Source organism: Urocitellus parryii, chromosome 2 (genome assembly GCF_045843805.1).
Source record: "Urocitellus parryii isolate mUroPar1 chromosome 2, mUroPar1.hap1, whole genome shotgun sequence".
Classification (NCBI taxonomy): Eukaryota; Metazoa; Chordata; class Mammalia; order Rodentia; family Sciuridae; genus Urocitellus; species Urocitellus parryii.
In genome coordinates this window covers 8,864,325-9,008,503 of record NC_135532.1, presented here as the reverse complement: position 1 = coordinate 9,008,503, position 144,179 = coordinate 8,864,325, and the positions used below count along the sequence as shown (strand labels likewise).

The window sequence follows — 144,179 nt, the reverse complement described above, 5'->3', positions numbered from 1 at the left end:
TTTTCCTGGACATCTGCACCTTGCTAATTCTACTTAAGGAGTTTTAAAACTACTTCCTAATATTGAAATTTCTGTTGTGCAAAGAAAGATTTACTATACTTGTGTTGTAAACAGCATGTGATTTATAAAAATTTTAATTTGTAACTTGTAAAAATATACAGAGTTTACCATTCAGATTACAAATCTTACTAAATTTATAAATTTAATTTAGTAATTTCTAAGAATATAAACAAAGTTATAGTGGATTCTTTAATGGTCAATTAATGTATAAATACAACATTACTTTCCTTAATCGACACTACTTATATACTTAATAAATTTCCTTGGGTATTTTAGATTATAATTCCACAGGTAAAAATATGATTCTCTCAAACACAGTACTTCAAAAGACAAACTTAAATATTTAAGGAATATTTTCTGAGACTCATAAGAAAAGTGTGTCTTTAATAAATCAAACATGAAAAATAAAATAAATTAACTTTGTTAATTTTTGTTAACTTTGTTGGCTTCAATACTTTTTGGTCTCAGGGTCATTTCAATTTCTGAAAAGCATCAAGAATTATACATAGAGCTTTTGTGTATGTATGTATGCTTTATCTGTTGACATTTACTTCATTAAAATTAAAGCAGATAGGGGCTGGGGATATGGCTCAAGTGGTAGCGCGATCACCTGGCATGCGTGGGGCATTGGGTTCTATCCTCAGTTATCACATAAAAATAAAATAAAGATATTGTGTCCAACTAAAGCTAAAAAATAAATATTTTTTTTTAAAAATTAAAGCAGATAAACTTAAAATGTTATTTATTTATATCATTAACATAACAAATTTTTATGAAAATAACCATATTTTCAAAAGTAAAAATAATGAGATGAATAGCATTTTTTATACTTTTGTACATGTTTCTAACATTTGTCTTAATAAAAGACAGCTAGATTCTTTATCATCTTCTGTGTTCAATCTATCATGTGTTGTTTTGGTTGAAGTAAATAAAGAACATTCAGATGCTCAGAGATAAGTATTTAGAAAGTCAGAAGTATTTTCATAGTATTTTAGGCCATACCAAAAATCAACAAGTGATAGTTTCATAAATATGAGTTGCAATGTGAAATCTAAAGTCATATTAACAACATTTGTGCTCTATAATACAATAATTCACTGATTTATCTAGTTCTTCAAATAGATTTTTTATTCATGTATGATTTTTAAATATCATGCATTGGTGATATTGGTTCTCTGAATTATGTAAGTCTTCCAAATGCAGAGTAATTTTATTTAAAAATATTTTTGAATCACATTTGCTAACATCACCCTCAAGCCCAGTAAGCACTGGGAAACTGTGAAGCTCACACGGACAGACACCAGGTTCTTCAGGTTCTAATTTTCTCTTGAAAACTGAAATTTTATAATTGGCAACAAATTGTCAGTTGTTTTCCTGAAAAGTTGCAGCCTCCTAATAGATAAATAGTATATAGAAAAAAGCATACAGCATCTTATATTATTAGGAAAGTAATCTTGACCTCACAGATCTCCTGAGAGAGTCTCGGGGAATATACTGTGAGACATTTTTTTAATTATTGCAAAGATCTTTTTTTAAACTTTTTTATTTTTTTAGTTATAGTTGGAGGAGAGTGCTCTACCACTGATCCACATCCCCAGCCCTATTTCAAAGATCTTAAAAACAGAAAAAGAAAACAGGCAGAGAACTTACTGGTTAGATAATGATTATCCTACATATGTGGACTTGTACACAAATGTACAAATTCATTTCTCATCTCTATTCTTAGTTGAAAACTTTCTGCAGGTTGCAAAATATTCCCTTTAATAAGAGAAACAGAATTACCCATCTTAAGCCTGCAACACTCTTCTACAACAATATTTTATGGAATTCTACAATTGATTCAGTTATGAACTACCATCAGTTAGTCATTATTTTCGCTATTACATAATGGTTAAACCTACTATCTCAAAGTGATAAATTCATAAATTAACAGCTTTTCTTTAAAATAAGAAGGTTTATTTAAAGAAAAGAATTTATTGTTTAATGGCAAACAAAGCATAACATTAGATTTTTCTACTGTTCTCCAAAATTATGAGAAAAGAAATTGGGGCCTGGGGTTGTGGCTCAGTGATAGAGAACCCCTTACAACACAGAGTTTGATCCCCAGCACCACATAAAAAACTAAATAAACAAAGTAAAGGTATTGTGTCCATCTACAGCTAAAAATATTTCTTTAAAAAATAAATTGGAAGAAAATATCATCCACAATTATAAATATAACAACTAATAACAATTTTTAATATTTTCTTCAAATCCTTGTATACACACTCATTTTTAATAAGAGCAATCACAGTGAATGTGGAATTTGGAGAATAGTTTCTAATTTATCATCAGAAACTTTCCAAAAATTCAAACTATTCTTTTATGATGACATCAAGTGGTTTAGTTGTCTAACCTCCAACAGCCAGATAGCTAGCTTGTTTCCGGCATTTCCATCATACAAATAAATTTATAATTAACATATACAAACAAATAGGAAAGAAGAGAATTTTAAGAACAGTGGCAGATTCCTGGGCTAGTGGAATCTTTGCTCCAAGGGGCATTTTGCTACCTTACCCATACCTAAGCTCACTAAGGTTCTGGGTTCTGGAAATAAACCTACACTGCAGTGGGTAGAGCAGCAGAGAAACCCAGGGGGGTTCAATAGCTGATCTAAACCAGGGCTGCCTGGCACAAGGGTCACAATTCCAGAGTGTGCAGCCATATCCTAATTTGCACAAAGACATCATCCACCAACCAACCCCAATTCCAAAAGAGCTACATCTGCCCCATGAGGTGCCTCCTTTCACTCAAACACTAGAGGAAGGACTTGTCCAACTGGCAGTATCATGACACCAGAAGGTCCAAAGTGGTGAGAAGAACAGGGCCAAGGAAGGGAAAAGGGATGGATTTATACAAATAAGGATGGGTGCTTATGAAGAAGGTGCAAGAAATCCAGACGTGGTAGTGGATATCATAGGATGTTGACTAGGTATAAGGATGAAGCCGAGACAGTCAGAAGCAAGGGCTCAGGACTTTCTGGGAATTAAACTCAAAATGAGTTTAAAGAAAAATTTAACATTTTAAAAACAGTAGCTTAGAATTTACCAAATATGGTTATTTGTTCCTAACTTTCCAGAACATTCTTTTCCCTCTGCACAATATTGACAATGTCCCATGGTATTGACAAGTTAGGTATGTCCTTGTTTTTATTATTTGTACAGAATTTTGGCCTAGTTTCATGGAACATTTAAGAGGTATGGCACAGTGGTTGTAAGTGTAGGTGTCCAACTCAAACAGTTCAATATCAAACTATCAAACAGATGGTCTTTAGTTCAATCTTTCTGAGCCTTTTAATGAGATTCCTAATATATCTTAAATAGTGACTGTGGGGGGTGGGAAGCCATAGAATCACGGAGGATGGAGCAATGTGCCGCCACATTTCCATTGAGGTGGATCACTGTGGCCGCCTGCTGCTCCAGGGGTCAGCCCCTTCAGCAGTCATCAGCACTTGGGTGTGGGTTAAGCGGGTGAGGTCAGCAAGACGGTGCTAGAAACCAGACAAAACAGCTGTAACAGAAGAGTGGCAGCCAATGATAATCTTTGGAAGAGGGATGAAGCCCTCTGTCAGATCCAGAGGAGGAGAAGCTATGGAAATGGATACTTCAACTTCTTTTCCTGCCTCTACCCATGTCTGCCAGGGCCAGCAACCCATGGACAATAGTCAGTCTCTTGAAACATGAAGAAAGCTCAAGAAGGGAGGGAAGTGAAGGGTAAATGGATTCCTTTTAAATTGGCCTTTCTTCATTGTACCCTCTATCAACTAGCCCCTCCAGAATGACTGAGAGGTACCACTCTGGGCTGACCCAATAATGAGCTAACTGTAACAAACAGCATGGGCATGCTTGACTCCCAACAGGGAGGCTTTTCCCACAGACCTGGTGGCTCATTCCCTCAGATTCCCCCACAGTCACCAGGTTCAAAGCAGAAAACTTTTTCATCAGTTGGTACCAAATCCAGACTGCTGGGCCCATACAGCTTCTGCATCACCCTCTGGTATGGCCACTTTCACTCTTGCCCCACAGGAAAGCAGCCCCGCTGAGAGGATGGTCTGTCTGCTGGGCCCCAGTGCCATGTTGTATGTCCAACAGCCTCCAGAACATCTGGGATTAGAAAGGGAAGGGATACCCATGCCTCCCCTCCTAATAACATAGCTCTGCCCTGTTATTCCTTTCTTCTTAAAGTCAACTTCATGTGGGTGTGGCATTGTCTAATTCATTGAGGGTTGCTAATTAACAGTGGCAATCACCCTGGTATACCAACTGGCCCAACACAAAAGTAGCCACTCTGTGTTTTGTACACCATCTCATTATACTTCAAAAAGATCGCAGATTAATGGACTCCTTCACCTCTAAACCTTACTGGTGTGCATAAAGCAAATATAAGGAGCAGTGAAATGACTCATTAAAATAAAATATTGCCACAGAAGTTGAAAGGAAATTCAGAATATTCATCTCTAATTCTCAACTAAGTATCAACTAAGTATCTGAAATTTGTTAAAACTTATTCTCATCATGATTAACATGAAAGTAAATCTTATTTAATTTAGCAAAAATTGTTTTTATCATACTTTATTCACCAAGACTTTTAGTAAAAACTAGAGAAACAAATAATAGGATTGGGAATTTGTGGAAAGTCAGATAGCAATAATTTTTAAAAGACAATAGACTGGATGGAGTGGTCCTACTCCTGCACATAGGGCCTATGATGCTTCTTCCCAGCACATCTTCCTGGGAGTTGGCTCCCCCATCAAATGGCTGGAGTGGCAGCTCCATGTTCTTACTGGTAGCTTAACCTCTGATTTATATAAAGTTGATTGATATACAGATGGGTTCATAAACCAAGCTGGTTCAATGGGATTTCCTCAGGATCTTTGACTGACCAAGAAATCCAAATTAACTCCTCTCCAGCATTAAAATCCAAAAGACTTTTGACTTGATATTGGAGAGAGAAAAGGACAGTTTTTCATGTAGTGATATCATAATGCATAAAAAGGCAGGAACTCAATGGCCAGGTGCTCCATTGTATTCAGGAAGTGAATGAAATAAGCAAAAGTGAAGCTCACATACTGGGGAAAGTAGGGTTCAGAACTCAAATAAAGACCCCTGTGGTATTTGCAACCCTGTTCCAGTCTGTCATCAGATTCCACTTTGTGTCTTCTCTGACACAGTATTGGAAGGTCAATGCATTCTTAGACTACTCTGAAGCCAACAGCTCTCAATTAATCAATAGAAAGCCATGACCTCTTTAATTTAATACATTCCCTAAGCAACACAGAGCCTTGTTACACAGACTTCAATGAGCAGTAGCATGTCTTGTAGTGTCTCACCATAATTATGACAGTTCCTGGATGGCTGGGGAAATCAGGAATGGTCCAAGACACATGAGTTGCAAAAGTTGTTAGTGTTCTAATGCAACTTGATGAGCCAGAGTGAACCTCTCCCAGTTTCTCCCCCTAGACTACAGCCCCTGCTTCCCTGGTCTGGATGCCCTCTTTCCTCTCCACCACCACCAATAACATTCTACTTCCTGCACTGTACCCTTTCTTAACTGCCATACATGATCCCCACATCCCAACTCTAATAAATGACATTAATCATGGTATTGAAGGTATATTCCTGCCTCGTTGGGGGAAATCATAACTTCCCCAATCTGGCAGAAACTTCCCCCCAAATGGCATGAAATCACCTACTGAATTATGAAATGTGAATCCAGTTCTATGTCAACTTAAAAGTCATAAGTTTTCTCATGACAGAAAACAAAACTGGAGGACCACCAGTGCTATCTTAGAAGTGACCTTCTACTATGAAGATTTCTATTTTTCCAAGGCTGGTATTATTTTGGCCTATGATGTCACCATATTCACAAAACTCTTCTTGTCACATGGTGTAGACCCTCATACAGCACTAAACTCCAGCATTGCTGTTACAGATAACAGGAGTAAATCCTCATTAAATTATCAAATTATCACTAAGGCATTAAAAAGTGACCTGTTAATGTGCCCTTATCATAGAAAGGAAGCATCTTATAACCAAATAATTGAATTGTTGCATTAGGATGTAATGAAAAGCTTGAATCGTTACTGCTTAGAAGTGAATTTTCATCTTATTGTTTAAAAAACAATTACAAAACTTCTCCTTTTGTTGTAAATTTTGTCAGCATATTTTTGGTTTATAGTAAAAGGTGTTTTTGTTTTGTTTTGTTGTTTTTGCTAAAATAATATATCCATGTGTCCTCTTGATTTTTTCATTTGTTTTTATTAGTTCATTTTGGTTATACACAATATTGGGGTTCATTCTAACATAATTATACAAGCATGGAATATAATTTGACTCATGATTTTTATCACAGGGATAAATCTTTCCAAATGTTCCCTTAAGAAATTCTTCTTTCTGATCACTTCCTAATTAAGACAGGAACTATTCTTAGCTAGCAGAAGCTGTCCTCACCTTAGCATTCAAGTTAAATGCAAAGTCCCTGGTTCATCTAGAAATAGATAATAAATGTAAAAAACTTCACTTAAAAAAAGTTAAAAACTTCTACTTTGAAGTGTACATTCTTTCAATAAGCTAATTTAATGCCAAAGTAAAGACATTTTTAGCAGACTTTCCCAACTGAGACTACACAGATGCCTTCCCAGTTGAGGGGGTGTCACAGGGAATCGTCTGAGCAGTTGTCACATATGTATGCACAACAGAATTCAGCATAAACAATTGGGAAATTGCAGTCTGGTAGGAAATTTATGATGAGCTTGTTTCTTTAGGTATATTATATTTGGAAATACAGGGCTCGCCTGATCTCTCTGAATTTCCATTTCTTCAGCCAGAATGGTGGGCTACAAAGATGGAATCCTCAAAACCGTGAATCACCAATGTAGAGTACCTAGTCTTCTCAAGGCACTTTGCTCAGAAAACTCACATCTACTCTATCAAAGATATTTCACAACACACAGCAGCTATATTACTACAACTCATAGCTTCACCTGCCTGCAAAGAAAAGAGCCTCCCATCTGCCATGAAGTCCTCCTCCCAGCATGGCTGTGCTCTTTCACTCTCAACTAAGGAGGTTCATCTTGAGGAATTTGGTCCACCGGTCAAATTTAAGGGAGAAGGAGGACCATCCCTCCACAATTAAGAACTGTAGGAAATGGAGCAGACTCTAGAACTATAGATGAAATTCTAATAAGAATCATGTGCAAAAGTTATACAAGCAAATCTTTTCACATGCTCACCTTGTAATTCAAGGGACAGTCAGTCCCAGCTGTTGCTGAGAGCTATGTGCCCCACTCTGCTCAGTGAAATTCCAATGATAGTATCTCCTGCTGCAGCACTAGCTCATTAAATATAAAAAAGAAAACACAGTTGCTCCATCCCCTTCTCCCCCAATTCTCAGCACCTAACTCTCAGTAATTTACCCAATTTATAAGCTTCTGAGTGTCTAATTTTAGTGATTTGCTTTTTCAGCACTGGGTTCAAACCCAGGGCTTCAAGCATGCTAAGTAAGTGCTGGACTGCTGAACTGCATACCCAGCCCCCTGCCTTGTCTGATTTTTTAAAAGGAAAACAAATGCACCTATAAATAACATACTCCTCAGCTGTTTATTCTATCTCAAGAAAGGATCTCCTCCCATCTTCACCTTAGAATGATATTCATGAGCAATGTTATCCATTCCTTTTTTTTTTTTTGACAATTCTGCAGAAGAATCATTGTATTATACAGGTTGTGTAAACCTTATCTAAAACTGGAAGAGTTTTAGATTTTGGAGTTTTTCAAATTTTGATGTTGCATAGATTTTACCAATTAAGCATACCTAATCCAAAAATCAATGTAACACCCCAAAAGTTTTTGATTTGGGAGCATTTTGGATTTTACCTTTTCAGATTAAGAATGCATAACCTGGGGCTGGGATGTGGCTCAAGCGGTAGTGCGTTCACCTGGCATTCGTGCAGCCCGGGTTCGATCCTCAGTACCACATACAAACAAAAATGTTGTGTCTGCCGAAATCTAAAAAATAAATATTAAAAAATTCTCTCTCTCTCTCAAAAAAAAAAAGAATGCATAACCTGTATGAGGTATGTTTCTCAATGTGAGGATGTCAAAATTCTTCCTATTAGAAAACTGATGCTACAGACTTTGCCTGAATTTCTCTGTCGCATTAGATTCTACCATGGAGTCTCTTGGGATGGTAGATTAAAAGCCTTTTTTAACCAGAATTTTTTATTTGTATTTTAAATAAAGAGGATTTAAAATGCATTATTTTGGGAATATGTGTTGATTGACAGAATGAATTCAAATGAAACTAGTAGTGGATTTTGGGAAAAGTTAAGCAGTTTAACAGAGAAAACAAGTTAAGGCAAACCTTGTGCCTTGCTGCAAAATGGAATTAGAGTACACACATAGGTATCAAAATTTATATGCTTCTGCTGTCACCTTTGGCTGATAACAGAGACAGTGCCCTGGAAGCCCAGCAGAGAGGCAGCAGAGGAACATAGGGAAGGAAACCTGTATCACATCGCATAGAATACCAAGATAAAGTGGGAATATTTATTTTTCTTTGCACTGAATTTGAATGTTGAATTGTCCATTGATGGAAATTAGTGCACCAAAGTATCAGTGAGGATAATATCTGAGGATAACAATGCAAGGTAGGGAAATTACATTTGCAATTACAGAAAAGGAATTCAATTTAGTGCTAAGGAGCATTTGTAACAATAAGCCAGAGATACATGGAAGCTGAGGAGTTAGCTTAATACAGTAATTCATTTTCAGGACAAAATGTAATTATATATTGCTCACTAAGTAGAAATATGAGTATGTTGGATACTCCTTTGTTTTATGGTAAATTAGGGCATACTACAAAACCCCTCCTTCTATGTAAATGATGTATTTGAAAAATAAATATTCTTACTTTATCATGATATTCTATGCTGTGGTTTCAAAGACTATAACAGACTTTCAAAGGAAAGTCTCCCTATTATTCATTTTTAATAGCCACATGAATTGAGGTCTTCAAAATGATTAAAGGAGGGCAAATAAGGAACTTTCATTTCTTAAATTAAAAAAAAAAGACTTCACCAACTTAACCATCTGGGAAACTATAAATTGAGAGTAATAAAGATTGATTAACCTTAACTTGAGAAAACTCCCACAGACCTTGAAATACTTTTGTGTAGGAGATAAATAATATAGCTGACTAATGATCTCATAGGTCCAAATATAGAAGATGAACTAGAGACATCTACAGGTTCTTCTTTGCTTTGAGCACAGATTAGTCCTTGTTCTTTGAAGGAAATCTATATTCATGAGCCACCACCAGATCTGGTCTATCAAAACTACTTTTAGTTTTGGGACTAAAGGACATCCAGAATGACATGAATGGTTTGTACAAGTGAATGTACAAACATGTATATACAAGTTAGGAGCTTTGCTTATCATCAGATTTTTAAAGAAATAAAAGATAAAGTCATAAAAATTTTCTTAATATTCACATCCACAAAAAACTAAATTTTTGTTTTTGAGCCTCAGTAAGTCTTCTTTCTTTCCTATTGAGAAGTTTGTGCACTGGAGTGAATGCAAGGGTTTCCTATAACAAAGAAACTCTTCCTTATGCCAATAAGCTTCTTTTCTAAGGGAAAAAGTGAATGGAGCACTTCAGGAACTGGCCATATTCTGTACCTGAATATAGCTGTAATCTTGGCTGTTGAAACTTAATAATTATATTGAATACAATGCATTATTTTAACAGAAATAAAAGGGATGAACTTTTGTGAAAATCCTCGTGGCAGTTTTCCCAAATTTTAACTTCATACTTCATTTAGATGAACTCAAATATCTATGTTCAAACGCTTCTATGAAAGCTACACAAGTGCCCTACTGGCCCAAAAGATCCACCTGGGAAGTTCCTGGCCTCTGTATAAACTATGTTGAGAGAGACAGACAGACAGACAGAGACACACAGAGAGAGACAGACAGAAAGTGAGAGAGAGAATGCAAGTGTTTGCTGTCTCCATCTCCTGATTAGCAATAGAGCCCAATTTCTAAAACCAGAGGAGTGAAAAATTTCCAGGAATGGAATTTCCCAGTTGGTGATCTGGATCTGACCTACAATGTTGTTAACAATAACCCAACCAATAACCCAATCAATAAATGGGAAAATCATTTCTTCTTCTTCACAGAAGAAGAAATACAAATGGTCAACAAATATATGAAAAATTGTTCAACATCTCTAGAACTTAGAGAAATGCAATGTAAAACTACATTGTAATTTCATCTCACTCCATTCAGAATGGCAATAATCAAGGATACAAATAGCAATAACTATTGGTTAGGATGTGGGGAAAAGATACACTCATATTGCTGGTGGGACTACAAATTGGTGCAATCACTCTGGAAAGCAGTATGAAGATTCCTCAGGAAACTTGGGATGGAACCACCATTTGACCCAGTTTTCTCACTCCTCAGCATATATCCAAAAGACTTAAAATCAACATACTTTAGTGATGTGGCCACATGAATGTTTATAGCAGCTCAATTCACAATAGCTAAGCTATGGAACCAACCTAGGTGCCCTTCAACAGATAAATGGATAAAGAAAATGTGGTGTATATACACAATGTGATATTATTCAGCCTTAAAGAAAAATGAAATTATGGCATTTGCCAGTAAATGGATATAACTGGAGACTATCATGCTAAGTGAAATAAGATAATCCCAAAAAACCAAAGGCTGAATATTCTCTCTGATATGCAGATGCTAACACACAATGAGATGAGGTGGAGAATAGAAGTTCAGAGGATTAGACAAGGTGAATAAAGGGCAGGGAGGAAGGTTGGATATAGGAAAAACAGTAGAATTAATTGGACATAACTTTCCTATGCTTATGTATGAGTGCACAACCAGTGCAACTCCACATCATGTACAAGCACGGAAATGGGAGGTTATACTCCATGTATGTATGATATGTCAAAATACCTTCTACTGCCAGATATAACTATATAGAACAAATACATTAATTGCAAAAAATGAGGCTATTATAAAAGTTAGGAATTGTATTTTATTGCCAATTTCAGGTATCTAAAATAACAGTGACCCCACAATGTTTTCCAGAACTCCCCTTGCAGACATTTGTGATCAGTTCATGGCTGACTTGGTATCAGAGAGCCAGGAGCCTTCTTCTTACTCTGCACCTGGGTCTCCCTCCTTAAGGTTTCTACTGCAAAAAAAATGCAGATGGGGCTCTAAACTTTATATTCATGTTCCAAGAAGAAGAAAGAAGATAGAACAAAAAGAGTGTGTCTGTCAGTGTAGTAAATACCTTAAAAACCTCTGCTACCACTTACATCTTACTGACCTTCTTTCTCTACAAGGGAGCCTGGGAAGAGGTGTTTAGTTGACCTCATGACACAACATAAAGGATTTTTTTTTCATCAAGGGAAAATAAATATTGAATAGGCAACTAGCAGCATCTGACACAAATCTTAATCATCTTTTTCTTTCAGTATAGGATCACCCACTAAGAATATATGTTTAAATATCTTAAATAACATCACAAGTAATAAAGAATATAAAGTCTTAGATATTAAAAAGTTTTAAACCTATAAGCAAAAATATCACACTATCTGATCTTAAAAACAACTGAAAAATTGTAATAAACAAAACTGCATGATACTGCAATAAAAAACAAACATAAACCAGTGGAAGAGAGAGGCCAGAAATAAATCCACACATTTATTATCAACTGACCTTTGACAAAGTTGCCAAAAATTCACAATGATAAAAGAATCGTCTCTTCAACAGTGCTGAGAAATTGGATTGGGTTATTGTTAAGTTTTTTTAAGTTCTTTATATGTTCTGGAGATTAACACTGTACCTGAGGTTCAGGTGGCAAATACTTCTCCCTTTCTATAGGCTCTCTCTTCACATTCTTGATTGTTTCCTTTGCTGTGAAGAAGCTTTTTAGTTTGACGCCATCCCATTTATTGATTCTTGATTTTACTTCTTACACTTTAGGAGTCACATTGAGGAATTCAGTTCCTATTCCTACATGATAGAGATTTCAGCCTACTCCTTCTTCTAGTAGGCACAGTGTCTCTGTTCTACAGTGTCTAAGTCCTTGATCCACTTTGAGTGGAGTTTTGTGCATGGTGAGATAGGGATTTAACTTCATTTTACTACATATGAGTTTTCAGTTTCCCCAGCACCATTTGTTGAAGAGGCTATTTTTTTTCTCCAATGTATATTTATGGCAGCTTTGTCTAGTATGAAATAACTGTATTTTTGTGGGTTTGTCTCTGTCTTTTGTGCTTTGTTTGTTTTCAAATTTTTATTTTTGACATTTAAATAAATGCCAAATTAATGATTTCTAACTGTATAATCAATGCATTTCAATGAAAGAAGAATCCAGGACACATCAATGGGTAAAAGTAAAAAATACAACTAGAAACTATCACCACTATAATATTTACTAAGAATAACACTTCTCAAACTGGCATTTAAATTTTCTTTAAAATATTATAAAGCCTCTCAGATTCTGTTTTCTTGTTGGATTATATAGCTTTGACTATCTTGGGGGTTATTTATATTTTTGGAAAGGTTTTTAAATAAACATACACACAAATTATTTATATATATATATATATATATATATATATATATATATATATATATATATATATATATATAAAATTGGGGACCGCAAATGAAGTCAAGATGGCACCTGGCAGTTTGCCAGGAGGAGTAGTTTGTGAGGCAACGCCACCGAGTCATTAAGTTGGTGCAGATTCCTTATTGGCTGACTGCTATATCTAGATGATGCTAATTGAGTCAAGCTGTGTGTAATCAGTTAGGTATATATACCTCTGCTGTTCCACAATAAAGCGGCTCCTGCTACCTTGGGTGCCCACTACCTTGAGTTTCCGCTCAGTTCCCGCTGAGTTTCCCCGCAATAAAGCAGTTCCCGCTTCAACCTTCACAAGTTGCTTGCCACCTCCCGGTTATTTTGCCCAGCCGGACTGTGGCAATATATACTATAGTTTGATATATATATATGTGTGTGTGTACGTACATTGTGGAATGGTTAAACCATGCTATTTAACATGTGTATTATTTCACATATTTTTTTCTGTGATAAGCACACCTAAAGTCTACTCTCTTTGCAATTTCATTATAGAAAACATGTTTATTAACTAGTCACCATGAAGTATGATATGAACTTATTCTTCCTGTCTAACTGAAATCCTGTGTACTTCACCAACTTCTTCTCCCATATCCCTTCCCCTCAGCCTCTGGGAACTATCAGCTCATCATCTAAAAAGTTCAAACTAATACATTATTCTTTAATCAGTAAATTTGCCAACTTTTAACCATTTTAGATAATATCTACATTAGTAATGCTAGTTATTGCTAAAGTGTTAGTGAAGTCACGTGGAAATCTTTAAATATAGCAATAAAGCTCTGACAAACATACGAGATGATATTAAACCTCTTGCCTGCCTGCTTTATATGCCTTTTTAACTACAAATTCATTTTAAATTATCATTGGCCCTTCTTACAGAGATAAGAAACTTATTTTGATGAATAAATGTGAACTTAAATTTGAGAATAAACAATAGCCTATGTGTCTGCAGTCTGCCACAAGAATTACGTAAAGAACCTCACCAAGACAGGTATTAAGTGCAAAGATCATAAGCAATTTGAGGATTTGGTTCTTGCCTTTAAAGTGTCCTCTAGATGGAAATCAAAGAGATCTGTAAAATCGTGGTCCTGCCTGTTTCTCGAGGTTTCTCGGAGGGGGTTTTGCACATTGTAGATGCCTTACACACTTATGCATGTTTTCAAGGCAATTCAGGAAAACAGGCATGACATGAGACAGAGTTTATCACAAGTTGATAGAAATATGGGGAATTAATCTTCTTTTGGTTTGGGTTTATTAAAAACAAACTCATTTTTAGGAGGAATGTATTCGAGGGGAAGAATGCATTAAACGAAGGAAACACAACTTCATTCTTTTGCTTTTGATTTTTTTTTTAATTTTGGTAGCAATTATTCAACCCAGGAGAGCTTAACCACTGAATTACATCCCCAGCCCATTTGCTTTTGCTTTGGGTAATCATCTTTTCATTGGCTGAAGAGTTATTTAACAATTGAAACCCCACAGTTTTCTTATCTAATGACCAAGGTTAAGAAATACAAGGTCAAGATGAATAGACAACATGCTGTCCCTAATGCCCAGCTTTGCAGAGGAATAGTATTGTGTTCAAATGTCTGCTTCACAGCTTGCTCTGATGACCTCCAAGGAGTCACTTAACCTTGCCAAGTTATTCTCTGCATATCTAGAAATGGGACTAACAGAACATCTGTGACTCTCCCACAGATCCTTAAGAACAAGTCAAAAGACCTCAATAGGAAGCATTAGGGGCCAAGGCCTTTAAAAGGTTCAAATGATCTGGTTATCAAAATATCCAATTAAAGCAATGACAAGGTTTTATTTTAGATTAATAGGACAAAAAGAAATTAGAAAGCTGGATAATCCCACTGTGGCTGAGATGAGTATTTAGGGAAGCTTAGGCTGCTGCAGGGCCCTGGCCCGATTCCGGGCAGCCATTCTAGGGAACAGTGGGTTTGCCTCCATCAGAACACTTATGCTGCTGCTCAATTGCCTGGTGAGAAATCCCAGATATGTATCTCACAGGAATTCCCACCCTCAGGTCTTTGAAAGGCTTGCATTAGGTGGGCACTGCTCTGCCACCCCTGGGGAGTGGCATGGTAAACTGAGGCACAGGCACATAATGCAGCATTGGCCAACTGTTAGAAGTAATCCACTCGTGCACACAGAACAACACATAAGGATTTTTAAAACAGTGTTGCGTGAATAAAGAAGTAAAATGAGACAAGCAAATCATGCACATGGCTGGGTGCATTGGTACATGCTTGTAATCCTAGCAGTTCAGGAGGTTGATGCAGGAGGATCACGAGTTCAAAACCAGCCTCAGCAAAACCTGGGTGCTAAGCAACTCAGTGTGACCCTGTCTGTAAATAAAATACAAAATAGAGCTGGGGTGTGGATCAGTGATCCCAAGTTCAATCCCCAGTAACAAAAAAAAAAAATCACCCACACATCAGTTAGAATGAAGGCAGGCATAACAGCAGCACACATTTTGCAGTAGCACATCTGTGCAAATAAATGTATGCACTACACATTAGAATTACATCTCATGGTGCTGGGATATAAGCAAGAGAGAAAGGGAAAGAAAAGAAGGGAAGACTTTGTTCTTGGATGAGACAAGTGACAATAATAATATGCTATTAATAGTAGAACATTTGAGCTCCAAGTCAGGAAAAGCACTGTGATTATGCAATACTATTTTATAAAGTAAATGCAGCCATATATGAAAAACACTTAGTGTAATGTGTAGCACAAAGTAAATGCTAGAAGAATGAACATTAGCTGTTTCCCTTTTTCTGAAAATTAAAAAATAGTCAAATAAAATACACATGAAGTCAGAAACAGGGCTGTCACTTATGCATTCTACAAACATTACCAAGACACTTACTTTTTTGAGCTTCTAGGATCTCGTATTTACAAAGGTGGTTAGACTCATTGTAAGGCATGGTTATTGCAAGAATTATTAGATAATAAATGTAAAATGTCTATGTTCGTGTTATATGTTCCTCTCCCTTCACTCTAATGAGACCCATGGTGTTGGCATGATCTGTAGAGTGTGGCACTACCTCTCCCAACTCCTGGTTTCAAGAAGCTGCCTTTACCCTGTGCTGCCACAGTTGTTCTTCCCAGAACAGTCATGAGACACTGAGTTCCCTCTGTTCAAAACTACAGAAAATCCCTACGCCTTTGGGGATGATCATTTCATCTGACCCTTTCTTCATCTTATTCAGTTGTGTTGTACCTTTCTAAAGGAGATCTGCACAACCAGAAGCAAGCAAACATGCTAATCCCTGCTATTGACTGTATTTTTACCTGTTTTTCTCTGAGTCCTATTTTCTTTATGTTGTCTTTTATTTGTGTGATTTTTTTGTGTGTGTCTTTTAGCACATTCCAACCAGCATCTTCAAGGGTAGCCTGCAGGAACTGGTTTACCATGTCTAATTCAAACATTCATTCCCCAACAAAATCAATTGAACAAGCACCAAAGGACAGTGTGGACAAGGGCTGGCTTGTGAAGGTGATCTCCAGCCAGAAGGTGGCACTATTGCAAAGCCAATGCTGACCAAAGAAACTGGTTTTGATCTACGTTTTCTAGAATTTGATCAGACGCACGTACGTGCACACGCACAAACGAAATAGATGTTGGATCAAAGTTTATATGGATGAAAGAACCAACAAATGCATATTTCTATTGATGGTAATTACAGTGAAATTATAATGTAAAACTGAACATGTATTTTAAAAGTTTGCCATCATGACCGCATGCTTCCCCATAAAATGTTTTAGTAGTAGCTGTATTTCTCACTGAGTAGAACTACTTAACTTTCCTTCATGTAAAAAATCTTCCAATTAATTTCATTGGTGAAATTTGCTGATTGACTTTTGTCCTAAGCATCTTGCCAGTTGATTAAATATTCCAGAAGAGGCATTTAAGTTTCTACCCTGCAGCAGAATCCAATTTGTCACTGGATTACTGTGATGTATGGCTGAACTTCTGCTTTACATTGTTAACCAATTTGCAAATATAAGTGTGGACACATTAATTTTCCTACCACTTCTTTCCACATATCAGTTTTCTTTTAGGGATCAAAAAAAAATATCTTAAAGGGTCATTTTGAACTGCTGCTCAAAATTTTGTTTTTTGAATTAAATTGAAATTCTTATCAGTCTGTATGCCACTTTACTTATTCTTTCCAAAGTCTTTCTTAACTAGCCTAACTGTTCACTATACCTGAATTATAAGCAGACTGCATGGTTTTCCACTCCAGTAACCCCTTCCAATCTCAAGTATATGACATGAGTAGGTGGAACTGACATTTATTGAGCATCTACTACACACCTGGTTTATATTGTGAGGGAGGCACAGTAATCACTTTTTTTAAACAAATTAAGTTAATTTAACCAAAGTAACCAAAGTACCACCCCCAGTCGGCAACAGGCAGAATTTGCATTGGGCGTCCCTGGATTTGGGATATTCCAGTCCATCATATCACCTTTCTGTGCATTCTGCCCATTCTTTCTTTGTATTGGTTTGTAGGCCAAGAATTACTAATAACTAGATGATCCAAATAAAATTAGAGTGTGGAAAAAACGAAAAGGATAGAATTTAATTCAGACTATGATGCCTGTACAGTAGACGCATGCAGGAGTTTTTCAGCCAGAAATTCCGTGGAGCAAACAACCAGTCTGGGATCCAAAGGTTGGAGAAGGAAGGCTTCAGTTTGGTCTTAGTCTCTTTATAAAGGTCATCCTCATGGTTGAGACAAAAGAAAGGAAACTAATCAGCCTGGCTGAGCAGTGTATTTAGTTCCTGCCCCCAAATTCCTCACATGGTATGACACCATCCATGAAACTAGGAGTTTCTTAAGAAAAGGGACATTCTTGCTCCCTGCTGTGTCTATAGGATCATTTGGCATACAGTAGATGGGCTATGAACATTTGTTGAATGATCTGATACTCCAAAAACTCTAAAGGAGATGTTTAGGATGCTGCACAACTGCAGTGATGACAGAGAAAATTGAGGATCTGAGCTTCCTTTCCAATCTTATTAATAACTGATTATTGAGCACTTACTATATACCAAGTACTATCAGTGCTTTATGTGCAGCATTTTATTTAGGGTAGGGCATTTCCTATGGACTACTAGATTCCCTGGTAGAGGAGGGTAATGATGACAATATGGATTCATTCAGTCTTGGTAAGCTCTAAAAGTCAAACAAGTGTGGTACTGGACACTCCTCCAGCTCTGAAACTACTGCCATTGCAAAATTCACCTCTCTTTGACATATGAAACAATTTCTACTTTCTACCAGAGCACAAACCTTCCTATCTTCAAAACTGGATTCAGTCATCCCTTCTCCAAGTGAATATACCTAACTCCAGTAATTACTATTTCTCCACTATTTAATAAGGGAACAAATGAAAATATTACTTACAATTTCTACATTGTATCTATTTATTTTAACTCAAACTTTGTTCTATAGAATGAACTTTGGTGACCTGAGCCCTTATCTCTTCCTCCAGTAGTCAATGATTTGCTTATTTGTGCTGAGCACCTTCACGAAGGAGCTTGCAGCAACAAGTGTGTAAAATGAACAAGCACGAGAAAGAATTTTTAAAAATGCAAGTGTCAAAAGGCAATACAAGAGAGAATAGAATACAAAATGAAGTCAATTTTAAGTAATTTGGAAAGGAAGGACATACTTAAGATATTTGAGCAGAGGATGAAGGAAGTGAGGAAGAAAGTAGTGGGAACCCTGGAGGAGAACATTCCAGGCCCCAAGGAATACACTTAGTCAGTGCAGCACAGTGGCTGTGCTAGGGCTGCAGCAGAGTAAAGTTAGATGCTAGTGGTCAGTGGTAGGGGAAGGGGCAGAGGCACACTCAAAGGCTCCTAAGCACGTCTTCTCTATTTGAACAATGTGAGCAGCTTTCAGAAAGTCTCAGCAGGTAAGCAACAGAATTTGAATTGCTTTGCAACAGGATCATTCTGGCTTCTGTGTGATGATAGAAAAGTGGGCAAAGACTAACTCAGGTAGGTCAGCCAGGAGGTGCAGTAAATCCCACTATTGTTCATGAAAATCTCATGGTTGTCCCAAGGGAAGAGGATACAAGTGACTCTCGTTATTCATGGGTTCCATATTTGCAAGTTTACCCACTCCCTAAAATTTACTTGTAACTTCAAATCATTACTCCAGGTAAAGAAAAATTCAAGTTGCCCAATAGACAAGTTTCTCAATGAGGTCAACCAAGGGAACACTATCATCTTGTCTCAGCTTTCATAAGATTAACAGGTGTCCTTTGGGAATTGTGGTCACTGATGTGGATTTTTTTTGGGGGGGGAGGTTTGCATTTTTGTGTGCTTTTTATAGGTAATTTTGATGTTAAAATGCCCACACTCTTCATTATATGCTAAAGTGCTGTCTGGTGTTCTCAAACACAAGATGATAATGCACCTTGTAGAGAAAATACTCTCATTAGATAAACTTCATTCAGGCACAAGTGTTAGTGCTGTTGGCCATGAAGTCAATGTTAATGAATCAACAATAGGGCAGTCCCAGAAAAAAAGATGAGGGAATTTGTTAATTTGTATGTAAAACCAATCCAGAAAGTAATAAAGTTAACATGTACAGTGTGTGATAAGATATGAAAAAGAGGCCAAAATGGCAGATCAATGAAATAACTGTTGGTTAAAAGATACAGTATACAGTATTGTTTTAAGGCAGAAAGCAAAAAAAAAAAAAAAAAAAAAAAACATATGTTACCCAGTGTGAGGACAACGGTCAACGCTTCTCAGCTAGCCCTGGCTGAGTGGCTTGCTTGTTGCAAAAGGCCATAGGGCAGGACAATTGTTCAGCCTGTGGGTGGGGCAAGTCTGCAGGTCAGGAAACAGAGGAAGACTTTATAAAAGTTAGCTAGCGGTCCTGGAGAGGCCACTCACACAGAGTGACATGCTGGAAGCACCTGGGTTGGCAAGGACTGGCCTATGGAGCTGCCATCCAAAGTGTTGGCCTCCAAAGTGCCCAGTAGGGCTGATCAGGACAACATGACTGGGCAGCCCACCATCGTTCCTCCTGCATGTCATTCTCCATTGCTGCCTGTCCATCAACCATCCCAAGAAGCAGGAAATGTGGACCGCGCTTTCTCTGCCCAGGTTCCAGGACATAGACTGAGGAAAGATGGAGGATGTGAGGAGCCTTCACACTTCACCTCATCCCTTCTACCTATCGCAATATACAAAGCAACCACACCTGGATTCTTCCAAACAACTTTTAATTTCTCAGTGTCTTCCTTAGTCCTATGGAACAAAAAGCTGCCAGTGGATACATCCCAGGATAACGGTTGTTTTCATTTCTATTTCCCCAATATAAAAATAGAGATATCAAGAATATCTACTGAGAATTTTTTTTAAAAAGTGTTGTGTGAAAGAAAGTTTTTTAAAAAACATGAGATTTGGAGAGTGCCAGGGATCGCAACAGCCTGCAGCAGGACCTGGGAGATCCAGGCCAACTGATTCGCGCGGCCTGCCCTGCGGCTACAGAAGGCGTGGCGCCTCAGTGAAGCCATTAATTAGCAAGCAGGGAGGTTAGGGACTGCCATTAGGTGGAATCCCGCCAGCCAAGCCCACACGGACCCTTGGGCCGAGCACGGGATCTCAGAAGGGGAAGGAAGTGGTACAGTCCCATCCCCCACAGCGGACACTCCACCGAGGCAGTCAGCGGCCACCATCCGGGAAAGCTGAAGGATACACCGCCACGCTCCTTCAGAGTGCAACATCCAAACAGGTTGGTGTCATTCAGCTCACCCCCCAGACAGCGGGAATTCGCATAAAATCTCTCCTAGGCTTGCCGGGAGAGGGAGTATCAAGCTGAGCCTCCATAAAGACTAGGGTGAAACTAGAGACACCTGACCTCCAACCCCTCCTCCCAGTAGCAGCCAAAACGAAACCTGGCTAGCCAGCACTGGGGGAGGGGCAAGCAGAAAAAATCAAAGTGATAGAGTGCCAGGGATCACAACAGCCTGCAGCAGGACCCGGGAGATCCAGGCCAACTGATTCGCGCGGCCTGCCCTGCAGCTACAGAAGGCGTGGCGCCTCAGTGAAGCCATTAATTAGCAAGCAGGGAGGTTAGGGACTGCCATTAGGTGGAATCCCGCCAGCCAAGCCCACACGGACCCTTGGGCCGAGCACGGGATCTCAGAAGGGGAAGGAAGCGGTACAGTCCCATCCCCCACAGCGGACACTCCACCGAGGCAGTCAGCGGCCACCATCCGGGAAAGCTGAAGGATACACCGCCACTCTCCAACAGCTTGCAACATCAAAACAGCCAGCAGCAGGACCCCGGAGATCCAGGCCAACTGATTCGCGCGGCCTGCCCCGCAGCTACAGAAGGCGTGGCGCCTCAGAGAAGCCATTAATTAGCAAGCAGGGAGGTTAGGGACTGCCATAGGTGGAATCCCGCCAGCCAAGCCCACCGCCCACGCCCGGAAGAGGCCCAGCGACCTGCCAGCATGGTAGTCACGACACCCCAATTGGAGTAGGGGCACAGCTGCCGCCCGCACCTGCAAGGGAGACTTTTCAACTATACAAGAGCAACATAAATAAATAGGGGGTAAATTTCAAAAACACAACAGTTGCACCAAGCGAAAGAAACGCGAGCAGTATGAAAAGACAAGGAAAGAAAGGACCACAAGCAATGCAGGTCAACTCAACTTTAGAAGAGGTAATAGCTGCAACAGATGGAATATCAGATAAAGAGTTCAGAATATATATGCTTCAGATGATCTGGAGTCTCAAGGAAGACATGAGACAGCAAAATCAGACAATGAAAGATCACATTGACAAACAAATCCAGGAAGTAAAAGATCAATTTCACAGGGAGATAGAGGTAATAAAAAACAAACAAATAGAAATTCTAGAAATGCAGGAAACAATAAACCAACTTAAAAACTCAATTGAGAATACTACCAGCAGAGTAGATCACTTAGAAGAGAGAACATCAGACAATGAAGACAAAGTATTTCAACTGGAAAAGAACATAGACAGCTCAGCAAGTCTGCTAAGAAACCATGAGCAGAACATCCAAGAATTATGGGACAATATCAAAAGACCAAATTTAAGAGTCATTGGGATACAGGAAGGCACAGAGCTCCATTCCAAAGGAATAAACAGTCTATTCAGTGAAATAATAAGAGAAAACTTCCCAGAATTGAAGAATGAGACAGAATCCCAAATCCTAGAAGCCTACAGGATGCCGAATGTGCAAAATCATAAGAGATCCACACCTAGACACATTATAATGAAGATGTCCAACATACAGAATAAGGAGAGAATTTTAAAAGCTGCAAGAGAAAGAAAGCAGATTACATTTAGGGGTAAACCAATCAGGATAACAGCTGATCTCTCAACACAGACCCTGAAAGCTAGAAGATCCTGGAATAACATATTTCAAACACTGAAAGACAATGGGCTCCAACCAAGAATCGTGTATCCGGCGAAATTAAGCTTCAGGTTAGAAGATGAAATTAAAACCTTCCACAATAAACAAAAGTTAAAAGAATTCGCAGCTAGAAAACCATCTCTTCAAAAAATCCTTGGCAAAACATTACAGGAAGAGGAAATGGAAAATAACATTGAAAACCAACAATGGGAGGTAGGACAGTAAAGGGGGGAAAGTAGTCAAAGAGGATAACAAATCAGGTTTAGTAACATCAATAAACAAATATGGATAGAAGAACAAACCATATCTCAATAATAACCCTAAATGTTAATGGCTTAAACTCACCAATTAAGAGACACAGGCTAGTAGAATGGATCAAAAAACAAGACCCAACAATATGCTGTCTACAGGAGACGCATTTGATAGGGAAAGATATACATAGACTGAAGGTGAAAGGTTGGGATAAATCATATCACTCATATGGACCGCGGAAACAAGCAGGAGTGTCCATACTCATATCTAATAAAATAGATTTCAAGCCAAAGCTAATCAAAAGGGATATAGAAGGACACTTTATACTGCTCAAGGGAACCATACACCAACAAGACATAACAATCATAAATATATATGCCCCAAATAATGGTGCAGCTGTGTTCATCAAGCAAACTCTTCTCAAGTTCAAGAGTCTAATAGACCACCATACAATAATCATGGGAGACTTCAACACACCTCTCTCACGACTGGACAGATCTTCCAAACAAAAGTTAAATAAGGAAACTATAGAACTCAATAACACAATTAACAACCTAGACTTAATTGACATATATAGACTATACCACCCAACATCAAGTAGCTACACTTTTTTCTCAGCAGCACATGGAACCTTCTCAAAAATAGACCATATACTATGTCACAGGGCAACTCTTAGACAATACAAAGGGGTAGAGATAATACCATGCATCTTATCTGATCATAATGGAATGAAACTGAAAATCAATGATAAAAGAAGAAAGGAAAAATCAAGCATCACCTGGAGAATGAACAATAGGTTGCTGCATGATCAATGGGTTTTAGAAGACATCAAGGAGGAAATTAAAAAATTCCTAGAGTTAAATGAAAACACAGACACAACATATCGGAATCTATGGGACACATTGAAAGCAGTTCTAAGAGGAAAATTCATTGCTTGGAGTTCATTCCTCAAAAAAAGAAAAAACCAACAAATAAATGATCTCATACTTCATCTCAAAATCCTAGAAAAAGAAGAGCAAAACAACAGCAAAAGAAGTAGAAGGCAAGAAATAATTAAAATCAGAGCTGAAATTAATGAAATTGAAACAAAAGAAACAATTGAAAAAATTGACAAAACTAAAAGCTGGTTCTTTGAAAAAATAAATAAAATTGACAGACCCTTAGCCATGCTAACGAAGAGAAGAAGAGAGAGAACCCAAATTACTAGCATACGGGATGAAAAAGGCAATATCACAACAGACACTTCAGAAATACAGAAGATAATCAAAAATTACTTTGAATCCTTATACTCCAATAAAATAGAAGATAGTGAAGGCATAGATAAATTCCTTGAGTCCTATGATCTGCCCAGATTGAGCCAGGAGGATATAGACAACCTAAACAGACCAATAACAATAGAGGAAATAGAAGAAACCATCAAAAGACTACCAACTAAGAAAAGCCCAGGACCGGATGGGTATACAGCAGAGTTTTACAAAACCTTTAAAGAGGAACTAACACCAATACTTTTCAAGCTATTTCAGGAAATAGAAAAAGAGGGAGAACTTCCAAATTCATTCTACGAGGCCAACATCACCCTGATTCCGAAACCAGACAAAGACACTTCAAAGAAGGAAAACTACAGACCAATATCTCTAATGAACCTTGATGCAAAAATCCTCAATAAAATTCTGGCGAGTCGGATTCAAATACATATCAAAAAAATTATACATCATGATCAAGTAGGATTCATCCCTGGGATGCAAGGCTGGTTCAATATACGGAAATCAATAAATGTTATTCACCACATCAATAGACTTAAAAATAAGAACCATATGATCATCTCAATAGATGCAGAAAAAGCATTTGACAAAGTACAGCATCCCTTTATGTTCAAAACGCTAGAAAAAATAGGGATAACAGGATCATACCTCAACATTGTAAAAGCAATCTATGATAAGCCACAGGCCAGCATCATTCTGAATGGAGAAAAATTGAAGGCATTCCCTCTAAGATCTGGTACAAGACAGGGATGCCCTCTCTCACCACTTCTGTTCAACATAGTCCTCGAAACACTGGCCAGAGCAATTAGACAGACAAAAGAAATTAAAGGCATAAAAATAGGAAAAGAAGAACTTAAATTATCACTATTTGCAGATGATATGATTCTATACCTAGCAGACCCAAAAGGGTCTACAAAGAAGCTATTAGAACTAATAAATGAATTCAGCAAAGTGGCAGGATATAAGATCAACATGCATAAATCAAAGGCATTCCTGTATATCAGCTACAAATCCTCTGAAACAGAAATGAGGACAACTACTCCATTCACAATATCCCCCCAAAAAATAAAATACTTGGGAATCAACCTAACAAAAGAGGTGAAAGATTTATACAATGAAAATTTCAGAACCCTAAAGAAAGATATAGAAGAAGACCTTAGAAGATGGAAAAGTATACCCTGCTCATGGATAGGCAGAACCAACATCATCAAGATGGCGATATTACCAAAAGTTCTCTATAAGTTTAATGCAATGCCAATCAAAATCCCAGCAGCATTTCTTGTAGAAATAGATAAAAGAATCATGAAATTCATATGGAATAATAAAAGACCCAGAATAGCAAAAACAATGCTAAGCAGGAAGTGTGAATCAGGCGGTATAGCGATACCAGACTTCAAACTATACTACAGAGCAATAGTAACTAAAACAGCATGGTACTGGTACCAAAACAGGCGGGTGGACCAATGGTACAGAATAGAGGACACAGTAACCAACCCACAAAACTACAACTATCTTATATTTGATAAAGGGTCTAAAAGCATGCAATGGAGGAAGGATAGCATCTTCAACAAATGGTGCTGGGAAAACTGGAAATCCATTTGCATCAAAATGAATCTGAATCCCTATCTCTCGCCATGCACAAAAGTTACCTCAAAATGGATCAAGGAGCTTGATATTAAATCAGAGACACGGCATCTGATAGAAGAAAAAGTAGGGTATGATCTACATACTGTGGGATCGGGCTCCAAATTCCTCAATAGGACACCCATAGCGCAAAAGTTAACAACTAGAATCAACAAATGGGACTTACTCAAACTAAAAAGTTTTTTCTCAGCAAAAGAAACAATAAGAGAGATAAACAGGGAGCCTACATCCTGGGAACAAATCTTTACTCCACACACTTCAGATAGAGCCCTAATAACCAGAATATACAAAGAACTCAAAAAATTAGACAATAAGATAACAAATAACCCAATTAATAAATGGGCCAAGGACCTGAACAGACACTTCTCAGAGGAGGACATACAATCAATCAATAAGTACATGAAAAAATGCTCACCATCGCTAGCAGTCAGAGAAATGCAAATCAAAACTACCCTAAGATACCATCTCACCCCAGTAAGATTGGCAGCCATTAGAAAGTCAAACAACAATAAGTGCTGGAGAGGATGCAGGGAAAAGGGCACTCTTGTTCATTGCTGGTGGGACTGCAAATTGGTGCAGCCAATTTGGAAAGCAGTATGGAGATTTCTTGGAAAGCTGGGAATGGAACCACCATTTGACCCCGCTATCCCCCTTCTCAGTCTATTCCCCAAAGACCTAATAAGAGCATGCTACAGGGACACTGCTACATCGATGTTCATAGCAGCACAATTCACGATAGCAAGATTGTGGAATCAGCCTAGATGCCCTTCAATAGATGAATGGATAAAAAAAATGTGGCATTTATACACAATGGAGTATTACTCTGCATTAAGAAATGACAAAATCATAGAATTTGGAGGGAAATGGATGGCATTAGAGCAGATTATACTAAGTGAAGCTAGTCAATCTTTGAAAAATAAATACCAAATGACCCCTTTGATATAAGGGGAGTAAAGAAGGACAGGGTAGGGACGAAAGTTTGAGAAGAAGATTTACATTAAACAGGGATGAGAGGTGGGAGGGAAAGGGAGGGAGAAGGGAAACCGCATGGAAATGGAAGGCGATCCTCAGGGTTATACAAAATGACATATAAGAGGAAAGGAGGGGTAAGACAAGATAATACAAATCGAAGAAATGATTTACCGTAGAAGGGGTAGAGAGAGAAAAGGGGAGGGGAGGGGAGGGGAGGGGGGATAGTAGAGAATAGGACAGACAGCAGAATACATCAGACACTAGAAAGGCAATTTGTCAATCAATGGAAGGGTAACTGATGTGATACAGCAATCTGTATACGGGGTAAAATTGGGAGTTCATAACCCACTTGAATCAAACTGTGAAATATGATGTATTAAGAACTATGTAATGTTTTGAACGACCAACAATAAAAAAAAAACATGAGATTTGTATGAAACACAAATTGGTGTGAATATACTTTGTATACAACCAGAGATATAAAAAAGTGTGCTCTATATGTGTAATAAGAATTTCAATGCATTCTGCTGTCATATATTTAAAAAAAAAAACCATGAGACTGACTTGTTTTACAAAGATGTTGGCAAATAGTGTTTTAGCTAATAAAAACATTGTGACCACAGACATATAGCAAACTGATCCTGTACTTCCTAACTTTGGAGCCAGGGTTTAGTATTTGCTGATCTAGTATTTGTTGTGACCTTACAGATCGTAACTTCTATGAAGAGCAAGAATCAACTCTGCATTCCCGTCATGTTGAACTCAGCATGCCCATGCTTTGATCATGGAAGTGGAAGCAGAAGGAACATATTTTGAGTCCAGGTGAAGCTTTCAAAGCCATCATATCATCCAACATGCCCCTTTTTTCTCTTGGCCACATGGTCAGTGGTCATGTACTTGTCTACAGCGGATCCACAAGCCAGAGCCTGAACATAAGATGTCAAGGAACAATGCAATGATTACTGTGCCAGAAAAGATGGAGGGCTGTGAAGCACTGAGATCTAGGAGGTCACTTGGACTATAGGTCGACCTCGCCTGTCCTGAGAAAGGAGGATCCTCTCCAACCCAGACAACACACCAACTGGCTTGGATGAAGAAGGCTGCTGTGGAGGTGATGAGAAGCAATCAGATTCTGGGTATTTTGAAGACTGAGCCAACACATTTTGCTGATAGATTTAATGTAGGACCAGAGAGTGAGGAGACAAAATTTTTGGCCTTGAACAACTAGAAACATAACATTTCTGTTAATTGACAAGTGCTGAAAGAAGAGCAGACTGGAGAAGTTGCACAGTTAAGTTTGTAGCACGGAAAGTTTAAGATTCCCATCCAGTATATGCGAGTGGAGATACCAGACAAGCAGCTGGAGTTTCAGGAGGTCCAACTGGAGGTTCCAATTTTGGAATCTTGAGGAAGTCAATGTCACTTAAGGCCATGCAATAAAATATCATCATCCGGGGAGCTAAGTGTAGGTAGACTGAGTTCTATGGCAAGCAGACATCAGAGGGCAGAAGAAAAGGAGGAGCTAGTAGAGGACACTGAAGCAGGGGAACAGGTGGACAATCAGCAGAGCACTGTCCTGAAACCCAAAGAAAATCTTTTAAGAAGAAACATTCATTTTCCAGTTTTGGGGTGGGTGGAGTCTAATCCTGGGCTTCTGGGAAAGATTGGAGGAGGTTAATTGCAGACAACCGATGGCAGAAAATTGGCAGATCTTAAAATTGTGCCAGCTGGGAAGGGAGCCATGTTCCCAGGGTCCAGAGTCTGTATCACACGGCAGAGCAGAGAAGGATGGATTTGAAGCTGAAAGGCAATAAATTGATAACTGGCACACTACCCAATGGAGTAAGAAGATCTTAAAGAAACTTTCCAGTTTTAATTTTCTCTACTAAAAAGAAATCTTAGGAATGAGTTCAGCACATAGTATGGTTGAGCTTAGCATTTCCCAAGCTTCCCTGATGGTAAGAATCACTGGGCTCTTTATTTAAAATATATATTGTAGACCTCCATGAGAGATTCAGAGTCAGTAGGTCTGGAAGAACTCTGTATTATTATAAGAACACTTGGGTGATTAAGATCTTTGGACAAGATTTGAGACACTGGCTGAGGAAACTTTTTGCCCAGTATTTAAGTGATAACAGCTTCCTGATTTTAATATGTACACTGGGTATATATCTTATCTACCTCAAGGAAACAACTTTATAATTCTCTTTACTATGTCTAAACTGATTTAACAAAAAAACATTTCTTGCAAACTTAATAGTACTTTTTAAAAAATCACCAGTTTGTCTGTATTTTTAAGTCTTGAGGTAGTGGAATGCTGATAATGACTGGTTTGGTTTATTGCATCTCTACCACATAGTCTCCTTATAATAATAGTAATGATGTTTTGCCACTGTGGAAGGTATTGTTTCTCACTTGTCTCTTATAAAACCCTCAAATTTATAGTTGAGGAAACAGAGATCTTGTTAAAGGTCAATTAGTTAATTAGAAGCAGAACGAAACACAGAAGACAAGATCCTTTAACTTGTGACTGCCTGCCTTCCTACCATATTCTCTGCCTCTCTTGCTCAATTCAGGGTGCTTGGGGTCATCATTTGAATCAACTTATGATTGGAAACCTAAACCTAACTGGTTTTTCTGGCACCCCAAGTGTGGGAGATGATTAGGAATTATGAAATCCCACACAGGTGCTAGAAATGATTTCAGACAGGCAGGTCCTGGCCTGAGCCCATGGAGACACCCAGTGCTCTCTGGGGTGCTTTGTGCAGTGAAGCCACATAGGGCAGGAACTACACCTTGAACAATTCCTTCATTGTACTATTTAATGTTCATCATTAACATAGGAATTTATTATTAGAAAACTCGGAGAGAGTATGTTTTTGTTGATTAACACATGTCAGAAATTGGGGTGAAACAGAATAAATGCAGTGCTACCGTTGAGATCTTAATTTCCCCCAAAAGGCTGGATCCCCTTTACCTTGTGTGGTGTTACTGGGAGGTATGGGACCTTTAGGAGGCAGGGCCTAGTGGGAGTCCTGAGGTCATGGGGATCTGCAGGGGATGGCGGGACCCCAGCCCTGTCTTCCTCTTCTCCTTTGCTTCCAGGCCATGAAGTAACTAGTGTGACTCTGCCAAATGCTCCTGCTATGATGTGCCACCATAACAACTAAAGCAATGTGTCCCACCAATAATCAGGGTTTGAAATCTTGAACCCATGAGCCAAACTAAACCTTTTCTCTTTATAAATTTGCTCTTTATAAATTTTTCCTGTCTATAAATTCATGCCTATAATCCCAACAGCTCAGCAGGCTGAGGCAGGAGGTTTACAAATTCAAGGCAAGTCTCAGCAACTTAGTGAGGCCCTAAGCAAATTATCCAGACCCTGTCTCAAAATAAAATATGTGGCTCAGGGGATGTGGCTCAGGTTAAGCACCTTGGGATTAAATCCCCAATACTGAAAAAAATTACTCTCAGGTATTTGTTATAGTAAGGGAAGGCTGACAAAATGCCCTGTTAATTTTGTTTGTTTGTTTTTGTACTGGGAATTAAATTCAGATGCACTTTACCACAGAGTTATATTCCCAGTCCTGTTCTTATTTTTTTTTTTATTTTGAGGAAAGCCTCACCAAATTGCTGAGGTTGACTTCAAACTTTAGATCCTCCCGACTCAGCCTCCTCAGCTGCTAAAATACAGATATGCACCATTTGTGTTAAAACTCTTTTAAGTCAGAAAAAATTCCAAAGAAATTCAAGTTAGAATGTTTTATATTAGGATACAAGGAGTCACATTTCAGTCCAAAAGCTGAGGCTCTGTGGCCTGGGCTTTTCTGCATAGAGCCATAGAGTAGACCTGGAAAAACAGAGGTTCTAAGGCCTCACGAAACCCTGGAAATTTAGCTTCCAGGAAAATCACTCCAAGCCTCCACCATAAAGCATATACCTCTCTGAATCTTTCTATTTGCCTCTAGCCAGGAGACTATGCCTAGTCAATCACCTACTGTGGAAACATAGGTAGCTTACAGCCTTTCTTCCTTTAAGGAGAGACCATAGATTGAATTTCTCTAAGGTGGGGAATGGAACACACATAAGCCACCCATTCACAAGACAAGACCTCTAGTTTTAAAGACATCATTGAACAACCCCTATGCTGTCTGTTGGAACACTCTGGAGAGGGAGGACATACACTTCATATTACAGACACTTGAGCAGAAGTTCAAATCTACTGTACTTTGAAAAATTGAAGATAATAAAAAATGGGAAAAAAACACCTTTTATAAAGAAGCACAGGGTAGAAAGATGAAGCCTAGATGTTGATACTAGTTAGAATTTGAAGGACAAAAAGGCAGAAGCTAACCAGCCAAGTGTCAGGGTGGATGCCTGTGCAAGTCAGGAAGCAGCTTGCCGTCAGTGTTAATGAAGTCACCAGAGCCTTGGAAAGGCGGAAACTGCTCTTGGTTCTGGTGTGTAAGTCGGTCAAGTCTGTCAAGCCTGCCATCATCTCCTCACACTTGATTCAGTTAAGTGTAAACAGAATTGTTCTTGCCTGTCAGATTCCCAGTCTCAGTGAGACACTCCACCGTGTCATTGGCTTAAAATGTGTGCTAGCAGTGGGGTTCAAAAAAAAAAAAAAACACCACTGACTTTGTGGACAAAGTAAGAACTATCTTTCCCAGAGTGACCAGTTTAACTGTACCTTGGCTTCAAAACAGAATTGAAGATTCTTGAGACAATTTAGAGACTGAATCTTTGGGAAGCCAAGATAAAGAGACTTTGGAAACTTCATTTGAAGACCTCTCAAAGCACAAGAGAAAACTTAAAGGTCAGCAGGTCTCTGTAGCATTACAGCTTCTTAAAATAAAGAAACTGATTCCCAACCCTAATAAGATAAGGAAACCACCCAAAAGTAAAAATACTACTTCAAAATAATCTTGTATAAACTTTTCATTTCAAGCAACCTATAAAAGGACACCTCGTAAAGAAGCCTTGAAACAAATAAAGTGAAATATACATATATATTGAAAAGACAATGATATATCCAAACAAATTAATAGTATCATGATTAAAAAACAAAGAATAATAATTCTGTGTACTAATATTAATCAGGAAGTATTGAAAAGTCAAAAATACAGAACAGAGAGAGCATACTATGCTTTTTCAATATACTATACTACCATTTGTGTGAAAAAGGGAATAGGAAAGATATAAATATGTGCATATTATAGATAGACAGGTAGATAGATAGATAAGTATGCATATTTTTTATATACATAAGATCTTTCTGGAAGAATACACAATTTAAAGGAGTCTAAAAATTTTTACATTCTTCAAATTGAGATGTCTGTTGGGCATTCCTGTCTTCCTGTATTGCACTAGCAAGAATAATGCTGTTCTGTTTTCCTAACACATTTCTCATCTCACATATAAGAACACCAAAACAACAGAATTGGTAATAACCAAGTGGCATGAAAACTAAAAAGTTAAAATAAGTTAAGCAAACACACAAAGATTAACTTTGAGAACTTACTCTGAGTAGGAGGCAGCATGAGAAGTTAGTGAGCATTATGCAGCACTAATCTTTACCCAGGAAGGACACAGTGTACAGCTCAATGTAATTCACGATGCACTTAGGTCCTAGGTACACAGCTAGAAAACTCTGACTCTCAGACAACCTGCCTTATTTGCTGTACTGTTTCACTATAAGGCAATTTGTGAGTATTTGCCCCTCACTGTCTGACTTGCAGTTCAGACAAGGATACTGACCACAGAAGGAGATACACTTCCTGTTGTAGATATGACATTATCAATGTTTCACTAGAGCGAAAACAAACAGAACATCAGTGAGGGTGTGGTAGTAATCAGGGCTGTTCAAATATCCTGCTTATCGTTCTTGCCACAGACTCCATATTTGTATCTACCCAAAGTTCACATGTTGAATCCCAGTCCCCAGAGATGGTTTTTGAAGGTGGAAGGGAACTAGGTCATGATGAGATGGGAGTCCTCAGGAAAGAAATTAGTGCCTTGGAAAAGAGGCCTCAGAGACTTCCCTTGCCCTCCCCCCTTATTTTACTCAGTGAAAGAAGATGGCCATTTGTGAACCACAAAGCAGCCCCTCACAGGACACTGAGTTTGCCCACAACTTGATCTTGGATTTCCCAGGTTCCATCCTGGAAGAAATATAATAATGTATCTATACGTCATCTGAGCACAAGAAGATTGACCATTCCTTTGCACATGGCCCCTTCTCTGTCCTGGTCTGTCCTGGAGAACATCTTTAAAATTCTCTTATATTAACTAACAATAGAGTACACCACTTTGAAATTGATTAAATTGCTTCTCAATCTTTTGTCTAAGATCAAGAATAAATTGATTCAAGACTTTTTCTTCCTTCTGACTTTCAAAGAAATTTACACCATGGGAAACTATCACCATAATCTTGTTTTTCTGCTCCCTTAAACTTGGACTTGGCCAAAGGACTTGCTTTGGTCAACAGAATAAGAGCAGAAATAATTGAAACTGGGCTGGGGATGTGGCTCAAGCGGTAGTGCGCTCGCCTGGCATGCGTGCGGCCCGGGTTTGATCCTCAGCACCACATACAAACAAAGATGTTGTGTCTGCCAATAACTAAAAAATAAATGTTGAAATTTAAAAAAAAAAAATAATTGAAACTCTAACAGCTAGTGCATGCTTCCCCACATTCTTGTTTCCCCTGCCACGGTGACCAGCTACAATGGGTAGTGCCTCCTCTTTCAACCTGGATCTAAGAGCAAAAATAAGCGGGAGCAGCATCCCATGTGCCCCTAGAGTAAAAATGTAGCACAAGTGAGAAATGTCATTTATATCACAGAAACGGCTTCTGTGCTGTCATGGCATAGCCTGGACTATCTTGATTGAGGCAGAGGTTTGAAGCAATTATTTACTGAGGAGGCAGTGAAGCCGCTGGAGAAGGCCACAGAGAGGGTCTTGTGCTCATGATGGAGTTAGTGTCTGGGCTGCACACAGAGAGAAGCCTAGTACTAAGCCCTCCTCCTGCTTGTCCTGGGGCATACCATCTGCCTTAAACAAATAATCAGATAATCACCTGCTACATTCTTTTTTAATGTCTTTAAATCTCCAGGCACTAATAACCTCTGGAAATAAAATTATTTTTCTGCCCAGTTTCTACTGGTTCTGCAGAGAGAAGAGGTAAACCTTCCATCCCAGGGACAGCAGGTTGTGAGGGGAGGGGATAAAGAGCAGCTTTGGATCCAAAGAGAGGATGAATGGTGCAAGACTTTCACTGTGGTCTATGACTTGTTTACCTCCATTAACTACAGTCTTTAAAATTAAATACATCTGACCACTCCAAGTATTCATTTCTTTCCAAAGGCATCTAATTTTTTCTGCATGAAAAACACATACTTCTCCTATATATGTAACATTGGCTCTATTTCTTGTATGACCCTGGCCCTACTATGCTGAAAGAACACTGTCCCTTCTCTGTCCTGGGGCACATCTTTAAAATTCTCTTAGATTAACTGACAATAAAGTACACCATTTTGAAATTGATTTAATTGCTTCTCAATCTTTTGTCTAAGATCAAGGACAAAATTGATTCAAGATTTTTCTCTCTTTTCTGACTACAAAGAAATTTACACCATGGGAAACTGTCACCAGGTGGTCACTGATGCAAGCAAGCTGAGGGTGCTGTTCCAGCTCCTGCAGCACTCAGTCCTCTATCCAGAAGTGGGGAGCCTGAGCCCTGAGCCACTTGGCTGTAGGGCCCACCTGCACATCTAGCAGCTGATTGCTTATGACATGCTGCCTCCATTGGTGGATCTGCTAGACACCCCAGAAGGAGGGTCTGTTAGACAGCCCAGAAGGAGGCTGTCTAGGTGGTGGCTAACATCACAATAGGTTCACTTTGGACTAACAGTTGTTCCAGCTTGTCCAATCTGGAGTCTTAGAGCCACTGGCAAAGCTGCTCACTATCCCGATGTTAAAATTGTTCTAGTATCCTCAATGCTCTCTCTTATGTCACCAGATGGCAGAGAAACTGTTTGAGAAGGAAAACTTTGTTTTCAAATAGCAAAACTCAGTGGGATTAATAGAATTGAGGATTTACAATTTCATGAGAACCATCAGGTTGGTCAGACTGCTCTGAATATCCTCAAGAAACATTGCTAAGAAGATGATGGAACCATTTTACCAATCAAGGACCAAGACTGAATTCATAAAGTGCTTAAGAACAAAATAATAGACTTCTACAACCTCTAAGCCAATAACCAAACATCAAAGGATAACTTCTTTAAGAATCAGAAATCCTATATCTTAGTATATCACAAATGTAAAACTTTAAAAGCTTAAAAAAATGTTCAACACTAAATAAAAAGAAAAAAGGGCTCTCCATTATTACCCTTCCACACAAATTGAGGCCCAGAGAATTTTTTTGTCTAAAATCATAAGCCAAAACAGCCAGGACTGAAGTTCAGGTTCCTAGTCTCCCAAAACCAGGTCTCCTGTTTCCCAACACTGATATCCTCAAGTGGCTAGACATGGGTGACTATTGACCACTGCCTTGCCCTATCAGTCTGTGACCTCTACAATTTTAATTTTCCAGAATTTCTCTCCACTTTCCTTATAATCATTCAGTTGTCTGACTTCCCATTTGTAAGCCCTCTCAGCTCATAGACTGTATCAGCAAGTTATACTTCAAGTCAGTATACTTGTTTACAAATAGAGTAGTGCCTAAAACCATAGATAGTACCTAATTCTAGATAATGCACTGATAACCAAGACCGCTATCAAGTAACTGTTATGAAGGTAAGATGTGCAGTCTAGATACACTGGATGAAGAGATGATTCATAGTCCAGGCATGATGAATCAAAATGACAAGAGATTCCATCTGGTTTCATCAAAAACATGTGCAATCTAAAACTGAAGAGTTGTTAATTTCTAGATTTCTCCACTTATTATTTTTGGGCTGCAGCTGACTGTAGGTAACTGGAACCATGAAAAGTGAAACCATAGAGAAGGGGAGACTACTGTATTCCGAAGACCAATTATTGGCTCAGAAACAGGGATTAAGTAAGTGGGGACCTCCGTGAAATTGGCTATTACCAGCTACTAGAACAAGCTATTTTGCTCAAAAGTGAGAGAATGTAGCAAATAAATTTCTTAATGGTAGAAATGATATCTAATTCCTATCTGGCTTTGGAGTAAATGATTGCCACATAGGAAATGGGCAATTAAAATGTGCTGATACATACTAAGAATTTACTACTAGCAGTCTTCATTTTGATGTCTCCAGAGATGGATATCCCTGAAATCAAGGTTTTCCAGCCTTTCCTACATCACGATACTCATAGAAAATGAGAATATTTGTATGGCACACTGAAGAAAATGAGTGAGCTCCTTAGCGCCTCTGGCAATCAACCTGGGAGGTCCATAGTCAAACTCTGAAGATTCCCTGGGACTGAGAGGATAAATCCAATCGGGAAGCTTTGCTTTAGACTACAGTGCGTTGAGACTTCTTAGGTATACTGTATACATTTATACATACATATGGGAATGTGTGTATATTTTATGTACAGAATTTTACTCTGGCTCCTCCACAAAGCAGATATCAAGACAGAATTAGACAAGCAAGGATTCTCTGTTGGGGAAGAAGTTATACAAGAGGAAATAGTCAAAGGTTTGCAAAAGTCTGACAGAGGTAGCAAGCTGTGATGCAAGTCGGACCTTGAACAAAAAGGAGAGGGAAAGAAGATTAAGTAGTAGTGTCCCAGACAACCATGCAGTAGGGAAGGCTTGGCAAATCCACTGGAGGGTTCTGGAACTTAAGACAGCTATCAGAGAAATTCTCTGTCTCCCAGAAATTGACACTCTCCAGTATTCCTATTGCAATCAGTCAGAGGCTGGGAGCTACCTGTGGGAGTCCTTGCTGTAAATCTTGAGGACTCCAACAGCTGGAATATGCTGAATGCTTATATGACCCCTACAGTTTAGGGAATTTGATTTAAAAGAATTCTCATTTTTAATTTTTTTTTCATTTTGGAGATACATGACAGTAGAGTGTATGTATTTTTATAATTATACATATATTGACTATAACAATTCTCATTAGGATCCCATTCTTATGGTTGTACCCGAGATTGAGATTCACTGTGGTATATTCATATACGAACACAGGAAAGTTATGTCTGATTCATTCCACTGTCGTATTCCTATTCCCCCTTTGCATTCATTCCCTTTGTCTAATCCATTGAACTTCTGTTCTTCCCTCACTTACTCACATCTTGTTGTATGTTAGCATCTGCATATCAGAACATTCAAATCTTTGGTTTTTTGAGATTGGCTTATTTCACTTAGTATGTCAGTCTCTAGATCCATCCATTTACTGGCAAAAGTCATAGTCAATCCTTTTTATGGCTGAGTAATATTACATTGCATTTATATACCACATTTTCTTTATCCATTCATCTGCTAAGGGCACCTAGGTTGGTTCTATAGCTTAGCTACTATAAGTTGAGCTGCTATAAATATCAATATAGCTCTGTCACTGTAGTATGATGACTTTAAATCCTTTGGGTATAAACCAACGAGTGAGATAGCTTGGTCAAATGGTGGTTCCATTCCAAGTTTTCTGAGGAATATAATACCACTTTCCATAATGGTTGCAGCAATTTGCAGTCCCACCAGCAATGTATGAATGTACCTTTTCCCCATATTCTTGCCAACATTTATTGTTGCTTGTATTCTTTATTGTTGCCATTCTGAAATCCCAGCATAGTTTTAATTTGCACTTCTCTAGTTACTAGAGATTTTGAACATTTTTTTTCGTATATTTGTTTGCTATTTGTATTTCTTTTGTGAAGTGTCTATTCAGTTCCTTTGCCCATTTATTAATTGGGCTATTTGTTTGACTTTTGTTTGTTTGTTTTGGTGTTATATTTCCTAGAGATTAACACTTTATCTGAGGTGCAGGTGGCAAATAGTTTTCTCTCATTCTGTAGGCTCTCTCTTCACACTCTGAAGCATAACGATACCAGACCTTAAATTATACTACAGATGCTGGGTGTGGTGGTGCACACCTATCATCACAGCATCTTGGGAGGCTGAGGCAAGAGGATTATGAATTCAAAGCCAGGATCAGAAACTTAGTGAAACCCTGTCTCTAAATAAAATGTAAAAAGAAAAAAAAGGGGGAGGGGGCTGGAGATATGACTCAGTAGTTAAGCACCTCTGAGTTTAATTCCTGGTACCAAATAAATAAATAAAACTACACAGCTATAGTAACAAAAGCAGCATAATATTGGTATCAAAATAGACATAAAAGCCAATGGAACAGAATAAAAGGCACAGAGACAAACCCACATAAATACAGTTATCTCATACTAGACAAAAGTGCTATGAACATACATTAGAGAAAAGATAGCCTCTTCAACAAATGGTACTGGGAAAACTGGAAATCCATATATAACAGAATGAAATTTAATCCCTCTCTCTCACCCACACAAAACTCAACTCCAAGTGGATCAAGGACATGGGCATTAGACCAGAGACCTTGAGCCTACTAGAAGAAAATATAGGTCCAACTCTCCATCATGTCAGTTTAGGAACTGACTTCCTGAACAAGATTCCTAAAATGCAAGTAAAATCAAGAATCAATAAATGGGATGGTATCAAACTAAAAAGCTTCTTTACAGCAAAGGAAACAAGAGCATGAAGAAAGAGCCTACAGAATGATTTAAAAGTATTGTCTAAATGATATGGTGCAGCAATATTGCCTTTCACTATACCTATATATTGACTTGCAGCCTCAAGTGGGACAAGTGATGTGAACGGGGGGCATTGTCATCTGATTCATCACTTCCTGTTTTGGACAATGCTATGTGAGTTTTTGTGCACCCAGTCTGTTACTTGACTTTACATAGGGTGACTAACACCTTGGTCTATTAACTGTTTTGTCCCTTTCTCTCCTTCCTTCTCCTCCCATGTCTGAGCCTTGTTTTACTTATCTATATTTTCATTGTTTCTTTCCCATATTCAATGAACTGTCAAATTGTTAAGAAGCACAAACCTACTCAACATTTAAAAATTCTTCTTAGCTGAGAATGTCATTCAATCAAAGGAGAAAAACATGTAAACATGCATAAGGATATAACACCTTAGCTTGAAGATGAAGAATAAATGACTCTGTATTGAGTTAAAGCTATTCCAAGCTTTAAGGTCTTAAAGGTCTTATTTGGGACACTACTACTCAATCTTCTTTCCCTCTCCTTTTTGCTCAAGGTCAGACTTGCATCACAGTTTGCTACCTCTGTCAGGTGATAAAAGTATCATCCTGCTCAGTCACATGCGTTTGCTGGTGAGACTCTGAAGAAGGCTGAGATAGACAGAGCCCAATGGACTAAACCTGAGAGATGACAAGAGGCAGAGCAAACCCCAGAATGGAGTTCTGACAGAGCCAGAAGAACTTGGGACTGCACATGAGACACCAAGATGCACTACACCCCAGTCACTGGGATGCCCATGACCCGGCCTCTATGAATTGGTGTCTCACACAGTGATGAATTTAGACATCTGGATCAGGACAGAAACCTTAAGGCACAACCAAGTCAGAAAGTATGAGACACAAATGTAGAGACCAAAATGAGCAACTAAGTGGATCCACTAATCACAGGTTTGTTCAAATATCTATCGAGGGCCTACCATATTTTTAGGTATCTATCCTTTAGAAGTTAGCATCTAGAGAGGAGAGACACATAATTTAATATTCAAGCTTAAGTATTATGAAGATACACAAAACAGAGTTAAGAAGTTAGTAGGTAGTGAGTTGAGACTTCACAAAGACATTGAAACTCACAGACACACCCATATTGGTACAGATGAGCAGAAACTTGGACATAATAAAATATAAACACAAAGATGGAATCACTAAAACATCAAGATTTAGAAAAAACTAGCCAGATGTAAAGCCTCTGCACCATTTCCTTGCTATCTCTGGAGGGTGAAGTAAGAGTGGCAGACCTCCTCATCCTCTTTGGCCAACTGAGAGATCTTCTTCAAAGCCATCAACTATGAATAAACAAGTCTTTCAAAAAAATAAAATAGTGGTTTTTAAATTGTGGTACAAACTCACAAATAATTTCAATACAATAAATTAAACATCCCATCTACTCTTTTCTAAACTTACCTGCCAGTGTGCGTGTGGTGGAAGGACAGATCTATATTCTCTTTTGCTTGTCTCATTTTATGGCTGGGTCTCCCATATTTTAGAAAAAAAAGACACAAATCCTAAGTCTTATTCTGTACTGCCTACAGGTGTAATAGCCTTTGAAGCATCAAATAATTTTAAAAAATATTGTCTGTAAAACTTTTAATCAAAGTCCAATACCCAGTTCTACGTACTTTTATATCAAGAATAAGTTTTAAGATCACAATTAGTAAAAGGCTCGAGTTTTTCAAAATTATCCCAGAATCTATGAGGGACAGCTGCCAGGAAATAAACACCAAAGCATAATGGCATATAGTGCTTTGCTGTGTTATCTTAAACTTTTCATTTGTCTCATTAAATCCACCTTTTCTCCCATTTAGGCAAAGGTTATAGCAAAAGATGACATTTATCATGAGTGGCTCATAAGAACGGGAGTGGCTGCGCTTCTGAATCTTGTTCATGTCACCTTTGAGGCAAGTTACATAATACTTCCATATCCTGGTGTTGCTAAAAGGTTAACTGTGGATGGTTTCAATTTTACAAGAGAAACAGCCATGGAAACCCTATCCTTGTAACTACAACAGACTTGTCATTAATCAAAGTATGTCTTATTCACATCATACATCTTTTCAAAAGCTGCATTTTAAAAATATTGTTTTGTTCTATCATTTTTTTCTTTTGTTGTGTTGGGAATGAATGCATGGCATACACAAACTAGACAAATACTCTACCATCTGTAACTTTTAATCAAAGCTGAATATTTATTCATGTTGTGAAGATGAACTTTGAAATCAAAATCTAATTTAATCCAGAAGAAAAATGTTAAAACTTTGATCTCAGAAAATTTCTAAAAATTAAATATTAGATGTATTTTTGTCCGGAAATGATAAATGATCAATATGCCCAATATGTCCATTATAAATGGAAATCACATTAAAATTCTGTGTAGAATGGAAATAAACTTTCAAGAAGAAAAAGTGCTATAAAGTGTATGACTTTAAATGTATTTTATAAAAAACACAATGGTTGACATCAAAGAGTTATACTCAACCAGTTATACTTAAATGGGTGATATAAAGTTTCCTTAAAGAACGCCAGTATTTATGTCCATTATACTTTCTTAATCTTTTGATGACAAAGTTATGTCAACTTACAATTGTACAACGGATAGTTTTTATAAAACATCTTTATGGGATACTTATAAAAAATAATAACTTGAAGACTATTACAGGAATATAATAAAAATTCTGCCACTTAGGTTTCATAATGAACATTCCTTATCCATTCAATGAGTGGAGAGTCATGCTTTCAGATGGTACAACATGGCGTGGAAGAAAATACTGGAGATAAGACCAGGAAACTACCTTTTCAAATAACTGGTTTTGTAACTCATGGTAGTCAGTTCAACTGTTCAGCTTTGTTTCCTCATCTGTAAAATGAAGGGACTAAACTTCAGTTCATTTCAAATCATGAGTCATTTCACTGATGTTATAGGTTGAATGTCTTTCTAGAGTTTTTCATTCTTTTTTTCCATCCTGCTCAAGTAATCTATTTTCTACAGGTAATGTAAACACAATTGGAAATAAGAAGAACATTAACTTTTCTTCTTTTCCTCTCAATCAGAGAGAATATGCATCTCTCTTTGGAATGAATGAAGTTCAAGGAATGGCCAAAACCACTGCACAGCCATTAGAATAATTTTTGAGAATTCATGGAAAGTCTCCTGAATTCTGGGCTTCCGAAACTGGCATACGAAGGAATTCTCTTTACCAGGCATTCTTATCCTAGAGTCCATGCACAGAATCTGAAGGGCTCAAAACTTGTGTAAGGGGGCTGGGGCTTGGGTTGTAGTTCAGTGGTAGAGGACTTGCCTAGCACTTGCGAGGCACTGGGCTCCATCCTCAGCACCCAAAATAAATAAATAAAACCAAGGTATTGTGTCCATCTACAACTAAAAAAAACCTGCGTAGGGAAAAAAAACCCTTCATTTTCACCAAACTCATAATTGTTTCCTTTAATTATGAGTGTAGACAATAACCATAACAATAGTAGCAGTAACTGTCACTCAGTCACCAGGAAAAATCAGTTCATCTGTGTGGTTGTTACAGATATCTCATTTATGCTCACTTCACTATTTTGAAATTATGGTAGTTTACCAGACTTACAACTAGTCCGTTATGTAATGCAAAAAGCACCACATATGTAATCATACCACAATGCAAAACTACTGGAACAATACGAAATTAATTTTAATAATTTTAACTCTATTTCAGCCCAACTTCTTTCCTTTGTCATTCGAGATTTCACTAAATAAAAACACTGCTCTGAGCCAGGCAGGTGACACAGGTCTATAATGCCAGCGACTGGGGAGGCTAAGGTAGCAGGATCACAATTTCAAGGGCAGCCTGGGCAACTAAATAAGACCCTGTCTCAAAAGGGAGGGAAGGGCTGGGAAGTAGCTCAGTGCACCCCTGGGTTCAGTTGGGAGGGGGGGGGTGGTGTCCTATCTGAGAAGATAAGTCTCAGTTGCCAATCGGCTTTTTGGCACACGGAAAGCTTCGATTACCCTGAAATGAACACAAACACACAGATCATTAAAGGACTACTACTGCAGCAGTAAATGATTACCACTACAGTGAGTCTGAATCTGAAAAACTGTAAATTATGGCGCGATAATTAAGAGAAGAACCTGAAGGAGCAATTAAGAACTTCAATTTGAAAAACCAAAAAACAAAACGTTTTCAGACGTCCCGGATGCCAACTGTAAGCAAGGAGGATAGGAGGGGCCCCTGTCAGTCTCCGGGTTCAGGCCACACAGCCCAAGAGCGGCCAGCAGCCCACTTCCTGTTGACTGAAACTACTGCCTATCCCCACCCTATTCGTCCCACCCCAACGCCCCACGAAAGCGGCACAAGACTGGGAAGACAAAACCTTGACCACTAAATCTAACACCTCTCTTTCAAAAAACGCGTGTTTGGGACTTGGCCGGTATCGCGGGCCCCGGCTGCTCGGGTGGCACTAGGCGGGGGCCCTGCAGTGACCGCACGGAAAGTTTTCTCCACAACCTCAAGTTCGGAAACCACCGTCGGCCGCGTAGCCGGGTTCCCGCTCCTCCTGCCACGCGGCCCTGCCTCTCCCGCCTTCTTGCGGAGCGTTTCGATCCAGAACCTTCTGCTTAAAGGGCGGCGCTCCTAAACGTGCCAGCGGCGGGACTCCACAAAGGCGAGTTCGAGAACCGAACCCTCCAGCAGTGCGCCCAGACTCCGCCCCCTCCGCTGCAGCCCGGGCAACACTCCTGCCCGGCTCCGGAGCGCGGCGCCGTTAGCTTACGTAGCAGCGCCTGATTGGCCGCCCCGCTCTGGCGGGCCGGGATTGGCTGGCGGTGGAAAGGCCCCGCTCCTCGCCCCCGCCGCTGCCCCGCGGCCGCCCGGGTGTCCTCGCGTTGCTCGTCCGCGCGCAGCCTGGCAGTTTGCCTCTTCCTCGTCTGTCCTCCAGCCTGCGTCCATGGCCACCGCCGCGACCGAGGAGCCCTTCCCGTTTCACGGTCTCCTGCCGAAGAAAGAGACCGGGGCCACCTCCTTCCTGTGCCGCTACCCGGAGTATGACGGGCGGGGGGTGCTCATCGCCGTCCTGGACACTGGGGTCGACCCCGGGGCCCCGGGCATGCAGGTGAGGCAGTCCCCGGGGGCCCGGTGCGAGGGCGAGAGACGCGGGCGGGACACAGCCTCCCAGGCCGGAGCCCTGCTCTACGGCCGAGCCCGGGCCGGGGTGGGCAGCGCCGGGAGCTGGGCGCCGGGAGGAGGCAGAGGGCAGAGCCGGGCGCGGGGGCACCGGTGTCCGCGCAGGGGACCGGCGGCGCCCAGGCACCGCGGGCGCGGGGTGGGCGAGGGCCCGGGGTGGGCCGAGTTCCCGGCCCAGACAAAAGCAGGCTGCCTGGCGCGGTTGGTCCTGGGAGCCCGGGTCCACGTCGTGGCCCGGGAAAGCCCCTTTTTGCTTGGGCACCGCCAGGCCGGCCACCTCCGGGTTCCTTCCCTTCTCGTCGCGGTCTCTGCGGACCCTCTTGTCTTGGACACCCGGCAGCTGATACTGTTAAACAAGAATTGTACGGTTTTTATTATTGGGGGCCAGGGGTGGGGAAAAGATAGGGCTATCAGAACTTCATTTTTATGGTGTGGTTTGGAAGATTTGGTTTTAGGAAGAATATCTTTAAACGCCAAAACTGGGTTTCCAGAAGATAACCGAGTCCACTTCCGGAATCATTTCCTCTAATAGTTATGCTTATTCAGTTTTTAAGCTGTCTGCAATGTGTTTGTTTAGGGTCATCTATTCTTGTGGCTTGGTCTTCCTTTTACATAAAGAGAAGCCAATTTCGTTTGGTTTGGGTGCACTTTCGAGGCACTTCTATTTTTAAAAACCTCAAAACATACGAGAACATACTTGATTACTGTTTTAAAATTATTTAGCTTTACCTTAGTCAAATATCTTTAGATCATAGAAAGATACTATAGATCATATACTTTATAGATCATATAAAGATACTGAAAGGTAATTTTAAAAGATGTCTCAGTTCTAAAAACCATCTGTCTTGAAACTTTGGCTTTTGTAAATTTAGCCTTTTACTGAAATCTACTAATAAACAGCATATAATCATTATTCAAGTCAAAGTCTTCCCTAATTAACCCTACTGTATGCTGATCACTTCCTTATTCTTCATCTGTAAATCTTAGCCCTCTTTCTACACTAAACAGTGATGTTTAATAATTCTTTTTCTCTCCCCCTTCCCTCCATGTTCCTCCCCTTTCAGATCTTTTATTTCTGATAATTGAGGTAGCATTTTGGAATTCAATAACTTGGAGCAAGGTGGGTGTGGGTAGCAGTCTGGCCACTCTCTGGAAATCTTGCTTCCTGGTGTTAATTCTGCATTGCTGCTCTGAATTGTAACACACCTTAATGTGGCAGCTTCTATAAATTAGAAGAGGAAGAGGTGATGCCTTTCCTCCAGGCAACTGTATTTGTGTAGTAGTTATTATGTTAATAATTCCTAAGACTTAAAACAGGAAAACTCTCGGTTCATTGAGGCTTTGTTACAGAGTAGTAGTGCTTCCCATTCTGTTGTGATATTTACTTTTTGTAGGGATATGTGGGAGGAAAACAGCTGGGTTAAGTGGTTCACTTTTTTTTTTTTTTTTTTGTCAGCATAAGAGGATGAGAAAAGTTTGGAGCAGTATTGCTGTGGATATTTCTTTGTAGAATTTCCAGATCTGCTTATTAAATTAGTTATACTCTGTAAAGTAAAAATAGTGTTCAGCCCATACTGTTGCTATGAAAATTGAAAAGATTAATTACATGTGACTTTTTAAAGCTCTCAAGAGAAGCATGAAATCAATGCTAACTTTTTTAAGTAAATATATTTAGCAGAAGGAGTTTATGCTGAGTCTTTACTCACCAACTATTTGAAGGTCAAATATATATTATTGCATATAATAACAAATATTCAAATAATATCGAAATCAAATGAAAACATAACTCTTCTAACAACTTTAAGTATGAGGTATTGACTTAAATAGGGCCACTTAAAAGAGATTCAGTAAGATGGCTGGCAAACATGAGTGGAGTTTTAAAAGACTTTTTCCTTTTACCTTTGACAAATTTATTTTGTAGATATATGTATTCATCATTAAGGTGAGAAGGTGGATAGAAATAAAGGAAGGAAGAGAAAGCCAAATTGGCTATTTGGAGAACCAAATGGGGTCTGAGTAATGGATAGAGGCACAGTTGAAAATATGGAGTAACACATGAATTGGCATTGCTGTGTGACTTCCTTGGACCAAGTTCTCTTTTATGATAGCTATCCAGCAGTGTTAAAAGTGGAGCATGAACAGCATGAAAGGAGTGATAAGTAAATGGTTAAATATTTCCTCAGCAAATATTTAAGCACTTGCCAGATGCCGAAGGTTGGGTTAAACATTTTGTAGACTCTGGCTATTAACAGAGATGGGGAGAGGAACAGGCAATAAAGGTAAACAGGCAGATTTCATAGGCAGGACTAGAAAATACACATGAGGCAGCCACCAGTTTAGCTCTCTTTGATCCATTCTTCACATAGATAAGCTGTTTTTGTTAAAAAGCAAACTTTATTTTAAAAAAATCTGGAATTCTAATTGCTTTTGAATAAAATTCCAAGGATTTGAACTTTGTACATAAGACCCTGTATGGTCCACCTCTAGCAGCCTCCTGTGTAGTCTCAGTCCCCACCATTTCTTCTGTTCATAGCCCCTCCAGCCCCCACTGTTCCCCTTGTTTCCTTCTTGAGCACTCCATTGTCTCTACATCCAGATGTTGCAGGTGTTTTCCCAGCACATGCCTTTGCATGAAGTGTATTCTGCCAGGAGGCCTTCTACAATCACTGTAAACTCCCGCTTAATCCTTTTAAGACTCAACGAGGTCTGGATCCCATTACTTTTGGGAAACTCGCTGATTTAGTTCAGCCTCCCCACCATATATGAACTAGCTTTTATGTTAGGGCCTATGGCTTCAAATATGAATAAGCCCCAAACCCTGCTAACAGAGTTCCATTTTTTGCCTTCTTTGCTCTCATAACAATCTGTTCATACCACCAATAGGACTTAAAAGTAATTTACTGTTTCTGCTCGCATATATGTTTACTAGTTAAGATTCTTTGAAAGCATATATCAAAATTTATTTTGTATAAAATCTGCTTATAATGCTAAATATTTTTGATGAATGGAAAAAAAGGAATATCTTTGTATAATAAGAAAGTCCAATGTCTTCTTGAGTTGGGGGGAAGAATTTGGGGAAGGAAAATACAAGTAGTTCTATAAAAATCTATTTTATGCTCACTCAAATATAATAGAGTATAATAAGTAAATAACCACATATATAGGTCATTGGTTCCTTTTTTTTTTTTTTTTTTCTGGTACTGGGGATTGAACTCACCTGAGTCACATCCCCAGCCCTATTTTGTATTTTATTTAGAGACAAGGTCTCACTGAGTTGCTTAGCACCTTGCTTTGCGGAGGCTTTCTTTGAACTCATGATCCTCTTTCCTCAGCCTCTCTAGCTGCTTGGATTACAGGCGTGCACCAGTGCACCTGGCGGTTATTAATTTTATTACTTTTTTTCCAGTTAGCTTTTCATCATTCCTCAAGTTGGGTTTTATTTTTGTATACTTTTATATATTTACCTCTTGACTCAACTGATAGTAAACATTCTATAAGCAAAGACTGTCTTATTCATTTTGTTCTCAAAATAAAATTCACTAAATAATCTTTGCGTATGAAATCTTCTCTTGCTTAAAAGAACATTTCAATACCTCCCCTGAAATTTCAAACATATTGACTTTGTTCGTCTGGTTTAGTTTGCAAACTTCCCCCTTTTTCTTCTAGTCTGCTCTGCAAGTGTTTAGCGAATGGCTTCCAACTCTCATCAGTCCTCTACCAAGATGGTAACAGTGGATACATAAAGTAATTTAGATCCTTGACATTTTGGGAAAACCTGTGGGCAGCTTCTGTTGTCTAGCCAGTGTATCTCAGTAAGCATCTCTGTCTCCCACCCCAGGACACAGGGCTTATTATCTTGGCTGTACCCATAATTACTCTGTGCAGGCTTTCAGTGCTTTCCCATGTGACACCTCTCCCTCCTCAAAGATAAAGGATGTAGTTCTAGTTCTAGCAGTTCAGTTTCCTTCTTCTCCCAAAGCTCTTTTGCAAAATTCTACCTAGTTTGGTTTTTAAAAATATCTTCTTTCTAACCCTGAATTCTGTTGTTCTTTTTTTGTTGTTGTTGTTCAGTCTTCAATGGCATGGTCGCCAATAATGTTAAAGTAAGAAAAATTGGATATATGAGAAATTTTTATGAGAATTTGTGTATATAATGTGTATGAGAGTGAAAGAAAGATCTTTATAAGGAAAGCTTGTGGAAATAGTAGATGGTAAATAAGCCATCATATCTCATTAAGCTTTTTCCTGTGCTTTATACTGGTAATTAGGTTTCTAATTAGAAGGATCTCTGTCTGACTTATTAGTAATCTTTTGTTATTCTTGACTTCAGGTCAATGATGTTTCCTCCTTGAATGAAGGTGAAGATAGGTTATGGGGTATTTTCCAAATTATGTATTTATTTGGAATACATCTTTGTATAAATTGGTTTTGTTGTTGTTGTTGTTGTTGTTGTTAATACATGATCTATTTAGTTTTAATTATGTGGTAGTATTTTCATTTTTAATTTGGTAGATTTTCTTTGTTACTTTGTTATTTAAGATACTTATTTCATTCTTTCAAAATCAATAAGAGATTTAAATTTTGGTATAATTTTGTTAGAGCTTGGTATGATTTCCACAGTGATCTTTTTTTTTTCTGGTTATGAAATTGAGGCTTCTGATTATCAGAATTTTTGTTAGTAGTACAGACAGCTAAAAGAAATAACATCCTGCTAAAGAATTACCATTTATAAAAATAACAGTTGTACCCTGGAGGCCTTTTAGGCTTCTTCAAGGTTCCAGGCTCTCAGTTTTATGGCAACATGATGGAAATAAGATTTGCGGTCCACCAGCCAGCATGGTAAAGAAAAAAGTGTGTTGTTTCCTCCAATTAGTAAGTTTCCCTCTCCTTCCTTGGGGTATGGAAATATGTAGTGTTGGGGAGGGATGCATTGGTCAGAAAGATTCAAAAGTGGACATGAAGCTTGTCTTAAGAGTATGAATTCTTCAAGTGGAAAGCAAGTCTGAAGCCTTTATACTCTGTTATACTGTTGACATTTGTTACCTTCCTCTTTCTTGAGGGTAGTGGTCCACTTTTTCCAGGCTTTGTATTTCTCTGCCTGAATCCTGCTGGTAACTTAGTACATATATCCTGAATGCAACAAATACACTTTGTAAAACTAGCCCAGAAAGAGCCTGGTAGTGATTTTCCCCATGAAAACAGTATGAAAATATTGTACTATTTTCTGTAGCAATTATATTATGGCTCAAATGATGATTTGTAGCTGGCAAGAAACCATACCTTCCCCAAATTAACATTTAATACTGAGTAATTGTTGTTGGGTCTTTCAGTAATGAAATAAATATTTCTTGAGTACCCAGCAAGCACTGTTATGTGTTGGATATATGTTGGTAAGTAAAACAGACATAATCCTTGCTGTTATGGGCAGCATATATTCTGATAGAAGAAATTGATAAGGAATCATCTGTGTATTTACAAATTGAATTATGTTCTGTGATGGAAACAGGGTACAGTATGAAAGAATAATCGAGTTTGGGAAGGCAACCATTTAAAAGAGGTCACTGGGGAATCCTTTCTGAAGGGGTGACACTTTACTAGAAAACTGAAATATAAGATAGCATACTGTGAGACAATGAAGAAAGAATTCCAGGCAGACTTTTGTACAAAATACTGACCCTTGTGTACAGAAAGGAAAAAGTTTGGTACATTCTAATTGAAAGGAGGTGAGCATGGTTAGAGATGGCAGTGACTGGGAATGGCAGAAGTCAGGTGGAGCAGGGCTTCTCCTATTGAGTGCTTTGTGGGTGCACTGAAGGATTTAAAGGAGAGACCTCATAAGCTTTTTTAATATTGCTTTCCTTGGGGCCAACAGTGGAATCTGAGGGACCTCTAAGGAGTAAACTACATTAGAAAGACAAGAGCTGCTAATGGTTTGGAGGATCAGAACAATGGTAGTGAGAATCATAGAAGAGGAATTTGAATTCTGTATTAGAGGAAGAATTAACCAGAATCCTGATAGCCTCAGGTGAAGCATAAACTAGAGAATCGGGTGAAGGACTTCTGAGTTTCTGGCGTGAGCAGCTGGATGTGTGATGATTCCTGAAATGGCAAAGCCTAGAGAAAAACAGATGTGGGGGCTTGGCAATTGTTAGATTGCAGTGCTCCTATGATGGTAATGAAATAGTCCTGAACGTTTGTTCCCTAAGGTTTTGCACATATCCACCCTAAAGTTCTCCTCCATCAAATTCTTTCTCAAATGTTACCTGATCAGCTGAGCCTTCCTTGATCAGCTGAGGTAAAATTAAAAGCCCACACCACCTGTCTCCCTTCCCTGCATAACTTTCCATATTTTTCTTTTTTATTTATTGATGATTTCTTTAGTAAGTGATCTGTCAGGTAAGGAATTTTTGTACACCTAAATATTTTGTAAATGTTTATGAATATATGAAACCACTTGATCGATTCTGTGTTTTCATGATAAGATTTGCTGGTTAATATTCGTTAGGCTTTTGACTTAAAACAATACAGTTCTCTTGGGGATGCAACACAATGGTAGAGCGCTTTGCTAGTGTGCTTTAGGCCCAGGGTCTATTCCCAGACATACAACACACGCTCATGCACACGCATGTACATACATACATAAAATGAATGCAGATATTTGTAAGAAGTTTTGCACATTCACACACATTTGTGCTTCTTTAAGGATGAAAACCTAATATCTAATTCATATTATAATTGTCTTGATTTTCAGGTTACTACGGACGGAAAACCAAAAATCATTGATATCATTGATACAACAGGAAGTGGTGATGTGAACACTGCTACAGAAGTAGAGCCAAAAGATGGTGAAATTATTGGTCTTTCAGGAAGAGTACTTAAGGTCAGCGCTTTTATCTTATTGAATGTTATTTAAACTTTTGTTTTTGTACTGTTGCCTCAAAGTGTGTAATGTTTTTAGATTACATTTGGTGGTCAGGGAGTTGCTGCATAACAAATTACTCCCAAAATCTCATAGTTTGAAATGATAGACAGTTGATGACATCATTTTCTGTGAGTCCGGAATCTGGGTTTGACTTACCTGGGTGTCTCCAGTGAGGATCTCAAGATTGCAAACTGTTGGCCCAGACTACTGTTGTAGTCAGTAGAGGGGCAGGCTTAGCCAGGCCTAGCCAGAGTTACACAGGCTGTCCTTGGTTCTTTCCATAGTGCTGCTTGACAGCATGGTAACTGGATTCCCTCAGGGTGAATGAACCAGAGAGTGCCCAAGATGAAAGCCATGTTCTTTGTAAAGTCATCTTAGAAGTGATAGGTCATCACTTCACTTCATTCTGTTTATTGGATATAACCATAATTTAACCAAAAATGTGTTATAAATCCATAGCACGTCTTAGGGGAGGGGATTTCATAGGAACATGCTGCCAGGAAGTGGGGATCTTTAGGACAATTTTGGAAGAAGCCATTGTTTTGTTGTTGGGATTTTTTTTTTCAATAGGTTGACAAATTCTGTTTTAAATTTTGAATAGAAAGGTAGAAAAAGTACTGTGCACAGTGGCAAATACCTGTAATACGAGGTATATCAGCTAATGAGTAAGGAGGATGACAAGAATTTGACTGTGATTCAGTATTCTGGTTTTCAAACCAAGAAGTAGAATTAGTTTGGAGTGAAATATGTTACTCTGAAATATTAATAAGACTTACAGATTTAGAATCTTAAATAAATATAGTAACACATGCTTTAAATAAGCCACCTGAACTGAGTTACTAGCACTCAAAGCTAGAGTTGTTTGTACTTATAAAACCATATTAAATAAGATTAATACAATTAAGATTGATGCCTGAAGTTTTGTTTTTTCCCTCAACTTGATGACATATTTTCTTTAGCTCTACTGCTATGTATTCTCAGCCCATCAGTATAATGTGGTTTAAAATTTTAACTGTGTTCAGTGTCTGCATAGTATAAAAAGACAAATATCACTGGGCGTGGTGGTGTACACACCTGTAATCCTAACTGCTCAAGAGGTTGAGGCAGGAGGATCACAAGTTCACAGCCAGCTTCCGCAAAAGTGAGGTGCTAAGCAACTCAGTGAGACCTTGTCTCTAAATAAAATACAAAATAGGGCTGGGGATGTGGCTCAGTGGTCAAATCCGTCCCCACCCCACCCCTGTCCCCACCCCCCCAGTTCAATCCCAGTACCTAGGGAAAAAAAAAGACATCTGTCTACAAGGTTTCTAATAAGTTCCATCTCCCACCAGGCTTAATTTTCAATACAGTATATTCTTTTCAGTGTTTTAGATAACATGCAAATACTTTTATATTTTTTAATATTTTTTTCTAATTTGAGACTTTATCTGTAAAATTAACATGCAGAGGAAAAAGACTTAACTCTCAGGCCTTTTATTTCCAAGCAATTAATGCATTATTGCATTCTTATTTCTGAAATTCCTATTAAGTAGGACCTAGGATATGGACATTAGACCACTAGAATGGGTCCTCTAATTTTGTGTTGTTCTCTCTTTATTGCTTTTTTTTTTTTTTTCAGAGAGAGAGAGAGAGAGATTGATTTAATATTTATTTTTTAGTTATCGGCGGACACAGCATCTTTGTTTGTATGTGGTGCTGAGGATCAAACCCGGGCCGTACGCATGCCAGGCGAGTGCGCTACCGCTTGAGCCACATCCCCAGCCCCTATTGCTTTTTTCTTCTCTTTTTCTCTTTGTGAGAGAGTTCCAAAAATTTTCTCAACATTATCTTCTAACTCTGAAGTCCCTTCATATTCTTTCAGGCATGTTAGGCATGTTTTTGTATCATGTTTGCAACTTTTTATCTTTGACAATATAATTTTTTTCAACTTGTTTCTTTCCTCCTCCTCCTCCTCCTCCTATAAAAAAAAATCTAGAGTATTAGTATTATAGTTATACATAGTAGCTGGGTCCATTTTGAAAAAAATCATACATTCATGGAATTTGATTTCAATCCCCATTCCTCCCCTTCTCTCCTGCCTCCCTTCCCCTATATCTCCTCTCTTCCCTACTGATCTTCTTTTTGCTGGTTTATTTTTTATTATTTTGATATCTTTTCTTCCTCTTTCTACTTACCTTCCTCTTTTTCCCATTTTCTTTTCTTAGCTTCCTCCTCTGCTTCTAACCCCTCCTCCTTTCCTTTCTTTCTTGTTCACCTCTGCCATCTCTTCCTCCTTCTGCACCACCTCACCTTCCTTTTCTCCTTTGTTCTTTGCTTTCTACTTTGGATATTTCCCTTGGGTGTCTATTCATTCCTGACTCTCTTCTTTAGGAGGGCATCACAAGGTGTGGAAGCTCTCTTGCTTGTATAGAGTCTTTTGGTGGTGAGTTTCATTGATGCTGTTTTTGAGGACCTCAAAATATTAGTGTACCCCCCATACTAGTTACCTGAAAGAGAACCTTAGCCTGTTTAGCCTGAAGTTGAGTAGGAAGAGGGACAAATAAGCTTTTTTGTTTTTTGTTTTGTTTTTTATTCTTTTTAGTTTTACACATCGATAGAATGTATGTTATACAAACATACATACATTGGCATGTTATACAAACATGGAGTATAATTTATTCTAGTTAGGATCCTATTCTTGTGGTTGTACATGATGCAGATTTACCCTGCTTGTGTATTCAAATATACAAGGCTAGAAAAATTATGTCCAGTTAATTCTACTGTCCTTCCTATTCCCCCCCCCCTTCCTTGTTTCCTTTTGTCTAATCCAATGGACTTCTTTCTATTCTTCCTCTCTCCACCTTCCTTTGTTGTGGATTAGCGTATACATATCAGAGAGAACATTTGGCCTTTGGTTTTTGGGGATTGGCTTTAGTATTTGGTAAATCTCTGCCATGCATAATGGCCTGAGTGTACCACATGTAGACTATTTCCAGTGTTTCTTCTCTCTCCTTTGCTTTGTATGTCCCAACTTCTTTCTGGCTCACATAGGAAGAGTTTATTGATTGGTGAAGTTTGGACAGGATGTAGAGTGAGGCAGTGGGAGACCAAATTGCTCTTTACACAAACGTTAAGCCTGTCTTCCTGGTTCCAGCTTCATTCTCCTTTCACACAGAAAATGTACCCACACACAGGTGTTAGATGTTTTGCAGTAGTCAGCAAAGAAAGCAGTTATTAGGCACTGGTACTCTGGCTAGTTAGCTCTCTCCAGTTCTTTAGTATACAATTTTCAGAAAGCAACACTACAGTATGACCTTCGAGTTTTTTTGACTTAGTCATGTTTTAAAATAAATGTCTGTATTCTATTTCTCTTCCAAATAGCCCATAAACTGCTGACAGTCTTTTAGTCCTCTCCCAGTTTAAGATGAATGACCACTTAGTGCTTTGAACATTTCAGTAGTCTCTTTCTCTAAAAACGATATCCTTTTTACTAGTGAGAAGCTAGTGGTCTATTACTTAGAGCTGGTAGAAGCAAAAAGTGAATAGAATCTTAAGCCTTTATTGTAAAATGTGCATCCATAAAGTGTGTGAAATGCATAAGTATGGTTTTATGAGTGATTAAAGCAAACATGTTATATCCAGCATACAGGTCAAGACAACGAATACTGCCATATCTCATAAAATTCCTGCCTTCTCCCATATCACAACCATTTCAGTTTTTGTGATAATTACTTCTTTGCTTTCCTTTGTAATTTTACTATGGGTGTGTGAATACATATATTGTTTAGTTTATCTGTTTTTGAGCTTCACATGAATATCCTCATTTCTGTAATATTTTACATCTTCTTCCCTTGGTGGTGTTTTGCAAAATTTGATATTCTTTAAGATTCATGAGATTTCTCTATGTTGTTGCATGTCACAGTAATTTGTTTAGTAGCCAAGCTGTGTAGTATGCCATGGTTTATATATAGCACATTCTAGCCATTCTGCTGTGGTGAATGGTTGTTATTCACAGTTTGGGACTGTCCTTAACATGTTGTTGTTGTTATAGATGAACAGAATGCCTTTATTTTATCTGTTTATTTTTATGCAGTGCTAAGGACCCAGTACCTCACATGTGCTAGGCAAGCACTCTGCCACTAGCTACAGCCCCAGCCCTCATTAGCAATTCTTGTACCCATCTCTGGTGCATGCCTAGAAGTGAAATTGCTGACTCATGGAAATCCAGCTCTAATGGGTCATGCCAAACAGTTCTTCCAAGTATTTCTACTGCCTTTCTAAAACTTGGTATAATCAGACTTTAATTTTTGAAAATGTGTTGGGAATCTAGGTATATCATATTGTGGTCTTAATTTGCACTTCTCTGTTTACTAATGAAATTGAGTGCCTTTTCATGTGTTTGGAATTTTGATTTTTTTCTCTGTGGAGTACTTATTAAGGGTCCTTTGCTTCTTTGTTTATTTTGCTGAGTCGTCTGTTGCTTTCTTACTGACTTTGTGGGCTCACCTGCCCTTCACTCGCCTGTGTTGCAGGGGTCTTCTCCCGTTCTGTACATGTTTTTTAGTTTCCACAAAATGAATCTTGATGCCTAGAAGTTTTTAAATGTAATTGAATATCTTTGACCTTTTGATTAGGGTGTGTATATGTTTGAGATGCTAAGGATTGAACCTAGGGCCGCCTCATGATGCTAACTAGGCAGGTGCTCTACCACTGAGTTACAGTCCTGGCACTTACTTTGACACAGGTCTTGCTAAGTTACTGAGACTGGCCTCAAATTTGCCATCCTCCTGCCTTAGTCTTCTGAGTAGCTGGGATTACAGGTGTACACCACTGCACCTAGCTGATTAAGGTTTTATTAATCTCTCTGAGTTCTTGACACCATGATCATGAAGATATTCTTTTATATTTCTAAAAAGTTTCAGTTTTTCTCTCATTTGTTCTGGAATTCAACTGGAATTGATTTTATGCTTAGTTTGAAATAGAAGTCCAATTTCCTTTTTTCCATAGAGCCAGTGTTCCAAAATCAGATATTCCATGATTTCCCCCACTGAGTTTCAGTTCCTCCTTTTTACTGTGCAAACTTCAAAATGTGTTGTTGACCTTCTGAATCCTCGTTTTCTGTTCTCTTTTTCGGTTTTGGGTGGTTGCCCCCTCCCATTCTAATTTTGGAAAGGAGCAATGTTTTGTTTTGTTTTTCTTTTCTTTTTATTTTACTACATTTAAGTCGAAGTTATTTTTTAAATCATTAAGATTTAGACTTACATATTTTTTAAAAATTTAAAGATAAATCCAGGTGTACTAAATGATGTGGCCAGAAATAGTACAGTGTTTAAATGCAGTAGCAGCCAAGGAACTGGTGTATGTACACTGGCATGTGCCATGAGGTTGAAGTAGTTTTGAGGCAAAAAGCAAATACAAACAAACAATAACAACAACAACAACAAAACTAAAAGGATGTTGGATCTTACTAATAGTATGGCAACACTCATAATGACACTTGACTCATTAAGAAAAATGTTCTCTTTGTTAGGCCCTCTCTCTTTGAGAGAATAATGGGATTTTTATATATGTCACATGAAAATCAGCCTTATTGCACTGTGGTGGTTGTGGAATTTGAACCATTTTAAAGATCAGCTTAAAACGGTCAAAATGCAAAGTTTGATTCTTAGAGACCAAAAATAACTTCAATTATATACAATACTCAAATGTGTAAAATAATGTATTGCATAATTGTCTCATAGGCTACAGTTAGCTTTACTCTACCTTAGTTATGATTAAATAGCGTAACCATAATTATACCTTATTCTCTGATTTTTTTCATGTGTAATTTTTATAACTATCTAATCTGCCTTCACTAAGGAAAATATATAGTTGTGATCTGATTCCATGGATCCTACAGATTTTGGTATATTTGAGAATTAAATATAAATTATTTTATTGGATTATTTTGATTGTATTACATCTTTTAGATAATTCTGATTAAACATGTTTTAACACCTTTTTATTTTTCAGTGTTTTTATTAGCGATTTCTGTTTACTCCTTGAGCATTTCACAGCTTTTAGTAGTCTTTTCCTAGAAAGAAGCTGACATTAGCTGAGGATCATGACGCCCCTATAGTGGTGTAGTGGCTGCTTGTGGTTCTGTTATGATTAACTATGCTGTCGTCACGCTTTATTATTGTTTTTGTAATTCCATGGGCTGTTGCAAGAATAGTAAAGTTAAGAATCCCTATTATCAAAAGAAAACTGATAAGTTTTGAATAATAAGTACTAGTTTATAGCTAGCATATTTGAACTTTACATTATCTAGATAACTAGTTGATTGAGAAATCATTAATGACACATAGGCCTTTAATGATGTTTTCCTGTATTTAGTTGTGGGAAAAGTTCACCCAAAAGTTTTCTGCCCAGAAGATACTTGGGTGAAGAAAATGCACAAGTGAGGATTGATGAGTCGGCCAATTCCAAGGGCTTGATAGTTGGAGTCCTGTGCTACAGAGAGCATGAATACATACCCACATGTTGACATTTCAGATGGGTTGATGCTTAGTGCACTTTGTTATTCTTAAGAATACTAAAATAGGGATTGTTTTCTTCCTTGTCCAGAAGAAAGTTGCCCCTTGTTATTGGTAAAGTTTAGATTCACAGCCATATTGATCTGATTTTAAATCCTATGTCCTTTGTACTGAATTTTTTGGTCTCTACAACGGAACTAGGTTCCAGTTTTTGACACTTCTGTTATTTGGGTGGGTAATTTAATTTCTCTTTGTTGCTTTGCTTGCTCCATTTGGAAACTGGGCATACTATTTATATCATTCTATTAATTAAAGCTTCAAGTGTTATTTTTAAATACTGTGAGATAGTTGGAAAGATTTTATATGTAATTAACATGGTTTGATAGAGCATTTTTCATAAGGACTCGAAGAGCTCTTGTTCAGTATCTTTGCATTATCCCTGTGGCGTTGTAGAGGAGAGTGAGGTTCTTTTTCTTAAAAGGAATTTTAAGTGTAGAAAAGGTTGTTAAATTGCTTCCCCTCTCCATTATCTGGGGCACTAGCCTATCGAAGGAGGAGATGAAGTGTTGGCTATGTTTAAGAACTAATCATGGGGCTGAGGCTGTAGCTCAGTGGTAAAGCGCCTGCTTTGCATGTGTGAGGCACTGGGTTCAATCCTCAACACCACACAGAAATAAATAAAGATACTGTTTGTTTATCTATAACTAAAAAGAAAAAATATGGCCTATCCCTGTAATCTCAGCTACTTGGGGAGGCGAAGGCAGGAGGATCACAGTTGCTAAGGCCAACCCTGAGCAACTTAGTGAGACCCTGTCTCAAAATAAATAGGACTAGATGAAGAGCATTTGCCCACATGTCTGAAGCCCTAAGTTCAATCTACAGTATCTGCACACAAAAAAAAAAAAAAAGAAAGAAAAGGAAAAAGAACTAATAATAATTTTTGTGGTTTAATGAGACAGTATATTTTGGAAGCACTTTGGAAGTGTAGTTGAATCATCTTATTTACAGATGAAAAAAAAGTCAGAGATATTAAGTGACTACTTAGAATATTGAAAGTAGTCCTTGAATACATGGGCCTGCTAATTCAACATGAGCTATTGGAGTTGATGTAAAATACTCTCCCCAGTGGTGAATCATTGGCATTGGGAGGCATTGACTGAAGGAACAATTTTCTTTTTTCTATAGATTCCTGCAAGCTGGACAAATCCTTCAGGCAAATATCATATTGGCATTAAAAATGGCTATGACTTCTATCCAAAGGCTCTCAAGGAAAGGATACAGGTAATGTACAACTTAGTATCAGTGACTCCAATATTTCCTTTTTCAGATTTTATTCCTCTTGGGGGAAAATAAAATTGTCATAAAATCGCCTTAACTCTTAATTATTTTGGGTGTTTGGAAGCTTTTTAAAAAATGACTGTTTAAAATCAATTCTGTTCATTGGAATGTTATCCATTTAAAGACATGGTTTTTTATCCTGAATGCGTGGATAAGGTTGGGGAATCTGTACACACTGAAATTACACTCATACTTTATTTGTGTTTTTCTGGGAGATGGCATAGAGCTTTCATTGAATTTTTGAAAGGATTTTTACTTGATAAAGGTTAAAGACAACTCATTTAAAGTTCAGGCCTCCTTATTTATTCTTGTTCCTGTAGTTTTTATAATTTGCTCATTTTTCCCTTGCTGTTTGACTGAACTTCTTTTTTCTTTTTCACATACATTTATTTTTTATTTTATTTATTTATTTTTATGTGGTGCTAAGGATGTAACCCAGTGCCTTGCATGTGGTAGAGGTACCACATACAACCCCAGCCTTTGGCTGACCTTTTTGTTCCTAGTTTATTAGTATTCAGTATTAAGAAAAGAATCAGTCGACCTAACACTACTGAAATACCAATGTAAAAAACACAACTCGGTCATTAGAGGTAGAAGAGTCATAAGTAAGAGTGGTAAGGAGCCTGCTTTAAAATAGTGCTATTCCATAGAACTTTCTGTAATGATGAGAGTGTTTGAAGTGTTGGTTATCTGCCGTGTCCATTAGGGGAGCCACTAGCCACCAAGCCTACTGAGAATTTGAATGTGGCTAGTGGGACTATGGAATTGGAACTGTAATTTTATGTAATGTTTTAAGTTTAAATAGCAACATGTGGCTAATGGATACTGAATTGGTCAGTACCACTTTAAAAGTCTGCTGTGACACTAGTACTGATACACATCCAGTGTTTCAATGGTAAAAAAGATAAAGAGTTCTTGGGCTGGGATTGTGGCTCAGCGGTAGAATGCTTGCCTAGCATGTTCGAGGCCCTGGGTTCGATCCTCAGCACCACATAAAAATAAACAAACAAAATAAAGGTATTGTGTACAACTAAAAAATAAATATATATATATTTTTTAAAGATAGAGTTCTTGAAACTGATCTTGATGGATAAGATTTGTGGCCCCATGATCTGATCACAGTGTTGTTTGCTTCCCCTGGGGTCCATGAACCAGAAGTTACTCTCCTACATGTAACTCTGAGTACTATTTTAAAGTTTCAGGCTGAAGTACACAGACACTATGGCAGTTGTGTGCAGTGTATTAAAATTAATTGTGTTGTATAGGTACAAATTGTCATACAAATGGAGAGGTTAAGTTGAAGTGGACCTTTCCTTTAGCTTAGCTGAATTGCCTATTTTTCTGGAAAGGTTTCATAAACTAGCAGACTTCTGTCAGGAGACACTGTGGGTTAAAGAAACTGGAAATTTAAGGCCAGTTTCAATAACATAGAACTATATCCTGTCAAAGCAGATGAAAAAAACCTAGAGAGGAAGGAAATTGAGGAGGAACACATGTCTGAAACACAGTTACAGTCTTCCTCTGGTCCTCTGCTTGCTCTTGCTTCACTGCATTCCCCAATTTTGTGTGGGCCCAGGATACCATGTTTTGCTCTTTTAGATGAAAATTCAGGTTATGAACATGGTATTAGGTATTGTTAGAGAAGGTGAGGATTTAAATTGGAGAATATGAATATTAAAAATACATGTCTTGGTAAACTTGTTCTCTTAAATTCTGATTGCAATGAATTAACTAACCATTTATTAATAATTGATCTGTTACTTCATCAACTTCCTTAGAAGTGATTTTTTTTAAACCCTCACATGAGAATGGTCGAGCATCACACCTGCTGACATCAAAGTCCATGTATATAAACTATCATTGAGGTTTAACTGAGTATTTGTCAGTTGAATCGTAAGGTCACTTTTTTGTCATTGCAGAAGGAACGGAAGGAAAAAATCTGGGATCCTGTTCACAGAGTGGCCCTTGCAGAAGCCTGTAGAAAACAGGAAGAATTTGATGTTGCCAACAACGGCTCTTCCCAAGTTGGTGCTAGTCACTTGTATCTAGATGTTGCCACACAACCATATAACCGGGTGCTTGGGGAATAAGTAGAATGCTCTTGCAGATTTTCCTTTTTCATAATGTTCTCCTCGGGTCAGTTTTATATTTTTCCATAATTGTTGAAGCTGAAGTCAATTTACATATGTATCAGTGTTTCAAAACTTAACACATAATATATGTAGGTAAAAGAAAGTAAGTGCTTAGTGTGTCTTTTGGATTCTCTCCTATAAGCTGCACCAGGAAATCCACCCCTCTTCCCAGAGCCAGCTGTTCCCTGACTGGTGGTACCACAGGGTAGTTTGGTGAGGTAGAAGCTGGCAGCATGTGGTCTTCTGTGAGCTCATCCTTTGCACAGTGGTGTGATATGCATCCAGGCTCTGGGTGCTGCAGTTCTTTTTCATTACTCCAGATGTTTTCTTCCAAGAATGAACCACAGTTTGTCCATTTTTAATATTGTTTCTTGCTTTGTTTTTTATTATTAAGAATAATGCTATTGTTGTATATGCCTTTTGGTAGGTCATAAAGTGATTGTAGCAATTTATATTCCCATAATAAGTATATGAGAATAATCATTGTTCTATGTCTTGCCCATTAAGTGTTTTTGAATCAATGTAATCAATGAAAAGCCTTCATATTCTCACCTCACAGGCATGATCACCACAGTTTAGTGTTTATCCTTCTGAATTATTCTTTTAATACATGCATGTACTTTTCTTAACCAAAAATGGTTCCCAGCTCTGACGGCTATTAGAATCACACGAAGAGCTTTTAAAACTGATTGTACTTGTGTTATAGAAAATTTAATTCAAGCCTTGTGAGGGAGATAGGCGTTATTAAAGCTTCCTAGAACCACTAATTAAAGGACAGTTAGGGTTCAGAACTAATGGCCTAAGGTTGGGCATGGCAATGACACCTATAATCCCAGCCACGCAGGAGGCTAAGGCAGGAGGATCATAAGTTCAAGGCTCCCCTCAATAATTTAGTGATGGTCTGAGCAACTTAGTGAGACCCTGTCTCAAATAGAAAATAAAGTACTGAGGTTGTAGCTCAGTGTTAAAATGCCCCTGGGTTCAATCCCCAGTTTAACAAAAAGGGAACTGATGTCCTATATACCTATATACAAATTTAACTTTTTCCTTTTATATACATTTAACATGTAATTGAACTACAGTTTTCCAAAGCAAAATGATTTTACTATTGGTTAACACTGTGTCTTTGGTCATATGTTGATGTAACTTTCAGAAGCACAAAATATACTAAATATTAATTGATTTTGTAATTAATTAGGTGAACAAACTAATCAAGGAAGAGCTTCAAAGTCAAGTGGAATTGCTAAATTCTTTTGAGAAAAAATATAGTGATCCTGGCCCTGTATATGACTGCCTGGTATGGCATGATGGTGAAGCTTGGAGGTGAGTTTTTTGTATAGCTCTTCACTTGAAAGGGTCTCTCTCTCTTTCTGAAGAACATTAAACTCTTAGAGCTATACAAAGTTTTGGTTTATGTGACATTATCAACCAGTGAATCTATTTGAGAACCAAATCAGCTTTAGTTTTGGACAAACCTTTTGAACTCTTAAATAGTTAGTAGAGCCCAGGGCACCAGTGTATTTCCAGAAAGTTTCCTTATTCTTCCAGCAATCTGATAAAATGATTCACTTGTAGCCGTTGGCTAACAACTATGCGTGATACTTCTTTTAGAATATTTGTGTTGGAAATGATATTTAGTCAGACAATAGAGCTGATAAAATCTAAAATCCCAGTGGAATATTTTAGAAAATTTTATTATAATCAGTGAAAAATAGCTTTCTGGTGCTACCAGAAACAATTTAACCTTTTTTTTTTTAAATATGATATAGTATATCCTGTAGTACTTTGATTTCAGACTTTTTTGAGGAGACTCTTGAAGATCTCACAATACCCAGCATGAATTTACAATTTAGCTACTATCTGTAAATGTTCTCATTTCTCATTTCAGAAATGTCACCTGTTTCTGAGGGGAGGTAAAGTGACCTATTCTTTAAGTACTTTGTTTTGTTTTTGTTAAGAATGTCAAGTCTGTCCCTTCCTACCCACTTCTAATTATGAACCCCTATCTCTGCATTTAGCAAAGATAAATAATGATACTCTTTTCTTTGAGCATTTGTCAGAATGTATAGTGTCAAACTTGATTTCATTCAAAATGGAGCAAAACAGGTGGAGAGAAACTGTTTACAGAGAATTGCATAAAGAAAAGGTTATTAATCAGTTTCTTTTGGGTGGTGTTTGACCTCATTATGTCACATTTCCTTTGTAATTCTTGATGAAAACTGTGGATTCTTTCCATAATTGACAAAGAAATGTGTGGAAAATATCAAGTAATATATTTAATCTCAGCCTCTCCTCACTCTCACTCGTATGCTCTGTGAACCTCATTCCATGTTCCTTTTCTCTGGATTCCAACAGCAGCTCCTTGAATTCCGCCAACCAGACCTTCATAAAGTTGTACTCTTGCAACACTCATATTTGTGCTCTATGGAGTTACTTAGGCAGATCCTTTTTTTGTTGAGTCACTCCACGCTGATGCTCATTATAAGAAACTGACCTAGAAAGTGTCATTGCATTTGCTGTGGGATGTTGTTGACTCATTAATTCTTTCATTATTTGTCAAGTGTTTATTGAGTGCCTTCTTTGTAGTATAGAAGCTATTCCATGAATTTTAGACTCTGGAAGCATGTGTTTTAAACATGGAACCAAACTAAGAAGCATCAAGAATTCCCCAGAAGGAACATCTTAAGTTGAAACGAATTATCAGCACAATTAATTAAGTAGAGAATAGAAAAGAGCTTTGAAGGTGGAAGAAAAGAATAGAGGTCACTGGAGGAAGTGTAGAAACTTGGTATGGCCACGGAGTGAGTAGTAGGAGGAGGACATAGGGAGGTAAGTAGAGGTTTGATAGTGAGGCCTTTGTGGAGTTTCAACATTATGATGAGAGCCATTGGAAGATGTAGAATGGTTTAAAGCAGGAATCAGATGATCAGACTTGAAGAAATCACTGTAGCTACAGACAGGACATCAACTCATCAGGCAGCATAGGTAAGGAAGAAACAGTGGAAATAGAGAAATGGACACATTCGGGAGATAGACTGTGGTGATCAGAAGACTGAGAGGGAAAGATGGGAGCACTTATTAGATGCCTTCCTGGAGGGATGCTGGCCAAATACATACATTTTGGAGACACATGTTTTGCGCTTTCTAACATAGAGGATTTGGTGATATACATTTTAAATGTTCACCTCAATCCTGATTCTGTTTGATGTGCTACTTGTTTTCATTTTGCTTCATTTTCCTCATAGGTGTTCAGTTCTTTTGAAATGTTGTGAATCATTTTGGGATATCACTGTTGGTATATGTGTAAAAACAGATTTTGAAGGATCCTTCCTCCTAAATGCTTAGTTTGTTAATGATGCATGTGCTTCGATATTTATGGTAAATGATTCATGTGCAAAACTAGAGGGATTTCAATGTTCACTTTAGCAATTTTGACTGACTTGCTTAACTTGAAAAAACATAGTTCTTATGTAAACAAACATGTCTTAAGGTCTAAGGACCAAAAACATAATATTGATAGTTAAGTGTTGTGTATCATTTATGACTTTTTTAATAATTAATATATGTAATTTTAATCAGATTGTCTTCCAAAGTATTTGAAATATGTATGAAGTTTTATTAGAACATTATAGTTACACATATTAGTTGGGTTCGTTTGACAAAATCATACATGCATGGAATTTGATTTATTCCATTTCAGTCCTGGGTGACACCCCCCATTCTCCTCCTCCTTCCCTCCCCCATTCTCCTTTCTCTACTGATCATCCTTTCACTTGTTTATTTTTGTTTGATGCTTCATACATATACATATGTGTGTACATGTATGTTTAAATAGCTAACAAAATGAGGAAAGAACAAGTAGAGTAAAATTATGTAGAAAATGCTCTTTATAAAAAAAAAAAAAAAAAAGTTTGCCCAAAGTCTGAATGAGACTGCACTCAGTATAGTTCATCTAGCTTCAAGGATCCTGCATAAGCTATCCAGCTCACAGACTAAATACTAACAGAAGTAGCAGGAATTAAGGCCTACCTAGGCCGTGTATCTGAACCATCCTATCTTAAAGCTCTAGCCCGAGCTCTAGTTCTCATTTCTTATTTCTTTAGTGGCCTGATGGATTTCTGCCTAGTGTCTGTGACAGACAGCATTCTGAGGCCTTTGTGCATAGGCTTAAGCATCCTGGGCACTCTTTGACCTGACCCTTCCTGCTGCCTCTGTGAAGCAAAGGATTGCTGTGTTTGTGATAGTGGGAGTAGGAAGGTAGTAAGAAGAAAACAGAGGACACTGTAGTGTGTGATCTTCTTTAGAAAGGTGAGAAAATCATGTGTTTTGAAACCTGCTTTTTCTTTCAATTAACAGAGCCTGCATTGATTCAAATGAAGATGGGGACTTGAGCAAATCTACTGTATTGAGAAACTACAAAGAAGCCCAAGAATATGGCTCTTTTGGCACAGCTGAGATGTTGAATTACTCTGTTAATATTTATGATGATGGAAACCTGCTCTCCATTGTGACCAGTGGAGGTATTCTGTTTCAGATTTACTAATGAGAGATAAATTTATGGAGTAGCAAGACAATAAATTTCTGTAGCTCAAAGCAACTTTCTAGAGAATTTAATCTAGAGATTACCACTAAAGGATTAGGTCTAGAATCATAGCTGTGGTTTGATTTGTGTTGTTTTTTAAAGTCATAACCATGTACTATCCATTCTGAGACTATAAGCATATAGACCAATGTCACAAAATTCATCAACATGATTCTTATAAATAGTAATGTCATTTCCAAATATATTCACCTTTAAAAAATTCACTCATGAGTATGGAGAATCATTTAGAGTGATCCTCACCACAGCTTTCTGTGTAATTTCAAAATGGTTAGAACCCATTAACAAAAAGTAGGATTTTGCCCCTTTTTTTGGTGTCCCCCCTCCCTTTCCCTGCCTCCCTTCTGTGTTCTATCCTTTATATAAAACTTTTTGCTCTTGCCTCGAGGGATAAAAACAGTAGGTTTTTAAAATTATGTTATTCATATTATGGAATATTACATAGCAATCAAATTAGTTTTAATGAAAAACTATATTGATAATAAAACACTTAGTAAAATTTAAAAACATACCAAATAAGTACTATGCAATGTTTATGTATATGTGTATTTCTTTGGTAAAAGAATAAAAACGGATGCAAAGATTATGCACACTAGCTTCAAAATGGTTACTTTGGGGGAGGGAGAAAAGAGAATGAAGGAAGGTGACTAGCTCTTTCACCCCCAGGTCCATTGAGGTATAGCTGAAGTACAGTAAACTGCACATGCATCTATAATTTGATAAGTTTTGATATATGTACACCTGATAAGCTACCACCAAGATAGTATTGCCTCCAGCAGCCAGCTGTCTTCCTTTGTGATCCAGTCTCTGCCCACATCCCCAAAGCCACTGATCTGCTTTCTGTCACTCTAGATTACTTTGTATTTTCCAAAATTTTAAATAAGTGGAATAAGAAATATGATTTTTTTGCCTGCCTCTTTCACTCAGCACAGTAATTTTTGCGGTTGGTCACTGCTGTGATTGTAGTGTGCTCCTCATTTTGCTGAATCATATTTTATCATCTGAATGTACCTCACTGTTTATTTATTCACTTATTGATGGACATTGAGGTTGTTTCAACATTTGTGTATAAGTTTCTGTGTAGAAATAGGGTTTTGTTTATTTTGGACCCATCTCAAGGAGAACTGGCTGGATGTGCTAAATATAAAAGCTCCCAAACTGTTTTCCTCTGGGACTACCTCAGCAGACCTCCAGGTGCTCCTCATCCTCTGCAGTTTGTGGCATGGTCAGTCTTCTTTACTATGACCACTGTGACTATTGTGTGCAGGCAGCAAGGTTAGAAAAAAGTAAGGAAGTAGAATTGGCAGCATTGGGTGCACATTTTCTTGTGGGATGTGACAGCAGTTGGTTAGAACAAAGTCGTCTCAGCATAGTGGCCAACCCACCTGGAAGGGTCTTGTTCGGTTGCTTCTGGAGCTCCACCTCTCATCTGTCCCTAATATAAATAGGCCCAGGGCCATCTGCTGTTATCATTGTACTTATGTTGGTTTCCTGACAGTAGTTGCATGTTTTTCTTCATGTCTCCTAAGAAACTTCTCACTTAGGCTTTTGTTTTACTTTATTGATATGTAACATGTACAGGAAAGCATACAAATCACAAATTGTATACTCCTTGAATTATCACAAAGTAGATGATCCTGTGTAACTACCACCCATGTCAAAAATAAAATATTGTAAAAGCCCCTATCTTGTATCTTGCTACTCGGTGTCCTTACCCATACCCCAAATTTAACTACTATCCTCATTTCCACTGCCACATTACTTTGGGCCATATGATGTTGTCTTTTATAAGTCAGACATGATAAAATAGTGGCAATTTCATATGGTTCAACCTTTTTATATAAACAATATAAATCCTTTTGTATGGAATTTTAGTTCAACCTTATTTTGTGAGCTTCATCTCAATACATAGAAGTTCATATTTATTGCAGTTAATTGTCAGTTCTGTGAATTGATGATACCATATGTCCATTTACTATTAATGGACCTGAAAGTTGTTTTGGTTTTTGAATTATACAAATTTTGCTGCCATGAATGCTTTGTGAATGTCTTGTTGTACATGTGTGTGCATTTCTGTCAGGTGTGTAGATAGGGGCAGGAAGGTGCCTGCTCAGCTTGCACTTCCACCCAGCCCACACTTCTTCTGTCAGCCCTCAGAAATTTAGCCATCCTGAAAAATTACATAGAGGCATCTCATTGTGGCTTTAATTTGCAGTTTCCAGATAACTAAGGAATTTGAACATTTTTCCTTCTTATTTGCCATTTGGATATCCTCTTTGGTGAAACACTTTTTCAAGTGTCTTAAGAGTATATAACCAATATATAGTGACTGAAATGACTAATAATATGTAGATTGAAACGAATGGTTAAAATTCTCATATGGAAAAATATTTTGTCATTTCCTTCCTTGTTGCTTCTAGGAGCTCATGGCACACACGTAGCTAGTATAGCTGCCGGGCATTTTCCAGAAGAACCTGAACGGAATGGAGTAGCTCCTGGTGCTCAAATTCTATCAATAAAAATTGGTGATACAAGATTAAGCACAATGGAAACAGGCACAGGTCTCATAAGAGCTGTGAGTGTTTATGAATTGTTGATTTAGATTAGTGATTAATCTTGGATATTTTTAGGGTTTTTAAAAAGTGCTTCTGGTTTACCAAGAATACATTGAACTGCATTTTGTGTACAGGATGTTATTTTTAAAAACAAAAATAGTTTCTACTTTTAAAATTATTTTTAATAAAATTTATTACGAAAAAAGTTTTTGGTTTAAAACCTTTGTGGAAGAAAATATCTATTTTATACTTACCATTTTTAGTAAATTCTCCAGCAAGCAATTTTGTGATACTTTTAAAGAAATCGTCATCTTAGCCAGCTTGCTCCATTAGCCTAAAAGGAATTAAAAATTTTTAATACTCCATGTTTCATTTCGACATGTAACTTTAGTGATTTTAAACCTAGTAAGGACTAGGCTTGCTGCTGTCCTCCTCCAGTCCCATTCCATTCTAGAAACACTGGTTTTATTTTTTACTGACTACTACAGTGTTTCGTCTCCTCCTGCCCTTTGGTTTTTATTTATTATTATGTATGGAAATAACTTATAAATTGGAGAATGATTGGTCAAGAAACTATATAATTACGTGCTTTTATATTTTCTACTGTTTGTAAATTAGAAACTAAATTAGTTCAGCTGCCTAAACTAGGCTCTTAATCTTTAATAGATGATAGAAGTCATAAATCATAAGTGTGATCTTGTCAACTACAGCTATGGAGAAGCAACTCACTGGCCAAATTCTGGGTGAGTATTCCCTGACAGTTGTTACTATAGAACCTCGGCTGGCATACATGAAATATTTTAAACATATGGATTGAACATCACAGTGGACAACAGCAGCCATGTGGTGAGATGAAAACCATGTGGCCTAGCCCTCAGGCCCCAATTCCTGTGTCTTCTCTATGATTCAGTACCAGTCACTGCACCATACCTGAAATCTCAATACTGAGCACTCCCTTGTGGCTGGGGTAGCCAGCCACCATAATTGTTCTCCTGAGACTTTCAGGCTACCAAGCCCTCTGGTATTTTTCACTGATGGCTCCATAGCATCCTTACTTTCCTTGCCAGCTAGATTAGACCCTCAGACTGTCCATTGTTAGAATTACTGTTTTACAGTCACCCTGGAGCCTTCCTCAACCTTGCCTGACCAACCCCTAGGCTTGCCAGAACCTTGCTGTTCCCTTCAGTGGCCCTGCAGCTAATTTGCAGAACTCGCTGGTGGTTGGACACATGCACACTCTGCATGAAGAGTGTGTTTCCTCAACCCGCTCACCTCCTCCCTTGCTGTGTCATCAGTGTCATATTGCTCCAAATCCAGTGCTATGGCATTGACCTGATGTTTCTGTGTCTTTTTTTCCTCACAGTAGTATCTATTTAAATTAGTGTATTTAGAGTACTTATTTACCAGTCATCTCTCCCCGTCTCCAACCACCAAGCCACTAAATTACACCAGTTATCTGGTTTATAAAACTGTATATTTGAAATCTTTTCAAAATGGGAATTTTTACCAAGTTAGACCCTGTAGTTTGTTGTTTTGAAATTATTTTGCTGTGTTTCTTGTGAGAGGACACTTGACTGCCATGCAGTGTGCACCCCATCCTCTTGTTTCTTCTTCTGCACAATCCTGTCCCTTTTCCTCTTGCCTCAGTATCTTTTTTTTCTACAAGTGTATTCTCCTCTCCTTGGACATTTATTCTTTTAAAGTTATCTTTCCCCAATATTCTTTCCTTGCTCAGATATTCATACTTGGGACTTTGGTGAATCTTTACCCTATACCTTTTTTATATTAACTCCATTTTCTTTTTCATGATCTAACTTCTCCACCTCCTTTTTTTTTTTTTTTTTGGTACTGGGGACTGAACCCAAAGGCACTTAACCGCTGAGCCATATCCCCAGCCCTTTTTTATATTAGAGACAGGGTCTTGCTGAGTTGCTTAGGGACTTCCTAAATTGCTGAGGTTGGCTTTGAACTTGTGATCCTACTGCCTCAGCCTCCCAAGCCACTGGGATTATAGGAATGCTTCACTGCACCTGGCTAACTTCTTTCTCTTTAATAAATGCCGGTAAAGTTTTTTGTTGTCTGTAAAGATCTCTGATCAGATTTCTCACATCTTACAGTCACCAGTTGTACCTTATTTCCACTTTATCTTTGCCACTAAATATACTAGCTTTTTGGGTTACATAATTCCTGGTGAAAATGCATAGGAATACCTTGAAGACTGTCTCTAAATACTTTCAAGTGGGGGTAGAAATGGAACAATTTACTGCTCTACTCTCCAGACACTGCTAATATTGTAGTACTTTGTAGTGTATTATTTCCATATAAAGTTTTGCATCTAGCATTTTTCCTATACATACTGGTCTCATAACTCCTTACCTATGCTAAAATTCAATGATTACCTCATTTAAAATCACTATATCATATTCCACCAAAAGTAGACCTGCCAACATTTATGTAACCATATATTTAAATAGCATTTTGGTACTCTATACACTTAGGCAGTAGAAGCTGTGTATTTTTAGTTTAAGAAGGTCAACTGAGTGATTTGAATGCACACCCCTTCCTTATAGTTACTGTTTAACTTCTACAGTTTGAATCCTATTTGTAATTTGTTGTTTATATAAATAAGAAATGGGACAGTGTTATTTAAAGGAATATTCTTTTTCAGGAGAATCTGTGAAGTAATTAATGAAGCAGTATGGAAGCACAATATCATTTACGTTTCCAGTGCTGGAAATAACGGTCCATGCCTTTCCACTGTCGGTTGTCCAGGTGGCACCACGTCAAGTGTGATAGGTTAGTTTCCTGCTTTAGAAATAGAAATGTTTAAAAACAAGCAGACCAAAATGGTGATCAAGTGTTAATTATATCTCTCCTCTGTGCAAAACACTGTAGACTAAATGTGTCCTCAGGAAACAAAGTCTAATAGGGAAAACAGCTTGTCTAGAATTTATTACAATTTAAGGAAGCCTGGAATAATTTGTCTAATAGAAAAACAGATGTACATCTTTTGGTAAATTATTAGGAAAAGATGGCATAATAACATTCTAAGTTAGCAGAGGGCTTGGAATAATGTGTGCTACATGGTACGTTTCCCTGTTAAATTTTCTCTTCTGTTTCATGAGAGAATTGGTATAGGTATTAAGCAGTTTATCCATGTGAACAGTGGATTTCATTGGGAAAATTAAGATCCATTGAGTGAATTTTGATTCCTTTTGTTAATGATAAAAATTCGTCTCACAGGTGTTGGTGCTTATGTTTCCCCTGATATGATGGTTGCGGAGTATTCCCTGAGAGAGAAATTACCTGCAAATCAGTACACATGGTCTTCAAGAGGCCCAAGGTGCGTGAGGCAGTACATGGGACCATTACATGTACTTGGTTATATTTTATGTGGCTGGGAGGCAGAGTTTTAGATAATAAGTGGTGATGGCCTCGTTTTAAATAATTTTGATATTTGAGCTTTGGTGTAACAGAAGCCCTAAATGTTTGTTAAAGCATTGCAGTTACAGAGCCTGTGTACCTGTGTTCATGCTCTTGAAGTTATAACCTTTGAACCTCTTGGATAAGATCCATAAGTGAGCAAGTTCTGATTGATAAATGACATTTATCAGTGTTTAGGTTTATCAGGTATTTAGGTTCGCTGACACCCTCTGAACTATATTAGTCTAATTCAGGGAACTGATTATCTTTCTCGAGGTATGTTGAGTCCTAATTTTTATAATCCCTTATTACATCAGTTAGTACAGGCACCCTCCGAGAAATAAAGCCTATTTTAATTCATATCTTTGCCTCTTTGGAGTTAATTTAGAAGAATAGACTTTTGAGTTTAGATCAGCACTAAATAGGCAAGGCATGAAGGTTGTTATCCACATTCAGAATTTCATTGTAGGAAATGGGACCACAGAGGTGGGAGCAGTCACCTGAACCCTTCATGGAGGAGGTAGTATTGGAGTCAACCTTTAAAGAATGGATAGAACATTGAGAGAGAAGGGAGTTCTATATGGTGAGGACAGCTTGAACCCAAAGATAAGCAGGTTGTACTATAAAAATAATTTATTATACGAAACTAAGTGGTTTGGGAGGAAGTAACTATTAGTTGGATGTGTTTGGAGTATAAATTAGATAATAAAGAATACTGGAAGATAAGATTCAAAAATTGGCTAGAATCAGAGCAAATATGATAAAGTTAATTCTTTGAATTGCACATATCTTCCTAATCTTCTCTAGGTAATTTTTTCTTTAAAATGTAAACTTATTCCATTACTTTATTATAGACTGTCATGGAAAATAGTCAGACTGGCAATCTCTATGGATTGGAACACTTTGTTTCCTACCCTGATCATAGACTGCTCTCAGTAGCCCAACTAATGTCACTGAGTAAGAATGACTAAGAGTCAAAAGTTAGCAAAGGTTTATGTGTTCTTTGTTCAGTTAACTAAAGTATCAAATTATTAAAATGTGTTAGGGTCAATATAAAAACAAAATATTAGAAAATTGTTTACTCCAACCTTTGCCAATCTTATTTGCCATAGAACATTTAAAGAATTATTTCAAATGCTAGGGGTAGGGGGTTGTAGCTCAGTGATAGAGTACAGGTTTAACATGTGTAAGGCCCTGGGTTCAGTCCACAGCACCAAACTACAAAACAAAACAAAAAATGTATAAAGAATATATTTTAATAAAACAACACAGCTCATGAATTGTAAGGGAAGCTTAGATTAAAGCAGATATCAGTTCACAAATCATTTGTTCTAAGAGAGTTTGTTGCATGCTTACCTGTATACACATGAAATGTTATTACAAATACTTGGTTTAATTATTAAACAGCTATAAAGTATAAAACATGGATTAATGATCATAAACAGAATATATTCCATAGTGCTCTTTGAAAACCACTTCCTCTCCTTCAGTATTGAGCATTACACATACCATATATTTTTTTGATTTCTTGGTGTTTGCAGGTGTGGCCTCTCCAAGACAGACTACCCCATAATGTCTACATAAAAGGGCTTGAGTTTCTCTTTTGTATAATAGTTTAGGAGGAAAATATCACTTATTTTTGTTGTCGTTATTGTTAATTTTAAAGAAACATTCATTAAACTCATTTTTAGAATACTGTTTTAAATACTTAGAAAATACTTTAAGATTTGCCAGCCAGTTTACAGACTAGTGAAAAGGTAAAAATGAGCAATTGAAAGTACTCAGTTAAAATTCATGACTCTTTCAACTTGTTATTTTTTCAATTATAAAATATCCATTGCTCATTGTGAATATTGGTAGATAACAGTGCAAGTAAGGAAGTAAAAAATCATACTAAACCTCATTATCTGTGAGTGGTATATATGTATGTGTGACGTTTGGTAAACATTCTTTTAGTCATTCTTCTGACCATAAATGGGAAATCATGTTGTTCATGTATTTTTGTCACTCAGGAATATGGTGTGAGCATCTTTATGGGTCAACAGATATTTACCCAATAATATTCATGTAAAGATATTCACTAAAAAGGTGCCACTGATGCATTTTGGAAGTGATATATGTGCATTGTCTTCAGCTCTGTAAAAATGTAAGACCAAATTGCCCTAATATTTCTAGCCAGAAGCAAAAGCTCAATTGATTGGGGGAGAATCATAGTGGAAGAACGGCCTCTGGGGGGTGGGGGGGAATAGAATAGAACTGTGTTGGATGACAGCGTGAGTGTGATCATAAACTCCAAGGGCTTTTAGCTCCTTAGTCTTATTATAGTAAGGCCTCAACTAGGTAGTCCTTTTAAACTTGAGCTGTCCGGTCTGTCAGCCACCAGTCTTGTGAGGTTGGTCTGAAGTTGTCTTAGTGCAAAAAAAAAAAAAAAAAGTAAGCTAACTCATTTTTATTCTTTTCTATCAACTACATTTTGAAATGATATTTTGGGTATGTTCTGTTAAATAAAATGTTATTAAAATTAATTTCACCAGTCTCCTATTAGTTTTTTTAAAATGTGGCTCTTAGAAAATTTCAAATTACATATATGACCCACTTTATTTTTCTATTTTACAATACTGAATTCGATTATAAACAGTGGAAAACTTCACCAAGGAGTCTGAACATTTATTTTTTCTCTCTAAATGTACCTGATATCTTTGACCTGTCACACATAAACCCAGATACATATACACACAGGCAGATTTCTGTCCACTTGTGAGGAAAAAATAACTTCTACCTGACAGGGAAATAGCTGTGCTAGGTGTCGTCGTCCGCCGCCCCCCCCCCCCATGATTCCCTATGATGATATCTTTGTCATTATATGTAATGACTACAAGTACTCCATGGTGTTGGACTATAATGGATTTGACCAGTGGCCTTCTCAAGAATGCCCATATATATCCCAGTTTCACCATCATGAACAAACCTCAATGGCTTTCTGTTTAGTGCCGACGGGGCCCTTGGCGTGAGTATCAGTGCACCAGGAGGAGCCATTGCTTCTGTCCCTAACTGGACGTTGAGGGGGACTCAGCTAATGAACGGGACGTCGATGTCTTCCCCCAATGCGTGTGGGGGCATTGCCCTGATACTCTCAGGTGAGGATATTGCCTGTGACCGCCCTCTTCTCCTACTGCTGACTGCATGTTTTCTGCAGTTCTCATGGTGAGAAAACATGGTTTATTTGGTAATGTCCTGGACACAAAGTAAAGTTTTGAGTAGAAAATGATTTATGTAATAATGACCATTTGCTTATTCATTCATTTGGCAAACATTTATTGGCTCTTTGCTTATCAGAGGCTAAGTTAATGAACAGAACATGTAAAATACCTTGCCTATTTCAAGTTTATGTTATAATTGGGGGAGACAGACTTTGAACAAAATTTTAGAAGTGCTTGTATTACACATTGAAATGTGATAAATGATATAGAGAAGAATTAAATGGAACAGAGGTATATCTAGGATGATATGCAGTGTTAAAGAGGGCACCATCAGGTGGCCTGGGACTCAGGGTGGACAAGCTGCAGTGAAGCTCCCTCCTCAGAAGTGCCCCTCTGTTCAAGGTTGGTCTCCCTGCCTTCTTCATTCACCCCTTTTCCGACTACCGCAGCTGTCTTCTTCTGCCCATGTGTCTGGTCAACTCCTCTCTGCTGATGCCAAGAGATAACAACAAAAGCCAATAGTTTTTTAATCACTGATTTTAAAACACCTATCAGTGCCACATCATTTGCCAGTTTGAGTCAGAATTCTCCGGATGGTCACTGATGTCTCTACCTCATTTCTAGTCCTATTCAGTGTCACCTATCTTTGAGCATATCTCTGCCCCTAAATCCTTTTCAGACCTGCAAACGCCTATGCATTCTGTGGCAGGGTGGGGTGAGGGTGCTAGAGGTTGAACCCATTGCCTCCTGCATGCTAGGTGATGTCTCTACCTCATTTCTAGTCCTATTCAGTGTCACCTATCTTTGAGCATATCTCTGCCCCTAAATCCTTTTCAGACCTGCAAACGCCTATGCATTCTGTGGCAGGGTGGGGTGAGGGTGCTAGAGGTTGAACCCATTGCCTCCTGCATGCTAGGTGAGTGCTGTATCTCTGAGCTACGGTACCCAGCCCTTTTTAATTTTATTGTGAGTCAAGGTCTTTAACCCAGGCTGGCCTTGAACTTGGGCTCCTCCTGCCTCAGCCTCTCTAGCAGTGGGGATTACAGGCTGTGCCAAATTCCTGTGCATTCTGTAAGATCCAGGTCATCTACCTATTCCTCTGATAGCGCTCTATCTTTTTTTTTGGATTCTCATGAACAAAATTGATTATGTCCTTGATTTGCTCTTATGGCTTATTACAGTACATTTTTATGTGTTTCATGAGCTCTGGAGAGGACAAAAATGGTTCAGCAGTCATCTTTTTATCAGTAACAGTATAAAGGCCTTTTATAACCTTCCCATAGTTTCAAACCTGGCTTCATGCTAGAATCCCCTGGGAAGCTTATAATAAATCACAGTCTCCGGATCCAGTCCTTAAAGATTCTCATTTAGTTGGTCTGTTACAAAACCTCAGCTGCCTTTTGCCTTAGTTTCCTGATGCATGTGAATTGAAATCTGCTGCCCGTAACCATGGTGTTTGACCAATAGTACCTTGAAGAAAATGTCATTCAGGAGCAGGGGCCAAAGCTCAGTGGTAGAGCACTTGCCTTGCATGTGTGAGACACTTGAGTTCGTTCCTCAGTACCACATAAAAATAAATAAAGGCATTGTGTCCATCTACAACTAAAAAAATATTTTAAAAAAAGAAAATATCATTCAGATGCCATTGGGTGTCTGCTTTGTGCATTGATGTCACCTTTGTGCAGCCTGCCAATCAGTGTGCATTGATTTTTGAGTGAAGTCTGCAATGCAAGCAATTGAGCCAGACTATTGAGTTCAGTTTTTAAGAAGAGATTTTAAAATAAGTGTTGAAATTCAAGACATGAAAGACCAGAGACTACATGTTACACTGATTGGAGAAAGAAAGTTTCCAGTAGCAGGCTCGCTAACACAGTTTTCTTTTGTTTTTTTTAATTTTAGGTCTAAAAGCTAATAATGTTGACTATACAGTTCATTCAGTCAGAAGAGCTTTAGAAAACACTGCAGTGAAGGCTGACAACATAGAAGTATTTGCCCAAGGACATGGTATTATTCAGGTATTGTTGTCTGTATGAGAAACTTAAAGCACCCTTTAAATAATAATGTAGAGGGCTGGGGTTGTGGCTCATTGATAGAGCACTTGCCTAGCACATGTGAGGCCTGGGTTCAATCCTCAGCACCACATAAAAAATAAATGAATAAAGCAATGGGGGAAAAAAGTTATCTTATTAAAAAATAATAATAATAGTATCTTCTATTGTAACATGATTCACTGTGTCTAAATTCCAGATTATGGGGCTGGGATTGTGGCTCAGGAGTAGAGCGCTCGCCTAGCACAGGTGCAACCCAGGTTCGATTCTCAGCACCACATAAAAAAAAAATAAAGGCATTGTGTTGTGTCCATTTACCAAAAAAAAAAAAAAATTCTCTCTCTCTCTTTAAAAAAATAAAAATAAATTCCAGATTATGTGGCTATAGTAGGGCAAAAAAACAACCAAAACCAAATTTTATAGTTAGGACAGATTCGTTATGCTAAGAGAAACAGACATATAGAGGCTGGAAATTCAAAACAGAAGTAGAAGCAAAAACGTCAATCATAATGGCAGGTGGATCAATTCCAGCATTCATTAACAATGTGAACAGAGTGAAATGGAATGTTCATCTAGTGGTAAAAATGTAAAATTGGCATCTGAGTTGGAGGGAGTATTGAGTAGTATACAGTGAATATAGAAACTGACTTTTTGTTTATAGTAGTTTGTTATAACTGACGTCAAGTTAATTGGTAATTTGTAATAAAATATTTTCTTCATCCATTTTATCTTACCAGTTATATTCTTTTAATTAGGTTGACAAAGCCTATGACTACCTCGTTCAGAATACATCATTTGCTAATAGACTAGGTTTTACTGTTACTGTTGGAAATAACCGTGGCATCTACCTCCGAGATCCTGTTCAGGTGGCTGCACCTTCAGATCATGGCGTTGGCATTGAGCCTGTATTTCCAGAGAACACAGGTAAGTAGGAGGCTGGCAGTGAGCTGAAGTGTTCATGTTGATGGTTCAGACAAATGCTGCTTGACAGGGGGATGCTATGTGGCCGATGGTCTGAAGAGAAGTAAGAACTGACAAGATGATTATTTAAAACTAATAAACTTGAGGGAGTAGCAATGGAGGAAGATTACTTCTAGATAGAGAATAGGGGTGGGATGGAAAGGGAGGGAGAAGGGGAATAGCATGGATGGTGAAAGGAGACCCTCATCGTTATACAAAATACATGTATGAAGATTTGAATTTGGTGTCAACATACCTCATATATAATTAGATGTAATAAGTTATTGTATAATGGTGAATTAAGAATCGTAATGCAAAAAAAAAAAAATAAGTATAAAAAGTTAATAAACTTAAGGGAAACTAGAGCAATTAAGGACCCCAGTACCATGGTAATTCAGTTAGCATCTCAACCACCAAGGAAAACAGCAGGACAGGACTGCAGTGACCTATGTTTTATTAAATTGATAGTAAAATAACACTCCCTTTCTTTTCCCACTTACTACTTGGTTATAAGCCAGAGCTTTCAGGTGAGAGTGAGAAGTAGCAGCAGCTGAGGGGAACAACAGGTGTCAGGGAAACTCATCACTGTATATTTGACAGTCTTTATTTCACTCAAGTTCTGTTACCTGCACACAATGTTGTAACATGTCCACTAAAATTCTGTATTTTAAGGCATAGCAGTGTCTGGTGAGAATTATGAATGAGATCCTCAAGAGTACACTAAAATGCAAGGAAGACTTATGACAGTTTTGTTTAAATTGTGCTTTGGGTGCGATGTCTAGTACATTTCAGAACAGACTAAGTTGTTGAAATTTCTTGACAAGAGATAGAACTTTTTGAAATGAAAGGGGGGAAATGCTGATTTTAATTTTTGGTCTTTTTAATGCCAGAAAACTCTGAAAAAATATCCCTTCAGCTTCATTTAGCTTTAACTTCAAACTCATCTTGGGTTCAGTGTCCCAGCCATTTGGAACTCATGAATCAGTGTAGACACATAAACATACGTGTGGACCCCAGAGGCTTACGAGAAGGATTGCATTATACAGAGGTATTGGCATATCTTCATTTTCATTTCTTTACTCTTTAAAATGTTTTGAGAGGCCAAGTGCAGTGGTGCAGGCCCATATTCCCAGTAAAAATGAGAGGCTGAGGCAGGAGGATCACAAGTTCAAGGCCAGCCTGGGCAACTTAGCAAGACCCTGTCTCAAAAATAAAAAGGGCTAAGATTGTAGTTCAGTGGTCGAGTGCCCCAACAAAAATAAAAAGCAGGTGGATAACATGTTTAAGAGTAAAAAGGTAAACAATTCCAAGTATATTTCTAAGATGTTGCTTTCTTGTTAAGAATCAACTCAGCCTTTCTACTTGCCAGAGTTTGTAGCTCATCTGGTCTACCTATATTCATTTAAGCAGTTGGGTACAGTAAGAATATAATGTGTCCTTGTGTGAAGAAGGCAAGAGAAACAAGCAGAACAGTAAAGCCTTTTCAGTTAGGTTTCCTTCTAATTCATCAATTGGTTGATTGGGTTGAACCCGAGTTGCATACTCAGGTGGAGAAAGCATCTGTTAGATACATGGTAGTTGTATGTAAACAGTAACTACCTCCAATGTTGTCTGTGATGCTAGTTTGAGCTAGTTAGCAGTTGAGTCATTAAAAAGCAATTTTTAAAATTTGATGTCTCATTTCCCTGTTATGCTCAATTATTTAAAGGTTTTTACATATGCATTTGTTAGGGCTTTTTGCTAATAATATTATGTGACCTAGTGTCAGGAAACCTGTTCCACTTATGTGTGGGACCTTTCAGTTTTAAGATTAATTCATTCTATGACTAGATTATCCCTTTAAACTCCCTGTACTACAAGTAGATTTATAGATATTGAAACTGTGTTTCTTTCAAGGTTTGCGGCTATGACATAGCCTCCCCCAATGCAGGGCCTCTGTTCAGAGTTCCCATCACTGCGGTTATAGCAGCAAAGTAAGTAAGAGGTTGTTCACAACTTATTTTTACATCTAAGTTGTTAATAGCTATGTGTGGGATACTGTGGACTTTTTGGATTACTAGGCCACAGAACCAGGTAACCAGAGCTTTTTAGTTCGCGTCTTCCTCCCTTTTGTCGGTGGCATGTAGTCAGCCGTGCTAGTTTGGCTGTGAGAACCATGGATGGCATCTGGCCTCCTCCCCACCCCCTTCACTGAATATACTGGTGTAGGGGCTGCTGCCGAGCTCCACGGGAAAGAGTAGCATAGCCTTCCGCTTCCCCAAGCCCTCTGCGGCCCTTGGAAGAGCTGTTTCATCCTTCTCCACACCACCCTCCTTGCTTTCCTGGCTCTTCCTCCTTTCTAGTCACTTTGTGCTTCTAGACTCTTAACCCTTTCCTCTCTGTCCACCCTGGAACCAAGGAGTTCACATTTGATCATGTTACTCCTGCTTAAAATACATCACTGGCAGCTCCAAGTATCAAGTTTAGGTTCCTTAAAATAGCAAGTGATGACTCCTCATAGCTCTAGCCCCAACCCAGTGCTTCCTATCATGCCATACACCAAGGTGCAGGTTCTGAGGAGCTTTCCACCCAGACTCTCCAGATTTCTACAGTTGATGAGAGCATTTGCTCGACTGAAGCCTTTGCTGCACTGGAGCCTTTAACTGACCAGGCTCATTTCTGGGCATCTGAATAAAAGTAGTCCAGTCTTTCTACATCATGGCGCTTTACACGGCTCAGGACAAAACTTAATTATTTAATTTATGCTGTTTGACTGTAAGCCCTCTGAAGTCAGAGACTATATCTTACTTCATCCTATATGGACCCTATTAAACAGGATGTACAAAACAAACTGATTCGTAGATAAACTGTGAGATTGGATTTTGAATACTGAAAATAAGTGGCAGTTCTAAATTACCAGTTTCTGTTGAGTTAGTTACTCAGGTGGATCTCAGCCCTATGAGGCATAGAGGATGAAATTAAGGAAATCAATTTTAAAAATGGCATGTATGTGGGAAAGAAGTTAAATTTTTGGTCATACATTGCCTAGAAGTGCAATGGAAATTTCAACAAGGCTCTGTGTAATACCTTCAACAATCAGCTGATAACGTTTTCTCTTTCAGGAAGATTCTGCAGGTTCCCTTTGAATGAACCAAAAATTCTTCATCAGTTTTCCCTGACATGTCCCTACTGTGTAAAATATCTCTCTCCCCACTAATTCGACTAGATCAAAGGATCATATTTTACTCATTGTTACATTTCTAGCTACCTTATATAAACACTCATTAAATGTTTGTCCTACTGATAAGAATTTGATTCTACATACACTTTCTGTAAAAGTTAGTTATACATTTGACTTTTAATTTTTTAAATTTAATTTCTCCTGGAAATGGTTTGTCTTTACTATTTTTACAGTATGGGGGCATTTTTGAAGCTACATGAGGGGCTTAACACCAGTTTTTATCATAGCTGTAAGACACTTATCAGTGCCACAAAAATATACACTACCTTTTATTTTAATATCTAGGATTCACTATAGTCTTTAATCTAGAAATTAGAAAATTTTGTGAATATTGTAGAATTCCTTTAAGAAAAAAAGGGCGTATGAGCTTTTTAAATGTGTGTGTGTATCTTACAAATTATAAAATAAGGGCTGCGTTGTAGCTCAGAGGTAGAGCACTTACCTAGCATGCATGAGGCACTGGGTTCAATCCTCAGCACCACATAAAAATAAAGAGATTGGGCTGGGGATGTGGCTCAAGCGGTAGCGCGCTCTCCTGGCATGCGTGTGGCCCAGGTTCGATCCTCAGCACCACATACAAACAAAGATGTTGTGTCCGCCGAAAAAAAACTAAAAAATAAATATTAAAAAAATTCTTTCTCTCTCTCTCTCTCTCTCTCTCTCTCTCTCTCTCTCTCTCTCTCTCTTTCTCTCTCTCTCAAAAAAAAAAATAAAATAAAATAAAAAAAATAGATTGTGTCCACCTATACCTAAGAAATAACAAGTCCCAGTGTTCATTTCTGGTGAACTACTCTTGCATGTATTGTATAAGATCTAGAGTGCTAGTGGGCATGTTACAAACATAACTATTTTATGACAATATCCCATTTAATAATTTTTTTGTTAATTTTCAGAGTAAATGAATCTTCACATTATGATCTAGCCTTTACAGATGTACATTTTAAACCTGGTCAGATTAGAAGGCATTTCATTGAGGTTCCTGAGGGTGCAACATGGGCTGGTAAGTAAAATTTGTCTGGACCTCTTATTTTGGATGATTATGTGTTATAAATATGTGAACCCAATTTAAATTAATAGCCAGCATTACTGAATACCTCTAGGGTGTGGACACACTGTTCAGCATTTTACACAGGTTATCTTGTCTAGGCCAATAAGTATCCTTATTAAAAATGGTTTATATTTGGCTTAAAAAAGCATTTTGTGCTTGTATATATCTCTTTTGAGCATTTGCTTAAAATGAAGTCATGAAATACATGTGTGAGACCTCATTGAGAAGAGTTTGTTATCTCTCTGGTTCCTTGTACTATCTTCTGGTCATTTGTCTAAATGCAGTTTGTCTGTCTCCCTCCCTCTTGATATCACTGGAAATGCAAGACTTTTCTTATTACATATAATGTGGTAAAGGCAAAATAATAAATAACAAAAACTGTAAGTTAGAGTGCCGGATTGAAACAGGGTCCAGTATATCCTGTTGAACTGCACCCCTGTTGGAGTGTTGCTTTCTTCCTCTTTGTCCACCACAGACCATAGTCAGGAGGTGCACTAGACTCATTCCCCACACATACTTTTATGCATAATCTGTGTTCCAGGTCCTTTTCAGAGGGTGAGGTAGTGAGCTACATAGAGAAGGATTGCTTCTAGAGGCCTTTCCCCAAGGAGAGTCCTTGTGAGCCTCCAGTCCAAACTTCTGACTTACTTGGTGATTAAGAGAACCTAGATCAGAGGAAGGCAGCATGGAGCAGTGGAGCTTTGGAGACTGACAAGTTTGGGCTTCAGATCCAGACTCTGTCTTACCTTAATGCTTACTTGGGGCAGGTTGCTTAATTAACCAAACTTCTCTTTTAGCTAATTATGTTTAAATTAAAAGATTCAAGAGCTTATGAAGCATCTGAGACATAGCTTGTCCATGTTGATATTTATATCCTTAACAGTTCTTCTGGGGCTCAGTGTTAGAGGTGCTAAATTGAACATCTCTGTAGTAGCATCATATAGGCCTTCTCAGAGTTGTACAGTTCAAGGCCAATGATATTAAAGAGTAAAAAAATATTAATTAATACTGAATGTTGAGTTTAATATTTATTTAGTGGAAAATGACAGTGGGTATACTGCCCTGGTTATGATTTGTGTAGGTTGGTATTGAAAATACTTTTTTTTGTTTTAAAAAGTTATTGAATTATCTAGAATGCAAGTATTTCAGAGCATTTTACAAAGTTAGAGTAGAAGTGTATTACAATGGTTACTATTTCAAATAATTAGAAATATTGTCATAATGCTAGATTTTGTACTCTCAGCAACTGATTAGGTTCCAAGAGCTGTGTGCCCACTTGTCCTTGGGAACCACAGAGAACTGAACCTTGCTCCATTTCCCTTGAATTAGAATAGAGAATATTCTTTTGATGAGCTGCTGGTCTTGCCTCACGTGGTTTAGGCTCATTTCCAGCACTGCCTTCTGGTCAAGCTAAGCAAGTAGAAGTAGACCAGATGGAGACAGATTAAGAGAGACAGGAGAGTCTAGGAAAAATTACCAAATAAGTTGAATGAATAGATGCTAATGGAATTTAGGCCAGGATAAATAGTAGAGGTTTTAAAAATTATAATCTTCTTTACTGTATAAGGTATTGATTGATTTTCAGCTAAAACCAGCAAAAAGAAGGATCTTTAAGAGAGAGGTAGGTACCTGATAAGGATAATTGTTATGCACCTGTGGGCTGCTTGTGTCACCTGGCGCTTGCAGCAAGAGGCAGCTTTAGTTTAATACCCGTTTATCTCTTTTTTGCAGATTATCTTCTGCCCTCTGACTTTATTAAATATTCTGTTTCTGTGTTTTTAAGGGGGTACACAGGTTTCATTTCAGTATATAATTTTATTCTTTATATATTACTACCTAAACAAAAGGTCATTGTTAAAACCATATTTTAAATCTGACTAGTTTAAAGCTTTGCTTCTTTCCTTCTTATTCTAGAAGTTACTGTGTGTTCATGTTCTTCTGAGGTGTCAGCCAAGTTTGTTCTTCATGCAGTGCAGCTTGTGAAGCAAAGAGCATATCGAAGTCATGAATTCTATAAGTTTTGCTCCCTTCCAGAAAAAGGAACTCTGACAGAAGCTTTTCCTGTCCTAGTAAGTGTGATTAATAGATTGAAATCTCACTTTCCTTTTTGGTGGGGGCTAAGACTAACTATTTGAATTTGATTTAGTAGTTTCTACCCAGAGCACATTGGGACTCTATATTGTTCATACAAATTAAATGAAGTATGAAGTCTAATGAAGTCTAATTAGGGTACTTAAACCTAAGTATTGGACAAAAATATTCATCCTTTTTTAACTCTTGAATAATTTAGTCAAAGAAAAGTGCTAATCTTGTAGATTCTGACACTTCATAATTTGGACCTTGGTTTTAATTGTTTCCTCTATATAATTATTTCCTTATGGAACACTTTTCTCCAGGTCACTTATTTTATTAATGCCTTAAGAATCTGAGGGGCTTGGCGTTCAGATTACCTCACCAGGACAGGTCTCTACCCTTGGCTTTAGTGTAAGAAGTGAGGCAGGTGGACTTACCCTATTCTTCCACACGCTTGTGCTCTGAGTCTGAGTGTGTGTCTCTCCCACATCTCCTGTTACTTCCATGTCCTTGCATTGCATCAGTGTTACATGGTTGCTCTCTTTAAACTTTCTAATGCACTTGATTTCTAAAAAACCTAATTTAAAACAGGGCTAGGAACAGTTTTTCTTCTGCTTTTTGCTTTTATTATTTAACAGGGAGAAAGGTGTCACCATAATTTTGATTTTCTTTTAGTTTGCAGGAGGCTCTTAGACTAAAATTCAACTGTGCCTATTGAATATGCCTTATAAAGTTTTATCCTTTCTCTTATCCTCTCTTAGTTTTCTTTTGATCCTAATTTTTATTCCACTTTTTCAGCATTATTTTACTGTATATGCTTTCAAAAGATGCCTCAGATGTTTTGATAAGAAGTGTAAGATTATGATAAATAGTTGTGTATTTAAGTACCAATAATCATCTAAGTCTACATCTAGAGTGCCTAACAACACCTAGCACAAATGAAAAAAGTCCTTTGAGTTTTGTTATAAATAAGAAAATAATTGCTTAAAAAACAGCTAATTTTTATATTTTGTAATTAGAGGAAATAGGGATCTATATATTATAATTTATTCTTATTTTTATCTGCAGGGTGGGAAAGCAATTGAATTTTGTATTGCTCGTTGGTGGGCAAGTCTAAGTGATGTCAATATTGATTATACCATTTCTTTCCATGGAATAGTTTGCACTGCTCCTCAGTTGAACATTGTAAGTTCTGTGATATTTTCATCATTTTTAAATGTCATTTATTTGTGTTATTGAAAACTAATTTCATTGGTTATATTTAAACCTTATTGGAGAAATTATCTGTGGTTCTGAAAATAATAATCTTTGTTCATGGGTGTTTATAAATTTTACATTAGATACATTTATATTAGACATAAAGTACTTTTTATTTTCAGTTAAAGTTTGGGAAATTAATTTGTTAAATATCCTTTGTAGCACGCATCAGAAGGAATCAACCGTTTTGATGTTCAGTCGTCCTTAAAATACGAAGATCTGGCTCCCTGCATAACTTTGAAGAATTGGGTCCAAACACTACGGTATCACTCAGTGTTTAGGGGCTACAAATGTTGATGGTGGGTGGTGGGTGGGGAATCTCTTACATTCTTTGAAAAGTCGTTTTTCTTAAGCTATGTGAACACTGGAGATGAGAATCCAGTTTGACTGTGCAGCTTAGGAGCCTTCATGTGTCTCTGCAAGGCAGCCCAGCAGCAGTTTCTGTCCTCACTGTCCCACTTGGCTGGCAAAGCTCAGGACAGAGGATAGGTGATCCTGTCAGGACAAGTTAGGATCATGGACATTAGCCTTTTCATTTCTTGACAGAAAGCAACAAGTTAACATAATCTCTGATTTTAATATGTGCATCCTTAGCCATTCACGTACAGAACTCATAATGCTGGCAGGTCTTTTTGGACTCTGTGCCTCAGCAGCTCCCCTAGAAAACAGGCAGCTGAGCTACATGCTCACTCTTGCTGTGTTAAGGAGAGTACTTGTTTTTTATTGTTTAATCTGACCTTGTCCCATAGCAGCATACAGCGTGGTAGTAAATGCATTAAGAGAACCTCGTAGGGAATAGTAGTTGAGGGTATGTCTAGCTTGTATCTTCTTGGAAGTTTTACCCCTAAATCTCAAAAATTTGAACTAAGTATCAGTGACACAAAGCCTTTGCTTTTAGTATCTGGGACTCACTTTAGGCCAGAATCTGGTAATTAGAAAGTCCTGTGAATGTTATAATCAAAAAAGAGAGAGAGGCCTGGTGCAGTGGTGCACACCTGTAATTCCAGTACCTTGGGAGGCTGAGAAAGAAAAATCTCAAGTTCAAAGCCAGCCTCAGCAGTGGTGAGGCAAGCGCTAAGCAACTCAGTGAGACCCTGTCTCTAAGGAAAATACAAAATAGGGCTGGGGATGTGGCTCAGTGACCCAGAGAGAGAGAGCACTTTATATGTGTGTATGTGTCTTACAAATTATAAAATGAACAAATAGAATCTTCGGTATTGTGCTATCCACAGGCTATCTCTGCTAACGTTATAAAAATGGGATAATAACATTAATAAATTTGACATTTTTAACTATTTTAAAAAGTGATTCTCCTAATCTCAGTGCTTTTTTTGTAAAAATTTGTACAGTGACTTGCATTAGAGGATATTAAAAAAATTAAATGCTATTCCCTATATGGACAAGGGCATATTATGGCCCTGCCACGGCAGTACAGCACTACCAGCAGTTTGAACCGGATGCAAAATCAAAGCCTGTCCTTCAGCACTATTAGTGATTGTCCACCCTAGTGGTGAGATTTAGTTGGGCTAAGAGCTATTTGCAATATTTAATAATATTTTTATCCTGAAAATATTGTCTTTGTAATATTTATTGCAAAATTTAAACTGTGTTGCTATGACTCAGGCAATAAAGAACCATATGTGTTAATGATTAAAATATTATGAGGTATACTGAAAAAAGCAATTTTTAGGCATACTCATTGTAACTTTTGTAATATGTTATAAATTTTGTTGCTTACCATTTTGTCTTCTTAAATGAACTCTTGAATCAAATCAAATGTGTGATTGCTTTATTGTAGCCCAGTGAGTGCAAAAACAAAACCTTTAGGAGCAAGAGATGTTTTGCCAAATAATCGTCAACTTTATGAGATGGTCCTGACATATAACTTTCATCAAGTAAGTGTTTGCCTGGTAAAGTATATCCACATGATGAAATGTTGTGTTTCATGAATCAGAGAGTCAAGTTATTAACCCTGGTTAGTTTGGGATTATGCTTAGGAAATTATGGTTTCTACTTATCTAAGTACCATTCTGATGGAAGTCACAAAGCATAATTTAGTAGTGACCGTTTAGTAATACCTGTTCCTTAATGCCATCTGACCCAGAGTGATTAGTTGCCTTGGATGTGGCATAGTCCTTTGGATCATGGTGCCAGGCATGATAGCTTGCCGAAGGGGGCTTTGGAGGAGTAAAAGCTCAGAATGGCTCCCAGGTGGAATGAGTGTGACAGTACTTGAAACCAGTGTAAACACTGGATCAGAGTTTTTATAGTGAGATTTCAGTAAAACAGTCATTGATGAATATGAATTTGGTTTTGGTGTTAGGGAAATAATAGATGTCAATAAATTGTCAGATTTCAATTTTATAAAGTAATTAGAGGTCTTGAAGAATATTTATTGCTTGGTTAACGAGAACATAATAGCTATGTTTGTATTTTTTAACATTTGTAAAGAAAGTGTCTTTAATTAGTGTCAAAATACTAGATGTTCTGCATTTTCATAAGTTTTAGAAGAAAGCATTCTGAATACTTCTTAATGAAAAAGTCTTATCTTGACACCAGTATTCAAAATCTATATTAGAAATCATATGTAAACAGCAGTTCAGGAGGCTGAGGCAGGAGGATCGTGAGTTCAAAGCCAGCCTCGGCAAAAATGAGGCACTAAGCAACTCAATGAGACCCTGTTTCTAAATAAAATACAAAATAGGGCTGGGGATATGGCTCAGTGGTCAAGTGCCCCTGAGTTCAATCCCCAGTACCCCCCAAAAAAGGGAAAGAAATTATATGTATAAACCACATTGTATAATTAGCCTTTTTTTTTTTTTTTTTTATAGCCTAAGAGTGGAGAAGTAACTCCAAGCTGCCCACTTCTTTGTGAATTGTTATATGAATCAGAATTTGACAGCCAACTTTGGATTATTTTTGACCAGAACAAAAGACAGATGGGCTCAGGTGATGCCTATCCACATCAGGTATAAAATTGGCAGTGATGATTTGTTAGACTAACAGAAACTATCCCATGAAACCCTAATTTGATGTTATTGTAATATTTGTGCATTTTAAAGATGCCATGGTCTTGCAGTTTAGTACTTTTACAAACTATAGGAACTTCCTTGTCTACTGTGGTTGTTCAGGAACAGATTGACAGCTCTTCCGCCATGTAGTTAAGCTGATTGTGTGGGGTTAGAGAAGGGCGTGCATGATGCCTGTGGGCCCTGGGCAGTGTAGTTTGTTGTTGTTGTTGTTTAAGGTGCTGGGGTCTTGTGCATCCTAAGTACATGCTTTTCCACTGAGCTACACCCCTAGCCCAGTGTAGCTGTTTGTAGTATTTCTCCTTCCTACACACTGCCATTACCTATGTGAAAGTGGAAGGCAAATCATCCTAGGTACGTGAGTACCTCGAAGTGACCCCAGGTCTAATAAGCTAAAGGGAACATTAAGCAGTGTCCAGGTGGCTTCAGTTTGTTACCACTTTCAAATCTACTTCTTAATTTGACAACTGTATATTAAGTGCTTATAATTATAATTTATAGAAATCTTATCCCTGATTGAAATTTGTTTTCCTCAAAGCAAACAGTAGTCTCATCTTGGTGCAGACTGAATCACTGCAGTGCCGTTACTTTGGTTACTTTTCAGATCTTCTCAGAAAAAAGTGCAGATGCAAAATACAGCATCCATTCTCCATGAACATTATCACTGTGTATTCCTTGATCTCTGCTGGCTTCCTCTTTCTTGTTTGCTGTAAAGGGGTGTGACATTTGAGTTACAGTGTAAACATTACCAGAAGTCATATGTAGGCAATGCACCATGTGTATTTGTTTTAGATATTATACAGCACTTCTTTTTTTTTTTTTTTTTTTTGTAGTTTGTATGTGTCTTTGAGGACCCATGAACTAAAAAAAAAAAAAAAAAAAAGAGAGAGAGAGAGAGAAAAAAATCATTGCTTTTATCAGTCTAGAATGGACACTGGTTTAGCCAAGAATATGGCAGTATTCTGTTGTGGGAAGAGTAAGGGCCTAGGAGTCTGACCTGACTTGAACTTCCTGTGCTTCACTACCTGTGTGACCAGGGGCGGCAGCTCAGTGTCCTGATCTGTCTGCTCATTGGCACATGAGGCACTTAGTTTGTGCATGTATCTTGTTCACTTGTGTGTCCCTCTCTTATCCTCTTATTGTCATTTCTTTTTGCTTGATTAAATTTAACTTTTCCCAAATGTTTAGTTTAGTTTTGTTTTTCTTTTTTAGTATTCTTTGAAATTGGAGAAAGGAGATTATACAATTCGACTACAGATTCGTCATGAACAAATCAGTGACCTGGAGCGTCTTAAAGACCTTCCATTTATTGTTTCTCATAGGTTATCTAATACCTTGAGCTTAGATATTCATGAAAATCATAGCCTTGCACTTCTAGGAAAGAAGAAATCAAGCAACTTGACATTACCACCCAAATATAACCAACCATTCTTTGTTACTTCCTTACCTGATGACAAGTAAGTGATGACTTTGCTGATACTGTGGTCTGTGAACACCTGAACTGTGGTCTTTCCAATTTGAGTTCATTGTATTAGGCCAAATTTTTATAGAATATTGTCACTTTAAACTGAATTTATTTCTTTGAAATCTTAGCTATGGGGAATTTTTTCAGCACAGAATTGTTTTGATGTTTTTCCCCTAATTATCTTTGTGAAACTTTCTTCTTTGTTGCTTTTTTCCCTCTTTAATTCTCCCATTAGAATACCTAAAGGGGCGGGACCTGGATGCTACCTTGCAGGATCACTAACATTGTCAAAGACTGAACTTGGCAAAAAAGCTGTAAGTATTAGTTATTTACACTGAAACTATCTGTTTCAAAATTTCCATTTCTCTAAAGATGGGAATTAATTCCACATTTCAATTTGGGTAAAAGAAAATATCCATGGGCAGTGGGTAGAGGGGAAGCAGTTTTAAAGTATTTTTCCTCAAGTAACTAGTGAACCAGGATTAATATTTGCCTGTCTTTTAAAATGTATCATATTTTCTAAATATTTAGTCTTTTCCACAAGCCTGTGTGCTGTGGCCCTGAATCCTTCCTGCCTCAGTGGCAGATGTACTTGAGTTTCTTATGAAACCTGTAGATTCAAATCAAACTTGGCTTAAATAAATGAAATCTTTAAAATTGAAGCATGCTGTCGAATTTTCACTAATATTATAGAAATTAGAGTAAATCACATTGTCTTGGGTTGCTTCTAAAAGCCAATTAGAACATTTATTACAAATGAACAACATTTTTCACACTTGAGCAAACCTTTCTCTTATTGAAATCTTACATAATTAATGTAGACAAATAAATGTCTTTTAGCATTGCCTTTTATTGTCTCAAAATTATGCTTTCTCTTAGAAACCTGTTTCTGGTTGTCATAGTTTAGAAACAAATATTACAACTTTATAGGTATTTGTCAGTTTTTTCCATCTGTGTTTTCATTACAAATTCACTATAAGAATGGTACTTACATCCGTCACCTTTTGTCATAGAGTCATTTTAGCTCAATATTCATTAAAGTTATCATTCTTAACAGCTTTGCATTCTTACAGCTTGGCATTAATTCTTACAAAGCTAAGTAAGTCTACCACTTGATGCTGGGATTTATTAATGTTATCAAAATGAAATTTTATACATCTTAAAGTCTACTTTATTTTTTGCCACTGTTGAAACAAGGTCATTTATTCACTGCCATTGAAGCATAATTTAGGAATTTTGTACTTAGAAAAATTGTTTGTCCCAATGTTTCTTGGGTCTCATTTCTAAGTTATCCTTTAGTATAATTTGAAGTAAGTCAGTAGTTGATATTGGAATTTAAGAAATCCTTATAGTCTTTTTTGTAGATTTCATTTCCTTGGAAGCATAGCTGCTTCAGATATGAGGCTGCAGCTCTGAACTTTTCACCCAGATGACAGATGACTCTTGTGAAGAGTCCACTTTGTGTGACAAGCATAACAGGAAAGAATTGAAATATCATAAATTGTTAGTACTTCCTGACTGCAGTTTCAGAAGCAATTGTGAAATTACAGCCAGGTGGCATGAACCATGGTTAGTTAACTGTAGTCAGTAAGGTAGACTTTCTTAGAGCAGTAACCTAAGCTGTTGAGTGCATTATAATTTCCATTGCATTATTTATTGAATCTTTCTTCAGTCGTTTTGCTTTCCTGATGTTTTTGGCAGATGGGAAGTAACTATTTGTTTTACTTCTGTTTGACTTTCATGATAACCCTGAATGATGCTTTTTATTAGAATGCATAGGCTTGCATTATTGTGATGACACCCTTTAGAATCAGACCCTGCAGACTGTCAGCTGAATTTGTGTTTAATCTTAAGCAATGAACTTTGGTCACTTTTTAGATAAAAAGCTGAAAAACATTTGTTCTTAGAGTAGCATACTTATATTTGAAGTGGCAATGTTGCTTTGTATAAAAGCATGCCATTTGGATCACAGACACATGCAGGTGGAATGCAAGTCAGAAGAAAATTAGACAGAGGTGGTGTCTCCATCCTGTGTAGATTGTGCATGTTTTCTTACAGAATGTCGTTCTAACTCCCAGGGGCAGTCTGCAGCCAAACGACAAGGAAAATTTAAAAAGGTACTGATTGTCAGTTCTTAAAAACAATGTCTTAAAACCTTATTTACATATTAGTTAAACTTTCTGTCACTATTATAAATCTTTTTTTTTTTTTTAAATCTCACCCTTAGTTTCCTTTCTTTACATTCTGCAGTACAGCGCTCTTCACTGTACCTACAAGCAGTGTTGATATACTGCTTTTCTAAAGGCTTTTTCCAATTGTAAATTGCTGGAAGACTCCTATTGTTCCTGTGTATCAAAAAATTTTAATGTTATTCATTTATTGCCACAGATATGATATCAAGTAATAAAATTTGGAATTTTGTTTATCTAAAATCTTATAAAGAGATCATCCTAAAAATTTAGCCATAGAGGCCAAAGCACTTATATACAAAATTAAAATCACTTTTAAACTGGATTGATATGATTAATAAAATATTCCAGCTTTCTGAAGTGAAGTTTATTCCTGGCTCTTGAATCTATCCTGTTCTGGAAGGATAGAGACAAAAGACATCAATGGAGATCACAGGACCAGAAATAAGAACTTCTGACAAAAAAATTAAAGCATATACTAAATATGAACAGATTTTGCCTTCCAGTGGTCTGCTTGACTTCCCCATTGCACATAAGGGAACCTGTTAACAGCTAGAGCCAAATGTAACTCAACAAAGAAAATTTAAAGGGATTCACATTTAGTGAAGCTCCACTGGCACCTTTTAGCTTTTGCTTCAGCAGGAAGTAACTGCAGTGGAGAGTCAGTAGTGTTTTAAGACATAGACAAAAGATAACTATGTTTCTTAATTTCTAGTGCTATTGAACTGGGGATCACCATTTTATAATAGGTAAAATTCCTTTATTAAAATGTTCATACTGTTATTCAACAATAAATGCTTTGTTCAAACACAGTACACCCCAGAAATTATCTTCCCAGATAGAAGAATAAAGACCAGTATGTCTGAAGTGGACATTTTGACCCATTTGGGGGTCAGGTAAATTTATTTGAAGAAATGAAGGCAGCATGTAAAAACTGTATTTCATTTTATATATTGATGTTTGCATCTTTGGTTTGTCACGAAGATAGTTTGAAAGTCATTGCTTTCAAGAATGGGGAGAAAGTATTCTAGGAGTCATTGAAGATGGAAGATGCATATCATCAAGGTCATGCCCAATTAGGTTTTTGTTTGTTTGTTTGTTTTTTCTTTCGTTCCTCTTATATATTTTGGTTGACTTTGGAGGCATTCTGGTGGGTTTTGTTTGTGTTAAGATGTGCAAGGTAGGAAAGAGTTAAATGAATCAGATTGTCATTGCTAGATGGCTAGTAAGGCTTTGTATGAGGAACTTGGGCACTATAGTGACTTCTGCCTGTTCCTTCCTGTCTTCAGTGCAAGTGTAGGCTCTAACTTTAAAATAAGCAGTGTAGGCACATTACAAAGAAAATTGGGTATGGATATACAATGTGAAAGAATTTAGTTACTTTTAAAAGATCATATATAGCATTAATCTTTAGTTATTTTAGTTTGTATAAAGCTTTGAATTTTTGAATTTACAGTTAATAATAATTTAAGAACTAGAGAATTTGCATTTTTGAATCAGACTATAAATGGCAATGTTATGCTGCTAAAAGAGTAGTTTGACAGGTGAGTTTGACTTTGTGTCAGTTTGAACACTACTGAAATCCTTTGTGCATAAGTGGAATAAAAAAATTATTATTTACCATTAAATGTCTACTATGGAATACTCTTCAGAGCTTTTCTGCTCTGATGATGCTTCTTGGCTGTCTTTTTGAACCCAAATCAAGATTGAAGGTACAAAACTATTTCTATTAAATTGACCTTGAGCCTTGAGAAGCAGGTTGAAAAGATCCTTATTATAAAAAAAGAATAAAACGATTTTGATATCACAAATGAGAGGCAGCCTCATTTTTTCTTTTGATAATAAATGAATTAAAACTATCAGACTTATAATTCTGATAATAAATTCTCGTTCTGAAGTATTTTATAGAATTCTACTAGCATTTATAATGGTACTGATTATAAAGGCTTGCTTTTTGCTTAAGATAATTCATCATAAACTTTTCTTTTATATTTTTCCTAATAGATTAAGCTTTCTATTATGGGATTTCTTTCTGCTTTTTATAGGTCTTTGTTAATTTTTTATTATAAATTATTTTAGTGGATTTCTCATTTTTAATTAGTTCTATTTTCTTTCTTCAGTATTAAAACAATAATAGAAAATGCCTTACCTCTGAGTTCCAGAGGAGAAATTGCCTTGCAATAAATACTACATGGTTTTCCTATCCAGAGATGTCACAGTTCTTCCTAGTCTGGGAAACTGTTAGAATGAGTGGGGGCTGCCTGGCAAGCAGCATTCTCACTCTAACATACTGGACAATAAAGCGAACTGCCTTAACAGGAAGTGAAGACTGGAAGCCTCTTCTGTCTTTAATTCCTGAATGCCTGGTGTCTGTGCAGCAGACAGTGCCAAGGCAGTGTTTCAGTAGGTCCTTGGTGGTAGACTATTAGCAAACACTTTACCTAGGCTTTGCCCAAGGCCACACCCACTTAGGAGAGTCAACCTCAAGAACTATGGCAAGGTCCTAAAAAAGCTAAGCAATAGCTTGTTTGTTTGTTTGTTTTTTCCGGTTTCACACTTCAGATAAAGCCCTTATTCAGGCCCTATCCCTGGCCTCAGAAGCAAAGGGGTCCCAAATGGCTGCAGATGTGTTTGTTCAGAATCTCATGTCAAAGTGGTTTTCTGTGCTATAAATGAATTATGAGGTAATAGTTATTGTTTTGTGTTGAAACACTATTAAAATTACAGCAGTATTCTTCAGATTTACTGTTATAGCATTTTATACCCAAAATTGAATTCCACTGAGAACTTTGTTAAAGTGAACATATTTATATAGTATATACACTGAAAAACTCTGTTTGGAGGAATAGGGCCTTGTACTGCTATCTTTGTCTCAATGTATGTGAATTTTTTTTCTTAAATACTATAATGATGGCAGTAAAAGTCTTTTTGATAATCAACACAATTTTTTGTTCTTTTAGAAACTTAACTAAATGGAACATATGCTTTAATTTAACATTATTTTTAATATGAACATGAAGATAGCATTTGAGAAACTAACTTTATAAATAATGATTTAAAGATAACAAAAACAAACCTAGTGTGGTAATATGTGATTTCATTTGCCACACAGTGCATTACTTTTCATAAGAAAAGCCTTCCTGCTATGAAACAAATGTTTTTATACTCCATTTCTATGTTCTCTACAGAGTAAAATTTCTCAGAACATGTATAGACTTGCTCCCTCCCTATTCTCTTCCTTCCTTGGCCTTTATCCCACTGCACTGCTCTTCCCAAGGTGGCCACAGGCTCCTTGCTGCCAGGTGTCAGCTCACCTTCTTCCTTGTCGGGCACCACCCCAGCTCTGCCATCATGGTTGCTCCTGTCTTCATGGTGGTTTTTCCTCAAGGTGTCCCTGACCCCAGATTGCTTTTGCTTGCTTTCTCAATCACAGTGCCTCTAGATAGTAGAATGCTTTGGGACAAGCCCTGGGCTTCTCTTTTCCCATCTCCTGTCCTGGTGGTCTTACTCATCCCCGTAGTTTTCAGCAATGTCAGCAAGCACTGTTGATGATTCCTTCAAACAATTTCTTTCTTCATTTTCTTCTATTTCCACAGCCTGTCCTTCATTCTAACGCCATGTCACAATTCCTAGGTTTGTTTCCCTGCCTCTTCTTTTGCCTTCTGCGATCCATTCTCCAAATATTATGGGGAGGTATTAAAAAACAAACGAAAAAATTTAATCCACATAGGATCAAGTCATTTAAAAGCAGAATTCTTTAGTTGTGTCTTAAATCAACTATTTTGCATAAAACTGTTGCGCTAGGCTCTGCTAAGTACTTAACATCTATTTGTTTAACTATATTTCATCAAATCCTGTTTACTGTGTCTGCTGCTAAACCTTCTGCCTTCAAAACCTAATTACTGAACTGGGTATGTCTCATTCTCTCTTCAGTTAGATTATTTAGATTTATTTATACTCATTCATGTGCTCATTTTAGATCCATTTAGGTTTCCATTGCCATTCTGTCTACACTGGTTCCCTCACCTTACCTAACCATCACTCTGAGTTCTTTTATTGTTAGTGACTTCAAACTATCAGAAATCACTTTCTTGTACGTGTATTTCTCACTTCGCCAGATAGAATGTGTGTCTGTAAGGACAGGAAAGGGCCTTGTCTGCACTTTTTTTCACCTGATAGAGCATTGTCTGACACATGGAAGGAGCTCACCAAGTCCTATTGGTTAAACAAAGGAGTAGATTTACTTAGAAATGAGGATCTTATCTCTTTATATCTTTAACTTATTCCCTCTCCTGCTTAAATTTAAAATGTGAAAGGTCAACAGACTCATTACTCTGTCAAATATAAGTTATAAAGCTAAGAATACCAAATACACTCAACTGGAGAAAAGTTTGTTCTTATCTCCTTTACTTTTAAAGGTACTATTAAAAGTATTAGTACTTTAAAGTTGGGGGGTATTGTGATTACAGGTGGACACTTTTGATGTATTATGACCCTTAGAATCTGGAATATAAGGTAGTACAATTCAGACACAACGTGATATATTTATTACATGATATTCAGTTATTGAAGATGATTTTATGGTACAAAAAATTAAGCATATTAATCTAAAATTCTCTCTCTACATTCATAGGATGTAATTCCTGTTCATTACTACCTAATACCCCCACCAACAAAGACTAAGAATGGCAGCAAAGACAAAGAAAAAGATTCAGAAAAAGAGAAAGATTTAAAGGAAGAGTTTACTGAAGCATTACGGGATCTAAAAATTCAGTGGATGACAAAGTAAGTTTTTGAGTGGGTTTTATTCCTCCAGATATTTAGTTTTATTTTCCCAACTACAATATTGTGTAGATGTCCACATTCTATCCAAAACTGCTAATAATGGATAGTAGGATTACAATTTCTTCTAAATGTTTCATATATTCATTTTTATAATAATCTTTTGTGACAAAAAAATTAAAATATTTCAATCACTTTAATTTGCTCTTGAAGATAATTTTATTGGTGGATAGGTATACAAAGGAAAAGAAAGAAAACTTTTGCCAACCATACAAAGATAATCATTGTCCTTTTATTATTTTTCTCTATATTTTTACATTTAGCAGTGTGAATGATAATGTGTCCTAGCTTTCCACTTATTGGGGGTGGGGGGTATGAGCATTTCCTGTGTGATTTAGTAGCCCATTAAAGAACCATTTTTAATTACTGTATAGTAGTTGGTCCTATGGATACAGTGTAATCTATTTAAACATTTAGCATATATGTATTTAAAACTCTTCACTATGCTGTGTGACCATTTTTATAAAGATTTCTTTAACTTCCTCAGGTAGCATAGTGTAATTTTTTAGTCAGACATTAATTTTTAAGTCATCTTGATCTGTTTTACTAAATTGCCTTCTAGTGCAAATATAATTTCTATTTCATCTGTGTGTGTGACTACTACAGGATGCCAAAAAGAGGCCATTATTGCTGTCTTAAATTATGTAATTACACTTCTTTAGTCACTAAAATTGAGCTTTTTGCAAGTTATTTGTTATTTGTATAGCTTCTATCAATTATAAATATGTTCTTTGCCCAGTCTTTTATTGGAACATTAGATTTTTCTTGTCAGTTTAAATTTAATATAAAAGATATTAATATTTTTCTGTATTTGTCACAGATTTTACAACAACTTTGAGTTTTGGCTTACTTTTTCTTTCTTTTTTCTTTTTTTAGTTGTAATTGGACACAGTGCCTTTATTTTATTTTTATTTTTATGTGGTGCTGAGAATCAAACCCGGCCTCGCATGTGCTAGGCGAGCGCTCTACCACTGAGCCACAACCCCAACCCCTAAGCTTACTTTTTCCACAATATTTTGTTCTATGTAGTTGAATGAGTTTCTTTTTCCACTTGTATGCAGTGTTTCTTTCATCACTGGTTTTCTGTGGGAGTCCCTTTAGCTGATTATATATGCATGCTTGCAGTTATGAAGTCTTGGAGGGAACAGAAGTCTTTATAATGTAAAAATAATTCCCAAGGATTGAACCGTTATGTGTGGGTCCACATGCAAATATACCTTCCCATTTAAAGCTAGATTGTATCTCAACCAGGAGTCAAAGTCTTACTCTGACTTATTGGAGGATGAGTACTTAATACAACGTAAATTTCTCAAAAGTGAAATTGCAGAGATTGACTTGTATAGTGATGATAGCCTGAGAACCCCAATAATTCTGCTCCCCAGTAAAACTAGTGAAAAATTATTTTTTTTAAAGAACAACACTCTAAAAATTATCCTAAGGGTGCACAGCAAGTGAAGAAACATGCTCAGAAATATCTTCAAAAATGGTAAGAAAAGTGAAAGTCTGTGGTGTTCCAGCAAAGACCACTGCTCACTCTTCACTCTCAATTCAGTGAAACAGAAATTTAACTTCAAACCGGTGCCAGTGTAGCCACAGGCTCCCTCTCACCCAGCTCCCATGAGAGGGAGCACTTTGTTTTCAGGAGGAACCAGGACATCATTTCTCATGTCTTTCCAGCCACCTGTTGCTGAGGCTAGGTTCTAGCAGAATGAATTCTAGAAGTGGGGATTCCCTTCTGCTTTTGAAAGACTTGAATAAGAGAAAAGCCAACTGCTGAGCATTCTGGTGTTCACAGTTGGGCTCTCTGTATAGTCTTGTTACCTCATCCTAGTTGGGAAGTGTGATGAGAACACTGGACCCCAGTGCTCAGGGTGCTGTGATACCACATCTGGCCAGGAAGCCAAGGAAACCCCAGGCTCCCTCCCTCCCTCCACCAAGAGTGCCAGCTCCAAAAGTAAAATTGTCATGCAGAAAAATATGTCATTTTCCTGCCACTTGTATTTTGACAAGGGTACCAATGTCAGAACCGTTCAGTGAGGAAGAACTGATGTTTTAACAAAAGTACAGGGTCAGTTAGATAGCTCTGCAGACAAAGAATTAAGGTGGACCTTTTGCCTTACATCTTCTACACAAATTTACTTAAAAATGTGACAAAGAACTGAAGTTTCTGAATGAAGACATCATGGTAAATCTTAGAAACATCATGGATTACACGATTCAAAATTAAAAACATTTTTGTCTGAAGGCATAGCATCAGGACAGTGAGAAGAGCGAGTTTATATATATATATATATATATATATATATATATATTTTTTTTTTTTTTTTTTTTTTTTTAAATCTCTGAGGAGCTTCTATCAGAATATATAAAAAATTACAAGTCGGTAATCCTGAGTTGGATGGCCCAGTTTTGGTTTTTTTTTTTTTTTTTTTTTTTTCAGTTCTAGATGGACACAATACTTTTATTCCATTTATGTGGTACTAAGGATTGAACCCAGTGCCTCACATGTGTGAGGCAAGTGCTCTGCCACTGAGCATAATCCTCTCCAAGATGGCCCAGTTTTATAAATAGTCAAAGAGTCTCAACAGACATTTCTATAATGAAGATTATAAAAAGCCAATAAGCACATGAAAAGATGGTCACCATCCTTAGTCCTCAGGGAAAGGCGCATCAAAACCACAGGAAAACATTGCTTTATGTCTCTTTATTTGATACTTTAGAATTTTTGGAAAAGTCTAGAATTTTCTTCATATAGATCTTAGGCATTTCTAGACCTTTAATCTTTCTTGCTATTTTGTGAATGTACTGTTTTCTCCTTTTTAATAGGCATGTGGTTTTCCTCATTTTTAACAAATCTGTTTATAGCTGGTATGTAAGAAAGCTGTTGGTGTTTATTTTCATCTGAACATCTAAAAGAACTCTTATATGAAATAACTTTCAGTTTACTGTTCTTGGTATTCTAGGTAAGCATTTGTACCTGCAAATAGTGACCATCTTTGTCAATGACATCTGTATTTCAAATTGATGTCTTTTTTGACTGGAACTTTCAAACATTGTTAAACAATTGAGATGATAAACCAGGCATGGTGCTGCACACCTATAATCCCAGTGGCTTGGGAGGCTGAGGCAGGAGGATTGCAAGTTCATAGCCAGCCTCTGCAATGTCAAGGCACTAAGCAACTCATTGAGACCCTGTCTCTAAATAAAATACAAAATAGGGCTGGGGATGTGGGTCAGTGGTCAAGTACCCCTGAGTTGAATCCCTGCTATTCCCCCCCCCAAAAAAAATACAGAAGATAAATGTTCTTTTTAGAAGAAAATAGTGAATGTTTCTCTCTCTTACCTCCATAGGCTGGATTCTAGTGACATTTATAATGAATTGAAAGAAACCTATCCTACTTACCTTCCCCTATATGTTGCACGGCTTCATCAATTGGATGCTGAAAAGGTTGGACATTTTCTTTTTTTAATAAATCTTATTTTGTCTGTAATATTAGATAAGTTTTGTACTTCAAATAAAGGTTAATCCTTATCTTTGTAGTCTGTTCTTGCCAACTAAAACATATTTACTCAAATCAAGTGTCCCTTTACTCTGTTTTCATTAATGTGGTTATAGGACCTAGCCACTGCTGGGAGTTGACTGGCAGCAATGCTGGGTAGCATGTAGTGTGTATGTGGTGTGACCTAGTAATCTTGTGGTTAGTGAGAATGGGTAGTAGAGAAGATAGCCTATGGGTTGACTTGTGACCTTAACCCATAGGGCAAGTTCCTGGCCAGATAGAAATCTGAACACGTGTGGTGCAAAAGTTCCTGCTTCGTGTTAACTTCATTAGTGATTCTCATTCGTAAGGATTAACCACAGTTCCAGACAGTTGTAAGGTGAACCATGGCAGGAGGGAATTGCTGGTCATAATCAGTTAGAAATCAGGAAAGGTGGCAGGTCACCTAGAGTGTGTTTAAAAGAGAGCTCTTAAAAGACTTGAATAGGAGAAAAGCCAACTGCTGAGCACTCTGGTGATCACAGTCGGACGCTATGATTATAATAATCTTGTTACTCTCATCTATTTTATGATTGATTAGAAAACAGTTTATTTCATCAGATAGTGCTTTTCTTCTTTATTTTTTTTACTTCTGCTTTCATGTGTGGAACAACATAGCCAATCACATCTCTGAAATCTTATGACATGCAGAAAATAGGTGTCCTTTGTAAAAAGACAAACCAAAAAAAAATTTTTTTACAAACTTCATGTATGGTTTACTCTCACTGTTGATCTATAGCAGGAAGTGTAAGTTAGGTATATTTATGTCTGCACTCAAGTTTTCCAGAGATGTTGGCAACTACCAGAGTCTTCATCAGGAAATAGGACAGAGCCTCTGGGCTGCATGTAGATATAGATGATCTCGCTGCAGACACGGCTCTCATGGTCGAGACAACAAAAATCAAATGCTTTATTGTACTGAGCAATATACCCAGTTTTCAATTTCTTTTTTTTCTCCCCAGGAACGAATGAAGAGACTTAATGAAATTGTTGAAGCTGCAAATGCTGTAATTTCTCATATAGATCAGACGGCACTAGCAGTTTATATTGCAATGAAGACTGACCCCAGGCCTGATGCAGCTACTATAAAAAAGTACCTAACCAGTAAATAATCTTTCTTGCATCTCATTTCTTAGTTATTTGTATAAAAATTAGGGACTAATGTTATTGAGGATATTATTTTCTGATGTCTGGTTTTGCCTATAATCAAGATTATCAATATTTGGGTACTCCCTCCTTAGAAATGTTGTAATAATTTTCTTCAGTCCTTTTAAGACTCAGCCAGAAAAGCATTTTGCTTTGTGTACCATTAAGTGTGTCAGGGTAGAGTGGTTTGAGTAGCTGTGACCAAGTGGTCTCTCCCCTTGGGGGTTTATGTGACCTGGACAAATTGAGAGGACCAAAGCATGGCACCTAGAAATTAATTTTTAAATGATTTATTGACCCTTAGCATGAAAAGTGTAAATTTTAGGGGTCTGGGGACATAGCTCAGTTACTAGAGTGCTTGCCTCACAGTCACAAGGCCTGGGTTCAATCCCCAGCACCACCAAAAAAAAAAAAAAGTAAGGAAAAATGTAAATTGTAGTTTCTAATGCCTCATAGAACAAATTATCTTAAAAATTAGGTTAAACCTGTTATTTAGCAACCTTAGTTTTCTGTAGCTCTCTTTACCTGGGAGAATGGTAAGAGGTGGGGGGGGGAGTTTATAGTTTAGTCTTTGTAAGACCTAAGGCTGTAGGCAGATATTGGAGCTTAACTGGGTTTACTGGTGGTTGGTGTGGTTCTTTCCACCCAGGTGTGTATGTGAGAGGTGTGATGGTCCAGTGGTCTGAACCAGGCTGTGTTCCGTGTTTGGTATCTTATACCCTTCTGTGAACTTTCTTCTTTTTTTTTTTTTTTTTTTTTTTTTTTTTGGTGGTGGTGCTAAGGATTGAGCCCAGAATTTTGCAAGTGCTCTACCGCTGACCTTCATCCTTGTCCCTTTTCTGAGACAGGGTCTTTCCTCGGTTGCTGACGCTGGCCTGCAACTTGTAATCCTCCGGCCTCAGCCTCCTGAGTCACTGGGATTACAGGAATGTACCACCATGCCTGGCCCACCCTTCTGTGAATTCTCACTATCACATTGTAGTTCACCTGCATCCGGTTTTCCTGTCACTGATTTATTTTCAACATTGGGTATCATTAACTTGCAAGGGTAAAAATATCCTCATTCCTTTAGTTATTATAAGTAATAACCTAAATTGCTTCAGCTACCTTAAATGATTTTCCTTAAAAATTCAATTTGCTTTATTCAGTACTTTTTTCTAAAGTATTTGGAATTGGAAATTGCTTGAATTCTTGCCACCTTGTTCATATTGACATTATAAGATCTTATGAATATCTCATAAGCAGTAATTTTCAAGTGGAATAAAATTTATTAAAAAACACTGGCCATTTGGCCATTGTTACTGCCCTCTCATATTTTCCAAGTAAGAATTTTTTATAAACTTGCCGTTTTGTCAGTATTATTAATTATTACAATAATTAACTGTTTTTCAAGTGCCAACGTGTACTGGACTGTTTGGGGCTTTGAAATGTATTACCTCATTTGTAGTGAATCTTCCAAACAACCTGTGAAGTAGGACATTTTCATCCCAGTCTCATAGGGGAGAAAGTGGTGCTCAGGGAGGTTAAGAGGACCTGGCCAAGGAGCCATTCTGGAAGTGGGAAAGCCAGCGTTTGTGACCCGTCGTGCCTTTCATTTCTCCACATGTACCTGCCCTGTCTTGTGAAGCACACGTGGCTCCTTTTCCACTCCCTGCTGCACCTACCCTTGCCACCTTCCTTTCTGCCTCCAGGATGAGACTCCCTTCCCCAGGGCTGATCTTCCAGCCCGGCACTGCACCCTGTCCTCCCTTCCCTGCAAGCTGCACTCAGGCACGGCAGGACCTAGCCTGGCCTCAGCACTGGCTCCTGTGCCGCATGACTCCTGGCTGTGCACGACCGGCCTACACTGCAGTTCTCCTTGCTTCACACCAGTCAGTGTTCCACCCCACTGCAGGAGTCTGCCTTGATCACGTTACACCTGCCTTCCCAGAACCCCAGGGGTCAAGGCCCATTCTGCACCTTCCCCGATCAACCTCATCATGGCCCCTGATGTCAGCTGTCTCCTACGCCTGCTATCTAGCATCAGTTACTTTGTGAAAATAATATGATTTCCCCGCATTCAAGTGTATGTGAAACAACACCTCTGGCTCATATTGATATTTCAGTAAATATTAAGGTCCATTTTTCTCTCCTGATATTTTGCCTGTGTTTTTTAAATTTTATCCATGGAGGAAACTCAGTTCCAGGTAACAGTGAGCCAGAAATGTATTCTTCCCCACTGTTTTCATCTCAAGTGTTTTCTTCAGCTTCTGCCCTTTGGAGAGTGCTGAACCCTGAACTCTTGACAATATAGTGATAATCACAGAGTGCTTGCTGTTAAACAGCATACCTGTCAGGGCTTTGAAATAAACTTTGACAGCCAAAATGCACTAAAATGCTGAATTAAGCTGGCTTTAAGATTCTGACAAAATTGGATCAGTTTGTCCATTTCCTGGGACCTTTCTTTGGACTCTGAACAGGTTGACTTAGAGTAGAATACTTTTATTTGAAAACTTGAAGGGGCAGTGTTTAAGATAAGTTGCTTTCGAGGAGATGCTATCAGGAAATGGTTATTTTTTCCTTTGGGGTATTACCTGTTAGCAGGTAGCAGCAGACTTATTAATCATTGATTTCTCATTTTCATGCAAAATTGTTTTCACTTCAGTCACTCATGAAAAATAATACAATGGCCATTTTACAATCCTCAAAATGATACTGGCTTTTTGTAGGTCATCTGATACCAACTTTTAGTTACATTTAAACCACTTACTTAATCATTAAAGTTAAATTTAGGATTTACTTAAGTTGCTTCCAAAATGTAGTGAGATCAGTTCATGGATACTTAACTAGATCTGATTCAAAAGATGTTTATTGAGCAAATACTGTATGTAAGACTTCACTGGGGAGAACTTAAAAAATGAACAAGGTACATTACTTTAAGAAAACTTATAATCTAATACAGCAGATGAAACTTCCAGATAGAATGTAAAGATGAAATATAATCAGCATTTTAAGATACAGACGCCTACAGAAGAGAAAGCTGCCTTTCCTGAGTGGGGAAAGCCCCAGGAATTAATAGGAGCATTCTGTCTGAGCAATTTGTTACTAAGGGACAAGAGTATAGGAATAGAATATTCCAGATGTGTGGAAATTAGACGACTGAGTCAGAGGATGCTGAAATAGAAAGGCACCTTGCAAGTGATTTATTCCAGGTTTAGCAAGTTCAGAGCACCCAGATTGCCCCCAGCTTGCCTTCTGCATCCTTCCAACCCTTTTCTGAACAGTCAGAAGGGGCCAATCACGGTGAGAGTGACGAAGCCCGCCATGCCATCCAGCTCTGTTCCTCAGTGCCCCTTCTTCTCACAAAGGGAACTAATAGTTGTGCCTGACTCCCAGGTTGTCATAAAATATAAATGAAAGACTGCAGAGAGGGCATCTGAAAGGTGGGAGAAAGAGGGTCACTCAGTAAATGAGAAGCCGTGTAGATGCCACCAAAGTCAACTCATAAATCCTGTTGTTCTTAAGTCCAGAGTGACCAAGCAGCTCTCAGACATGTTTCCACAAAAAGTGAGTGAATGTGGTTCTTTAAAGCTTTGAAACCCTTAGTGCTGAACTGTTAAGCATCTTATAGACAAATTTTATCTACTTTGCAACTGTGTTAAAATTGTAATGGCTTCTTAGGTAAGACCTCACAGAACCAGATGGACTTTGGACCCCAGAATGCACCTATCTTGGGCAATGTTTTAGCAGCAACGTTTTCATGGTACTTAGTCTTCCCATGCCCTACCATGTTGCCTCTTGAATTAACAGGACTCGGTGTGCAAGGTTAATGGATGAGCCCCGGAGACCCCAAGCTGTTGGGCTGGGAATTGCCTTTCCTACTAATTCTTATTGATTAGTCCCGGTGTTTCCACATGTCACACACTTCACCCTGGCTCCTTCAGAGCAGTCTTACTCCTAGGGCATCCACAGCTTCATGCCTCCTGGTCATTTGCTCAGCACTCTCAGTCCTCATGGTCTTCATTTGTATCTGACGTGAGTCAGACAGAATGCCAGAAATCAGCAAGCATTCTAGAGATTTGCTTTTCCTTGAAGGAAGGTGGTACCTGTTTCACTTGATAGTTGTTGAGTGTCAGTATGTCCCAGGCACCTGTGCATACTGTTCCTGCACCAGAGCAAAGCAGTTCACTCTAGGGACTGAGCGCATGTTGCAGAGACAGACTGCTAGCCTGAATTCCACATTGGCCACTTCCTCACTACAGGTCTGTGGGTAAATTCCCAATCTCTTAGGGTTTCAGTTTTCTCCTTCACAAAATGGGGATAATGAATATCTTACTCACAGAATTGAGTTAAATGAATTAATATATTAAATGCTAGGATGATTACTGGCATATTCAGAGTAAACATTATGTTTGCTCTATTTGTACATAAAAATTCATGCCTAGAAGAACCTGTCTTCCTGTCCATATCCACAAGTGAAGATATAATAATGGCTATTTGTAAGAAATCTAGAAGACTCGGGATATAGCTCAGTTGGTAGAGTGCTTGCCTCTCACCACAAAAAAAAAAAAAAAAAAAGAAAGAAAGAAAAAAGGCTTTTTGTAAGAAATCTGGAGACTACAGAGAATTGGCCTAGGATTCTGTAGCTGAGAATCAGTTAAGAGCTGATTGCCCTTTCAGCTCTGTTGCTGATGGCATTCTGTTTTGACCAAGCACAACTTCCTGATTCACTTAATCTCTGTGTGTGACAATGGCTCATTTAATGTTTATTGATATAAGGAATCATATTTGATGTAAAATACAAATGTGTACATATGTGAATCTAAAATATTTCTGCATTGTAAATCTTAGGTAAAAGACTGCATGCAATTTAATTTTAGGTAATATGGTCATGATAACAAATTTTGCTAATATGTGAAATATTTTTTTAATTACTATTCAGTGATATGGACAAACAGAAGTCCACCCTGGTAGATGCCCTTTGTAGGAAAGGATGTGCCCTGGCGGACCACCTTCTTCACACGCAGGCTCACGATGGGGCAGCGGCTGGTGACGCAGAAGGAAAGGAAGACGAAGGAGAGTGTGCTTTGGAGTCTCTGTCAGAGACATTTTGGGAAACTACAAAATGGACTGACCTTTTTGACAATAAGGTAACCTTCTGCTCCTTGTTTTAACACAAACTCTCTTGAGCCTCACTGCTGCCAAAAAAGGAAGGGAAGAATGAAAGGAAGCTCTCAGCTCGGCTCTGAGGAGGACTTCGTGACCCTGTGCCATTATGTTTGTCCTGCCTGTTTTGAAAACATTTACTATTACTGTACGTCTACAGAGGGTCTGTTTAACCATGATGATCCTCAAAGCAATTTGAAAATACATGTAATAGTCTTTTAGTTAAACCAGTTATGTATGAAGGTAAATCAGAGAAGTCTTCTAGAAACATCTTCAGGCCTCCTCACCTTGTGATACGCTAATGTGTGTATTGAGGGGCGGTTATACTGATTGCTTAGATATTATTTTCCTCAAAACCCCCTAACTTCTAAATAATTATTTTAATTGGAAGCTACTCTGTTCTGAACCCTTTTTTGAAAAAAATGTAACATTGATGAACTTTTTTAGATTTTATTTATTGAAATGTTTTCAGTCTCCTTCAGCTCTCTGCTATAATTCCGACAATAGAGATTATTGTCGGAATTATACTATTATTACTAAGCCAGATGCAGTACACTCCTTTAATCCCAGCTACTCAAGAGGTTGAGGCAGGAGGAACCAAAGTTCGAGGCCAGCCTCAGCAATTTAGCAAGACCCTATCTCAAAAAAATCAAAAGGACTGGGATGTTGCACAGTGGTAGAGTACCCCAGTACAGTAGAGAGAGGAGAGAAGAGATTATACAACTATAAGTTTCTATCAGTCTTCCTTGCTGTAGCGATGAAGGCACAAAGTAAAGCAGCAGAATTTTCCTCACCCAGCACAGACCATCTCTTTATTTTAGTTGTCAGCAGCTTGATCTCAGAATTAACTATGGTAACTTGCACCAAAGAACCCTGAAAGTAGGAAAAAATTCTTTCTATACGCTTCGGATTTCCTTCCACAGTACAGAATAGATTTATAGAAGGGTACTCAGTCTCATTCAGGAAACTAAAGGAGTCAAAATTGCACAGAAGTTAGGAACTTAGATCTTAAACTCCATCCCTGGAGTTAGACTTCTGCCTCTCTACCATTTTTTAGTTTGTGAATTTAGGCAAATTACTAATTTTGATACCTCGTTTTTTTATCTATTGAATGAGGACAGGGATAGTACCTACCCTAGGGTGTTATGAACGGTATTAAGTAGATGGAAGGTCCCCAACAATTTTCCTATTGTTATTAACAGTCATTGAAGTTCTGCTGTGTACCAAGACAGCTGGAAGCTAAAATGAACAAGAACCTGGGCCCTGTCTGTTAGGGAATGTAGCAGAGCCTGTGAACACTTGGTGGACCTAACAATAAGACCCTTAGGGATAATGCTGCCTATGCACTCCTTGACTAGTCTGTTCACTACATTTGCGGCTCGGTTGTTAAACACTTGCTTGGCTCCAGAATACAAATCAGTGTGACAGGAGTCCTTTCTTTGAGGACATTCTCTACATTCTAAAATGGAGTCCAAAACATAAATAAATTATTACAAGTAGATTTGACAAATGTAATAATTAAAGGTACAAAACTTGTACAAAAGGGACCTGTGTATATAATTTGATAACTTTTTTGAACTTATCCTCATTTACAATTTTAGTGATTTATAGTGAGTCTCTACATTTTTTTTGTATACCTGCCCTAATTTTTGTTTTTGCAATTATTTGTGTTAACTCTGGTTTCTTTTACATGAAGAGGTATTTTAAAGTAGATTTCAACAGCTAGTGACCTCTCATATTACTGTTTTTCTTCCCCAAAATAACCTCATCTATGGAATTACTCAGTCCTTTCAAAGACACTATTTGTTTTTTAAAGTTTTTTAAAATGTGTTTGATGTAACACATTCATTTTACTTACACTTCTGTTAAAGCCTTAATTCTTCTATTATTAAAGTTACATGCTTTAAAATGTAACCATTTCATAGATAACCTTTATCTTGTTCTATGTCATAGGTTTTGACATTTGCATACAAGCATGCATTAGTAAATAAAATGTATGGGAGAGGCCTTAAATTTGCAACTAAACTTGTGGAAGAAAAACCAACAAAAGAAAACTGGAAAAATTGTATTCAAGTAAGTGATGTTAAAATTGTCTTTTTTTAAGTGTCACTTCAGTATTACACAGTGACAAGAGACTTTTAAAGGGCTTATGGCAGTGACATAGCAATACTGATGTTATCATGACCAGTTATTATTTTAATTAATGTAAATGTGTATAAGAGACCCCAGTAAACTATTTAAATTTTAAAAACATTCTTCACTTCTGTGGGGCCGGGGGAAAAACTTGTATTAGCTCCAGATCTTTTCAACAAGAAAAAAATGCATTATTTTATATAATTAGAAGACAGAATTTTCCTTTATGAAGAAAACTTTCTTTTAACTAAACTTTTGACTCCTTTAACTTTCTTTTAATACCACAGTCCTAAAATGATTGAACTCAGAGCTTGTATTTGATTTTCTTCACTTGAGATCCTAGGCCACTTTTGTTAATTATTTTACCATGTATCATGTTATATAAGAGAAATTCTATAGTTGAGCTTTCTATACAAGTTAATATAAAAAACTTATGGAATTTTGCAGAAATTATTCCTGCAATTGTCTTTGAATGCATAATTGTTTTATGCCTGAATGGTATATGATAGCAGGGAGTTTTGGTGGTGCCAGATGCAGCTCAGGATCTAGTGTAGGGCACTTATATTTGTATATAAAGCTAAATTTGGATGTGAAATGGATCAGTAGGTTTCTACAGAATTGTTTGGCACAGTGAACTGTAGATTATGTTTACCCTTTGAACTTTTTCTTTATACAAGCGTGCATTAGCCAGTGAGTCCAAATTGTAATACAGTTTAAAGTAGGTTCTTCAGATCTTTTACTTGGGTAAGAGAGCTTTTTCTGGAGCTAGTTGTTGTTATGTCTAGTGTGGTTTTCATCATAGAATATAATTTGTGAGCTATATTATACAAATGTGAAAGCCAGTGGCGCTTCCAGAGATTGACATTGGGCATTATTTCCTAATGTGTCTCCCCTCAACTCTGCCCCACTACTGTCTGTTCTGCACCCAACAGCCAGAAAGATGTCTTTTGATGCCTACTAGGCATCTCTGTCACATTAGAATAAATCCAACCCCTCCCTGTAGCCCATGGGTTCTTGCCTACCTTTCTCCAACCACGTCCACACCACACTCCCTCTTCACTGTTTCTGCCACACCAAACTCTCCACAGTGGCGGCAAACAACCACACCCTTCCCACTGAAGGCCCTGAACACTGCCTGTAGTGTCTATATGGAAAGTTCATCTTACACACCACCTCCTCAGAGATCCATACGTGCCCATCTAGCTTCCCAGTTGTACCCTGTGGTGTATCATTTGTTTTCATTGTATACCAGATCAATAACTTCATACTTGCTTATTTGTTTTTCCTGATGGATCCTGTTTCCTGAAGGTGGAGAGTTGGTTTAGTTAGCTGTCTTCTCGGTGCCTAGAACAGTGTCCTACCTAACAGCAGGCATCCAGAACAAATGAGTGAAAGGAGGTTAGGGTGGTAGTGGCAAGGTAAGGAAGTTAGGCTGGACAGAAGGGACTGTGGCAAGGTTGATAAGAGGAAAGAAGGAAGGTTGTAGCAGTCATGGTCACGTGGGAGGGAGGGCCGGTTGGTGGAAAGTTGGTTGATTGATAAGAAAGCTGGGTACTAGGGAAGAAAGAAGGTCAATGGGTGGTGGACTTAGGGTTGGTTGATGGAAAGAAGGAAGATTCTGTCTGCTGTTATTTTACTGTTACTAAATAGTTGATGGATAATTCACCCTAAATATTGAGCTTGGAAATCTGTCATCTCTTAGTAATATATTAATTGTGTTTTATTGTAGCTGATGAAATTACTTGGATGGACCCATTGTGCATCTTTTACTGAAAACTGGCTCCCCATCATGTATCCTCCTGATTATTGTGTATTCTAAAATAAGAACCAAGACTTTAAATTTTAAAAAGGAAAGTTTTATAGTGAATGGATATAAGAACAAATTTGTGGCATTTTTAGTCTAATGCATGTTTTCATCCACTATCAATACTGATCATTAAAACAATGTGTATTTATCAGAGAATTCACTGGCGTGTGGCTTAATACATGTAAATGTAGACTCTGACATCATGGTGTTTTCTTAATGCCTCAGATGGCTGGCAGGAGAGGATAAACCTTGCTGCCAACCCCGAGCACTTTGATTTGGGTCACAGCTTCTTACATGCATGATAGGTTCAGAACAGCAACTTTTAACGCAAACCTGTAAAATTCTATTTTTTATTTTATAAATGAACAGGGTTTTAACACGCTCAACTTTAATTTTTTTCAATTGTATAAAGGCCTTAAAAAAAGCTACATTGAGCGTAGCTAAAATTATTTATTGGACTAAAAATTAACAAAACCTCATTTCCAGGTTTTTTTTTTTTTTTTTTTTTTTGCAAATGTTTACATTCAATTAAGGGGAAAAAAATAAAACCTTCACAAATGTGTAGCATTTGCTAGAACATAACTGTTTCAATAAATTTTCAACTTGTGGTTATGATAGGCAAGTCATTTTTTACATCCTTGAAGTACACAGTATCAGAATGAATTAATAATGCGTGTATAAGTGCCAGACAGCTGACTCTTTATCAGGTATTGTAAAGATACACACGTGGTATGTTTATTAAAGTTGAAATAATGTAAAACACATGAATAAATGTGCAAAACCGGAATCACAGTACACCATATGCACTCTGATACCTTAATTTTTTTTAATAAATAATAAAGGTGAATATTGAAGCTTCCTAAAGTTGGTCTTAATTTTTCATAAATCAAATTGGGGGTTAAAACAAATAATATATATTAAATCTACAGACAAAAAGTAAACAAATAATTTATTTTATACCATTTCTTATAGGCTTGCAATTATTTGAATATATTTCCAGTTCTTATTGTGTGAATGGCTTTTGTGTATGTTCAGCTTTTTATTATCTTTTTTTCCCTGGTTACTATTCTTGCTTCTTTTATCCTGCCTCCGTGAAATAGACAGAAATAGATAATATTAAAACATCTGTAATCACTTATTGCATAGCAAATTGTTTGTGTGTATGTGTAGTTTTTTTCATCTTGTTCCTATAGAATTTTACTGTTGTAAAAGACCTACCAACTAATCTAGTCTAAGTCACTTCAGAACTGCTTTTTATCTGATGAAAGCATTAGAGCCTTTATAAGAAAACACAAATATACACAAAAAACATTTTTCACACAGTGTCCACAGTCAAAAGTTCCTTTGTGAACTGCCACTTGGACATGTTCTCTCATGGTATGACAAGTACTTTCATCTGCACACATTGAAATCCCCATATAGTGTAGGTTTAGTCCTGTAAGAGAATGAAAATCTGGAAAGAGTACGGTGACTACTTCTCAAGCTCACACTGCCAACCGACTGATTAACACTTTCAGAACCTGTTCTTTGACCACCTCGGGCAGGTTCCTACATCAGTTGGTCATGGCCCTGGGGCTTCCTGTTTTTGTAATGAGGGTTTTATTGGACCGCACATTCCTTCACAGATGTTACAGCCAGGGGCAGCTGCTGGGTTCTGTCCAGATCTTACTGTGCTGCCTTAGGGACAGTAGAACCTGAGTGAGCTCTAGAAGAACATGTCAGCAAAAATCATTCCTGTTTCTTTCTATGTGATTAGATTAAGAATAATGTAAGAAAGCCTGCAAGAGGTAAGATGGTGCTTTTCAGTCTGCTTCTGGTCACAGTAGCCAGCGTTTGCCCATACCCACTAAAAACAAAGAGGTGGGTAAAGATAACTTTTTAAAGAAACATTATAGAGTGTGTGCTCAATACTAGTTTCGTGACCCATTTTCAGTGATAAGCAGCTCCTGATCATTACTGGTGATTTTGCTATCATGTGATTTCTCAGTCCTAATATTACCTGTATCTTTACCCCAGAACAGTCCAGCATGATCCTCCTCTGGGACACCACAAATCTCAAGACACCTCTTTCTCCCTTTATCCCACCCCAAGAAGTCCAGGGTGCAATGCTGGAAGTGCTAGCCTTGCTGTCTAACCTGGCTCAGGCAATGACAAGCTTATGCCTGACCAGGAAACTACAGTGTTGGATTTGGTGTGTGAGCTCCGGCTCAAAAATTATTTAATCTGAATTAACAGTCTTGTGTAGTTTTCATTCTCTGCACTCACAGCCCAACAGCATTAGGAATATATGTATCTTCTTCACTTCTAGGATCCAAGAAGCCTGTGTGTAGGGAGATGGATAAGAGGGACCCTTTCACCACTAGCCCATCCAAAAACAACTTGCAGGGAGGGGGTTTCTTCAAGAGTAAGAAATAAATGAGCTCAGAACCATGAGTCTGAACATAATAAAACAAGACAAGAAAACCAACATCGGTAGTAAAGGACACTAAATTGAAAAAGGAAGCAGACACATCCCTTCCTAGGAACTCCAGGAAAGGAAGGTGTGTCATTCTAATAGGAAGGACACCTGGGCATCTGTAGGCAGGTGCACATGCACTCTGGTCCCCAGGGACAGTGGATCAAGAGGTGTTGGGGAGCTTTGTCTTTTCTGCAGAACACCAGCTATAGGGTTATTTATATTGCTGAGTAGTTCTGCATTGTACGATGTAAACACATTTTGTTTACCCACATCTAGAAAGAAAACTGCTGTTGAGTGGTAAACTTCCTTTCAAACATTGGAAGAAACCAGCAAATTGTTTTCCAAAGTGGCTATACCATCTTGCATCCCCACTTTGAAAGTGTGAAAGTTTTACACACCCTCACAGATACTTGATATTTTTCAGCTTCTTTAGTCATTCTAGTGTTTGGTTGAGTTCTAGTATCTCATTGTGGATTTAATTTGCATTTCTATTACAAATAATAGACATTTGTGTATCTTCTTTGGTGGAGTTTCTGTTCTAGTCCACCACCACCACCCTTATTTTTTCAGTTGGATTGTCTGCCCCATTATTGAGTTGTAGGAGTTTTTTGTATGTTTTAGATACAACCCCTTTTCCAGAAATGCTTCATAAACATTTTTGCCCAATGTTGGTTTTTTTCCCCGCTTTGGTACTAGGAATTGAACTCAAGGGCACTATGCTCCTGAGCCACATCCCAGCCCTTTTTATCTTTTGAGACAGGGTCTCACTAAGTTTCTTTAGGCCTCACTGTTGCTAAGGCTGACCTTGAAGTTGCAGTCCTCCTGCCTCAGCCTACAGGTGTGTACCACTGCATCCAGCCCAGTGTATTTCTTTTTTTTTTTTTTTTTTTTTTTAAAGAGAGAGTGAGAGAGGAGAGAAAGAGAGAGAGAGAATTTTTAATATTTATTTTTTAGTTCTCGGCGGACACAACATCTTTGTTGGTATGTGGTGCTGAGGATCGAACCCGGGCCGCAGGAATGCCAGGCGAGCGCGCTACCGCTTGAGCCACATCCCCAGCCCCCCAGTGTATTTCTTAATGGTGTCTTTTGAAGAGTAAAGATTTTTAATTTTGATAAGGTTAAGATCACAATTTTTTTCATTTATGATTTGTATTTCTGGTATCACAGCTAAGATCATCTTTGGCTGACCCAAGGTAATGAAGATTTACCTTGATTCCTTCTGGAAGTTTTACAGTTGGCATAGCGGTAGCTCTTGAATTTAGGTTTATGATCTCTTTCAATTTAATTTTTGTGTATGCAGTGAAAGAAGGTTCGGGAGTGTTGTGTGTGTTTATGATCATTCTAATACCACTGGTTTTAAAATCTATACTTTCCAATTAAATTATCTTGGCACCTTTGTCAAAATCAGTTGACCACACACGTGAGTCAACTTCTGAACTCTGTTTTCCGTTTACCAACATGCCTATGTTAATATTAACTGACTTGGTTACTGAAACTCACACGAACGAATGAATGATGTCCAGATTGACTTAACCTTTCCCACCCTCGATCATTGGACAGAGGCAGCAGCCACTGGGTGGGTCATCAGGAATCTAGGTGAGCATCCCCTGCTTGCCAAACATTGTCCAGCTGTGAAGACATCTGTCATTTCCTACAACTGTTCATCTGCTTTGGGGGCCTGATCTTATGATTTCTATATTCTAGGAGAGGTCATTGCAAAAGGCATTTTTCTTCCCTTTTGAGAGAAGGAAATTAAGGCTGTTGCCTCAGCCAAGAATTAACTTTATGTTTATCTACTTGGTGGAAGTAGGAGATACAAAATAAAATCATGGCATTTGCAGGTAAATGGGTGGCATTGGAGAAGATAATGCTAAGTGAAGTTAGCCAATCCCCAAAAAACAAATGCAGAATGTTTTCTCTGATATAAGGGAGGCTGATTCATAGTGGGGTAGGGAGGGGGAGCATGGGAGGAATAGGTGAATTCTAGATAGGGAAGAGGGGTGGGAGGGAAAGGGAGAGGGCAGGGGATTAGCAAGGATGGTGGAATGTGATGGACATCATTATCCAAAGTACATGTATGAAGACACGAATTGGTTATCAACATACTTTATATACAGAGATATGAAAAATCGTGCTCTATATGTGTAATAAGAATTGTAATGCAAAAAAAGTACATGTATAAAGACATGAATTGGCATGAACATACTTTATATAAAAAGATGAAAAATTGTGCTCTATATGTGTAATAAGAATTGTAATGCATTCCGCTGTTGTGTATTTAAAAAAATAAAATCAAATTTAAAAAACCAAAAGAATATATAAAAATTTTTTCTCTCATTATTTTAAGTATTAATTTTAAAATCTTGCAAATGAGATTTTTATCAGAGAGATCCTGATATTAGTTGATTGATACTAGTTATTTTGAAAGAGAAGAAATTTTAATCTATCTGCAGGAATTAAGGAATATTTTAAAACATCACCATGGTATTCCTTGAAGACTCATGTTCTTAATTGACAACATCAATCAAGGAGAACACAGGCAAATAAATATTTGAAATTATATGTAGAATATGTATTTTACCCTTAAATTTAAAAAAAAAAATTACAAGTGTCTTTAAAGTTCTTTTAGAAATAACCATGTAGTAGTCTTAGCAACCAATACTAACTGCTTTCTCAATCATCACATCTTTAGAATAGTTCTTGACCTCAAAGTAAATCTTCCAGGTTCTTCCTCAGGAGTGTGTCTACTCCTTTTGACCTTTTAATTTTAATTAGAATCAGCTGTGCAAACAAGCATGCATACTGGGATTTTGGTAATGACTGCATAACATGTTGATAAATTTGGAAAAATTTAAATTTTGAAAAAAAAATTGACAGCTTTGAAATGTTTGCCAATGTACAAACTTGGTTTGTTTCTTCATTAGATATCATTAAGCTTTTAAAACATTGCTATAAATTGTGTTCTCATATATTTTGGGTATATATTTATTTCTATGTATTTGACATTGCATTATAAGTTGTGTCTTAATTGAAATTTTGTTTTCTATCTGTGGCTAGAATTTATAAGTGATGTTGAGATTTGCCTGTTGACATTTGACAGGCTTGCTAAACTCAAATTCCAGTAGTTCCACTGTAGATTGCCTACAGTTCCAGGAGTCAGCAAACTATGACCTGCAGGCCAGATCCAACTCACAGCCTGTTTTCACAGGCCAAGAATAGTTCTTAACCTTTTAATAAATGATTATAAACGCCCAAAAGCCAGGAACAGTCTCCAGAAACAGTGAGTGGCCTGCTCAGTCTAAAATATGTATGATCTGGCCCTTTACAGAAAGTTTGCTAGCCTGGCACAGCACAGTCATCATCATCTGTGAATAGCGCAGTTTTTAGTTCTTCTGTTTTGTTTATTTTCTTTCTTTTACCACATTAGCTAAAATCTCCAGTGTAAAGTTAGAAAGAAACAGTGGTAGCTGAGAGTTTTAAATTCTTCCCTATCTCAAAGGATAAGCTCAATTTCTTAAGTATGTTATTTTTTTTAATTTTCTATAGCTTTTATCAGACTAAAAATTCCATTCTTTCCTAATATTTAAGAACTTTGATCATAAAGTTACAAAGAAACAAGACAATCAAGAAGTTTACCTTGAAATTGTCACAGGTAATAGACACAAAGGGAGGGGATTTGTACAAATTCTCCTAAGAAGTTCCTAAGACAGAACCTGTTTCTTCATTCTAGCAGTTTCTGTATTTTCTACTTTTAATCAATGTGAAACCGATACATTTTCTATCACTCAAAATTCTTCCCCTTTGCTACAGTTAAAATCTGTATAAGTAGTTTCTTCAAACTGTTATAATGACCTTTTCAAGCTCAGTGTCAAAAAGCATATGAAAAAGTATATTGACAAGTGCAAAACCTGAGCTCAACAGCAGAAATAAGGGAGAAATCCCTTTGTTCATTAACTTACTCATGTCAGACTCATTGAACACAAACTGAGACTCTTGCAAGTCAACAAAATTACTTCCATGTTATGTTTTTCTCTGTAGATATTTTATTATTCAAATAATCTGAAATATATTTAAAGTTGCTTTAGTATTAAGTTACATCTTGTAAGTTCATGAGTTGTGAGTCCGATTGCCTGTGCCACTTCTAACATGATTCAAAAGAGACACATTTTGAAAGACAAGTTGTTTTATTTAGTCCCATTTTAACGTCCCCTTAAAAAGTTTGACTGTTGACTCTGGATATTCAGCTAAGAGAGTCGTATCAAAAACCTGCTTGAATTTATCTAAGAATTCATAATCTGTGCTGAACCTGAACTTGTTTGCCCAAAGTACCACGGTCCCCTGCTGGGAAAGGTGCACCATGGTGAGGAGCAGCTTGTCCAGGAAGTAATGGTGGTACACCACGTCAGAGGCCAAGACATAGTCGTAATGCTGGGCTGCCCTGGGGAAGTTCTGCTCCAGGTCTTGCCCCCACACCAGTTCCTTCACTTCAGGCAGATGTGCTGTGCATTTCAGGGTATTTTTTAAGAGATTGTACTGAAGGTTTCCTAGGACATCAGGTAAATCTGTTGCTGTGACTTGAGCTCCTAAATGAGAGAGAGATGGTAACAATCACCTGGAAACTTTCGGGCCGCCAGAGTACTGATACACTCCGGGAGATCATAAGAGAACCAAGCCCCTTGGCCTGCGCTTGCCATAGCTCAGGCTGGACAATTCTTTCTTGTGTGTGGGCCCATTCTGAACACAGCAAGGTGATTAGTAGGCTCCCCAGTCTCTCCATCCCCGGCCTCCAGATGTCAGTAACTGCAAACCCCCTACCCCACTCCTGAGGTGAAGACCTCCAGGGCTCAGAGTCACCTCTGGACTCTCAACTTAGTCACTTGGAAAACAAGGTGAGCTCAAGGAGTTGCTCAGCCTCTCCAAGACTCAGTCATCTCTGCAGGTGACAGTCACAATTCCTGGCGCATGGCATTTTGGGGAGATACAGTGAGTGAAATTGTGGCCAAGCTCCTACCACAGCCTGCCTGCCACACAAAAAGCACTCTGTCATTGTCACCGTGAAGGTCTTTTACAACTCGATCAGGAAGGAAGGAAGGAACAAACCTAGAATACTGGCCACGATGGAAACAAGGCCTGGTCCAGCACCGATTTCCAGTATTTTGGCATCTTGGAGATTCAACTCCTCTTGATGTTCTTCCAAATACTGGCACAAAGCTGTAGCCTAAAAAACACGAACAACCGGGACTTTCACCTGAGAACTGGAACACTGGACATCAGGAGCAATCCCTCTACCCTCAGAGTTAAAAGACTGAAAGACATTATTTTCTATTTATTGAAGGGTTCAAAAGAACCAAAATCTCATTCAATGCCATATTTAGACCCCTGGAACATAAAAGTTATGATAAATTGCATGTCACAAACTGGAGAAACATTCATTAATTTGACTATACTAGCTATGATCAATTCCTACCCCCCACCCCAAAAAAGCAGGGGGTGGAGATCTGTAGATTAGCTCAGCTCTTACAAATTGGGGAGATGTAGCTAAACAGCAACTTCTTCCCCTGATTTCATCATTTTGGGCCTGCAACTGCATTTAGAGTGTTATATAAACTTGAAAACTTCTCTTCCCAGTCAATCAAAATTCAGCTTCATTAGGACTGTGCTATCTTGGACAACTGGGTAGTTTCTTGGATTCTTGTTTTCTTAAATGGTTCATCAAAGAAACACACTATCAGAACAGTGCTTCTTCAGGATGGAGATTCCTTGGAAAACTGGGAATGGAACCACCATTTGACCCAGCTATCCCTCTCCTCGGTCTATACCCAAAGTATAGAAGGCTTAAAAACAGCATACTACAGGGACACAGCCACATCAATGTTTACAGCAGCACAGTTCACAATAGCTAAACTGTGGAACCAACCTAGATGCCCCTCAGTAGATGAATGGATAAAGAAAATGTGTCATATATACACAATGTAATATTATTCAGCATTAAAGAGAATAAAATCATAGCATTTGCAGGTAAATGGATGGAGTAGGAGAATATTGAAATTAGCCAATTCCAAAAAACCAAATGCCAAATGTTTTATCAGATATAAGGAGGCTGATTCATAGTGGGGTTGGGAGAGGGAACATGGGAGGATTAGATTAACTCTAGGTAAGGTAAAGGGATGGGAGGGGAGAGAAGGGGGCATAGGGGTATAAAAGATGGTGGGATGAGATGGACATCATTACCCTAAGTACATTTAAAAAGATGTGAATGGTGTAAATATACTTTGTGTACAACCTGCTATATGAAAAATTGTGCTCTATACGTATAATATGAATTGTAATGCATTCCACTGTTATACAAATTAGAATTTAAAAGAAAAAAGAACAGTGCTTCTCAAACTTTAGTGTGCCAACAAATGCCCCGGGGTAGCTTATTAAAGATGCAGATCCTTCTCTTGTAGCTCTGGCTCAAAATTCTGCATGTCTAGAGAAGCTCCCAGTGAAGCCAGCCTGCTGGCCTGCTGACCACACTCTGAGTATGGACAAGTTGTTCATTATACATGAAACCAACCATCTCTCTCCTTTATTCATTCTATTCTGTCTCTACCTTGTCCTGACATTTCTGGAAAGAGAAAATGAATGTTCCATTTGCATTGCTTCTCCAGGCGTTATTTATGTAAAGGAAGTGTCCACTAGCAATGCGCTGGGGAAGGAACATTGAGATGAAAAACTATTGAGCTCTATAATTGGTTTTTATGTTTTGGCCCCACGTATAGATATGCTCTTCTGCCTCTGGACTCCAGGTTCTAATCTAGGTTGGAGAGGAGTGGCCAGGGTGATTCCAGACCTGCCACTTATGATTGCCAGTAACAAGGCTAGTACTGCATATTTTACCCCATAAGTCACTTTACTTCATCCTCATGTGTGCATAGGGAATGGACACATGCAAACATGAACATCACCTTTTTCTCTACTGCCAAGATATTTGGTGGCAGAGCTAGAGGTAAGCAAACCAATTATAAACTAATTCCAGTGATTTCAGGGAGATATATACCAGGTTGGGGGTGGCACATGATAGAGCTGCTGGGAGTCAGGGCTGCATTCTGGGTGCCAGGGAGAGGTGAGCCAAGTGTGGAAAGATGGGCACTCCAAGTGAGGCCACCTGGTGAGACAATGGTGTCAAATAGCACCAACCTGCAGCACTTGGCAAGGCACTCAGAGTTGAGAAGGGGAGTTCTGAGGAAGGAGCTGAGTTTTTCTGTGAGGGCATTCAATAAGAGGAGAGTGTCACTGGCATGGCCAGAGGACACATGCTGCCCTGGCCCCAGTCAGGGGTCATCTGGAGATAAAAGCCTTCTCAGGAACAGCTACAACTTTTGACATGACAAACACCCATCCCTCTTAGCCCTGTGAGCAAACTCTAAAAGGAGCTCCTTCACAGATTCCGCCCCTGCAGGCACCCAGAGGGTCTTCCCACTTGACATGCGACTCTCCTAAAACTTTCAGGGGATCCCAAGAGAGGTGCGTTCGGGTGCATAAATGGCTGAGGCCTTAGCGTAAAACAATTGAGTGGACAAATGTGCCGTTTCCATTCCTAATCTGTTGCAACCGCTCTGGTTGTCTATTTGCTAAATTCATTAGAATAGGAAGCTTCTGAAGGCATTAGGTATTTTCAAACTTATTAAAGCAAAAGAAAGCCTTCATACTCATGAATAAGGTTCTGCTTAGAAGGGAGCAGAACCCTAAAAACCTGGGGCCCTTTGGCTCCTCTTCTCCCAGTTCACTTGCTACCACTTCCCAGGACTGCCTGGACAGCTCCTGAGAACCTCTTGTCATGAACATCTGCTTAAGATCCTGGACCAGGAGATGTGCCTCACTGAGGAGTTTTTAAGACATGCAGGACCACAGACATGCACACACTCACACCGTACCACACCTGAATCACAGTCTGCATTTAATAAGATCTCAGTGTGACTCAGAACAGAAAAGCTGAGAAGTTCTGCTCTGGAGCCTTTCCAAGCTCAGGCTGACAGCCTTTAGGGTGGAAAGAGCCATGTGTGCCCCAGGAGAATAGTTTTATCATCAAGCCAAGGAAGCTTTCTGAACTCCCTTGTCCTTAGTCAGGAGGTGAGAATAGTGTTGCATTAATAATTACAATTCATGTAGGCTTACGTGTAGCACTGCATTTGTTATAACCATGTCAGGAACTAGACATTACCTCTACTCCAGGTTTCAAATGTGGAAATGGAGGCAATTGGAGGTGCAGTGAGTACCTGGGCCCCTGCAGCTTGAAAATGGCAGGTTTTCCTCCATTCTTGCACCATCCTTGCTGGGCCGTCACAGGGGTGACATCAGGTGGAATAATACCTCCTAAATATTTCTGTGAAAATATCCATCAAGTCAAGGAGGTATGGATGGTCAAGAGCCAGTGGGTGTGACCCAAAGGTGCCTATTGCAAAGTCTAAACTCTAAATTCCTGATATTCTTTTTTTTTTTTTTTTTTTTTTTTTTTTTTTTTTTTTTTTACTTAGCAATTGTATTCATGCTGCATTCTACTTCCCAATAAGGTCAGGTTTATTTAACATAAAAATATTGTTTAAAGAACATCACTTAAAGCAAAACCAATGCTTCTGAAGGAAATGCTATGCTTCTTTGGGGTCCAAGCACACCACCAGCATCTCTGGGGGACCAGGTAATCCATCCTCAATTTGAGAAGCACAAGAGGTAGAAGTAGGTGGCCACCTGCCCACAGCAACACAGATGTACAAAACTGTCACCTTCAGAAAGACTAAGGGCACAAACGCCACCATGCGCTCACCGCTGGCCACACCACCGCTCCGTAGCTCTCTATCGACTCTTGGATGACGATCTTCTTGCCGGCGAACTGGTAATGCTCCTGAGTGTAGCTGGCATAATCTGTCGGAACGAATTTCTGGAGGCTACGAAGAGACGATTCTATGTTGTGAGCGTCTGTGAAGCACAAAAATAAGACAGGCTTCATGCTCCATGGATCCGGGGTGAACCTACACTGGGTCAGACGGAGGAGACCAGCGACCTTTCCCGCAGTGGGGCAGTGCCATCAACCAGGGTCTGCAATGAACACCAAGCTGTGTTCTATGAGGGCATGGGACACAAGGTTCAGATGTGACCTTTTCATCATGCAGCAAAACCCTGGAGGAGGCCCTTGGCTTCTCCCTTCTCCTGAAGAGGCAAAGACCCGTCCCCAACCTGTGTTCTGGTGTCAGGAGGAAGCGAAATTGTCAGGAAAATGGCACCTGAGAGCAGACTCTCTGCAATTAAGGAGGAACTAGGTGAACAGGAACCCGGCTATTTTTAGATCTGGACGTGAAGTAACATTCCCACGGGCTGACTGCCTCGAGCTCCCAAAATCCTTCCTGCAACTGCCCCTCAAAAGGCACAGGCCACGAGAGTGGGGCGGCTGTCACATGAGACCTGGCTATTAAGTTACTAAGGCTTTAAATACTCCTTTAACCCCCATGACCCACGATAGCCGCTCTCAAATAGCATATAAAATGAGGGGAAGAGCGCCTGACGGGGCTGACATCACAGAATCGCAGATGGTTCAGGGTTTCCCAGAAGGTTTCAGGATAAAAGAGCAGCGGGTACAAATGTCAGGAGGGAGGATGCTGAGCGCATGCGCACTCAGGGACCCTGCCTGGTGGGGGCGGAGGGGGGCTGTGGACGCTGGCAAGGGATTAGCAGGGAGGAGTTCCTAGCCCAGGGACTGGTTTTATCTGCAGGAAACTTGCCTTGTTGCCTGGGAAACGATAGAAGATCTTTAAACAGCAGTGAAATCTGGGCTTGGGAGAAGAGCTGTCAGTTAACATTTGAAATGCCCTCATCAGAAGTAGCCGCTCAGGGTGGAAGAGGGAGATGTGGATGCCAGGAAAGTGAGCCTTGGAAGAAAGCTGATCTGCAGTCCGCCCCTCGCAGGCAGGTTCCACAGCTATTTCCAACATCACTGATTTCAGTATGCACCTGAGTGGCTCTATGCTGGGAGGCGGCATGTTGATTCCAACAGGCTAACCCATCAGTAGGGGAATGTGGAGTGAGCATTAGAAATACCAGTTGATGGTGTCCCTTGAGTATAGTTATGAAGAAAGGACCCAGACATGTCTATGTAGGTTTCATTTCTTTTTGTCCTTTTTCATTGTACTTTATTGAAGTATCATTTGCAGTATCTTAGGAGATGATCCTTGACCACGGCTCAAGTGAGTCATTTGTGAATTAGCAGAGAATGCCCTCAGCTCTGCCCAGTGTTGCTCATGGCCATGGTTCTCCTCTGTATGTTCTACCACTTGGAAGAGGAATCTCAAAAAGGTGAGCTTCCTGAGCTGGTAAGTGTCTGGCAATAAATAGCCAGTGTGGCCTGAGGCTGGGCTCTTTGCTGTCACATGCCCTGTCAGGGGTGGTCAGGAGGCTGCCAGGTAAGAAGGAGACTTTAGGCTTTCACTTGCCTCTTGTCATAGGAGGCGATGCACACGGAACAAAACAAAACCAGCCCGGCACTTCTGAGTGACCCAGGAGGGCCAGCTCCTCACCCTCGGGCTGAGAGGCAGAAGCCAGAGGACAGGCCGCCTGTGCTGAAGCAGGTGGAGCAGCCACCTCTGAGAGACGGAAAAAGCCCTGATTTGTAGTGTCTGGCAAAGGCCCTGGTGCAAATACTCCAATCATGGCGGAGTCCCAACTTCTGCCACTTGAGGGGAAATACAGGCAGCCGCACACAGCCCAGCGATATTGCCCGCACACAGATCAGCCCCCAGAAAGCACCTCAAGAGCATGGCTGAGAGTGAACTGGAGTAAAGTAACTGCTGAGGAGCTTTGAGCATTTATTGTTTAGGCTTCTTAATAGACATTTGCCTTTAATATAATCTATTGAATTCTAAGTCTATATATTCTAAATTTTAATATAGCATGTTCCACAACCAGAATTCCTGAAATTCAGTGCCATCTCCAGCATGCCTCTGGGGTGGGAGACTGACAGCAGCCAGCCCCTGCCAGCCCCTGCGCCCCTGCCCTATGGTCAGGTGCACCTTCCTCCCTTCCTCCCAAGGACGGCCTGTTGGGGACTTATCTTTCCCTCAGAACTGTAGGAAAAGTTGGTGGGCTGATTTTGCCTAGCTCATCTCTTCACAAGTAAGTAAACTGACAAAGAATGAGCTTGACGGTGTACTTTTCTGATCAACATTATTAAGAAACGCTGGCATACAAATGTTTTCCCATAAGACCCTCTGAAGTTCTACAAACACAGAAAATTGTATGACTGTAACACTTTAAATGTTTTCATCTATTTTTGTCTGTGCTAGCCTGGTAGTTCAGAGATCAGATCTGAGAGAGAAGGTAGAGTTGCATTTTTATGTAAATGAGTCAGTAAAAATAAATAACATGCTCATTTAGTAGAATTAAGACATATTTGTACTCTATAAATGATTGTGTTTTAAATGGCTCTTATGATACCATTTTTATGTCTGTTATTTATGTACTTCTGAAGCTGTGCCCAGAAATGCAGCTACACCGCCACTCTGCTGTCCTAGTGGAGAAATGCACCATGATTGACAAGGGTCCATCACGCTGCTGGAATGCATTTCGGCAAAGAACAAACTATATTTTAAAGTTCTTGTTAGAAACATATGGCACTCTCAGATTTAAATACAAGATAAAACAAAGTTGCAGACTTGACAAAGCGAATGAGAAAATCAGGGTGATGTTTCAGTCTACACACAAAGGCGTTGTCAACCATGCTTCATTGTGGTAAGGATTGAGAGTTAAAAGGAAATGGAAATTCTTGCGGACCAAGTTAACTTGAAAATGTCATCATTAGGAAAGCAACTGAGGAAAGCTGTGGCAGGGAGGAAAAGGAGTTTACCTCCTGGGGGTCCCCCGGTGCCATCTTCCTGGAGAGCCCCCTCCTCTTCCTCCAACCAGCCACCTGGGGAGTTCGGTGCCTCTCCCAGGCACAGGGACTGCTGCGCAGAGCTGAGACACACGTCCATAGCTGGAGCCTGCTGGGAGGAAAGAACTGGACAAGACCCGTGTCACTTGGCCCAAGGAAAGTCTGACTCTCCCTGAAGGATCCAAAGAGTGTAGCTTATCGCCTTAGCATCTGCTGAGCCGAAAAGATCAACTGCTTTTCAGCTTAGTTCCCTGGGAGAGCCAGGAGCCACCCAAGGAACTGCCATTTGGCTTTGCAGAGCAAGGTACAGAGAGAACATGAAACACCACCGAGTCCTCACATGGAGAAAAGCAAACTCAGAGCAGGTGTAGCCCGGGAACAAGACTGTCACTCGGGGCTAGAGCAAGGTTTGGTTATTTTGAAACCTTTGCCATTCTCTAGTGTCACCCAGTGTTGTAACACATCACTAAGTTCTGGGGATCTAAAATGCATTTCCAATAACTTTTGGATCTGAATTCCAATAAAGAAGATCTGCCCCGATTTGCATACCATTGGGGATGAGAAAGGGTAATGGCATCATGGCCGAGGAGCCAAGCCAGGGTTTGGAGCCAGTGCCAGGCTGCTCTACTTTCATCTGAGGCTCTGTTGGAAGACGGTAGAGAGCACTGGGCTGCATGCCAGGAACCTGGCCTGGCTCCCCACTCTTCACACTTGGCAAGCCACCTAATCCCCTCAGCACCCATTTCCTCACCAGCAGAAAGGGGATGACAGCATCTGCCTCGCTCATGGGGCAATGGTGAGAGACAGAAGAGCCAAAGTGATTATAAGCCACCGAGAACTCCACCTGCCTGGGCACAGGAGACCTGGCTATGGGGATCACTGACTGGCATCAACGCAGAAATGCCCGAGGCAGCCTGAGGACCCCCGTGCTCACGGCTGCCCAGCGCAGTGCTGTAGTGCTCTGTGTGTACCTTCTCAACAACCCCCTGAATCAGGCACTGTTGTTACATCCTGTCTCGGGTGGGGAATCCAGACAGGGAGAAATTGAGAAGCAGCCCAAGAGCAGCTGCAGGTGGCCAGTGACAGGGCCCTGAGGCAGAGCAGGAGCCCACCTGCAGACCCTGCCTGGTGCCCACCAGTCAGCGCAGCCCAAGCTGCCTGGGTTCAGCCTTAGTGTTCCTTGTCTAGTTTGCCCTGAAATTACTTGCAACACTTGGCTTGCCTCCATGCTGTGACAGTGACAGCCCTGGTCTTTCTCACAAAACATAAATGCTTTTCCTTACCCATTTTTACCATCTGGGTTTATTCTACACACACACACGGTCACTGCTGTATCCTATTGTCTCAGCCAGTGGAGGATGGCCACCAGACACCTCACCCACCCATGACTACGGAGCATGTAAAAACCACACCGAAGCCAGCTCTTCAGGTGAGGAGTTGACCAGTGAACAGGCACACAGAGAAGGACCCCAGCCTGGGCAGCATCTGGAATTCCATCCCACACCCCGACTGCCCCTCTCACCTGCAGGCATCAGAATCACACAGGAAGTCGGCTGTGGTGCAGGTAATGTGATGTTTCCACTGACTCTGGAATCAGCCATTCAAACATTCCCCCCCCCCCCATTCTCTAACTCACACACTCGTGGAAACTGTTCCACCAGTCTGTGCTACACAGGAGTTTTTTTCTCTTGCAGGTACTTGCTCCTTCTTTTCCACTTCCCCACAATTTCAGGAAGTTAATGGTTCTGCCTAAAAAATAGCAGTCTGGCTCTGAAAAGTACACAGTAGGTCCTGAGTACAGACAGACCCCTCAGCTCTGGTGAGAAGCCTGCATCGGGCGGCTCCACCATAAGTGATCTGCGTTGGAAGCGCAGATCATGTCCCCCCTCCTAGGAGGGCTGTGGGTGTTGAGAGCCGTGACCCACCCAAGCCTCTCACACACACAATATCAACTGCTACCGTCATCTCCAGGCTTCAGAGGAGACCGCAGCGTGACACTGCATGGGGAATTCCCACATGTCACCCTGAGATGCTGCACATTAAGTTCAAGACATTTCTGCATCTGGCACACAAGAGAAGAAGACCTGTTTCCATTCAAATACCCGCTATACTTTTTCTTGTGAGACAAAGTCACTCCTTCCCTGTCATTATAGTTGACATGACAGATTCCCTCCCAAAAGACAGCAGTGCATTGAAAAACAAGCCAGAAAAATATAATCTACTTAGTGTCTACACTGTACATTCATATATTTTAAAGATCTTTTTTTTAAAAAAGATTATTTGTTAGTACCCTCAAAATGATTTCTGTTAGATATGCCTTTACCTTATGGAGCAGAAGAGATTTGAGGTTTCTTGGCACCCTTTAATCATGTGTTTATATAGATCTGTCCTGAAAGGATTAGCTTTTCATGAACAACAGCCAGCCAGTGGAAGCTCAAGTTATTTAGGGGAGCATTACCCGCCACTATGCAGAGGCACATTGCTTTGCTATAATTCTCTCTCATGCTCTCTCTTCCCCAACACACACACACACACACACACACACACACACACACACACACACACGTAGGGGGAGGGAGAGAGAGAGACCTTGCAACATGAAATGGAATTTCCCTCAAAGGATCCATAAATATGGGGCTGGGGTTATCTTTTAGCGGTAGAGCGCTCACCTCTCATGTGCAAGGCCCTGGGTTCGATCCTCAGCACCACATAAAAATAAATAAAAGTTATTGTGTACAACTACCAAAAAAATAAACATTAAAAAATTCCATGAATATAACTCCAGCAGAACAGAGACTTCCGGGAGGGTGCCCAGGTGCTGTGGTGTGGTTTCAAGGTGGACTTCCATTTTACTTTTAAAAGAAGTGGAGGTGTGGCAGCTGGGGTCTTTACCCACTTACAAACTTTGTGCTCATCATCCAGACTCCTTGAGGCTCAAGGGAGGGGAGTGTCTGCTGCAGACTCTGCCCAGGACCCGATCAGGGCAGCCAGAAATAACATGAGCCTCTGCCCAGAGGGAAGGAAGATGTGGGTGAGGAAGAAAGGAGGACATCTATCCATTAGAAGGGCCTTGAGTCAAAGGCTTAGAGTTGCATCTGGGCTGTTTCAGAGGGGCAGCAGGAATAGGATATCAGAAATACTCACCCCCCGCCCAAAAAAAGGAGCAAGCCACTGTGATTTACTTAATGAAATAAGGGACAGCTAAAGGAAGGAGTAAAATTACATGCTCCTTAATGGAGCTCGGAAACCCTTAAAATAGAATATGGGTCATGTAAAGTAAAGCCTCAGGCAAATGGGAATTATCTAATTATTCTCATTTATGTAGAGCTCTGTTCAACCAGCAGCTGAATCGATACTGACTTATTCCAACCTTCGAACTCACTTCTCTGCCATTGCTATTTTTTTGTTCTTTATGTCAGTTTCTTGGAACTTTGTCTGGATGTGTTGTGGTGCCATAGCTTCGGGGTCTTCTCTCCAGTTCCTTAGGTGCTGGGGAGACCTGGCATTTTCCTGCTCCGCCATCCTACCGCCCTTCTGCTCCCTGTGGGTCCACTTCTGGGATTGCATCCTGCATTCCTGTCACTTATTCCACCAGATGTCATGTCCCTGTAAGAATAGTTCCCTGGCACGTGTGGTCGCTGCCTTTGTTGTTCAGAGTGAATTTTCCCAGCACTGGAGCAGCCGGGAAGACACCCAGAGGCCTAGGAGGGGCTGGCGCTGTGCACAGGGCGGGCAGAGCACACATGCATTGTTTTCAAATAGTTCAAGTGCCAGCCCATGAGGAGGGATCAAGCCCTCGGCAGGGCTCTGCAGGGCTCACTGATGAAGTCAGTTACCAGGAGGCGGCATGGGCTCAGTAGGAAAGAACTTTCTAACCAGCACAGCAGTGGAACAATTGATCCCAGCAGGCCCCGCACACTGGAAAGGTGGGCCAGGGCTGGAGTCAGAAGACACAGATGGTGACGGCTTACCTGGGGTTCAAGCTGGGCTGTCTGTGTGGGGCCGCTCTGCTTCCCTCCTTCAGCACAGACCCTTGTCCCTGTGCCTTTTCTGATTAAAGGTGGCTCTCTGGCCCCTGGTTCTCTTGGGGGAATCCTTCCCTCCCTACTGAGGGCATCTTGCATTTTGGGGAGACTTGCTTGTTTGGTGAGGTGCTAAGGGGACCCATGCACACAGCAGGGATGCTGATTAACATCCCGAAATGCGTAGGTCAAGCCCCAATAAAGAATGACCCGGACAGTCCTCAGTAATACTCTCCAACTCCGGGTAATTCTTTGTTGGTCTTGAATGGATGGAGTTGGACAATAGTATACGAAGTGAAGTAAGCCAATTCCCCCAAAATAAAGGCCGAATGTTTCCTCTGTTAGTGGATGTTGATCTATGATGGGGGCGGGCATGGGAAGGATGGAGGAACTTTGGATTGGGCAAAGGGAAGGGTCAGGAGGGGTCATGAGGACAGGAAAGATGGTGGAACGAGGTGGACATCGTTACCCTAGGTACGTGTATGATGGCACCAGAGAACTGAAATGTGGCACTCCATTTGGGTACGATGAATTGAAATGCGTTCTGCTGTCATGTACAATGAAGTAGAACAAATCAAAATTAAAAACAAAACAAAAATAAAATATGACCCGGCCCCAAATGTCAACAGTGCCACGTTCCAGAAGCCCTTGTCCAGACAGTGGACCAGAGCCGTCCTGCGGGGTGATGACCATCCTGAGCACTCCACCTACTAGCTGAGTGACCGTGGGTGAGTACCCTGTCTCCTTTGTCCCTCGGGGTCCACGTGTGTAAAATAGAGGTGGACTAGCATTTGCAGGGCACTCAACACATGGCCGATGCTGAGCTACATCTTCCCCACCTTCCTTCCCCAGTTTACTTAGACTGGTTTCTCTAAGATGCAGATGTGCAGACAGCGATGGGAGCCGGAGCATGTCTGGGAAGTATGAGTAACTCGGGCAGAAGGTAGAAGTCATCCAGGGGAGACTGCAGCCCGCAGAGGGAGCGCTGAGGAGCCATGTCCTCAGTGGGCACCGGCACCGGACTAGGGCGGGGGAGCTGGGCAAATCTTGCACTTGACAATCATTCTACTCCCGGTTCTGAGAGCTTCTGGGGTCTTTTTACAGAAACACCTCAGACACAAAGAGAGCAGCAGCTGGGTACTCAGATGCGTCTGAGCACTGTGAGCCAGACGTCTGTGACAGCCCCACCCTTCCTGCAGTCTCAGAGGAGTCAATGAAAGTTTATGTACCTTGAAGCATTTGGTGCCTGGTGCCCATGGCACCCCAAGAAGATCACGGATAAATTAATGCTTTGTAATGTTTTGTGTCATGTGACTCAAGGAGGTTGAATTCCGAGAGCTCTTGTCGAGGACTCTGGGTCAGCCACCAAATCAAGTGGAAAAACCAAACATACAGCCTTGAGAAATACTTCATCACAAGGCTGTCAGTTACTTATCTACTCTATAAAGCAGCTCGGTCACAAAACCAGTGAGTTGCTTTGATGGACTTATAAGCATTTTGAAGAACAGTTGTTTGTTTCTATTTTCAAATTTCAAATTGATGGTGCCTTGGGTCCTTGTCCCCAGCCATAATGATCAATAGACAGGAACCCAGGGTGCGAATTCAGGTGGATGGATACAAGATTGATTTTCTCCTTGACACTGGGGCTACCTTCTCAGTCCTGCTGACAGAACTCTGGGGGCAAACAGTGCTGTCCACCTCTCCTATTGTCGGGGTAGGAGGAAAGACCATCTATCCAAGAAAGACTCCCCTATTACTCTCTTCCATAGACAACTTCCCAACCTCTCAGACATTCCTAGTTATGCCCCAATGTCAAGTTCCTTTGCTCGGCTGAGATATTCCCTCTAAATTCAATACAACAATCAATATACAGGCTGCTAGCGTCGGTCAGGCCCCAGAATCGGTCTGTTCATCTTTTCTGGCCCTTTTGGCAGAAAGCTGGCCATTCTGCTCCACTTGTGAGGCTGACATGAAATACCACACTAACCTACTTGACCCGATTGAATGGGATACCCACACCCCCTCCACCATTTCCTGATTTTTCAGGATCTTCTTAGCAAGGGGTACCTCCGTCCTGCCCATTCCCCTTACTCCCATACTAGTGGTAAAAAAGCCCAATGGGTCCTACCTATGACTCATCAACACTTCCGTTAGGCCCATAAAGTTCTTCTGGGCCTACAACATACATCCTTTGGTTCCCAACCCATACACTCTGCTGGCTCACATGATCCTTACCCACCAATCAGAGCCCTGCTTGCTCACATGATCCTTACCCACCAATCAGAGCCCTGCTTGCTCACATGATCCTTACCCACCAATCAGAGCCCTGCTGGCTCACCTGATCCTACCCACCAATCAGACTAGCCCCTGCTGGCTCACCTGATCCTTACCCTCCAATCAAAAAGCACCCCATGCCAACTGTCAAACCACCCCTGGCTCTATAAATATGCAGAGCTGTTCCTCAATAAACGGGCATTTGCTCCCACAACAAGCCTTGTTTGTTCTTTCATTTCCCAATCCATTTCTTAAGGCATATTTCTTCTCAAAGAACTTTTATTATAATTTTATTAGAAAGATCTCCAACTGCAACAGCATGTAACTCACAATGGGCAACTGTCAGGTTTTGTGGTATCACAGCAGCCAAGAATGCTCTGGGGTTGAGCTAAGGGCCTATGGTATTAATTCCATGAGGAATGCTGTGCTTGGAAGCAGGTTTTGATGAAAAATTCTAACAAAGAAAATGTCTTTAAAATAGAGTGTTAATTTGGTAAAGACATTGAATCTGTCTTAAAATTGAAAAAATGATAGCCTTAACCCCAGAACAAATGAATCCAAATAAATTTGACATTATGGAAACATGGCTTATTTGAGAGTAAGGAGGAAACATAGGCCTTAATTCTAGTTTCACTGTCAGACCTGTTAACAAAAAATAAAATAAAAAATAGAAATGCCTACACACATCCAATTCTCCACAATGGATGTAAGTACCCAAGACAGACCCCTGGTCTTCCACCAGAGCCCTCGGGGTAAGGCAGCGCAGGCCACCCCCAGCTCTGCCACCCTGCAGCTCAACCAGCAGCCTCTGCACCCTGCTCTTTCCACATTGCCATCTGCCTGTGGGAAATGGCACTTTTTAGGGTGGACTTGGCTGTAATTAATCATCCTCTGATTTTAGCAACAGCAGTTGACTACTGTTCTGAAAGGCAATTTTTTCCAAACAGGCTTCTATTAGGAAAGAATGTGTTTACCTGGTGGAACTATTCTGGGATATTCCTCAGAGGGCAATTCCTTTCATTCTTTCCCCGATTCCAGGGCAAACTCGATCTGATAGGCATGCTCTCCTGCAAGGCCATGGTGTCAGGATCGGGAGGAAATGCGCTGCACTACTGAAGTACTGATCCAGATGGAGAGGGCTGCAGGAGGCGGCGAGGGAATTTTGTCCTGCTTTCCAACTGGGGCCTCAGACAAATCACTTCATTTTTGAGGCTCTGTTTCCTTCAACACCTTTACCATATCTACCCCAGAAAGTTCTGGAAGAAAATGTCTCTGGGCAATGCTGAGTCCCTCTCCTCTGCCCTAGTAAAAGCAAAGACCTGGGATGGAGAATCCACGAGGACATCCCATAAACTGCTCAACGGCTCAGCGGTCTCAAGGACAACTGCTGTCCTGGGCACAGCTGCCCCAGGAAGTTGCCCCAGGGCCTGCTGATCTTATGCCATTGAGACAAAACCTGGGGCAGGACACCACTGAGATGCCAGGGTCTTGTGAGCACACAGAATTCTAGTGCAGCCCGACTGGTGGTCTGCGTGTGTGCTGCTGTGTGCCTGCTCATGTCAGAGCACGATCCTATGAGCATCTGGGATTAGTGAGTGGAGAGGGAATTAGCTGGGAGCAAGGAAAAGAGGGATATGCAAATATTAATAATGATGATAAAGGCTGATTTTTAAAAAGGCACTTGTGATATGATCCCATGCTTGAGCAGAGGGTAACCAGTGCTGTGTGGGGGGGTGGTTTTTGTTGCTTCATTACATTCCGTCTTGCTCTGGCCTCCCCCAGTGAGGTTGATTAAGACATGCTGCTGGGAAACGGGAAAAGAAACAAAGAAGGGAGAGCCAACGTCAGGCACACTTTCTGGTGGCAGGTAATTGGAACTCACTTCTCTGGGACCTTCTCAGGGGCTTTCTGAACTGCACCTCAATACCATTCACCCAGAGGTCCCAGGGGGAAATCCTTTCCATCTGCTCCTGTTAGCATTGGTCAAGGGTGACTCCACCATGTTTCTGGGTTGTTCTTGCCTGGGAACCAGCAGTTCCAAGGGTGCCTGATGCCCTTGCAAGGGAGAAGCCTCGGGTCAAGCAGCAGATGGGACAGGGCCTGAGAAGTGTCTTTGGTTGTGATCATGAAGCCCAGATGGGCGGGCTACACCACTGAAGCAGGTCTAGGGGCAGGATGGTTTATAGTCCTAATGCAGACACTGGCTGAGTTTTCTACGACAAGTATGCATTATTGAGCTAGTGAAAAGAAAATATTTCTTCACTGTTGGAAAATAAAAAAGGTCTATTTATGTAATTCCTACCTATAGTTGATGGCTAGAGCTTCAACAATGTTTGAAACTTGACATGATGTCCTCTGTTACTCTTCCTACTCTCTTCCTTCCGATTTTCCCTCCTCTTTCTATATCTTACATAATTAGGCAGCTCCCACACCAATCCCCCAAGGTCGGCCAGCCCGGCCAGGTGTGCAGGCCAGAAGACGGAACCCCAGAGGCTACCTCTGGCTCCAGATAATTCATTGTAATTCTCTCCCTCTCTCTCAACTCTATTTCTGTCTCTGTTTTCTTTTGTTGCCTTTAGTTATTCAGTTACAGTCCGCTGTAGTTTCATTTATTTTTATCATGGCATATGGGGGGAAAGAAACCTGGAAGCATTTACATTTACATTTGTTAATGTAAACTAGGAAAATCTTGCACATCACAGAACAATTCCTGGTGCTTCCATCACAGGAAAAAAACCAATGAGGATCATTAAAGTGTGGTAAGGCACACTTTGCCTAGGACCATCAAGGTAGGGGGCAGCACGGCAATGGGGTTTTGCACTTGAGGAGGGACTGGGCTCAGCTCTAACTCTCACATTGGCGAGTGAGAATTCAAAGTGGAGTAGCAGCAAAGCAGGGCAGGGGTGGGGGGTTGTCAGTGAATGGAAAAATGTTACGAGGAAATATCAGGGGCAAGGGCTTCCAGCAGTACCCACCTCTCAGGATTCTCTCTGCGGGCATCACCAGGGGGTGGTGAGAGTTCAGGACTCTGAGAGTTGAAGAGTGATCAGATACTGAGCACGGGTCAGGGTCAGTGTTGCTAAACCAGCTTTTACAAGAACACAGAAAGGCCAAGCAAAGGTTCAGGGACTTGTGTGGTTTGGTCCAGCCGAGAATCTTTGTCCCTTACAGAGACAATGGCACTGATGCAGACCCACCCTTTCCCAGAGGTGGCTGGAAGTTCACAAGCTCTTCAAAGCTCTGGAATTAAAGAGGATGTTTGCAACTTTTGGACGCTCAGATTTCCAGTGACTCTGTCAACCGTAATGAGACGTCGATCTCTTTTTTAATGCTGCCGCCATGCACACAGCCACTTTTCAGTTAAAGACCCATTGGCAAAGGTTATCTCATTTTAAGCTCAGGTCATCAGCACCTGGGACAGAGTGTGGAGGAGGAGAGCTCCCACCCTGCTAGTCACCCCTCCAAGGCCAGCAGGTTGCTGCAAGGACAGCAATCTTTACCAGAATAGAAAGGAAAACAATGAGTGAAAAAAAAAAAAACCTTCATCCAATCAAGAAAGAATTGGATAAGCTGGACTCATTAAAATTAGGACCCTCAGCAACTTAGTGAGAACCTATCTCAAAACAAAAAATAAAAAGGACTGGGGATGTAACTGTGAAATAGTGCCCAGGATTCAATATTCAGTCCCTAGTAGGAAAAAAAAAAGTGAACCTTAATGTAAACTGTGGACTTTTGGTGATATATCGGCATAAGTCCATCAATGGTAACAGAAGTACCACTGAGGCCCAGGCCTCTGACAGGGTGAAACTGGGGAGGGATGCATAGCACACAGAGTAAACAGGAATTCTCTGTATTTTCCACTCAATTTTCTGCAACCTAAAACTGCTCTAACAAATAAAATCTACTTTTTAAAAATTTTCCTACATAATAAAAGTAAATGGCAACAAAAATCTTTAAGAAAGCGTATTGTTAAAAGACACTTTCTTCGTAATAGGTCAGGCTCCATTTCAGCTCTCTGAGAAAACAATTCTGATGGGTCGATATTCTCCTAACCCTGTCTCACAACGTTAATAGAAAACCCCAAGTGGTAGTCAGGAGTCAATCGTCAGGTCCCTGCAAGCTGAAACCCTGAATTGCAGGCAGCTTAAGTGCTTTACACATGTGTGGACAGTCAGCTGATTAGGCCCAGCCTTGGTTCCCTGCCCAGCACAGCAACAGCGATGGCATTATTGGTGGCTCCAATGCAGGATTGTGTCTTCATTCCAGACGTGTGAATCACTTTGGTATTGAAACAACAACTGTGGCTTCTTCTCCGCTCCCCAAACAAAGCAGCGTGCCTTCATACCTAGGCAATAGGATTGGAAATACTCCACTACACCCGCATGGAAACAACGCCCTCATCTAGCGGTGCCTTTTTGGAAGCCCAGGATATACAGGTCAGAGCACCAAAGTGTCACTCTCCTTTCACTGAAGAGGGGACGCGAATGTGATAAAATGTGAATTTCACCCAAGATACCTGTGTCACCTGTCCCAGAAAGCGTTGCTTCTAATCTGAAATGCATGCTGAGCTGTTCCAACCACTTAAAACCCTCTGCATTAGCAGATTGCTGGAAAACTGAGACCCAAATTCAGCCTCTCTTTTTTTAGCTCTCCTGGCACAGTGGGAGTGGAAGGATCATAGATCATTTATAAATGCGCTAACACCAGGAAGCGTAAATCATTTTATTTAGAATAGAGCTCATTTATAGACGTTCCTTAGAGTGTAGCTTTCCCCCATCTCTTGGTTTCGTTATTTTATAGGTGGAAAGTGGAGATAAGACTTTTCTTTTTTCTGAACAGTTGTTTTTCTCTCTGGAAATTTCTTGCTACCTCTCTCTGCCCAAGTAATTCTTACTATTTCCTTCAGCACAACTCAAACATCAGCCACCAGGAGGTTGCCTAGAACACTTTCTTACTAAGTTCTGGTCTTATGTTCTCTTTTCTTATAATCCAGTTTAATTATCTGAGAATTTCTCTCTCGCCCATTGGACCCCGAGGACCATGATAGTTGAGACAATGTACCTGGTCTGGTTATTGGCATAGAAAAGATGCTCATTAAATATTTAAAGAATAAGTAAGATGTGTGAATAAACATGGGACCAGCTTTTTTCCTCAACAGAATTCAGACCGCACAGATTTGAAGAGTTGGTGTAAATCAGCTTCTTTGTAAGTGGAGAAGTTCTACTACCAGCGCCCAGCTTCTCAAGTTTAAGTATCACTTTTCTCACCAAGATTTTCATTGCTAAACTTATATAGAAAGCTAAAAACTAACCTAATAAACACCCAAATTCCCACCACTTAGATTTGAACTTTATATTTTATCACATTCCTCTTTTTTAAAGACATGGATGGATACACAGGATGAAGATGTAGCTCAGTATTAGAGTACTTGCCTAGAATGCATGAAGCCCTGGGTCTCATCCCCAGCTCTACAAATAATAACAACAACAACAACAACAATAAAATAGAAGACCCAAGTAAAGGTCCCTTCCAACAGATATGGGACCTTAACATGTATCCTTAGTCAGCAGGAAGGAGGCTAACCTTTGTCAGTAGGCGATGTGTAGAAAGGGTTCTGTTCCTGGCTCAGGTGTGCTTCTGCAGCCCAGCAGCTTCTCTAGTTTCTAGCACATTGTTTCCCAGGGTGTAGATCCTGCAGAGCTCCCACAGGGCAGAGCAGCCAACAGCACCCAGTGGTCATCAGTTTGCCTCCCCTACTGTACCCTTGGGTAATTTTGTAGCTCCATTCTGCCCATGAGCAGCTTTCCAGGGCACCCTCTGGAGCAGAGGGGCAGACTCAAGCTGGGACAGAACACTACCACGATGAGTGCCCTGCAATCCAGAGAGCCATGGCCGTGCCCTCTCAAGGAGCTCTGGACCTCTGTCCTGTTGACAGAGCAAGTTCTATCTCAGTCCTGAACACAGTGATTTCTCCCTGTGTTTGCTATTTCTACATTCTTTAGAGTTTTCCTCTTATGAGTGGATGTACCATTATTCCAAACCCCTGTTATACTTTTATCTCCAATTTCTTTGTTTAAGTTGTAGAGTGGTTTCTTTTTCCTGATTGGACCCAAGCAGAAATAGATACAAGCAAAGATTCTTTTGAATAAGTGTATGAGATTTATCGCTTTTTAATAAGATGTAAAATTAATTAATGTTCTTGCCGTAGCATGTTCTATATCTGGATGTGTAGTAGGAATCCATGTGTTCTAAGCTTGTACTTTTTGCCCATCAGTAGCAGATTCTAATTGGGAAGAGCCACATGTAGGGACATGTTAGTAGCCTTGGGAATTCTTCATACTCCTGGCTTTTGTGAGCTGTGAGTCCCTGAGACCAGTGACCATTCTGATGAGAGTCTGGCCACAGGAGACAGTCTCTGCCCAGATGAGCATCTGTAAGTTCTGGACTTATTACTTTCCTAGTGTGACCACAGGGCATGCCCCTTTCGAAGAAATACTATTGGTTTTCTCTCTGGCTGCCATTGAATCTGCACACCTGACCCACAGAGGCCACATGACTCTGTGAACTGATCTTTCCGTTCTCAGGTCAGTGAGTTTGGTCCCCATGACTAGGGAAGTGGGAAGGACCCATGTGGAAGATGAAGTTCAATCAGCCCCCTAGAAGTACCTTGGCTTTAGGTGGAAAAGTCACCTCTGGACTTCAAAAGGAAATTTCACCCCCCACTTTACCACCTAAAGCAAAGATGTAGCTTTGTGGGGCCCTAAATTCAGTCTCCCCTAAATGCCTGGCCTGGGTCACGAATGGTTTGGTGTCCCCTGGGCTCTGTGGCCATGCTGCCCACACAGGACCAAAGACAGATGGGGTCTCTCTGCCCAGAGGTCAGAGCTTACACAGTTTTTGTGGTTCTGGCCAGTTCTTCCTTGTGTGTAGACGTCCTGTGTGTTAATCATTCTTCTGCTGTTGTCACTGGCAAATGGCAGATGTGTGGTCTGCCACTCTTGTGCAGACTCCATATTAACACCCTCTTTGGAGGCTGCCAATGGTAACTGCTGAGAGGACCATCTCACACAGATGCAAACAGGAATCCTTCTCAGATGACACTGTTAGAGCCACGCCTGGATGGAGCCTGGCGTGTCAAACTGCCACCTTGTTACCTGGGTCCCAAGTCGCACTGGATGTGGGACACATCCCCAGCTTGGGCACAAAGCCAAGCTCCATGTTCCTGCTGCAGGGGCCCTGCATATGAGACTACAGCCCAGCCACAAGGTGACCTGCTTGTTGGCCATGGAGAGGCTGCAGGGCACAGGGTGCTGCTCCCGGCAGTTTGACTAATTCAGACCTCAGCTCCCTTATGGGGCTATGGGGGGCACCATGCCCCTCTGGACACTTTTTCAGGTTTGATGCTATTGTTGCAGTTCAATTAGCAAACTCTGGACACTCAACTGAGGTCCTTGAAGTTCATCTTTGCTATATTGTCAGCTTTCTGGATCATTAGCGCTTCCACTCTCCCTGCCAGCATCTAAAAAATTTGATTCAAAGATTTGACCCTGCTTCCCTCACCTCTCTCTGGTCCACACCCCTCAGTGAAACAGCTTGGTCACTGAATACAGCTGTGACCTCAGAGGGAGTATAATCTCTGTACCACTTCCTAGGCAATAATCAGGATGAAAGTGGGGTGGGGAGATGAGAAAGGGACCTGTTTTGAAAACGGATTTCACTCTGCCCCTTTTCAGTTACAATGCTTCTTTTTGTTTTTGTTTTTATTGCTTTCCATCAAAGCAAACCCATACTTTTCTGGTTTTATAGTTTTTTGACAGAAGCTTAGACAAAGAAGAGGCTGGGAGATTCAAACTTATTTCTGGCTTAGGCCCTGAATTCTCTTGTGGGATTGACGCCATAAGCATCATAAGGACGAGGACCCTTAGCTTCACATACAGCTCACCAAGACCCCTCACAAGTTATATGTGAACCATTTTTCATTCTAAGTTTATGAAAAATGTCCTTGTACCTCTTGCACCTTACCCTGTTGGAGGAAGGTCTGGGTATGAATAGGGGATCACTAGGTGGAACAAATAAAATTGTCAGAAACCAGAACAGGGTCTGACAATTTTACAGCGATGAAGCACCTGGGAGGGATGACTCAGATCCCATGAGGGACAGAGAAATGAGAGGCATTAATAATCTTTTTATTTTAGAACTAGAGCTCCTAGAGGTTCCCATCTAAGGAAAACACCTGGCGTCTCTCACAAGCAGTTGCAAACACTTTGCATTAGCTGCTGCCAGACCTGCGGTACCCTGAAAGTGCACTGACCACAATTTGGTCACCAGTCTCCTTAACCTGACAGAGTAATGGATTAGAATCAGCCAGGGCTTGTCCCAGCTCCCGAATCTCCTGTATGAACATCCATCAGTGTCTGTCCTCATGCTTTCCCTTGTTCCCATTTGCAGTCATTTTCCAGGGCAGACAAGAGAATGGATAAAAGGCCATGTGTTCATGCGGTGGAGTATTATTCCACAATAAGGATAAACCACAAGTTCTGCACAGACAACTGCCACAAACAAAATGTTCAGTGAAAGAAGCCAGACACAATGCGTACCTAACACCCCCAAATAAAGAGGCACAGTGAGCCTATGGAGATGGGAGTCAGAAGAGTGGTTTTGTTGGGGTGATTTCTGGGAAGAGTCTAGATGAGGCTTCTGAGGTGCTGGCAGTGTTCTATACCTTGCTTTGGAAGGTGGTTAAGTGAGTGTGTTCTTGCAAAAAAACACGCAGTGAGCTGAAGATTAAGTATGGCTTACAACAACTTGCTATATATTTCAAAATAATTGGGCAAATATGGCCAGTTTCAGAGAGCATAAAGCTCAGGTTCTATGAGATAAATACACTAGAGAAGTCTACTAATAATAACTCAAAAACAACTTAGAAAATTAACTCAAATATGGAGGAATATGCAGTGGGGAAGAAACATTTTGGAGCTATGGCTCTAGCGATACACGTGTGGTTTAATCTAAATGGTTGAGTACAGATTATTTAGGTTTCTAGAATTCTGTATAAATGCTAAATATTCTTGTAACGTAAAAGGTCATCTGCAAAAAAAATCCATTAACAACCTATAAATAAGATATTTATGGGCTGGGATTGTGGCTCAGTGATAGAGCGCTTGCCTTGCATGTAGGTCACTGGGTTCGATCCTCAGCACCATGTAAAAACAAATAAGTAATGGTATTGTGTCCATCTACAATTTAAAAAGTTTTTTAAAAAGATATTTACTTATTGTTATGGACTGAATGTTGTGTTCTCTCAAAATTCGCTTGTAGAAGTCCTAACCCAAATAGGTTGGTGTGATGGAGTAGGACTTTGGAGGTTAAAGAGGTCATGAGGTAGAGCCCTTGTGAATGGGATTAGTGCCCTCATAAAAGAGATACCACGAGAATACAATGAAAAGACAGCAGGCTGCAGCCTGGTGGAGAAAGTTCACCAGAACCCAATCATGCCGGCACCCTGAATCTTGGAATTCCAGCTTTCAGAACTTCAGAAACTTTCAGAACTTAGAATTTCAGCTTTCAGAAATTTGTGAAAAACAAATTTCTGCTGTTTATAGACCACTATGTGCTACTTATAAGTGTGCATCTATGTGTATGCATTAGGGGAAGTTGATGGAGCTTGTGTGTGTGCTGGTGTGTCCACACCCAGAAGCCTAACGCCCCTCTTCCTTGTTAAGAAGGAAGAGGGAGGATGATAGCCAGAGTCCTGAACCAAGGGTGGCCCTGCCTGTCCTTTTCCAGGACAGATCTCCAAGATCTCCGAGGATTGTAAATGCAAGCCTGGGCTTCAGCGTATGGAAAGATTTGTCACACTTCAAGGATAGAACCTACTTTATATGACAACTTGAAAGTTTGATTTATAAGTTGTAAATATTTGCCGCAGTCTGGCTGGGCAAAATAACCTGGGGGTGGGGGGTGGTGACAAGCAACTTGTGAAGATTGAAACAGCAGGAGCCGCTTTCTTACCGGACAGTAGAGGTATCTATACCCAACTAATTACACACAGCTTAACTTAATTAACATCATCTAGATACAGCAGTCAGTCATTAAGGAATCTTCATCATCTTAATGGCTTTCTGGCGCTACTTCACAAACCACTCCTCCTGGAAAAGTGCCAGGCGCCATCTTAACCTGGTTGTGGCCCTCAACAAATATTTAAATAAATGGTATGTGGCTCTCCCTTTACAGTCTTTCCCTGGACTACCTAAATGTTTGGGCACATTGTACACGGCTCATTGAAAATGATGAGCCATGAGTTCAGAGGGGAGGACACTGTGGTAGGTTGGTTAGAGCTTTAACAAAAGTCTTCCTGAGAGCTCACTGCAGATAATGTCATCTTAGGTTAAGAAGAGGCTGTTGAGGTTACCTAAAGCATCCTGTATCTTGAGCTGGGCATGGTGGCACACCTGCACTTCCAGGTAGTTGGGAGGCTGAGGTGGGAGGACCACTTGAGGCCACCACTTCCAGACAAGTCTGGGAAACATAGCGAGACTATTAAGAATCCTTCTCAAAAAAGAAAAATGGGGGAAATCATTAATCTAGTACAATCCTCATACTTTACAAAAGAAAGCCCAGGGCGTTTCTGCAGATAGTAACACACCTGGGTCTAACCCTGGGCCTCTTGCTGTGAGCTCAGGCTCTTCCACTTCTGGGATGCTCCCTGTGGGCTAGGAGAAGCTGCTTTGGAAAAAACAAGGCATGTGGAGGGAGGTCCAAAGATGGCATAGAGGAGACCAGAGTCCTGAAACTTTTCTAACTACAGCTGAATGGATGGATGCCTCTTCACTATGACTGAAAATAGCCTGAAGAAAGCACCTTTAAGATCTCACACCTTGGGGCTGGGACTGTGGCTCAGTGGTAAAGTGCTTGCCTTGCTTGTGGGAGGTGCTGGGTTCAACCCTCAGCACCACAGAAAAATAAGTAAAGATACTGTGTGTTCATCTACAAGTAAATAAATATATATATAAAAAAACTCCCACCTGAGCTTTCAAAGTCATGTGAAGTGTGTATTCTGTTCTCTAACAAGGCTTGGGAATTAGACTGAGGGCAGAGCTCCAGCTGCCCCTTTGTTAGTAACTTTGGGCAAGGTATTGGACCGTTATACCTTGGTTTCTACCTTTGTAAATGGAGTAACAATACCAGGGGTGGGGTTAGATGACATACCGTATATCAAAATGCTTTGTGCTTAATAATCTTGGCAAATAAACCTCCCTGCATGTTTGAGGACAGAACTTCCCCAACGAATAGTCTCTCAGAGTCTGGTCCCATACCTCGATTTTGAACATCAGGATGGTATTATTTAGTGCTTAGGATGTACTCAGCAACAGTTTTGAAGAATTTGTGCCATGTTAACTTCAGAGTGGATGCAGAGTCATGCTGACGCCGAGAACATTTCCTGTGTCATGGCTCACAACCAATTCAGATGCATGCTAAAGGGCAAGCCTTTCTTTCCAGAGTTCTTTTCTACTTTTGTCAGCAAGGAGAGCTGACATGACTTATTTTGTAACAATTCTTGTGAACCTGTGATTATACTCTTGGTCTAAATCTACTGATGAGTTGGTTACGATGACATGTTATTGCTTTTCTGGATTGCTGAAAAATACAAGTTGCTGGAAAAGCCATGGGTAAATGTATATGGTGTGCAGAAGGGATCAGGAATAGATCAGTGTTACAGTAAAACCAGCAGCCATCTCAAGTGTTACAAAATCATGTTATGACATTAGAAAAAAATGGCTCTGGAGTTATATTTTCCTTGCAGGGGCTATGAAGTCTACAAAGAAACAGAATGTGAAATTGTATGGGACTATTACTATGTTACTGCAAAGTAACAGAATTGTTCTCTCCCTACCCCTGTGGATTTATTTATTTAATTTTTTTCAGGAGTTGGGGGGTTTACTGGGGATTGAACTCAGGGGCACTCAACCACTAGCCACATCCTCAGTTCTATTTTAATATGGTACAGTGGCCTTGGTTCCTCTTTGGCTTTAAAATGAGATTGATAAATTAAATCAATAACAAGAATCAAATTCAGGTTTGTCTGACTCCAAAGCTGGGATGCTTTCATTAAGGTAGTACTATAGATTTTCTAAGTCTTTGAATATTTTATTTATTGTATATCACTCATAATTTAATTTTCTATTACAAATTTTATTTGGCACAAAAGAATAAAAGTTGTACTTAACTCTTATGGGAAATGATTAAATAGGAAGTTTTGTACTTTTCAACTTTAGTCGAGGTCATTTTCTCTCATTTGATTTATTTGCAAAAGACAGGGTGATAGTAATTACTTCTAGCCCTGTAAAGACTCTCGTTTGGCCTAACAGAACATTTTCAACAATCCTCTCTTTCAAACTTGACCTTTCAGGGTTGACAATGAAGTTCAGTATTTTCAAAACATTTTAAGAGTTTGGTTATTCATTTTAAAGTATGTTAACATTACACAGTCTAATTGTGCACCATCAATGAACAGGCAAATTTGTTTCCATAGGATAGCTCTATTCTGTCTTCTGAGTTGGCCAGCCATTTCTCAGAGATTTGCCACTGTATGTACTCATTCAAGTTTCAAAATATTAACAGTGTTTATCACCAGAGGTCTGAACACAGTCATGACTGTACCATCCCCACATGGAGACACTGGGCCATGCTATGTTCTTTGTAGCACCACTAATGTGGGAAGTAGCTAAGGATTCAGCCCTGGTTGTGGGGACTCAGTGTTTTTGTTGGTTGTTGATGAAATCTCACATCCTTTGAGTTCCATCTGTCTCCATTGCTGTTGAGCACTTTTCAGAGAGCTCTGAGGAGTTGTGCATTTTCAACATAGAAGGAAGACAAGTCAAGGAAGAGTGTCAAGTCAGAAGGGGCTTATTCTACCTTCCCTTCAGCAAAGTAGTTTCTTCTTTGAGCGTGGCTGGAAAATATCTTAAGATATTCATTTCTGGAATTTTCTTTTGGCAGTGCTAGGGATCTATCTCAGGGCCTCTCTTATGCTAGGCATACTCAGTGGTAGCCCCACCCCAATGGAAATTTTCTATGCAATTGCCCCTTTTCCTTCCTCCACCCATGGAGGTATCCAGCCTAGTTTTATTGCTTTCACAGGACTTTGTGATAGGGCTGAAGAGCAAAGTCACCTGGAAAATTTACTGAATTGGTCTCAAAAGCTTCTATCACAGGACAGCATAAAGACTTCTGGAGGAGACTGATGGAGCAACAGGTTTTCATATGGAGGCCATGCAGCTAGAAGATGCAGAAAGGAACATCTGTTGTCCCCTTGAAAAAGAACTGCTTTTCCTTTCTGACCAAACTAAACTCGACAAGTCTGAAGGTGGGGCAACAAGCAATTGTTATAAATAATCTGCATGACACACAAAATTTGTACTGTACCCCCACCATAATCTGGCTTGCTAGTTAGATAGAATTCTCTAATAGTTTGGACATCACAAAACACATGAGGTGTTTAAGAGACAGCTATCTTTTGGCATATTTCACATCACCTTTACTCATGTCATAATTATAGACTCAATGTTTTTGTTTCTGCTTGCATGAACTCATCCTCTTCAAATTGATAGAAATTGTTCTTTACATGCTCAAATTGCCATTGGCTGGCCACGCCCCTGGGCAGGATCCTTTCTGTAACGGACCTCTCTGTCC

At 39.2% G+C, this 144,179-nt stretch overlaps 2 protein-coding genes, 1 long non-coding RNA gene and 1 pseudogene across 9 annotated transcripts in view; 3 read left to right on the top strand and 1 right to left on the bottom strand.

Moving 5' to 3' along the window:
* Positions 1-19,748: 19,748 nt before the first annotated feature.
* On the top strand, positions 19,749-31,256 carry LOC113190247 (ribonuclease P protein subunit p38-like; annotated as a pseudogene).
* An 11,688-nt stretch (positions 31,257-42,944) lies between these two features.
* Positions 42,945-112,464, top strand: Tpp2 (tripeptidyl peptidase 2). Of its 3 annotated transcripts, XM_026399499.2 has the most exons (30): positions 42,945-43,195; positions 50,018-50,146; positions 57,868-57,963; positions 59,940-60,044; positions 61,351-61,475; positions 64,509-64,672; positions 67,173-67,327; positions 67,974-68,050; positions 69,976-70,103; positions 70,551-70,650; positions 73,719-73,867; positions 75,830-75,945; positions 76,734-76,902; positions 77,829-77,986; positions 78,835-78,911; positions 81,052-81,158; positions 83,121-83,275; positions 84,348-84,464; positions 84,699-84,799; positions 86,335-86,431; positions 87,368-87,505; positions 88,778-89,022; positions 89,266-89,344; positions 91,109-91,147; positions 95,853-96,004; positions 99,413-99,509; positions 100,563-100,693; positions 105,668-105,875; positions 107,845-107,964; positions 109,754-112,464. In XM_026399499.2, exons 1-30 carry the CDS (start codon positions 43,031-43,033, stop codon positions 109,841-109,843), a joined length of 3,789 nt encoding a protein of 1,262 aa, XP_026255284.1. In that variant the 5' UTR covers positions 42,945-43,030; the 3' UTR covers positions 109,844-112,464. The 3 variants fall into 3 exon arrangements, with proteins under 3 accessions (XP_026255284.1, XP_026255292.1, XP_026255297.1); XM_026399507.2 differs by lacking the exon at positions 91,109-91,147 and having other exon boundaries at positions 109,754-112,463; XM_026399512.2 differs by lacking the exons at positions 107,845-107,964; positions 109,754-112,464 and having other exon boundaries at positions 100,563-100,704; positions 105,668-105,785.
* Positions 112,465-116,083: 3,619 nt separating this feature from the next.
* On the bottom strand, positions 116,084-126,562 carry Mettl21c (methyltransferase 21C, AARS1 lysine). 5 transcript variants are annotated; one of them, XM_026400447.2, is made up of 6 exons: positions 126,515-126,538; positions 125,714-125,744; positions 124,165-124,317; positions 121,096-121,247; positions 117,390-117,507; positions 116,085-116,872 (listed from the first exon to the last, which is right to left on the bottom strand). In XM_026400447.2, the coding sequence occupies exons 2-6, from the start codon at positions 125,721-125,723 to the stop codon at positions 116,478-116,480; spliced, it is 828 nt and encodes a 275-aa protein (XP_026256232.1). In that variant the 5' UTR covers positions 125,724-125,744; positions 126,515-126,538; the 3' UTR covers positions 116,085-116,477. The 5 variants fall into 5 exon arrangements, with proteins under 5 accessions (XP_077648177.1, XP_077648184.1, XP_026256232.1 ...); XM_077792051.1 differs by lacking the exon at positions 125,714-125,744 and having other exon boundaries at positions 116,084-116,872; positions 124,165-124,300; positions 126,515-126,532; XM_077792058.1 differs by lacking the exon at positions 126,515-126,538 and having other exon boundaries at positions 116,084-116,872; positions 124,165-124,300; positions 125,714-125,730.
* Positions 126,563-134,696: 8,134 nt separating this feature from the next.
* The window catches only part of LOC144249833 (uncharacterized), a 56,876-nt gene continuing 47,393 nt past the window's right edge, over positions 134,697-144,179 (top strand). The window contains exon 1 of the long non-coding RNA XR_013342332.1: positions 134,697-134,923. This is a non-coding gene — a long non-coding RNA (uncharacterized LOC144249833). The remainder of the gene's footprint in view (positions 134,924-144,179) is intronic.

Coding starts and splice junctions, on each gene's coding strand:
- Tpp2 (XM_026399499.2), top strand. CDS start 43,031: ATGGCCACCGCCGCGACCGAGGAGCCCTTCCCGTTTCACGGTCTCCTG. Junction 60,045..61,350: donor CCAACAACGGCTCTTCCCAA/GTTGGTGCTAGT, acceptor GTAATTAATTAG/GTGAACAAACTAATCAAGGA. Junction 91,148..95,852: donor GACAAGGAAAATTTAAAAAG/GTACTGATTGTC, acceptor CTACATTCATAG/GATGTAATTCCTGTTCATTA.
- Mettl21c (XM_026400438.2), bottom strand. CDS start 125,792: ATGGCTGATTCCAGAGTCAGTGGAAACATCACATTACCTGCACCACAG. Junction 124,318..125,713: donor TGTGATTCTGATGCCTGCAG/GTGAGAGGGGCA, acceptor GGTCTTGTCCAG/TTCTTTCCTCCCAGCAGGCT. Junction 116,873..117,389: donor CATCGTGGCCAGTATTCTAG/GTTTGTTCCTTC, acceptor TCTCTCATTTAG/GAGCTCAAGTCACAGCAACA.